Below are 141,791 nucleotides of genomic sequence, written 5' to 3'. Positions count from 1 at the left end.
TCTCTTGTCCTCCTTCCCGTCTTCCACACACACACTGAACCCAGAGACCCCAAGAAGATGCAGCATAGCTGCCAGAGAATGGGTTGGTACCGGGTTTTGATTGTAATCCTTGTCAGGAGATTCAGGGGTTGGAGTGTAATGGAGCTTGACAACTACCTTCCCATTATAGAATCTCCATGTCTCCAATTCCTGGGAAATGACAGGCTGGTGCAGGCAGGGTCCAAGATGTGCTGGGCTGGTGACAGAGACACTAATCAGGGTGGACACACCTAGTGACAGTGACCTGTCCATGGCACCTGTCAGCATGGCCCTGCGTAGGCCGCTGGCTGCGCCTGGAACATCCTCCCAGAGCCTGGGCCCACACTGAGGCTGGTCCCTTCCAGAGGAACGGGGTCCACTCTGAAGATAGGAGAGCAACAGAGGGAGTCTGGGGAAGAGTGTCATCCCTCCAGAGGGTGGCTGCATGGGAAAGGAATAGCATGGAGGGTGGGGAGCCCTCACTGAGAGCCCTAGCTGCAGCCCAAGGGCCACAGGGCAACACAGGAGCTACACCCTTGGGTGGCCCTGGGAGTCTGCCCAGCTTGGGCTGGCTTAGGACAGTCCAAAAGTCACTGGGCTCTGAGTTTGAGCTAATCCTGGGGCTGGTCTCCTAAGGGAAGGCCCAGCCATAAGGCAGTAAGGTCTCCTTCCTAAATGTACCATAACCTTTCCTCCTCCTCCTCCTCTCCTCCTCCGTCTGCCCCTCCTCTTCCTCCTCCACTTTCCTCTTTGCATGCCTTATCTCCTACAAAGTCTGCCTGCTTTCCTGAACCCTTCTGACTTCCAGGTTTCTCTGGGCATTTGTTTCAACTAGAATATTTTTGCTACTTGTTTCCACAAAAATCATACTATGGACATGTTCCACTGTCGTCAAATATTCTTAACAAACCTGATTCTTAGGGACAAAATGATATTCACCACAATTGTGTCAGGATGCATCTCCTTGCTGGTAGGTACTCACCTGGTCTCCAATGTTTCACTATAATGAATGAAACTTCTTACTGTACAGTGTGGGCGGGGACTCTAGTTATTGTCCTAGGGTAGATTCCTGAAGCAGAACTGCTAGGCCAGAGCATGTCTGTTTACTCCAAAGTGGCATGCATGTGTGTGTGTGTGTGCGTGTGTGCATGTGTGCGACAATCTCAAACCTGAGAAGAAGTTGCAAGGGCAGTACAAGGATTTTTTTCTGACTGCTCTAAAAATAAATTGCTGACTAGGAAGTTCCATCACTCCCAAATTTTCCCACAAACCAGGACACTGTGCTGCATCAGGACAGCACAAGCATCAAAATCAAACCAGGAAATGGACACTGATGCTTTGCTAATCCTCTTATACTGCATTAACCTACCCTCCCCCCCCACCAAAGGGTCCAGTTTAGAGCCCCTGCCAGCTTCTTTACCCTGTCTCTCCTTAGGAGGAGTATTTCATCTCATCTTGACTCTCATGATCTTGGTGCATTTGATTACAGGTCAGCTATTTTCTGGAGCATCTGTCCATTTGGGTTTGTCTGAGGTCTCTTTGGGATTAGATGCATCCCTGACAGGAATGCTGCCCATTGCAGATTTAGAAGATCCAGGTATAATTTTGTTTCAACTTGTATGAAATTTTTAAAACCCAGAAGAATGAATCCATCTACTAGTCTTTGCCTTCAGGTAAGGTGTGTCTCTCCTTCACTCAGACTTTTCTAACAACCTCAGTGAGATTGTGAGCATTTTCCACATTAACCCTCTGTCTTTCCAAACAATTGCTGAGTTATTACTACTGAGATCAGGTCTCAGTTTGTCCCTATTACATTTTCCAAATTACTGCTGACTTTCTACAGGAAAGTCATTCCTACAGATATGTAAAAAGTTCATTTTACACATCTTGTTGACAATGTTCTCATCACATATTTCCCCCTTACTTCCTGCCTCTTGCCCATCCCTGGCTCTATGCCCCAGAAACCTTTGCTCAGGTTTGCAGGTGCCGGCCACATGGCCAGTCCTGAGGAGCACCTGGCAGGGAAGGGCCCACCATGGTGGCCTCTCCAGAGAAGGTGGGGATCCTCTTCTGCCATCCCCACCCCCCACCTAGCTACAGTCCCTCTGCTCTTTGCTCACCAGAAACACCCCTGTGGTCTGTGACTACTCACCCACGTTCCAGCTTCCTGTGCTGTGGACAGTTTGTGTCTTTTTACTTCATTTGTTCTTTATATATTTCTTAAAATTCCAGTGTCCCAGTGAGAAGGAAGGGCAGGGAACAGCACTGACACCACCAGCCCATGACCATCCTAGCCTGCCATCTATGATGGGGGAGCTAGAAACAATGGAGATCCTCCCCACACTCACTAAAGGAGCAAAGACACATAAATGAAGGCCTAGCACAAATGCCTCCCCTCCTTCCACAAAGATCATGCTCAGCGACAGTCAGAGCAATACTCAATGACTATCATCTCTCACTCATCCCTCAGGACCACCGAAGCCTGGGCTCCTATGGTCAGCCTGTGGCTGTGGCTGTGGGATTACATGCCCCTCCTTGCATGGGGGAGCAGAGGCCTTGGCGCCAAGGTCCCAGGGCCCTTTGGGAGCTGTCTTTCCTCGATGACCCCCAGTGAGATCTGTACCTGGGTGGCTTCCTGAAAATCCACCTCTTGATCAAGGGGATCTGAACTCCAGCAATTGTTTCCTGAAGATCTGGATTACAGAATGGAGGGTTCCTTGGTGAAATCTGCATTGTATCTTTTTTCCAAGGGCATATCCAAAGACATTTTAAAAATACATGTGGAGAAAATTCAGGTTTTCAGAAATAGTAAATGTTACAAAATAAACTGCATGTTTCCTCTTTTCTGTATAAAACAGAAAACACATGGTTATTTTTAGCTCCTGGAGCTCCACTGGGAATGGGATGGTAGCAAATGCCAGTGTAGACACAGAGAGGTCCTTATGAGCTGCTCAACCCATGCAAAGACAAGTGCCTTCGGAAAGGACGCATGTAAGCAAAGCCTTATTCTCACCCATGTCAATGTTGGTCTAAGTAATAGTAACTCACCAGTAACAATGAGTTACTGGTCTACATAACAGAACTCACCAGTAACAATGAAGGACACCTGCTCTGGGATGAACCCAGTTAAGGTCCTGTAGTTCCCAGACTTGGTTTCCTCATGTGTAAAACCAGGATAGTGAAACTGAGACCTTAGGCTTATAATGAAGATTTCATAAGAAAAAGTACCCAAAATGCTTGGCACACTATCTGATACACTCAGTAATGGGAACTGCTTGTGATTGTACCATCAGTGTTTATCTTTAGATTCTGGTATTTATGCACTAAATCAGCTCTGCAGGGACCGGCAGTCTGGAAACTCCCTCTTCCTTGAGGGAATCGACCCCACATGTCCTTCCCCTTGCCCACAGGAGGTCTGGGAAGAAGAATAGCTTTGAGGATTTCACAAAGCAAATATCTGAAAGAGCTCCCAGTGACCATAGCTAGAATAATTTGAGGAAAAACTAATGGTTTTGAATACGTCATTAATAATGACAGTGTTAGGGGATCCCTGGGTGGCGCAGCGGTTTGGCGCCTGCCTTTGGCCCAGGGCGTGATCCTGGAGACCCGGGATCGAGTCCCACATCAGGCTCCCGGTGCATGGAGCCTGCTTCTCCCTCTGCCTATGTCTCTGCCTCTCTCTCTCTCTGTAACTATCATAAATAAATAAAAATTAAAAAAAAATAATGACAGTGTTAGATAATCATCCACAGACCAAGTGAGAAGGAAGGACAGGGAACAGCACTGACACCACCAGCCCATGACCATCCTAGCCTGCCATCTATGATGGGGGAGCTAGAAACGACAGAGGTCTTCCCCACCCTCACTAAAGGAGCAAAAAAACATAAATGAAGGCCTAGCACAAAAGTTTCCCCTCCTTCCACAAAGATCATGCTATGTTTATATCATACTGATATAAACATCCAAATAAATATATAAATGTGGGAGAAGGAACAGTGTTTTCCTACAGGAAAGCTCTTGTTAATAAATGTAGAAGGGATGAAGGAAGTAAAATATCACCATTAGGCACACAACATCGTAACAATAGTTTCTAGCCACTAGGCAAAAATCTGAGGGGAAACAGCACTGGCAGCGCCGGGAAGCATCTCCCCCAAGGTATGGACCATTGCTCTGGGTGGGGGTTTTGAGACATGGTTGCTCTGCACATATTTTTAGATCAGAGCTTCAAAAAAGCACTCTCCCTGCACTCTTTTCCATTACCTCGTTTTTTTCAAGAGAGTTTGGTTTACCTGCTAACTTCAGAGTGATTCTAATGTACAACACACCACATGCAATGAGACCGAATGGAAACATGTAAACACGGGCTAGCACCTGCAGCCACACATCTCAGCATCTTACCCACCACTGACCCCAGGCCCCCCAAAGGGGCTGAGGGTAAGGCTCTGGCTCCTTTCTCATGAGGAGTGAGGTCATGGTGGGCTAGAGAACAGAGATTAAAGACTGAGCCTGGTGCCCATGCCCACCCAGCTGCCCCAGAGGAGCCAGGAGAAGAAGGGCACGAGAGACAGCCTCCCCAGGATCCACACACCAGAGGGCAAAGGAGAAAAGCTATAATTTGAGAAGTTCCATGAATATAACCCCCCTTTGGTATTTTCTTGAAAGGCCATAACAAGGACTACAGATGCTTTTCTCTTATTTTTGGATGTGGGTTGATGTTTCTCTACATGACAAGGGGTCCCAGAACCACGCAGATGAGGGCCATCTCATTTTGAGGTCTTTGGTGCAGACAGGATGCCCATTTGCATCCCTCCCTGTCAACAAGGGATATTATGATGTTTTCATCTCTAGCCCTCTGATAGAAGAAAAGGAATCTTGTTTCAATTTGCATTTATTCAATGGCTTGTGCAGGGAAACCATCTCTCATGTGTGAGGCACCATCCAAGTCTCTATGTCATTGTCCATCAGAGTTTTCTCTCAAAGCTCTTTACTCAGTAAAGGTCCTAAATGTTTTATGTAATATTGAATCTATGGTCCCATCACACCATTGCTTTGCTCTTGTAACTGGGAGGCTAGATATATGAACCCTTCATGTTTTCCCCATGGGGTCCGGTTCTGAAGTAGAAGGCCACGTTCAGGGACATCTGAACATGGGTATTTTGAGAACCTGACCTGTGGCCTGAAGGACACAAATAAGCAACAGCAGAAGGGAAGACTTGCAGGCTCCCCAGGGCAGGGGCTGGGGCAAGAATAATGCTGTTTGGGGCTGAAGATGCAGCGGGAAGGTAGCAAGACAGCCAGGACCTACTCTGGTGGAATCCAGTCTGGTATAGGGAGGAACCGCATTTCAACCCTCTTGGGGTCTCTGGCAAGGCTTGAGAATTAGCAAGAGAAAAGGGCACAAGTTTATTTAACGTAAGTTTTCTATAACATGGGAGCCCTCATAAGGAAAAGAAGACCCAGAAAAATGGCGAAACTGAAATATTCCATGCTAGTGTAAACAAAGAGGGGAAACTGTGGCAAAGTATCTGAAATACCTAGAGAGGGAGTTATTTTAAAAAGGTCTCAGAACTCTCTTGGCCTGGACTCCCATCCCCTCAGCAAGGCAATTTCCTTCCTCCTGGGGCAAGAATGGTACCTGTCATGGGGTCTGTCTCTTGTTCTCAGGAAGAAAGGGAGAGATAAGGATGCTCTTCCTGAACCTGTTGTTTTTCACTCAAATAACCTTATGCCAAAGTGGGCAGATGGAGCAGGTGTGGTACATGGTATGGATGGAGAGAATGGGGTGAATGGGGCAGGTAGGGAAGATGGGGGGGTGGATGGGGAGGGCGGAGAGTATGCACTGGGTGGGGCTGATGGAGGGGGCATTCCTGCAGGCAGCAGTCATTTCATCTTTGTCATCATGTTCTACTTGTCTATTAACAGTATCTGGGGAAAGTCTGAGCTTGTGTGGCATCTAAAGGAGAGAAGACACTCCCCCACCATCCCTGTCCAGGATGCTGGAGCCAACTCCAAAGCAAACATGGCTCAGGGGCAGTAGAGGTGATAGTGGATGGTTGCTGAGCTTCTGCTTCTGGTCTAGGTGCTCACCCCACTAGGACTTGAGGTCAGGGGACTCCACTAAGGGCCTGCGCTTACTCCAAGAGACAAACACTTGTGGCCCCCTGAATGCCATGTTCTCTTTAGATCTGGTTGCAGTAGATGTTGTCCTTGTTCTACCTCCATTTCCTACTGTCCATCTACTATTTCTATGCACCTAAGCTCCAGGTCTTTTGCTCCCACCATCCAGCTTCTGAGTATTTCACAGAGGGCTGCCCTCTGGCCACAAGAACCCCCTTCCCTTGAGCTCCTGGAGGGATGGAATTGTCTGGGGATTACAACACTTAACTGGTCATTGACATGAAGGGTTTGAATCCAAAGCCTTTGCCTCTAGACAGGGACACCTGTGAGCTGTGACCTGTAGTCTCCAGAGTCTCTCCCCCCACCCCATCTGCTTCCCCCTGCCATGCCATCACTTCCAAAATATCAGAGTCTGCTTCTGAAACCCGAGACAGGAGACACCCACCCACATTCACTTGCCAGTAACTGAATTCTCTTCCCAACAAGTTGCCTGTGGGGTGATCAGAGAAGGTAGAGAATGGTGATGGAAAATTTGAGACAATCTAAGTGAACAAAGCTGTCATACCATGAGTCCATAAAAAGATGATGCCAAGAAATGTCCTATGGACCAAGGAAAGGGATCCAGTTAGAACAAAGAAAAGGTAGGTTGCAAAACAAAGTATAGAATGTGATTCCATTTCCAAGGGGGGAGAAAGCATTGTATAGGACTGTGTGGTAAACAACTTAACCTTCCCCAGAGAGAGGCTCGGCCTTGCCCTCAGCTTCCGAGGGGGGATGGCTAAACGCTGGATGCCCGAGCCCCATGAGAAAGTCTGTGACTTGGGGTGGGGCTTTTGAGTCAGCATCAGTGTACCTTCCAGAGGGGCTGTAGAAACATCAGGTATAGGAGCAGCAGGTGACGGAGCCCCAGGAAAGACTGGCAGCTGAGCTCCGGTGAGGACATGTGGCTGCCAGGAAGGAGTGCCGTCTGCAGAGGGCTGGGAGCTTGGAGCTTGGAGTCTGGATTCTTCCCTGGGTGCCTTCTCCATGGGTTATTTTAACCTGTACCCCTTTGCTGTACTAAACCACAGCCATGAGTATATCAGTTCTCCGGGAGCTCTGAGTGGCCTCCTAGGGAACCTTCACGTGCAGGTGTGCACATGCGCTGCTCCCTCCAACCCTGAAATAATGTTAACTCCACATACACGACAATGTTTGTGAGGCTGAAGAACCATCCAGAAACATCCTGAAAATAGATACCCCTGGGATACAGTACAGGGACGTCTATAAGTCCCACTTCTGCTCTATCACTCAGCAAAATGCAGTAGACCACTCTCTACCATAAGTGCAGCTGGAAACTTTAGTTTGCACCTAAACCTATGTGTGCTGCTTATTGACATTCTCCCTATTGCATAGCTTGAGATTATGTAAAAACCAATCACCTGTCAGTGTAAAATGAAAAGAAAGCTGTTTCTATGAAGACCAAGATAAAGTGATTTGGAAAATCAAGATAAAGGCAAACTGAACTTGCCTTAAAAATTGATTTTTTGAATTAGGTACAGGCAAAATAACTCTTAAATAGAAAATAATTCTTGGATATTTGGAAGAATTCTGGTCTTAGATTGCTTTGCAAACACTCGATTTCTCTGTTCACATCAGAAAAATATTGAAACTGCACATCTTAGGAAAACAAATTAAGGATGTGGTTTATACTAAAAATGAAGACTAAATAAAAATCCAATCCTTAGACGGTGTTCACTTGGGAGCCTTTGGCCCCATATTGAAACATCCAGAGTGGTGACTGGAGCTAGAAGTGGCCACCTGGGGATTTCAGCCAGCAGTGTGGTGGCCTCTGGGCAGGGTACACTGAGGTACAAGAAGACTTTCTGGATCAATGAAACTGTTATGCACCCTAACGGATGTTCTACATTTGTCAAAACTTATCAACAGATGGTGTTAGAACCTGAAGGTTTCACTGTATGAAAAATATTACCTCATTAAACTTATTGTTAAAAGTTAATGCACGGCCACAAATTTTACGTTAAAAATATATGTAAGGTATGTTTGCTTCCTTATTTTCTTATTACCTGCTTTTACCAGTTTTTAAGATTAACTGACAGATCATGCTGGCTTCAGAAAAGTGTTTCTTCTGTTACTTTCACAATAAAGGAAAAATGTATTTCAAAGACTTATTTACTTATTTTAGAGACAGAGAGAGACAGAATGCAAGAGCAGGGGGAGGGGCAGAGGGAGAGAGAATCTCAAGCAGACTCCCTCTGAGCACAGAGCCCAATGTGGGGCCCAACCCCATGACCCTGAGATCATGACCTGTGCTGAAACCAAGAGTTGGACACTGAGCCAACTGAGCTACCCAGGTGCCCCAGAAATAAATGCATGCTAAATAAAGTAAAATGTAATCATTTTCATCACCATCGGGGGTGGGGGCAGGATCCCCCATGAAAGGAAAAGACTATCCACCTTAGAATAAGAACTTTTCCAATTAGAAATCTGAAGTTGAGGGCATATGTGTGTCCTGGAGAGCTGCCTAAAATATAGAAAACGTCCCATCTTTTAGAATTCTAACATGGCAAAGGATGCAGAGGGAAGAAACCTACCATCACCCTCCTTTCATAATGATGATCGGTGCCCAGGAGGGGAGCCTGCCTGGCCCAAGCTCTTTAGCAGGACACCCAGGGCCAGGACATGGGCCTCCTTGCTGGGCAGGGAGTTGCCACTGTCAGCAGTGGTGATGTTATGAATACAAATGTGAAAATGCTATTAAACACTGCTTATCTGCAGAGACATTTTCACCCGTGTACCTGCTCCAATCAGACATGTGGTCTCCAACTGCAGCCGGTCTGCAGGGATGATACCACAGAAGCAAATGTGTGCCATGAGATCCCCTTCTTCCCCTCTGCATCTGCCTCAGACTTCCCTTCTCATCTTTCCCTCAGAAATAAGGCCCCAGGCCCCTGGGGGGCTGCAGATACCCAATACCAGGCTTGACAATGATTACAGCTTTCTCTTATTGAAGACTGAAGGGAAGGACCTAGGGCAGGCTTAACTTGGCCAGAGACACTGCTTTGCTTTCACTGGGGTTCCCTGGGATACTTTCAAGTTCACGTGCATGGTGTTGACTTCTGGGGGGGGGGGGAGGAGTCTTGTGCACTTGAGACAGTCAGTGCCTTGTCCAAAAGCCCAGGTGTGATACACAGGGTGACGGGGCAGATGGTTGCAACTCTGGAGGCTGAGGTGCTCCGCCTGGGTCTGAGACCCTGGCACATCTCTGGCAGGGACACTGCACTGCATTTGGGCCTTCAGTGGCCCAGACTAACAGGGAGCTCCACACTTACAGGGAGCAGAGGATGGAGTCCAGGCTGGTGCTCTGGGCAGCTGAAGGCAATGCTCTCCCAAAGGATCACTTGCCATCCTCCATCTCCCAGAAAGGGGGCTTCTAGCCACTGAGACTCTGCCCACTCTGGAGTTTAGATACTACTGGAAGTTCTGTGAGGTCTGATGGGACAGGCTCACTCTTTTCAGGAGTTGAGGCAAGATGACCCCTCAAGTAGGCTGCCCAGGGGAAACAGCCCAGCCTTGCCTGCGGGGCTGACTCTGGCCTTACCCCAGGACCTAGGATGTGGCCTAGAGGGAATGCAGTGAAAAGATGCTTCCCTGATTGATGGGAGAAAGGTGCTGGGTGCAGGCCCATGCCCTGTGGGGTAGGGGGTCACCTGTGCTGGTGTAGACCCCTCCCCACCCACAGACTCTGCATAGACCCAGCATAGCAGTGCCTGCTCTTGGCCACCTGCTGATGCCAGGCTGGGCTGAGGCCCGCAGTCCCATCCCTCTGCAACTACTCTGGGCTGGGCTCACACTGTGGCAATCCATGTACTTCTAGGATCCCAGGGTCAGGGACCAGGGAGATCAAGGAGGTCAGTGTGGGGAGATATCTGGAGACAGGCCCAATCAATGGTGCCACAAGAGGGACCCCCTTTGGAGATTCATGTCAAAGGGCACCAGCAAGTTCCTGCTGCTTGTGAGGGTGGGGTGGGGGTAAAACGCAGGCACCCAGATGCCCTCCCGAGCCTTTTCTCAAGCTAATACCTTATGGAGGTGATTCAGCACAAGTCCCCACATACTGCCACACAGGGACCCCATGCCTAAGGACCATCCCAGGAGAGAGCAGCTATGAGAGGCATCTCTTCTTGGGGTAACTCCCTCCCTTCCTTGGGGTTCTCCTTGCACTGTGCAGCTGGGGCCTCTTGTCTGCAGACACCCCACAGCAGGGGCCGCCCTGACTCCCAACACAGCATCTGCAGGAACACACTGCTTCCAAGAGAGGAGGTCACACACAGTGGACGCGGAAGGATGGCAGCTACTCCGTCTGACCAGGTCCCTTCTCAGTGTTGGCATCGCCAGAATTACAGCCTTTTCAGAGGGGCCTCTGTCTAGTTTTCAAATTACTGGTGATCACTTCATATTAAAGATAATCTTCCGATTTGGAATGAAGACTTAGAATATGCACATGCCCTGTGAGTCTGCGTGGCTGAGGTGCAGGGGCTTGTGGTCTGACTCTGGCCATGTCCAGACAGGCCTTACTGCTGTGGGCAGCACTGGGTACCAAAGAAGTCGGCTCCTCCAGAGGGAGGAGGAACGTGTACAGGGCTGTGGTTCTGTCTTAGCATTCCCGAGTCTAGACATGGGATAAGAACTTGGGTTGAGGGGATCCCTGGGTGGCGCAGCGGTTTGGCGCCTGCCTTTAGCCCAGGGCACGATCCTGGAGACCCAGGATCGAGTCCCACATCGGGCTCCCGGTGCATGGAGTCTGCTTCTCCCTCTGCCTATGTCTCTGCCTCTCTCTCTCTCTCTCTGTGACTATCATAAATAAATAAAAAAAAATTTAAAGAACTTGGGTTGATCCTCAGGGTGTAGAAGGAAAGCCAAGGTCATGCAATGTGAGCACAGCGTGTGCAGGAATGTGGGCGGCAAGGACTGGGGATGTCTGTCCGGCAATGCACCTGTGCCTCTGTGGACCCTCTCAGCCATCACCACCCCTGAGAAGGCCAGATGGCCACACCCATGCATGGTTTCTGAATCCTCACACAGTGGGAGGCCTTTTAGCCTGAAAGAAATTGCAGAAATTCATTTTCAGTTTGGTGGCCTCATGCCACTGAGGGCAGTCCTGTGCCCAGGGAAGCATCCATACTGGGCACGATCACAGTCTGCTAGCATTCCAGTGGCCTACATCCTGTTCATGGTCCAGTTTCTTTTCCCAGATGCTGCAGGGTCCCCAGCCTCTGCAAGAGAAATCCCCAAACAACACGGCAGGGGAAGAGCAGGGAGAGGGGATCTGCCGTCTACCCCAGAGTGTGTCATGAACCAACATGCAGTTTGACATATAATTTACACAACCCTGAGTGTCAAAAGGTCCTGTGATGATTCTTCACTGAGATCCCCCAATCTAGGCTACAAGAGATCACCTGATTTCTTTCTAAAACATCCCAAGTGCACACAAGGGCATGTCTCCATGTACTTTAAAGTCAAAGTATCCTTACTACATCCCATTTCTGTTGCTTTGTGGTGAGCTCTGCTTAGAAACTTTTTTCCTGGGGCACCTGGGTGACTCAGTTGGTTAAGCGTTCAACTCTTGATTTTGGTTCAGGTCCTGATCTCAGAGTTGTGAGACTGAGCCCCGCTTTGGGCTCCATGCTAGGCATGGAGCCCGCTTAGGATTCCCCCTCTCCCCCTCCCTCTGCCTTGCCATCCCCCACCCTCAGTCTCAAAAACAAAATTTCCTAAGCTTATGGAGGGACCTAGGGCAGCCTGAGATGCTGCAGTCCACTGGTATCTACTGCCTGAGCCAGCCTGCAGGTCCAGGGCAATGAGGGCAGAAGCTGGTATTCCCTTTCATCAAGAATGCAGGGTTGTGGGGCACCTGGGTAGCTCAGTTGGTTAAGTGTCTGCCTTTACCTCAGGTCACGATCTCAGGATCCTGGGATTCAGCCCAAGTTGGGCTCCCTGCTCTGTGGGGAGTCTGCTTCTCCCTCTGCCCCCCCCCCAATTGTGTTCTCTCTCAAATAAATACATAAAATCTTAAACAAACAAACAAAAAAGAACACAAGGCTGTAACTGAGTCAAGGGGGTCCAGCACCTCAGTCTGCAGCAGAAGAGCAGACTCTTGTGCTCCTACCCCCTCCCCCCAAACAAGCATGACTTGAGTGGGACTAGACATTGGCCAGGCTGACACAGTTCAAAATGATCCTGTCAAAACAACCACAGAAAAGCAAGAGACTCAGGATGAACTAAAACCAAAATGGGAAAAAAATGAAGACATTAACAACTGTCCACTACACAAAATTGGTTTGTGCCTTTTAAGCTCCCCATTCACAACCATCATGCCACACCAGCCATTATGTCACCAGGTCCCCTCCTCAGGTCTCTCCCTGAGCTAACTAAAACCATTCCCAACCTTTGTTTACCCATTGGTTGGTCTGCTCCCACCCCTAAATACAAACTGCAAGAGGGTGAGGACCAAGCCTGTCTTACCCTGGGGCACACCTGCCTGGAGTGCACAGGTATCGTCTAGCCATCTCCCCAGGGGAGGGCTTCTTCCAACTGCATGAAGGGTCTGTATGAGCTACAGGTGGCCCTTATGGTCTCCCCAGCCCCAGGCACCACTCCCAGTGTAAGCAAATCCCCATCACTGTCACATCTCCTCCACATGACCACCCCCCTTCATCATCTCTCACCCATGAACCCCACACACATTTTAAGATGTGGAATCTACCAAACATATGACTCGCCCCAGTTTTCATTATCGAGGGTAACCCGCCCACACACAGTCTGAACACGTTTGGTGCACAAGATCATTATGGTGACTCCAACAAGCTGAAACAAAATCAAAATAGAGTGGACACATCAGCAAGTGTGGCCAACGATGGATAAATGCTAGAATTTCCAAATCCTTTTAAAAATATTGGGAAAAATACTTGAAGTATCCCATTGTCAACCTTTTTGGCATCCTGAATTTTCCCCACCAGAGTTTTTTGATCAGACTTATGTAACTGGAATCACACGGGACATCCTCCCTTAAGACTGCATTGTGCGCATCAGTGGCTCGTTTCCTTCCACCAAATAACAGCCCGTTGTGTGGACAGACCACAGTTTAGCCATTCTCTACACGGGTACGGGGGCTGTTTTCAACTTTGGTTATTATGAACAAAGTTGTTGTAAACATTTTTGTACAAGCCTTTTTCAGACATGGGTTTTCATTTCTCATGGGTAAACACCTAAGAGTAGGATTACTGGCTCACAAAGCAGGTATGCACTTAATTCTGTAAGAAATTGCCAGAACTTTCCCCAGAGTGGCTGTCCCATTTTACACTCCACACCTCTATCTGTGTGTAGTGTCTGGTAGCATCTTATTATAGTGAACCTCATTTACATTGTAGTGAAGTTCAATTTATCAATAAGACAAACAATTTGGAAGCTTAAGATGCTACACAAAGACTTCCATGCAGCTGCTTCCCCTGCAGATGATTTACCCAAGGGAAAAGAACACATATGTCCACACAAAAGCCTCAACAGAAGCGTTCACAACAGCCCAAACCTGAAACTCTCACATGCTCATCAGCAGAAGAATGGCTAGAAAACTTGCCTGATGGCACTCAGCAATACAGGGGGACTCGTTAATAGCAAAGACATGCTGAGTGAATACACCACTAACCAGGGCACGCTGCATGATTCCACTTAGTTTTGGGACCTGTTCTGAAAACATAAGCTGTACTATAGTTGTATTATTAATCTAACACCATGTTCTGTTCTTTTCCTGTGTTTCCTTAAGCCCAGTGCATGACTCATCACTAACTTTGCCCTTGTCACCCTACCCCTTGTTTGCACACTGATTGTAAGAATCTGATGAAAAACAGGTGATATTTTTCTTAAAACTATCTTATGTACCAGGTCCCAGATGGTGCCTCACTGTCCAGAAGACTGTGAACCTTCAGTAGTTTCAAGACTACCCCCTCAAGTTTCAAGAAGCCCATAACCTTCCTTTCACATACTCATATTCCTAAACAATCATATATAAACTGCCCCTAGATTCAAGAAGGCAAGGCAACTTTGGCAATGATGTCTGGCCTCTTCACTGGGCTGCCCTTCCAATAATAAAGCTTGCTGTGCTTCAAAATTGGTGTTCCAATCATTGGCTCACTGTACATCAGGTGCATGAACAAAAGGACAAATCTCCACAGGGACAGAAAGAGGATGGGAAGTGCCTGGGACTGGGGTATGAGGGGTTGGTTGGGAAGGAGCAAAGGGCAACATCTCTGGTGAGGGAGATGTTCCAGATCTTCACTGGGATCTGGTTACATGGGTGCTCACATTTGCCCAAGTTCATCAGAGTGCACACCTAAAGTGGCTGCGTTTTATTCTGTGTAACTTATACCTCAATAGAGCTCATCTTTAAAAAGACATAAATACTGTTTCTGGCTCAATACATCTTCCTTAGGTAATTCCCCTCTTCTGCGGCAGCACCACCAACTGAGTCACAGCTTCGCCTTGTGTCTACAGTCTCAGAGCACTGTCTTGACAACATCAACATCCTCTTCATTCTCTGTAGTTACCTGCTTTGCTGCTCTTTCCTATACTGGACAAGACAGAAACTTCAGAAAACAATACATTCGGTCATTCATTCATTCATTCAGCTGGTCAGGCAACCAGTGACCAGTGTTTATTGTGTCTGTTAGCTCCAGGCACTGTATTAAGTGAAGCTTGAAGTATCAATAAGACACAATGTCCACCGTATATCTTAGAAGAGATAGGGCAATACACCATACACAAAGATAAACTCAAAATGGATGAAAGACCTAAATGTGAGACACGAATCCATCAAAATCCTAGAGGCACACAGGCAGCAACCTCTTCAACCTCAGCTACAGCAACTTCTTGCAAGACACATCTCTGAAGGCAAGGGACAAAAAAGCAAAAATGAACTATTGGGTCTTCATCAAGATAAAAAGCTTCTGCACAGCAAAGGAAAGAGTCAACAAAACCAGAAGACAATCTACAGAATGGGAGAAGATATTTGCAAATGACAAATCAGATAAAGGGCTACTACCCACGATTTATAAAGAACTTATCAAACTCAAGATCCAAAGAACAAATAATCCAGTCAAGAAATGGGCAGAAGACATGAACAGACATTTCTCCAAAAAACAACCTACATATGCCAACAAGCACATGAAAAAATGTTTCCACAGCACTTGCCATCAGGGAAATACAAATCAAAACCAGGATGAGATACCACTTTATACCCGTGAGAATGGCTGAAAATAACAACTCACGAAACAACAAATGTTGGCGAGGATGTGGAGAAAGGGGAACCCTCTTGCACTGTTGGTGGGAATACAGGCTGGTGCAGTCACTCTGGAAAACAGTATGGAGGTTCTCAAGAAGTTAAAAATAGAGCTACCCTATGACCCAGCAATTGCACTGCTGGGGATTTACCCCAAAGATACAGATGCAGTGAAACGGCAGGACACCTGCACCCAAGGTTCACAGCAGCGATGTCTACAATAGCCAAACTGTGGAAGGAGCGGAGATGCCCTTCAACCGAAGAACAGATAAAGATGTGGCCTATATATACAATAGAATATTACTCAGCCATCAGAAAGGATGAATACCTACCATTTACATCGACATGGCTGGAACTGGAGGGTATTATGCTGAGTGAAATAAGTCAATCAGAGAAAGACAATTATTATACAGTTTCACTGATATGAAGAATATAAGAAACAGGGCAGAGGACCATAGGGGAAGGAAAGGAAAACTGAATGGGAAGAAATCAGAGTGGGAGACAAACCATAAGAGACCCTTAACTCTGGGAAACAAACTGAGGGTCCCTGGGGGGTGGGGTGGGGGGCGGTGGAGGGTGGGGTAACTGGGTGATGGGCATTCAGGAGGTCAGTAGTGTGATGACCACCGGGTATTGTACAAAACTGATGAATTATTGAACTGTACTTCTGAAACTAATGGGCTGTATGTAGGCTAAGTGAAGTTAAATCAATAAATTAAAAAAAGAAGAGGAGACAGGGAGATAGATACAAGGTGAAATAAGTACAGAATGGCATCACTAACTGGTTGTCCAAGTTCCGGAGCACAGCATGGCCATGAAAAAGGGATCCAGGCCTTCTCCAGAGCGAGGAGAGGGTGCAGAGAGGCTGTCTGAGGCAGGTGCGGAGGGAGGGAGCACAGGAAGGACATCAGAGCCGGGGAAAGGGATTAGGGCAGCCCGGGGATGCCCGGGGCTAGTAATAGGGTAGAGACGGAGTGGGGAGGGGACGCCGCCTCCCACACCACTTGTTTCTGTCACCCGGGAATGTAAAAGCACAACTTTATTACTTCACATACCGGGCCACCACCTGGCCACCCCAGTCACCCCTCCGCAGGGGCAGGGACAGACCAGGGCCGCGAGGCCGACTCTGGACTCCGCTGGGGGCGTATGGGGGGAGCGAACTCGCCGGGGTCACGTGGCTTAATAATGCGTGGCTAATTACAAAAAGCCGCAGAAATTGCTATTAAAACCCTCCTCTAGGGGATCCCCGGGGGGCTCAGCGGCTTAGCGCCTGCCTTCGGCCTAGGGCGTGACCCCGGGATCGAGTCCCGCATGGGGCTCCCTGCATGGAGCCTGCTTCTCCCTCTGCCTGTGTCTCTGCCTTCCTCTGTGTCTCTGTCTCATGAATAAATAAATAAAATCTTAAAGAAAATAACACCCCCCCTCTACACTCGCGATCAGAAGATAACAGAAAGCAGCGTTCCCCTTTTCCACGAAGACTTTCTCAACCAATTGGATTCCGTGACGCGCACACGACGCGCTTCCGGGGCCACGCCCACACCCCCAGAGAGGAAGTGGGACGCCCGTCTCCTCTCGGAGCCCTGAGCCGGCGCTCACGCCCCGGGGAGAGTTCGCCGGCAGCCGGGGAGGGGCAGGCTCCAGGCGGCCGCCGCGGGACAGCCGCGCAACGAGGAAGCCGCGGCTGCCGAGCAGAGCTGCCACGTTCACGGGGGGGGGGGGGGGGGGGGGGGCGGGAGTCACCTCGCGAGGTGACAGGGCTGGCGGCGCAGCCCCGTCGCCTCCCGATGGCGTCACAGGCCTGCGCGGGCCCTGATACTCAAAGGTGGGGCCGACTGTGCACGCAGGCTTCTGCCCAGGGGCTGCGGCGGACAAGACAGGCGACACGCGCTGGGGGGCAGGGGGCCAGCCTCAGTCCTTCAGTCCGCGCCTGCGCAAGGCTAGCCGCCACAATGCGCCTGCGCCGTCTTCATCGCCTTTTCTCCTCGGGCACTTTGGAGTCTTTGCTAAACCGCCGCGGAGACCAGGCAATTCAAGTCGAGGCCTTCTTGGCCCGCCCAGTTCGGCGTCACACGCTGTACCTGTGCTTTCCGCCTGCAAAGGGGTCCTCCTCATCTCGCCTAGCGACCATCTTGCCCCGCTGCCCCCAGTGTCTCCGATTGGGCGCGCAGGACCTATCTCTCCTCTCTCTCCCCCTTCCCTGACATCATGTAGCCGCCATGTTGTGCAGCTCTGCGCGTGCGCGGGCCCCTCACCCCCCCCCCCCCTTCAACCCCCCGGCGGAGTGCGGCGCCGGCTCTGCGCGTGCGCTGAACCGCACCTGAGCCCAGCGGTTTGCGCGGTGGTATCGGGGCGCTGCGGCAGAGCGCTCTGCGCGTGCGCGGCCTGGAAGGTCTTTCCTGGTTTTGCGCCTCTAAGCGAGAGTGGCCCTACACGGCGCTTGCAAGGTTTTCATTTTTCGCGTAAAGTATCTCCAACAAGGACGTGACGAGAATTATGTTTTCCTAAATAAACATGATTTTTAAAAAATTTATTTTAGAGAGCATGAGTTGAAGGAGGAGCAGAGGGAAAGAGCCCAATTCCATCTCACTATTCATGAGGTCCTGAACTGAGCTGAATAAGATGCTTCACCAACTGCACCACCCAGGTGCCCCACACCAATGCTCTTCCTTGAACATACTTAGGAACGTCACACTCGAATGTTCTCTTGTGGCCTGGGTACCACTGATCATCTTGGCTCATTTTGGTTCTAAAAGCCCGAGGCCAACAGAGGTCCTTGTTGCCTTGTTGTCTTTGTATTGTTTGCAGGGGAGGTGGCTTCTCTGTAGGGGACCCCCGCCAAGAGACCCTCCTGGACTTTGCAGAGAGTGCGGGGTCTCCCCAGGGCCAGTTCACTGACAAGCTCAGCACTATGTGGAATATTTCCATTTTTAGATGGGGAAACTGGCCCTGGGACGCCAGCTAGAGGTGTTGCAGGGATGCTTGCTTGGCCAGAGTAAGTCACCACCACCTTTGCTCCAACCCCAGCTCTGAGACCTTGCCCTCCAAAGGGCAGCCTTTCTTTGAGGTCAGGAAGGATGCCTGCACAGTCAAGGAAGTGGGTGGGAGAGGCTGGTTCAGAAAAACCCGAGAGCATGGCCCAGTGTGCAGGACAGAGGGGCCAGTGTCAATCCCTGGGATGCTAAGGTAACCTGTACAATAATGGGGAGAGAAGGTACATGCCATGGCCATACAGATTGTGCAGTTAGGACCTGAGGGGTCAGAATGATGCCTTCTTTTCCCTTTGGGTGGGAGATGGGCTGGGTGGGACTGCAAAGACTTCTGTCAGAGTTTTCACTCAAAGGTGCCCAGAGCTCCCTCACACCCCCAAGCCCCCTGATGTGCCCATGCATCTCACCACTTGTTTCTTGAGATTTGGGGCCTGTGACTATGGGATACCTGGGTGTTGGGACAGGGAAGGGGATGGAAGTATGTCATGTCCTAATCACTGAATATGCAGGAGTGATGCATTCATACAAGACAATGAAAACAAAGGTCAGAGAATCACAGCCAGGCCTGCAACCCAGTGTTTGGAATGAAAACAAGAAGTCTATGCTCAAGCTAAATGTAGGTTGGGAGGGAGGACCTCCAGGAGGAAGGCAGGGGACCTGGCACCTCCAGGGTGGGGAGGGGTGAGGGAGACTTGAAGGAGACTGGCAGATTGAAGGAGGCCAGGCCACCAAAGCAAAGTCCCCATAAGCAAATTTGAATGTGTCCTGCATTATGGGTGAGAGCAGTGTTAGACCAAGATAGATATGTATCAATCCCAGAATGTTGCCTGGAATTTCTATTATAATTTGGTTTTAGATTATATTTCTGCTTGATCTCTTTTTCTTAAAAATGGAATACAACATGGCAATTCTAGCTATCTCAGTTCTGGTTCATCAATATTTTATTGGCTAATTAGAATTAATTATAATTCTGGGATACTTAACAATGCCATTATGCAATTTCCACTGTTGCCAGTGGAGAGTGAGATCAAGTGCATGTGGCGCCAACAGAATCTGTTCCTTATCAGCCACTCTAATGGGGTCACATAGTGTAGCCCTGGGTGGGTGACCCAGTCACTGAACTGCCTCCACAACCCTACCAGAAGCCCTAGACTCAATCCTGGGGAGTTGAAAGCACTTCAAAGATTAAGGGAATAATGACAGACATAGATGAGACAGCTCACAGGATCCTTTAGCGGGATCTTTTCAAGATCCATCAGCAACAACGTCCAGCCCAGATGGCTTGTTCCTGAGTTCCCTCATTATCAATAGACGTTTTATTCTGTTTATCTGAATTATTTGTGCAGAAAATTGGTTTTGCCTAGTTGGGAAGACCTGTTTATATGCACATTTCTTTTTAGACAATCCCTCTATTGTCACAGATTTTTTTCTATCATCTGTTTTTTAGTAATTCCTGGCAATAACCAGAAGAGGCATTAGAAGGCCAGCCTGGGTGGCTCAGTGGTTTAGCGCTGCCTTCAGCCCAGGGCCTGATCCTGGAGACCCAGGACCGAGTCCCGCATCGGGCTCCCTGCATGGAGCCTGCTTCTCCATCTTCCTGTGTCTCCGCTCTCTCTCCTTCTGTCTGTCTCTCATGAATAAATAGATAAAATCTAAAAAAAAGAAATGACGGTCACCCGGATGCAGGTCTCAGTGTTTCCTCCAATGTGCTCTCCTACAATAGATGAGAGTGGAAACTGCTATATTTTTAGATGAAATTTCTTGGGGGAAATAGTTTCTGTTTAATCAGTAATCCTCTGGCTAATTTTTTGAGGTGAGGTCTCTGGCTAATTTTTTAAACCAATATTTATAACACTACCTAAGCACTTTGGGATAATGGATTATAATAGAGAAAAGCGCTTATTGAGTTCACATTACAAGTGGGCCTTGGCAAATAAGGGTACAGAGAAGATATAACAAACAAGAGGGGCGGCCCATGGGGCTGAGAGAGAGCATCTGAAAACAAGACAGGAGTGAACACATATCTGCAGCGGGACAGCATCGGTGCCTCCCAGGAGAAGAACTGGCTGTGCTAGCTGATCCCCACACATCTAGGGGATGTGTGTCCCTGACAACATAAAGAGCCTGGTGCCCTGCCTGGCCCTCTGTCTCTCCAGCTCCTTTCAGGTGGTTATTTTTCTATTGCGAAGCTGAGTACCCATAATGAAGTCTCTCTTAGTCTTGGGGGGGTCTGTGAGGCAATGTGTTTAGGAACCAAGAGAGCAGGCCCCCACCCCATCCCCCTGCAGGCCCAGGAGCAGGAGCCTGAGCCAATGGGAAGGAAACATTGCCAGCACTAAGGCCAAATACCTTTTCTGTAGGAGTCATTTTTTTCTTTAAAATCACAACACAGGGATCCCTGGGTGGCGCAGTGGTTTGGCGCCTGCCTTTGGCCCAGGGCGCGATCCTGGAGACCCAGGATCGAGTCCCACGTCGGGCTCCCAGTGCGTGGAGCCTGCTTCTCCCTCTGCCTATGTCTCTGCCTCTATCTCTCTCTCTCTGTATGTGACTATCATAAATAAATAAAATTTAAAAAAAAATAAAATAAAATCACAACACATCTAAATTTCTTTACACTTACACTAATAACTTTATCTCTCAAAATTATAATTGCAGTTCTTTTGGGGACAAGAGATTAAATAAGGCGTACACATCACAGTCTCCTTTTCAGCATCCTCTAGGAGGCTGGACCTTTCCAGTGACCCCATGCTTTCCCTCACCGTCCAGAATCTCCAGGACCCTGGACTGTGGCTGCCACCAACCTTGAGCCATCCCTTCCCTCCCACAGCCCTGCTCTGCTGGTCTGGGACCTGCTATGCTCCACATCTGCATTCACAAGGGAGCTGGGAGGTTCCTGTGGCAGGAGCTGAGAAGTGCCAACCAGGCCTACTGCTTGCACCCCAGTGGTCTGGTCTTTCTGGAGACATCTGGGAAAACACTGTTCTTGGGATTCCTAAGGTGGGAGAAGGCTGGTCCTGGGGGCACGTGGCCAGTCCCTGCTCAGGACAGTGGTGAGGTTTACCTCTACAAATGCGAAGACCAGGCTGGGCTCTTCTCACCCCCAGAGTAGAGATAGAAGATTTGAGGGCTTCATGGGACAGGAGTATTTGTCCATGCTGCTTCTGAATGGAGCCCCCCATGAAATACACAGGGATTGTGTTTGTGACATGGGTGCAACTCATGATGCCCAAAGATGTCAAGTGGGGCTGGTCATGGGAAGTCTGTGCAGCTCATGACAGTCCTCACAGGCCACCTGGCCACAGCCAGCCTCCTCTTGGGACTGGCCCAGGAGACTGCACAGCTGTGCACCGTGGAGCCTGAAGGGAAGGAAGGAACAAGGGCTTCTGATCACTTCTCCTTGGAGTAAGTAGGCAGCCCGTATGACCCCTTTCAAGTCCTATCAGCAGCTGCAGGAGTTTTCCCCACCAATTCTCTGCCATCCACAAGGGCAGCCTTGCTTTCAGGCTGTAATTAAGGAAAAAATAAACATTACTGGAGACATTACAGGATGTGACACTTGCTGCCCTCTTTCTGAAGCTGTAAACGTGATGGATGACCCATTGTTGGATTATTATGAAAGATGAACTAGCTTATGAATTTCAACAGAACCTAAAATATCATCAATGAGCACCGTCAGCTTAATGGTTCATAAACCAGCTGCTTAATTGTTGTGACACAGAAGGTCGAGAAAGATTGCCTGGCCTTTTTCCAAAAGAGGTTAGCCAAGAACATGGGTTTTCTCAGTAGCCTTCTGGTTCTTTTTCCTTCATGTCCTACAGCCAGTGCCCTAGAGACTTCCAGAACCTGCCTTCTATGCGGGACATGTTTTTCTTGGGCAGCAGCATGGTTGTGCACTTGGAGCCAAGTGCAGGTGACCAGGCTGGCCAGGCCTCAGTTCACATGGGGTTCAGGGCCCCACGGGCAGGTGACACACTCTGTCAGAGGACACAGAGGTTACAGGTGCCTGTGAGTGTACAGCACCTCTTGGGCACCGAGTCTCCCATGGATCTGAAGCCTGGGCACACAGAGCAGTGATTGAGAGAACGGGCTTGGAACAGGACAGATCTGCCATGAACCTGCTGCATGACCTTAGGCAGGGGTGATCACGCCCACTTCAGAGGGCCATCAGGTAGTACAACATAGTGAGATGCCTAGTGTGAGAGTGTGCAGGTGGCAGTGACACACATTCCTCTTCCAGGCTCCTCTGGCTACTGGAACCCCCTAGTTCTGTTTCTGTTTAAACCTCAGCATTATAAGCAGCACAGAAAGCCTGCGATAGGAGGGCAGGGTCTGCACGGCAGAAAACCTGGGTCCAGGAGATCTTACCTGGTGAGCCCAGGGCTTACCTGACTCCAAGAGGTGAGCAGCCAGATGTGGAACCAACTGAGGAGACCAGAGAGGTGGGACTTTACATTAATCATGTGGAGGAGGGGACTCGTGAGTGAAGGGTGGACCAAGTCAGGGGATGTTGAGTCAGAACCAAAGACAGGTGCTGTGGATTTCCTGGAACACAGGAGAGATGTGTCCTGAATATCAAAGCAGCATGGTCAGAGCGATCAGCTGTTGTTCCTAGACAGCAGCCTGGAGACTCACAGTCACTACAAAAATCGAGAAGTGTTAGAGGATGCTGAGCAATGTTGTACTGTAGGGGAGATGGGCCTTGGGTTAATCGCAAAGGTGGTCACTGGCATTTGTTATTCCCTATCATTTGGTTCAGCTGCATCAACAGGAAGCCAAAATAACACTGGCTGCAATAAGCCAGAAATGCATTCTCTTTCTGGTGAAGGAAGCATGGAAGTTAACATTCCCTGCTTGTATGAAATTTGCAGTGGGGTCACTAGCGAGCAGGAATTCCTACATCCCACTGTGTGCGGCTTCTGTTCTTCCTTCCATAGTGGCTCCAGCCTTCATATCTGGTCACTCTTTGGCTTCAAGGAGGCCTCCAGAAACTCTCAGACACTATTCCTCCCCAACCTAGATGCCCACCTGCACTGACTGCAAGGGATTCTGGGAAATGCATCAGTAATTCAGGTGGGAGAAGGGGGTATCGATATTGCTTGTGATGTTGGGATATAATAAAAAATATCTGTTTTGGTCTTCATGCCCAGGTCCTAGCCAGAGCTCCTAAAACCTTCGTACTTTCCTAAGTGGTGATGGTGCCAGCACCTTTTGTTCTAATATTTGAACTTTGACCCTAGTTCCCAGCACAGAGCTCCTTGGAACGTCTTTTGTTCCAATGAGGTGGCTTTTGGTGGATCCTGGATAGTCATCAGAAAGACCAAACCTTAATCAGAAGCTTGGGACTTGAAGCCCCATGCCCCACTCTCCAGAGAGGGCAGAGGGGCTGAAAATGGAGTGAATAATCGATCATTCCTGCGTGATGAGCCTCCATAAGAACCAAGATAGAACAGAGTTTGGAGCACTTCCAGGTTGGTGAACATATCCACCTGCAGGGAGGGAGAGCACCCCAATGCCACGAAGACAGAAGGTCCTATGATCGGGACTGTAACGAACTTCATCCCGTGTGCCCCTTCATCTGGTTCATTCATACCCTTTATCACATAATAAACCAGTAAATGCTCATACGTGTTTCCCTGAGCTCTGTGAGCCACTCTAGCAAGTTACTAAACCCAAGGAGGGGGTCGTGGGTTGTATAGTGGTCAGACAGAAGCACAGGTGACATGGCTTATGACAAAGGCCGGAAGTGAGGGCAGCCCTGTGGGGTCAAGCCCCTCACCTGTGAGTGTGCATCGACTTCTGGAAGACAGTGTCAGCACTGAACTTAGTTACTAGATGCCCAGCTGCTATTGGAGATTCGGTTGGTGTAGGCACGCCTGTGGGGTCAGTGCTACAGGTGAGGGGTTCTTCTGGACATGGGCTGGGTGGACACCCCCGTGTCACAGGCCTCTCAGTGTTTCCTCTTCTCTCTCTCTGTTTTTGTTTTTTTTGTTGTTGTTGTTTTTTTTTTTTTTTGCTTTTGGCTTTTCCTCTGATGAAGTAGAAGGCCCCTGAGGAGGCAAGCAGCTGATTAGCAGGTGCTGGGTCAGAGCAGCAGAAAGAGGAAGGTAGGAGGCAGCCACAGCCATGCTGTGCAGATGACAACAAGTCTTACCAGTGGAAAGGTCAGGCCAAGGAGAGGGGGTCAGAAGTAGAGGGATCCTGTGAACAGAGCGCAGGATCCACTGGCAGGATAGGTGTGAGTGGACCAAGAGGGGATGGCGCCTCTCAGGACAGCTGCCACTTACTGCAGAGGAGAACCGTGGCAGGCCAGGCTGGGGCAACATGTGGGAGAAGGCCGTCAGCATGCCTGTAACCAACAGGACACAGCACCTGCAGGGGGTGTGTGGATCTGAGCCCATGAGTAGGCTCCTCGGGGGCATGTGAGTGCAGAAAGCAGTGCTGCAGGGGGAAGGCGGTGCAGGGCTAGGGCCCGGGGCTCTAATGCGGAGGGCTTTAGAGACGCCTGGGTGGCTCAGTGCGTTGAGCGTTTGACTCTTGGTTTCAGCTCAGATGGTGATCTCAGGGTCATGAGATCAAGCCCTACATTGGGCTCTGCACTGGGTGTGCAGTCTGCTTAAGATGCTTTCTCTCCCTCTGCCTTTCCTCCCTCTCCCTCTCTCTCAAACAATAAACATTTAAAAAATTAAAATATGTTTAAAGAAATACTCTGAAATCCCTTATCCAACTGTGCTTTTGGCATGCATGTCCGACACAAGGCGCTTCTCACCCTCTTACTCCCACTCCTGCTAACATACAGTTATGTTGTGTTACTCAGCTGTTAGGGAACAGTTAAAACTAAACTATTTGTTGCCCTTTTATTCAGGAAAGGCCTATGAAATATGAATTCTAATGACAAAGTTTTGGTCATCAATGCTGTTCACTTTCAGCAAATTTTCAGGTCTCAACAGACTTCCTTCATTATGGGGTAGCCTGCTTCTGACACCCATTCTTATCTCAAACTGGACCCATTGGAGGTGCCTCCCAGAAACGCACACAACGTGCGTGATGAAGCACAGACTTGAGGGGATCAAAGGGAAGAGGAAATATCTACAGAATGACGTGTTTCTCCTGGATTCCCACCCGGCTGCCAGAGCAGGCCTGCCTGTGGGGGTTGAGTCCTGTCACAGTGCCAGGACGCTGCTGGTGTGGTGCTCAGCCTCAGATCCGTCACCTGGGCTTCCCAAGTGCGGCCCCAGAGGGGCTGGCGGCGTGCGCACACTGCCTGCACAGAGCTGCCTCAGGGCTGGTGGGGAGGCCGATGGGGCAGCGAGCTCCCCTACTTCTCCCTCGTCCTTCATCAGTGCAGATCGGATGAGAAGGCATAGAGATCACACACAGGGACCAGAGCAGCCAACGTCACACAGAAGATTTTATCCTTGCTGAGACGGGATGCTCGAGGGAGATGTAGACTCCTTGGACCTGCCCGAACCCACAGAGAGAGCCCATCGAACAAGCCCCTTCAGTGAATCCCAAGTGCATTCAAGCTTGAGAGCCACAGCTTCTGAGTAGTGACCAAGGTCACTGGAGGTCAGGGAGGCTACACCTGTTCCGGCTGGGTGACTCAGGCAAGTCCCCTGCCCATTTGTCCTAGTCCATGCTAGCTGCTCTAATAAAAATACCACAGCCTGGGTGGCTCATAGACAACATCTATTTCCCAAAGTTCTGGAGGCCCAGGATCAAGGAACCAGCATGGTCGAGTGAGGGCCAGCTTCTTACCATACTCCTCACTCGTGGAAGTGTGGGGAGCTCTCTGAGTCCCTTCCGTAAAGACGCTAATCCCCTCTGAACACCAGTGCATGGGTGTTAAGAGTTACCACATGAATTTGGGGCACACAGGAGCATTCAGTCCAATGCACTGCCTAAGCCTCAAATTTCTCTGAGGCAAACTAGAATAACATCTCTCTTACATGTTTTAGAACTAAAGATTCTCCTGGTTCCAAGTAACAAAGATCAAAGCCAAACTACACCAGACAAAATAGAAGTTAAAGCATAATAATTTTATTGGCTTGGGTCATTGAAAACTTCCTAGAGAACCGAACTGTGACCCTGGGCCCACTCTGTGCATCTGCCTCACTCAGGAAGCTCCTCACAGACAGCAGCGAGGCAGCCCTGGGCTTGTGTCACTCTTGGAGTTGGTGACCTCTGCCCCCAGATGTGTGTTAATGTCAGCCTGGAAGATGGTCTCACTGCAGACCAAGCGCGTGGCCAGAGGGACCAGGAGCTCTGATGGGCCAGGAGTTGTCCCAACGAGGTGCCCCCAGATCCCACCAGGTGGCAGGGACAGAAGAGACAGTGCCCCAGCAGTCTCAGCACTGCATGATTTCCACGCAGGATTGCTGGAGGGTTTGGTGCTGCTCCCTCGGAGCCCTTGGAGCCCTCAGGCCCTGCAGACAGGCCTGGTCACATTCACAGGTCTACGTGACAGTGGCATTCCCAGGACACTCGGGCCTGAGTGGGAGATGCTGGAGCAAAGACTCTCACACTCACTTCTGATTCTAGTGGCTCCTCAGGTAGGTTTCCCGTCCCTGCTGGATGTGGGGGTAGGTACCGGGAGTGGAGGCAGAGACCTCCTGCAAGGGTATGCATTGCCCCCTCCCCTGACGCCCGCCAGAGATGTTGTACTGGCAGCCCCTGGAGAAGGGTCCACTGAGCAATCTTTTATTCTGCGAAGTAAAAATTAAAAGCCCAGGTCCCTGTTTACAGGAAGGTAAAAAAAATCATAGTTCTCAATGACAGCAAAGTAGTCATTTAACTCGATACGAGCTGTATACTTACAGTGTCTGAATGTTTCCTGATGGAAGCGTTTTCCAGGGCATTTCTCTCAGCTGCCGGTTCTGTCGGCCAGCCACACAACAAGCTAACACCCAGGGCAGCCCCGTGGCTCAGCGGTTTAGCGTCGCTTTCAGCCCAGGGCGTGGTCCTGGAGTCCCGGGATCGAGTCCCACGTCGGGCTCCCTGCATGGAGCCTGCTTTTCCCTCTGCCTGTGTCTCTGACTCTCCCTCTCTCTCTCTCTCTTTCTCATGAATAAATAAATAAAATCTTAAATAAAAAAAAAGAAGAAGCTAACATCCACCTTGGAGGACAGTTCACAGGGATGCGGGAGGAGGAGAGCTCTGCTGCCCAGCACCACTCCGACAGGAGCGAGAAGACACCACCTCCGTCGGCAGCAGCACCTGCTGGGGCCCTTCCCCGAGAACCGGGTCCACCAGGACACACCTCAACTCTCTGGCAGGCAGATTCCCGGGGCTCAGGAGCTGATTTTGTCACTGGCCCAATGTTCTCCTTCGTGGTGCCACCCACACGGGCATCTCTTCATGGGGCCTGAGCCCTTTGCAAGGACTGTGTCCTGTGTGCTCTGAACAGACACCTGTTGCCAATGGGGACTGGAATTTCTCGGGGGACATGAGCCCCTCATTTTACATTGCCTTCAACTCATGGGATCCTTAGAGTTGTGACTCCAAGGCAAATCTGGGGGAACTACCAGTTCTTCAGCAAACTGAGCAATCAGCTCTCAGCCTAACAGAGCCAAACTGGGTTCCAGGAGCAGGTTTTCTTTCTTTCTTTCTTTCTTTCTTTCTTTCTTTCTTTCTTTCTTTCTTTCTTTCTTTCTTTTTTTTTTTTAGCAGGTTTTCTTAGAGGAAACTATGATCCGCTCTGCCTCCCCACCGGAAGAGATGACAATGGTCTCCCAGCTGTGAGGTTAATTTGTGGAGGACTCTCAGCTCTGGAGTCAGAGCACACATAGATGGCAGTTGTCTGGAGCTTCATTGCATGGCTGGAGGACTTCCCTGTGCCCTGGACAGGATTCCCCCTCTAAGGGACTAGAGGGGGACTATTTCTGGCCATGTGCCATGTGTGTCTTCTGACCCCCTCCATCTCCGCCCCACCCCTGACCCACCCTCTTATAGGAGACAACATGCCAGCTGGGAAGGATCCTGGCCACTGCCAAGCCTCCAGCCTGGTCTGACTATTCCCATAGTGTGGTGCTACTCGGTCTGTCCCCCTTGGTGGAGCCCCTCAGCACCACCCCGGGGGTGTGACAGGGCTGACCAGCCTCCCACACAGGTGGATTAGGAGAACATACTGGCCACAGCAGGTACCTTTTAGCCCAGAAGACAAGCCAGCGGTTTTCAAACTGTTGTGCTCAGAGAGCACTTTACAAATCAGAAATATTGGCAGGCATCATAGAAAGGGTTAAGCCAACCACAGAAGTTGCCCCCATGCACCACCAGGCTGCTTTGGCATTGAGATGTTTATAGCAGTGTTCCCTCTCGGGTGTTCTTGAAACCAGGGATTCATATCAAATCATGCCACTAGCTTCACACCATCTGCTCAGGCGAAGTGCTGTCTCAACGGCTGGCGGCCACACAGCACGGCCCAGATATAACTCTTGAAGCCCGAGCAAGGGCTCCCACCTCTGAGAGTTCAGGGGCTTGGGCAGCAGGCAGGAGGTACGGTGGAGTCTGCTCACACAGTGCTGGCCTGACCATCAGCAGCGCCACTGCCACCGCGGGGCATTGCTTCACCCCCAACCGCGTTGTAGGCACCAGGAGGGTTCAACCGCTCTCAATGTACTGTCACCAGTGGGAACCATGTGGGCCAGGTCTGTGGGCTCTCTGTGACTGGCCACCCTTGGCCCAGCCCAACAGGAGCACAGAGCCAGGGTGGGCAGGAGGAGGCTGTTCTAGAGTGTCTCCCCTTGACTTTCTTCATTCAAACCTGCTATCAGCAGCTGTGCAGGAGCTCCCCTTGGTGTGGCCACGTGTGAGGCACACAGGGCCCTCCTGAGCTCTGAGCTGCTGGAAAGACTAGCAGACGTTGCACGGGCCTGACAAGAAGACCAGTGGAGACCTTGCCTGGGCTGGGAGGCTGCTCTGAGGCTCACAGGCTGAATGGTTGAGGGGGCAGGAATGAGGGGTGGGGGTGCTGCCTTCTAACTAGACATGCACTGGAGAATTTCCTCTCTATTGGCTGTGGATGCGACAATGCTACTGAGCAAATGACCCAAATTAAGCAGCTTCAGTGAAAGATCATGGATCCTTTCCTCACAGATCTGTGGGTCAGCACGGGCTTGGGGGTGCAGGCATTTGCTTGAGTCTAGGTCTGCTCTATGTGTATGTGTCTCATTCTTCTGGGTCCATGGTGGCAGCAGAAGCTCAAGAAGAGAAACCCAACCCCTTATGCACATTGCAGAACTGGCTGGCATCACACCCACCAACACCCCACTGAGAGACAGGTTCCTTCTGTGGAAGCCAAGGGCAGGAGTGCTACCTGCAGAACAAGATCGAGTCTGCCTTGCCTGGGCACCTCACCTCAGTACCTGCTGCAGTCATGTGCCTGGAGCAAGCCGGGGTGTTGGTGAACACACCCTGAGTGAGACCCTGCATTCCTGGATCTCTGCCTCCAGGATTAAGTCCCTCCAGAGCTCCCCAAGGCGAGAAGCAGCCCCCTGATCACTGCCTCCACTTGCTCCAGTGTCCTGCATGACCTGTTCCATCAACCCGAATATGCAATCCCAGCTTGACACGTCTGCACGGTGGTGTGCAGTTTGTGCCAACGGAGCCGCTGCGCCTTCCATCGCCACCTGGAAATGTTCTAGTAACCCTCCAGGCTGGTTAAATCAGCAAAATGTTTTTGGAGAGGGCCTCATCCTGAGCTCCAGCCCTCCTGGTAAAAATGCTGTGAGGAAGGTCCTGTGGGGAGGGTGCTAAGTTCCAGTCCCTGGGCGGTGGGGTTGAGGGAGTGTAATTCTAGCAGAAAGGCCATGGAGTAGGTGGTCTAGCGACTCCCGCTCTGAGGCTTCACACCTTCCTGACTCTGTGTAGGAAGGAGGGTGGGGAAAGTGGGTTCCAGTGGTCAAGGGATATTCCCAGCGGGCACCTGCCCAGGGGTCAGCTATTATGTTCATGGGCAGGAACCAGAGCCCAGGTGAGGGGGACCACACTCAGGGGTTTGGGTGACAGGTCTTGGCTGCCAGGCACCAGGGCAAAGTCTCCTGGGAGGCAGTTCAGGGTCCCATCCCAGCCACTCACCATAGTCTGCTAGCCCTGAGGACAGAGAGTCCCCCTCCTGGGGATGAAGTCAGGTGGAGAAACAATGTCTATATGCATTCATGCTGAGGAGGGAAAACAGAATCAGCATGTATGAGTGCTTATTGTATACTTGATTCTATCCTGGGTCACAATATAGTCCAGGCTCTGACACATACCAGCCCCATGACTCTGGAAAACCCACCTTAGTTTCCCCAAGCCTCTGTCTACTTATTCTTAAATTGGGCAGAATAATCCCTCCTGGCTGGGTGATTGGGAGATGACATGGGATAGCCCCTTTCTGGATCCAGATTGGCAGGCCCAACCACGGAAGCAACAACACTATCACACTTAGCTCCCTCCACCTCCAAAAATCCTCCTGACCATGCAACAGGGAGTTAACCATAGACTGACACAGCCTGCTCCCCAGGTACAGAGGTCATGGTAAGAGGTGGCTCCTAAGACGGCTCTTCTGGGGGCCTCTGCATTTGGTGACCGTATGTGCTGGGATCTGCCACCCTGCCTTCGAGAGACTAAGCAGTCTGCTCCCTCCCAGAATGCAAGGCAAGTCTCCGGGTCTGGTGACAACAAGCATTTGTAAAACCCCGTGCAGCCCCAAATATTCCCTTGCAAGGAAGTTCCACTCATCCCCAACCCGTTACTTACAGAAGGGCCCAGAGACTGCTGGGACAGGTCACCATCTGACCCCCATGGTCAGACCTGGGGCTTCTCAAAGCCGTATCAGCTGAAGTAATCTCAAAGCATTCCTGCATCTGAGAACGAAGACGTTACCCCCGTACCTGGGAAGAAGGGAGTCCGATGCATGCCTGGTGATGGAGCATGGTGGTGGGTATCAGGAACAAATAGACGCTTTGGCACAAAGTTTTGGAATCTAGATTGCAAAGAAAAGGCAAAATCACAGGATTAAATGTGTACAAGGAAGCTGAGGTTAGAGTTGCCCGTCAGTTGAATGTGGCCTCACTCACTCTCCTGTAGGCCACCACGGCCACAGCAGGCAGTTGTGATTTCATGAGGCCGCGTTGACAGTTTCCTGGCTGTAAACCTGCACAGAGCCCTTCCTGGCCTCAGAGAAGGGGAAATCCAGAAGGCTGCCTGCCTGCCGGATGGTGGACCCAGGGGCTGGTATGGTGTTTAGGACATCAAGCTCCAAGAAGACGGTGTGGTGTGGCACGGGTTGTCACATGTCACCAAATACTTCATTCTGCTGAGTGTGCTGTAAAAATATGCCTCACCAGGAAGGGCTGAGAGGTGTGTGTCTTCAAAATGCTCTCAGCAACCAATCATAACGTCTTCCTGGTTTCCTCTCAATGAGTGAGTTAACTGAAATCTTTGACACATGAATATTTTTTATTTGCTTGAGGGTTGTGATTTTTATCTCTTTGAAAATTATATTTTGGCAATCTTAAATTATTTTTATTTTATTTTATTTTTTAAAAGATGTATTTATTTATTTGCTATTTGAATTTTCTTTTTTAAGATTTTATGTATTTATTTATTTATTTATTTATAATAAATTTATTTTTTATTGGTGTTCAATTTGCCAACATACAGAATAACACCCAGTGCTCATCTCGTCAAGTGCCCACCTCAGTGCCCGTCACCCATATTTATGAGAGACACACAGAGAGAGGCAGAGACATAGGCAGAGGGAGAAGCAGACTCCCTGTGGGGAGCCTGACACAGAACTCAATCCCAGGACCCTGGGATCACGATCTGAGCCAAAGGCAGACTGTCAACCACTAAGCCACCCAGGTCCTCCCCTGCTTTTTAAAAAGTTATGTTTAGAGTGCACATAGATACCACCTTAAACTCTTTGTGTACTTCAAAGGCTGGGATAAGGAAGGAAGGGAGTAAAGGCCATTGGATAGTCTTGTCAGGACTGTGATGTGGAGGGGAGGAGTGGCTGGTTGTAGAAGAACACGGACTCATCTATCTATTAACCCATCCACTCATCCACCCCATATCCATTCATCCATCCATCACCCACCCATCCACTCATCCATCCACCTATCTATCCATCCATATGTCCATCTGTCCATCCTCCTTTCATGGTGCACCTCACCCGTGAGGGTCTGGCGCTAACCTCAGGAGAGACCTTTGGCAAGAAGCAGACAGAGGGGGGTGAGGGCCACTAGACAAGGTTAAACCCCTGAGTCGGTGGAAGGCAGCTGCTTAGAGGAAGCAACATCTGAATAGGCCTTGGGGGTGGGGTTAGGGTTTTAACAGTGGAGACGGGAGGAGCAAGTGTTCTCATATTTCCAGAAGAGATGGTGTGAAAGGAGGTACAGAAGTGGCAAGGAGGGGCATGACCAATTGGGGAAAGTGCTGGGCTCATCAAGGGTGCGAAGAGGTATGCTCAGAGGCAGCTTCATTCACTCACTCTGCACCTGGGTGGGGCCCACAGATATTCATCAAAGGTGAGCATGTGGAAGGGCCTGGAGGCTACCTGAGCGTGGCCCTCTGAGGGCCTGGCTCCCTCAGGAGCACAGTTAGGGTGCCAGTTGTCCCTTGACATCTCTGGGACCTGGCTCTTCATGACAAAATGACAGATGGCCTCCACACACCTTGGGAGCCCTGATCCTTTGCAAATGCATGCTTGTCTTGTATCCCTGGTGACAAAGATGTTTGTTTCATCAAACCCCTCATTCTCAGCCTACTGCAGCTCTGAGAATCTCTTTGTTTATCTTGGTAGATAAGCAAAACCCCTCAGTCGGTCACTGACTGCAGTCTCTGTCTGCTCAGGAGGCCCAGCCGTGACACTGCCTCCACCCCCACCCCACCCCACAGAGCTCTGACCTGGAAGCCATGGTCCCCAGGGGAAGGATGGAAGGGCAGTGTGAACGGAGCTGTCTCTCTCTGGGGAGGGGTCTTGTGCTTAGGAAGGGCTAAGGGAGTAAGGGAGCCTCCTGAGGAGTGGGTCCTAGTAAACCCCCTGTGTTCATAAAACCCCACACTTGGTTGTCTATGTCTTGTGACTGTTGCATATGCCAGCTTGTGGCTTTGCCTGTCCTCTGCCCCACTAGGGCCACATGCAGGAGATGCTGGTCAACCTTCATGGGCTTCCTCTTTCTTCTCCTGGGTTGTCCCCAGACTCCCTGATTTTGCCACTCCTTGGCAGAGCCATTAAGACAGTGTGAGACCACCCTGCCTGCCAATCTCAGAGCATCTGAGGAAGGCCAAGAGGCAGACTTGAGGCTCCTGCCTGTGGCCCAGCCCAGAGACTACGGAGTCTCTATGACAGGCCGAGGTAAGCCCAGGCTCTGGAACATGGGATGAATGGTGCTCAGTGGTAGTGGTGGTGGGGAGGTGGTGGTGGTGGTGGTGGTGGCAGGTGTCTGGTTAAGTCAGCAAATGCTTGGGAGTGTTCAGAGGTAGCCACATCCCCAATAAGCACCCAGTGGGAAAGAACCTCTGTTTTTTTCTTTGGCTGCTCACAACCATGTCTTACAATTTTTTAAAAAATGAGCTTCTCATGGCACCGGCACCAGCCATCTTCCCACTGGACATGCACTTTCTTTCAGCCTAATCAGAGCCCCCAGCTGGAGGACTGTGGACACTGTCATCCCCACTGTCCTGGTTTGTTACAGTCACTTCCCCATTAGAAATTCAGGATAACCAATGACAACGACAAAGACAATTAATAAATAGAGGGTGTTGCCTCCCCCCCCTCACTGGGTGCTCTTGTCTCCTGTCTGAGGCACACGCTCATCATCACTCCTGACCAGATCCACGAAGATGCCCCACATGAGGACACTCAGAGGCTGCACGTTTGTAGTTTGCTCTGGCGAGGGGCTTGGCATTGTAGTGAACAGGGGCCCCAGGAAGGCCCTGGTGGTGGCCACACGACTGGGAAGTGAGGTGACTACCTGGTCACAGGCACCCTGTGTGAATGGTTAGAGGAACATATTTGGCTTTTTCTGGCTCGTCCTGAGTTGGAAGTGATGAGGACCAACAATGCAGGTTGTTCTCTAATTTTGGCAGCCACTGATGAGGTCACGACCTCCTGGGCTGGTGATTGCCAATGCTGTGGGTGGAAGCTTCGGTCCCGCATCATGGTCTGGCCAAGCCACACATCGTCTGATACCATGCCTGTCTTATAGGAGGAGGTGCTCAAGGCCCAACCAGCCAGCCCTCCCAAAGAGGGGTCCACTTGGAGGGAATGCCCATGTCGCCAGACAGGTGTGCGCAACGTGAAGGGACTGCTGGCACCAGGGAGGTCGGGGTCTCTAACAGGGTCCCTTAGATCCTGCAGAGTGATAGAGGTGTCCCTGGCACCATCCAACAGGGGTGAGGAAAGGTCAAGGAGTGGATTCCAAGCCCCTTTCCTCGGCAACCCCCTAGTAACTCCATTGTGATGTTTTATCTGCTTTTATTTTTTAAAAAAATTTAAATTTTATTTAAAAATCTATTTTATTAAAAATAGAATAAAAAATCCTTGAATCTAAATCACTTCAATGTTAGGAATCAAGAGGATTATTTCAAAGGGAAATGGACTTGACTTGCCCCCTGCTTCAAGGGAGACCCTGCCTGCAAAGTCTTTAAATGCAGCCTTGCTGGAAGCAGGACACCTTGTCAGGTCAGCCCTGTCCTGAGGCCCAAGTGCATAGGTGTGCCTGTCGCCCCTCCCTCCAGAGCACCTAGACTGTGTTGGGGGGACCTGTGCATTAGGCAGTCATCACATGCCTCCTGCCAGGGGCTGCAATTTCCTCCTTGTGTGGGTTCCAGCCTTGCTTTTAATAGCACCCACACCATTACCAGGAGGAGGAAATGGGCCCACTTACTCTGTGCAGATAAGAATTCCATTAATGTTCTAAGAATTCCATTAACGTTCACTCTGACCTTTGCTAATTCCAGCATCATTAGCAGTGCATACGTTTCAAAATCTCCTTAATGCCAAAAAGCAGTAATGGGTGTCTGCTATGCTTGCTTAATGAGCCATAAAATGAACCAGTGGGTGATGTGTTTCTTGCCATCAAGCCCCTGGTTAAGTAATGGCCAGGCCGGTGGAATGAGGCTATGCATCTTGTCACCAGACAGCAGCTCAAGGCACTGGCTTTTCTAATCACAATTGATTAAAAGGTAAAAATATTTATATGCACCCACCTTATTTTCCATTATCTTAAAAAAATTTTCTCAGTAATTAGTTTCTCCATCATCATTTTGAGAGAATGTTTACCATCATTGATCTTTCTTTAATTATGATAGATCCTCATGGGAGGCTCCCCCAAAGGGTGGGCCTTCCTCCCCAGGACCAGCCCCTACCTCCTTCCCCGAGGACCCAGCTCCCCTGTCAGCTTCCCTGCTCAGCTTCTCCGTTCTCCTGCCAGTCAGGGCCCCACACAGCTGGCCCAAGTCTCTGTGTTAACAAAGCCTGTATCTTTTCATTAAGGAGAAATGTGAGAAAGGCGCACACCCCAAATCTGTTACTCTACCACATTTTTTTTTTTTACATTTACTCACATCAAGTAGCATTTTTAGTACATGCAGACTTTTTAAGTGGTTTCTGTTTCAGTGTGCATATAATACTGTTTTAATATATAATTGGCACTATTTTCTCAAGATCTAAGTCATTTTGAAAACTATTATTGCAAACAATTGCATCACATTCCAATAAACTCATAAGTCAAAATGCACCTTCTATCCCTTGAACACTGAAATACTCTTCTTCCCCTGATAGATATACTTCAACAGATAATGCCACAAATATCTTTAAGAATGGAAATTGGTCTTTTTGTTGTTGTTATTATGTGTTTATTTGCTTGTTTCTTCAGCTGATGATTTTTTGTGGGGTCAGTTGTGTTGAATAGATTTATGGGTCTAGATTTTCAAAAAGGCTGTGCAGGGGGGATCCCTCTGGAGGGAGCTGAGTGATAGGCCCTAGAACAACTTCTGGGGTCAGATGGGTCCCCTCGCTTTGTTCTCACTCCCGTGTTTTGTGAACTCCTCCCAGGTGCGGTCCCTCCGCTTTGTGCGGCCAGAACCCAGCTTCCAATGGATGGTGGGCTCTTCCTTGGAGATTGGGTGGTAAAGACTGTGCCTCCTAAGCCTTTTTGTCCCTCCTATTTGCCCCCAGCTTGTTCCCTCTGGGGAAGCCCCCATCCTGTTGTGAGCAGCTGACAGAGAGTCCCACATGGCCCAGAACCCAGGGCAGCATCACCAGGGGCCTGGGGCTCCGACAGAGGCACTGAAGAACCAGCATGGGATGTAACCTCCCCCAGAGGCCAAGCTGTGACAAGGCCAGGGTTGGGGGCTAGTTGTCTTCCCTGACTGTAGGCCTGCAGGGGGAATTCTGATGGGGCACCCCTCTCTCACTCTAAGACCCCTGTCAGGAGCCACACTCAGATGGTACCTTGAGGCCAGGCAGAGGCAGCATCCCACACTTCAGAGTCACTTTCTCTGGGCTACTCAACCCTGGCTTCATTCTGTAAACAGAGCCTGAGCTCTCCCTACCTCCCCTGTCAGGCTGGTGGTATGTGTGGGAGAGACAAATGAATCTCAGAGAGCCAGCACACAGTAGGTGCTCAATACGTGTCAGCCACCAGCTTCTCCAGGCCATGCATTTATCCCCTGGAGCCCAATGCGTTTGCATGCCCTTCTTCCACTTCAGACTGGATGCAGCTGTGCACTCTTCTGGTACCTTGAGGGAGCACTGGGATCCCTGTTCAGTTAACAAAGGGGTGAGGGGATTAGCAGGCCAACCAGAGGCCTCCATGTAAGGGCAAGGCCACTGTCAGCCCCACAGGACTGTTTCCAAGGGTCCGGGCTGGGAGGCCACGGTGTAGCCAGAGGTATGGGTCTGGGGACTGCCAGCGGGTTTGCCTGCTGTCCTCTCACGGCATCTCCTCTGTTCTCCTTCCAAGGCCCTGAAGCCAAACGATTCAGTGAAGATAGAGAGGGGAAGAGAAGCAGGGTGTGGACGTGTGGACGCTGGGGTGTGCCAGGGGAGGCTCACTGGCTTGGACCAGTCACTCTTACGCTTCAACAAGTGAGACCAGGCCACTGCCCCTGGGGCTTATACACCTCAATGCAGTTGTTCCAGGAAAGGGGCCAATGCACACACTTCTGGGTGGGGCTGGGGTCTCCCGATCCTTGCAGAGAAGCATGGGCACACGCACACCAACACCCGTGTGCACTCAAATATACATGCGTGCACACACACATATATGTGTGCACACGTAAACAAAAGAATGCATTCTTCATCCCTGAGAGCCTCCCGAAGGGGCTCATCCTAGTTTCCCGTGACAGGTGACAGGTGTACAGCCTCTGAGGTCTCGGGACTCTTGGGAGATGCCCCTCTGTGCAGTTGTGGACCTGTAGGGAACAGGCCATCCTCATCGTTCCCCTGCCCAGACCTGAGCTCATTCCCTGACCGACCTTGAGCACCTGCCTACTCTGCCTCAGTTTACCCACAGTAAGCAGTTGGACCAGAGCATCAGTGGGGCTATTTCAGCTTCAGCCATGGAGGACTCACCCCTATGCTACCCAAATCCTGGCCAGTTTTTCCTGCATCCCTGTGGTTTTCTGACAAAGAGGGGCATGCTAACACTTGAAATGTTCTCACCTCTTGCTATTTTTGCAAGAGGCCTGAACGCAATTGTTAAAAATAGAAATAATGAGGGAAGGCAGAAGCTTCTGACCTTGAGTCACGAGGCCAGGACAGGTTCCCAGTATCCTCCCGGCTCACGATGATAGATGATGGTCGCGCAGCATGTGTCCTTAGCTAATTTATCCTTGGCCTAGAGAGAGAGAAAGTTTTCTGCTTGCTTTTTTTTTGAGGGGATGTTGCTGGAAAGGTGCTTCAGGAACAGTAGCTTTGCCTGCTCTGTTTTGGGTGCTCTCTGGCTTGGCAGTGCTGGGGGGAGCTCACCCCAGGTGCTCTGAATCATCATGCCACCTATGCTGGCCAGAAGCCAGCAAAGCCCACCAGACATATTCCTGCTCCCCTGAGTTGACCCGTCCCCCTGCAAAGGGACCATGAAGGTTGAGGATCTTCCAGCATCCTTGGGAGGCTGTTTGTCCATAGAACAAGGGCCATTCTCCCCGAGATTCCACAAAAAGGCCGTAGGGCAGGGCCTGGGAGGTAGTGGGACTCCAGCATCTGACTATTGCAGGCCTACTCTGGAAAATACAGAAGTTCGCATGTGGAAGGCCCTTGGCATCTCCTACCCAGGAAGGTTCAGGACAGCAGCTTCTTTCCACTCTCCTCCCACATACACAGCCACCTCTTGCCCCATGCTACTAACCTCTCCCAGACAAGAGGCGCCCTCACCCCTCATGAGTCATAGAGAGAGGCAGGAGATCTTGAGAGAGGCCTGCATCCAACACCCACAGCACCTGGAACAGAGCTGAGATGCTGTACTCATCCTGGACTTAGGTCTGCACAGATTTAGAGCTTCTTTTTTAAAATCCAGGACGCTGCTCAAAGCTCACAGTTGTACCTCCACCTTCAGGTGCTGAGACAGGGAGAGATTCAAACCAAAGGGCTTTCTTGCAAGTTGCAGCGTGGAGAAGGCATGCGGATGTGGCTGGGGAGCGTGGATCCATGCCGGAGGGCAGGTGGGAAACCCTGGCCCGAGGGAATGCATGGGTATGTTTTGGAGATGGGATGGGCATATTTAACTTTTTGTCGTTTTTAAATTACTCCAAGGCAGGTTCTGGATCAGTCCCAGGAGCGATGGGACAATGTCTGATTGCACCTATCTGCTGTGACCAAGGGGGCATTTTGGCATGGGTGTTCCCCCCGTCCTGCCTCCTTAGCTTTTGCATAATTCAAGATTCACAGTGTGGTTCCTGCTAAAGTGAAGAGGGTGCATATGTACTTGTGTGTGTGTGCTGAGTGTGTGTAAATGTGCGCATGCACGTCCCACCTATTTGCCTGCATGCACCTGTATGTGTCACATGTGCATACACAGACACAGACTACGGAGAGATGTGTGTGGACCTGCCCAGATACTCAGCTGCACTCTCTGCTCTGAGTCCCCCCACTGGGCCCCCCATAGTTGACAGCTGGGGGTAAGTCTTGCCGAGGCCCAGGCCGTGGCAGGTACATCCTGCCACCAGGACAGAGTGGCTCTCTGAGTCCTTACTGAATAGGAACTACACCTCCGATCTGGGGATTCTCAGGTTTTCCTCTGGTCAGCCAGGACGATGACAATATGGAGAGGCCCTGTCAGGCTTTAACATAGTGTTCCAGGGGTGTAGAGAGGCATCCAGTGGTCTTGCTTTCAAAATCAGCATCATCTACCCAAGATGGACAGGGAGGTAGGTGCCAGGTGGGTTCCAGTAAGCAGGGCTGCTGTGGAGTCAGCTCCAGTTACCACCCCAATTCTGACCCTTCTAGAATCAGTGCATGGAGGGCCATTCTGTTAGCACATCCGAGCTCGACAGAAAGAAAAGGAAGAAAGGCATCTGCTGATGCCCCAAACAGAAAATCAGTTAAGTACCCTGGGCCAGGAGCAGAGGGTTTAAGTGAAGGAAGAGCCAAAGTCCAGAAGGGGCCAGGCGTCTGCGACTCAGCCTCAGCAGAGACAGCCTGTTTCGTGCTTTGTCCAGCCTCCCTGTCCTCCTGCTACCGTGATCGCCCAGGAACAGAACACATGCAACACGTGCCACTGGAGACACATGGAAGCGAAGGCTGGCATCATGCAGGGGCAGGACCCAGGCATCCGGTGTCTCCCCCAGGCGGTCTGGGGAAGGCTACTCCCAGCGCAATCCTTCAGCTGAGGCCTGACCACCACTGTGCGAGCACCCTCCTCCTCTTCCTTGGGGAGGGTGAGGCCCCTCCTGGGGTCCCACGGTTACTGGACACCCCACCGTATGCTGTCTGTATCAGTCTCCTTCCTTCAAAAGACTTCTCTCAACTATGAAGTCCCCAGGCACGACCCCAGACCGTCCCAGTGGGCCTTCTGCCAACACTGCTGGGTCCCCTCTGGGCAGGCTCCCTGTTCTGAGCACCTTCAGACATCTGACACGTGATGTGCCTGCAGGTCTGCTCCTGTGCCTCGACTGGAAATGGAGGCTTCAGCCCACAGAGCTGGGCCGGGGTCTGGAGTCCCTTCCTGCTCAGGACACCACGTGGCCTCGGGGATCCCTGAGGCTGCTGGCCTGCATGACATGCCACGGCCCTTCCCACCGATCTTGGTGGGGCCCAAAGCCCCAGCCCCTGGACAGGTGGACAGAAGGGTGGTGGCGCAATGAGCCCTCAAAAGGGGACAATATACCAGTGGGAGCGCACATGAGTGCAAGTTCAGAGGGCAGGCTAGACATGCGCTGGATTTGCTGGGATGAACCCCCCTGTGACAGCTCTTCTTTCCAACTGAGAAGACTCTGAGGTTGAGGCCCTCTTTCCTCCTGGAAGGTCAGCAGTGGAAGGTCCCCACTGTCCACTCTCACGGCCCTGGATGTGACCCTAACCCTGAAGGGTCTCTGCTTACTCCTCCCCGCCTCCCTCTCTACAGGGCCATGGTGGGGACACACAGGCTCTGGGGTCATGGTGCACCCAAGCCTCGGGTCCCTCATCTCAGGCACAGTGAGGGCATCCCCTGTGGGGTGTCTTGTGACATAGCAGAGTGGAGGCACCCAGCCCCACACCCAGCAGACGCTCAGTACATGCTACCTCCCAGATCCCTACTGCCCTGGGACCTCTGTCAGCCCTGGCCCCCCAGTGCCTGCTGCCTTTGGCCTGGGCCTTCCCCCAACACCCTGGTTCTAGGCTGCCCCCTAAGCCGGGGAAGACAGTGGAGCCCAGCCAGTGACATGCTCAGGGTCAGGCCCCATGGGGGGAGGAGGGAACAAGGAGGAGGGACAAGCCAGCCCAGTCACGGAGGGCTCATAGGTGCCACGATGCCTGAAGAGGCTCTTGAGGTGTGTGTAGGAGTCTCCCAGGAAAGCAATGGAGGGCCCGCCAGGCCACGGGGTGAGTGTGAACAAAGGACTTGCATCCCCAGAGCCCTGGAGGGTCTTCTCAGGTATCCCACTGTACTTCCCTCTCCTGGGTTTCAGCAAACTGTCTTTAATATTTGCACCCTAGCCTGGCATGCTCCCCGGAGAGAGCTTGGACCTGTCTGCAGGGATCGGCCTCATGCTCAGGAGAGGGCAGACTGTCCAAGGTCAGAGGTCCTAACCCTGCCCGGAGGAGGTAGGGGTTGGCTGTCCTGAGGGAGGCCCTGGACCCCAACATTTCTGTGCAGAGCCTGAGGAGGGGCCAGGGGGATGAGGGAATGTCACCTGCAGCCCACCCCAGGGCAGGAAGAGACAGGGAGAGAAGAGGCCGAACGGATCTGGGATGGGGGGTGGGGTCAAGGGACAAACTCAGAGCGCCCCGAGAGGCTTCCCTGCCCACACTGACCCTTCCCTACTCTCTCTAAGGCCCCTCTCTGGTCCCAGAACTCCACCATCCAGGCCCAGAACTCCAAGCTGCACACATAGCCATTGGGTTGAGCTCCAGAGGGGCCAAGTCAACACAGAAAAGCAAGGATGCTCACACAGACGTGGCACTGGCCTCGTCCTTGGCCGGTGGCCCTCTGCCTCGGGGGGGTCCCTGGGAGGCTCCAGGGATACGTCTCCCCACCCCACTCGAAGGTGATCCTACTCAGCCTGAGGATCCTCTGAGTGGTCTGTGCCAGAGGAGGAAGGGGCATCAGGGCAGGACTGGCCCCGTCCAGGGGGCTCCTGTGTGCGAGCCCACCAGGTGTGTGTGGTTCTTGGGACTGGCTGCTGGGGTGGGGCCCAGGGCTCAGAAGTCCAGGAGGGAAGCCACACACTCGAATCAAGCAAGAGGTATGGCCTTATGTCAACACAGCTGTCCTCTACAGAATGTGTATCAATGGAAACTTTACCAAATACTCAATATTTAAAATATGCAAACCCAACTATCCCTTTAGGAAGAATCCTCTAACGCTGGAGTGGGAGCCACAGATCCAAGGCCATCCTTCTTGTCAGGGGACTGAAAATTTCTATATGTTGTAATGGTTAAAGAAGGAGATTTTGTGACACATAAAAATTGCAGGAAATACAGGGACACCTGGGTGGCATGGTGGTTGAGCGTCTGCCTTTGGCTCAAGGCGTGATCCTGGGTCCAGGGATCGAGTCCCACATCGGGCTCCCTGCGAGGAATCTGATTCTCCCTCTATCTATGTCTCTGCCTTCTCTCTGTGTGTGTTTCTCATGAATAAATAAAATATTTTTAAAAGTTATAGGAAGTTCAAATTTCAGTGTCCATGAATAAAGTTTTACTGGGACATAGACACTCTGTCACTGGCTGCAATGGCAGAATGGCAAGTATTGTGACAGAGGCAGGCTGACAGCCTAACTATTCACGGAAGAGCTGTGCCCCCCTGTCTACTGCAGAAACCCAAATTTCCTGTTTTGGGGTTTAAATTAAAGCCTCAGGACAGAAAAGCCAGAGAGACCAACACCACCATTCCTCCAGCCTTCTGTCGGCAGAGGAAAGATGACAGATCCATAGGACCTGGGAATAATTGGTCTCAATGCAGCCTTGTTTTGGGCTACCGAGTCCATGAGGCTAGCTGGGCTCACCCTCACAGGGACAGAGAAATGGCTGGGGGTCTGAGGATGGTGCAAATGCAGGTGACTCCTCTCCCGAGAAGTGGCAGAGCCGCAGACCACGGGGCAGCAGGCAAGAGTCTGGCCACGGCAGGCGGCCCAGGGTCTATGGCTGCTGGAAGGCTCCCATTCCTAGGGAGACTCCCCAGGAAGCCCCTATGGATTTCTCCTCCAAGAGGATGGTGCTGGCCCTCCACTGTCACTCCCAGCCTCTCCCTTCTAGTCCCTCTGATGCCATGTCAGCCCAGTGGATTCCCCTTTGACCCTGGCACCTCTGTACCTTGTTATGCTGTTTATAGGATAGGTGGCCAGGACAGTGGCTGGCCTAGGCAGGGGTCAACCATCTTCTGTTTAACTGATGGATTTGGACTCTGGGGTGAGCTGAAACCCCAGTGCATTTCCTGCACCACTTTTGCTATAGACTGAATGCCTGTGTTCGCTCCTCCTACCAATTCATGTGTTGAAACCAGATCCCCAATGGGTTGGTGTTAGGAGGTGAGGCCTTTGGGGTGATTAGGTTATGGGATGGAGCTCCCATGGAAGGGATTAGTGCCCTTATAGGAAGAGACCTCAGAGAGCTTTTGTCCTTTCAGTCATGCAAGGACACAGTGTGAAGACGGCCATCTAGTGTCTAGGAAGCAAGTCCTCAGCAGATATCAAATATGGTGGTCAGTGCATCAACCTTGAACGCCCAGCCTTCAGCCGCCTGAGTGGGCATCCTGTCTGAAGCTGGACCAGCCCATGACCTCCGTGCTGGACCGTGGGCAGACCAGGAGCTGCCGGGAGGGTGCAGGCAGTGGCAATAGCCCCACCTGCAGACCTGGATCTCCCCACCTACTTTATCAACAAAGACCATGAGGGAGCTCGGGACCAGAGTGTAGAGGAGGGATGGACAGTCTGCTTCTTTCACATTCAGTGATTTTGATCTGTAAGTGCTTAAAATAACAAGAGCCATATCCCAAATACTCACTTTGTCCCTGGTTCAGCAAGTGGAATTGGGTCCATGGTGCAGGGCTGCTCCTCCCACTCTGGGGTCTTCCTGGTGGGGGTGCAGCATCGGAGTTCAAAACCCAGGGCTCTTCTTTAGGCTGGGTGGTTCCAGTGGTCACCTCTCAGGAAGTCAGGAATGCATGCCCGCAGATCACACCTGGGCTTCTGCTGCCCGGCCGTGCTGGCCTGTTGCCTCCCCCAAGCCCAGAATCAGGCTGGGGCAGCTCCAGATCCCCGGGCAATCTGTCCCAGGAAGCCCCACCCCGCCAATTCCGGGGCTCCCCGAAGTCCATCTGCAGAGCAAGGCATGTTGGCAGGGTAGGGGAGCCCAGCACAGAAGCAGAAGGACCAGGACCCACGGATGTCAGCACTGCTGTGGAGTCACCATGGGCACCCAGTATACCTCCACTCCCTGGTTCCTGCATCTCCACTTCTCATTTTAGCATATTCGGGGTGCCGAGGCTTCTGAGAACATGGACATCTTTGCACCTGCTTTCTCAGGGATGGGCCAGGCGCACTGAAGAGTAGTGGGTAGGAGAGACAGACTCTGGAAGGAGGCTGCGTTTTCCAGGGAGGGGTCAAAGGCAGCCTGGGCCCCTTTGGGGCCCCCTGAGGGTTGGGGCCAGGGACTTTCTAAAGGGTACTCAGTGTCCCCCCAGCCTCTCCAGGGCTCCTCCTTGGCTCCACAGAGAAAATAAAAACTTCCCTAAAGGCACCAGCAGGGACCATGTTCAGATCCTATCTGGAGGACAGAAGCCTGGAGCAGGTCCTGCACAGAGGGATGAAGGAGATGTCACCTGGCCACAGGGTGGGGAGCATGGGGTCCCTGGGATGCTGATCCTGAGACCCAGCTAACAAAAGTGCTCCAAAGGAAAGTGAGCTACCTCGGTGCTTGGCTGTCCTCCAGCCTGGGTGTCGGTAACATGAGCTTGGCCCCTGAGTGAGATCCCTTCAAGAAGCTTCTGGACTCCCCACACATATCTGTCCCAATCCCTATTTCTACCATAGCCCCTCTGCCTCCCAGCTTCTAGGTCATCTTCATCCTGCACTTGCCCTGCCTCACTCACCCCAGCTGACCCTCCTGAGTCTTCTCTTATCCTTGTCCCAGCAGCGCAGTGTGGGCCCTGGAAGCTGGCCTCTCTCTCTCAGGGGGCCGAGCTCTCCTTTAAGCCTTTGCATGAGGAGCCATGCATTTGGTGGCATTCATGCCATTCTTCTTTGGGCCAAATGCAGTCATTTCCCTGGACTGAGAAATCTTTTCAAATTCTTTTGCAGTGCCGGGAGGCTGGGGATTGGAGCCAAGTTATGAGATTCCGGGAGACAGGTGCCCCTCCAGCAGGGGCCCAAGGCAGTGATAGGAGAGTATGGAGTTTTTGGCCTTGACCACTAGACACAGGCCTCACTGGGAGGAGCGCAACAAACACTGACTTTTGTCTTCTGATAAAGAGAATGGGTTGGCCAGGGGGGTCCACGCAGATGGCCACGGGACAGAGGACAGCAGAGAAAGGACAGGTGCAGGGTCTTCGGTCCAGGTTGGGGGATTGGGGGGCAACCAATCCCTGTGGAGACTGGCCGGTGCCAGGGCTGTGCCCAGATATAGGGGCACCAACAGCTGCCTTTGCTGCTGTGACTTGACTGGCAGGAAAACAGAGTGGGAAATGAACCTCAGTCAGTGTGGTCCAAGGACCTCCAGTCAAGGCCAGGCCTGCAGGCTGTGCCCGCTGTACCTACTCAGGTGCCCAAGGCCACAGGGCATCGCCACGGCCCTATTACCATAAGCAATAATGCAGAGGTGTGATAAAAGCCATCTGTCATTCATAAAAAGGCGACGTCGCCTTTTTGCAAAGCCGTAAGCCATCCTGGGGCTCAGCCAAGAAATGGCCCATAAAATCCTGAGTAATGGCCTCAAAGCATACTTTTCAATATAAAGAATATTCTAGGCAGCTGTTTCTAGAACTTATCTGTGTGCAGTAATTTTATACCCAAAAAGGATTACCGGTTCAGTGTCTGATGCACCCCTTCAGCACCCCCCTCATAGGCAGCAGTAAAGTGTCTAGAACGTGTTTGATGGTCATGTGAGCACAGGATCCTGCCCCCTGGGTGACAAGTGGCAGTGCTGTGCTCATGGGCCATCCCCTCTGCCATCAGATGCATTGGCACGCAAGGGCCTGGGGGGACACCCACTGTCTTCAGGATCTCCAAAGTTACCAGGGAGGAGGAGCTCAGCCTGTCCTGAATCTGTTTCTACGGTAACGCAAGACCAGCTGGTTTTGTCTCTGTTGGATGAAGCCAGGCATCCTCTCTGGCCAGGGCTGTAGGGGACCCCTCTGACCACCTGCCCCGGGCAGAACCTGAGGTGTGCAAAGGACAGGGAGCCTCAGGGGAAGAGGCCCCCGGGAACTGCTTGGGGCAGACCTGGGGCTTGCACCCAATAAACAGAGGAGACTTGGAATTTTCGTGATTTGGCTGAGGAGGTTGTCAGCACTGGCTATAGGGGTGGGTCAATGCACTTCTTCGCATGCTGCCCCCCACCCCTGGAGAATTGACACCCCCATACCAGGAGGAGTAGCAGCATGGGATTTGTGCTCTAAACCTGGAAATTTGAGGGCTCTGTATAAGAAGTTTTGATGTAATTTAGCCTCTCATTTGAATCTTGCATTTGCCTCCAAATATCAGAACTTATTTGTCTAATATCTATATTTTCATCTCTGCTCAGCAAAGCTGTAGATTCCATTACACATAAAATAATGTTTGATGAATGCCTTTTAATATCACAAGATGCCTCTTCCTAAAATTATTCCCCTCTACCTAGGAAGAGACAGAATGATGTCAATGGAAACTTGGAGATAGAAATGTCTTGCAAGTTTTACTGTTTTGGCTTTCTTCATTCAGGCTAGCAAGCTTTGCTGGACCTCAGAGTGACGTCCCCAAATGTTGAGATGAGGGGGACTGTCTGGCTGGTAACAGGTTCGATTACTCTGTCCCCTTCCTCCCCCTGACCCTTCCCTCAGCAGGGGCCTCAGCCCCAGATGAATCGGGTAGTCCCAAGGCAGCACCCCAAGGCCTTTCAGTCTGGATCTGAAGGCATCTGCATTGTAATGTCTGTGTGTTTACAAGGAAGCGTGCATTTTGCTGCCGGCTGCGAACCACATCTGGGCCAATCCAGCCAACAGCGTCTAGCCAGCCCCACGCCCACAAAAGCTGCACAAGGGCTTCTGGGAGACCAAGCACTGAGGATGCCCCTAGCTGTCTGCACACTCTGCCCAGGTGCCAGTTACCACCTTCTTCCTTGACCACATCCTGCTTCCAGGCCTGCTTGCATGGCCCTGCAGAGGAACCTCCCAAGCTCTCCCAGCAGCAGGGATCTCGTGCTACCAGCTTCTACAACTCTCTACCCTGTTTTCCATGAGGTCCAAGCCTCTGCTTCCTTAGGGAGGCCTGTGCATGCTTATTAAATGGTGAGTGGCTCCTGAGTGATGGCGCTCAGCTGAAAGGCCTTCATTTGGAAAGAAGGAGAGGCAGAAGCAGTCCCCTGTGTCTATTGAGCATTTTCTGTGCTATGCACAGGGCTTAGAGCTCTGGCTCCCCATTAAGACAGGCTGACCCTGCCCTCCTACATCCTTCCCACAGCCCTGGGAGGACGAAGGGTACCCCATCCACTATTGCTCAGGGCAGAAGCCAGGCTCAGGAATCCGAGCATTGTCACACACTCATGGATGGGATGAGACCACAGCTGGATAGTGACCTGGCTAACAAGACCCAGGGCCCTGCCCCCAGTGACCCACCAAGGCAAAGAAAAAATGCTCCAAGTGTACGGACTGATTCATGTGGGATAGGAGAACTCTGAGCACCAGTGATGGTGTGTAAAAGGCACTAGGCACTTCCAAGGCAGCTTGCCACATACACATCCCTTTCAGAGCAGAGAAACTGAGGCCCCAGAAATGTATCCATATGCTCATCATCACTTTGCCAGTGAGAGATGGACCCGGCTGAACCCAGGTCTGCAGGGCTCCCTGCCCCACCTGGCCCCAGGTGGCCCCAGCCAGCTGTGCCCACAGACTCCCTCCAACCACCTAGTCCTGCCCCAATGCATACACAGCTATAGGAGACAGTGTGTGACTCTGCAGGCCTTGCTTCTTCATAAAAAGCAGTAACGGGAACTCTGCTTTCCAAGGGTGATTGGCTATGTGGCTGCTCTTGGTGGCTGTTGGCTGGTCCCACCACGGGTCCTCTGTCCTTCCAGGGCTTGCATCTGGGGTCCCATCCGGACAGGTGACAGGGCCTGGGCGGGGGGAGCTGCCTCCTTGTTTTCAGAGGCCAGTGTATGCAGGATAAGGAGTCCTCTTCACACCTGAGGCCGACTCAGCTATGTGCCCAGACAAGACATGGCTCCCTGACAGCAGGAAGAGGCCTGAGGCCCCCTGACCCCTTCCCATTATGCCCTGGGTGCCCAGTCCTGCTGAGGGCTCAGGAAGCAGAGGCTCTGGTCATTTTTTGAAATATTTCAGATTATTGTAATTTGCTGATTTCAAAGTTCAGGGATTATTGTAAGCAGCTTCTTGGTATGAGTTCCAGGGTGACAAGGTTATGTGGAGCCTTCCGGCAGGGCCCTGTCTGGCTTATTCCTCTATCCCTTGAATCCCTAGCAGAGGGCCTGGCACACAGTAGGTGCTCAGCAAACAATGGCAGACTTGAACAGATCTGGGTGATCTGTACTCCCCCTCATCCTCACCAGACTGAGTGCCCCAGACACTGGGTGGGTGGTGTGACAAGACACAATGAATGTAAGGCAAGTAGGGTCCCAGCCTCCAGAAGAAAGCACCTGTCACTGCAGGAAATAACACTCATCAATACGATCCCGAGAAGGTGAAGCTCAAACCGGGGCCTCAGGAGATGAATGAGAGAAGGCAGTGCAGGGTGACCTTAGAAGCAGGGGTCACTTTGGCCAGAGCAGACATCAGCCTGGTCCCAGCCCTATTGAGCCACCAGGGTCTTTCCAACAGACTCAGCCCAGATCTTCAAGCATGTGCTCCTTCTTTCCTGTCTCCAGGGGCTGACAACCTGGACTCTAGGATTCTCCACGGGATCACGCATTACCCATAAGCGTCCTACTGGTCACTAAGTGTGGCTCCCATGACCAAAGGGTGACACACCATGAGAATCTTCCAGGACTCAAATGTGTGCTCTTCCACGGAGCTACGGAAAGAGCCCTGGGCCGCAGCCGATGTATAAACTTGGGTCCTAGCTGGGAGGCGCAGTGTTTGCCATATGATTAGGGATTATAGCTGCTTTTTGCTTCATTGACACCACTTGAGTCGGCTGAGGGCAGTTTGGTTAACCGTCAGTGAGCACATTTTCATATTTGTAACCTGTACTAACCTGATAACTGGTTAAGAACTACATATTGAGTATCTGGACTGTGAGTCACCCTACCCCCGCAATCAACACTGGTGTGTGCTCCCTGCCTTCTGCCCCATGAATCTCTACATTAGCTCTATTTTCCATCAGGGAAAGTGTGATGATTTTATAAATTCGAGGGCATTGTTTTATCATGTAAGATTATGACTGCAAACCCACTCTCTTCCATGACACAGGTAGAGACACAAGGTATGGCCATGGCCTCTCAAGAATGCCTTGCTGTGTTGAGTTACTTCCTTCTGCAGGCAGTGGTGGGAAGCTTGGGTCTGGCCCTACCTGGCTCAGAGCAGGACACACAGTGAATTTTTTCATCATGCTCCTTCCGAGGTGGATGGAAATAAAGTGATGTGACTAAGTATGTGGCATGGAAATGGAAAGTCAGACCTCACATAAATGATGTCAGGTGGCAACAGGGTATGCAGAACATGGAAGCAGGGTGAGGGGTAACAAGTGAAGGCGTAAAGATCTAAAACAAATGAGGGAGCAAGCCCACAGACTTCTGGGCAAAGTCCTTCAACAGCTCATGCAAAGGCCCTGGGGTAGGTACCTGCTTGTCTAGGAAATAGAGGAGAGAGAAATACAGGACAAGTCAGAGAGGTAGGGTGGAGGCAGATCCAGGATGGCCTTGCAGGCCATGGGCAGTGCTTTGGATGGAGAGTAACTGAAGGGCTTTGGGCAGAAAACCAACATGTTTCATTTGTCTTAATAGGATCACTCTGATGCCATCTGCAGTATACAGCAGGGGGTGGGGAGGGCAGGGCAAGGACAGAAGCCAGGAGACCAGGGAAGAGGCTATCCCATCAGTCCAGGCAATCAACGCCAGCTTCAATCAGCCCTGGAGGTAGTAAGAACATGTTTTGAAAACTGCATTAACAGGCTTTATGTACAAGATGATTCCAAGATATCTTGGCCCAGGAAAATATTTGACCAGGAGGAGTATTGTGGCAGCAGGGGGACTTTGGTCGTGGACATACTGGGTTTGAGATTTTCATCGGTCATCCCAGTGAAGAAAGCCACTAGGGCATGAGTTCTGCAGGGGCAGATGTGGGGCTGCCAGTGCCCTGATACTTAGTGGGACTGGAGGAGACACCAGGGTGCATGGAGACAGGGGTCCTGGGCCTGAACTCACATCTCCAAGTGCAGAATCCAGCCATGAGACTGCCCAGTGAGGGCGGCAGAGACACAGTGGGAGGTTGGAGGGGATTGGGATCTGCTCAGTGGTCTGGATCTCAGGGCCAGAGTCGGGGAGATGGGGAGAAAGAGCCCTGGAAGCCCAAGCCCATGGGGGCACGGCCACACATGTGTTTCAGAAGCTCCTCCTAGTTGAGTGGAGTGTTTATAACAAACCTCTGGTGAGTGGATGGAGCAGCAGATCTGAGAGGCAATTTCCGACCCTTCCTGGTTTGCCAAGCTGTTTTAACACTGATAAGTATGGAATTTTACAAAGTGGATTTTCAGCACCTATGAAACCATCACAGGATTTTTCTCCTTCATCTGTAAAGTGAACAAAGCACGCTCACTGCTTAGAGATGGGATGGCCTTATCTGGGGTGTCTGAAGTGGCCGGTGACTTCCCATCCTTCTCATCCACTTTGGAGCAGTTTCCATAACATATTAAGTATCTGTTCGTTAAGTGTCTGATAAAGGTCAGGCAACACGGGCCTGACTTTTAAATAAATAAATAAATATTTGACCATTTTCAACTTCTCCCACAATGATGAGTCTAGCCCCATTTTCTAGGCCTTCCTTTGAATCTTTTTTTAAAAACACACCTTTTGTTTGTACCTTCAAGCTGGTGCAGGTGGCACCATCTCTTTAGGGACTCTGCAGCCAGTCCCACTCCCAGCCCTATGCCTCTTTCGGGGGCAGGGGGCGCCCACGTGTGTTCCCTCTGCCCCTTTCCGAGGCCTTACCTCTCACCGCCTACCCCCACCTCTTCCATCTCTGAGCGGCCTCCAGCACTGCTCACTTGCTAATGGCTGTGCTTTTGGTTTGCTCTGCATTAATTCATCCCTTCTTTATTTGGGATTTTTAAAGATTGCTCTTCTAGTTTCTTGGAACAAAAAAGCTCAGTTCATGTACATTTGGTCGTTAGCATGTTGGAGTGAGTGTGGTCATCACCCCAACCTCCCTCTGAGCACCCATCAGTGGCTGCCTGCGGGTTCAATGGGTGCTGCTCTTACTTGCTTTCATTTTAAAATGAAAAGTATGCAAATTCTCTTCTGGCTTCCTTCATAAGCCCCAAATTATATATGAGCGTTGTTATTTGTGGTATTTATTTCCAGGTAGAAATATTTTTAAAGGTGAGCTCTTGTTTTTATTAAACTGTGCTGTGTTGAGTGAGCAGACTGCAGATCATGTATGCATATGCTTCTGCATGAATGTGTGTATCATATGTACGTACACTCAGTGAACAGACTGCAGATTATCTGCCTTTGCAATTTCTTGACATTTTCCTTATGGTCCACAGATGGTCAGTTTTTATGGCTATTCCATGTATGATATATATAAATCGTGTATTTGAGCAATCCAAGATATACAAAATAAAGTCAAGCTTTTTTATTGTTTTCTTTGTTCGTTTTTGGCTTTTTGAACTGTTGCTTTAAATTAGGACAAAGAAACCCTATTTTCCAAAGACCCCCGAGGCTGCGGATGAATGGGCCAGAGGCTCCACTGAATGCTTCCCCACTCCCCCTGCTCCAAGCTGCCTCAGGAGACCCTCAAACCCAGAATGGAGGGACACTAGTCTCAGCTCGCCTTCTCCTGGGGAGGAGGCCATCTCTCCTGGTGGTGGCGCATCCCTGTGTAAGCTCTGCTGGCCCATTATCCCATCACCCCTGCCTGACAAGTCCAGTTCCACATTCCCTGATTCCACCAGACAAAAATTAAAACCGCACATCCCATGATGCCTGAACACAGGTGCCCAGTGAAGCCCATGTCCTGCTCCTCCTCCCTGCTGCCTGCCCGCCCCCAGCTCCCAGAATAGCCTGTGGCCAAGGCTGGCCTGTGGTAAACAGCCCCAGAAGCTTCCCCAGTGGGTCCTGGATGAGTAATCCCTAGGAAAACATCGAAGGGTATGAGAGGTATAGGTGCCAGGACCTAGTGGGTGGGTCCCTCTGGGCCTCCCTCCTGCACCCTCCTGGAATGTTCTCTAGTCATTTGGGCAGGAAAACCAGTCATCCTCCCCTGATGGGCCTGGAGCTTCTAGGACTGTCTTTCTCCAGCAGCTCTGTCTCTTCACCTCATTGCACACCCCCTTCCGGCCCTTCGTCCTTGTGGTGGGGGCTCCATGTCACGGTGACCGCCGTACTGACCCGCCCTCCATCCACACCGCCCTCCATCCCTCACACAACCGTCACCATTATGCCTGTCCTACACTGCCGCTCTTCTTGGACCTCACCTCAGTCACCCACAGGAGCGCTGTATCCATGGTGGTTCTCAGCCAGGCCAGCTGTGGCTTCCCACAGCCAGGGAGATGTTCAGGGTGCGAGGCCCACCTCCTCTGTGCTTTAACCAGGACTGAGGACTGACTGGCCGCTGGGGGAATCTGGGCAGACTTCTTGGCTGCCCTAAGCACATTAGAGCAAGCGGCATCTCCTCCTGTTGCCTGTCCCCAGGGATCCAGCCACAAAACCCAAAGACCCAAAGTCCACAGTCCTGGGCCTGGGCCCAGGCCACGTGCTCCCTCTCTGCCTGGAAAACACCTCCCTCCACCAGCCACCGGGGAACTCCATCTGTCCTCTGGCCCAGACCCTGTCATCCCCACTGCTGCAGCCCATCGCTTTCTCCTTGCCCCTGGGAGGCCTCCCGGGCAGATGTCATTGGATGGCACCCTGGGGACTGTACTCTCACTGAGGCATCCTCAGAAACCCAGAGCCCAAGAGTCCAGGCCCTCTAGCTGGTCTAAATGGGAGGTTGGTCCTGCCTTGCCCCCAGCCATCGTCTCATTTCTACACTCCCTCCCGCACAAAGTTCTTCAAAAGTCACGTCTGCCCTATGGTCCCCACCACCCTCTGCTTCACTCAGGACTCCTGCCTGCCTCACCTGGCCCCACCAGGGCCCTGTGGGTAAGACCACCAGCAGGCCGACATGGCTTGGGGTGCTCCTTGTCTGCTTACCAGATGGGTCACCTCCCTCCTGGCCTCAGGGGCAGAGGTCCCAGGGCCCAAGTCTCGGCCCTGCCACCCGTTCTTTCCTGATCCTTTGGGCATGACCTATGGCTCTGTGTACACCGGCAACTCACAGTCCAAAATCAGACTCCACAACCCTAGCACCCAAACCTGGTCTTCCAGGGCCCATCCTGGGGCACTCCCCTTCCTTACCCATGGCAGATTCTTTATTCTACTTTCAAAAGTCTGAGCCCAGGACATGGGGAGCCCACCCCACCCGCGTCTGACCTGCCACCTCCCACCTTTACGTGGCTGTGCTGCTGTTGCCATGTGGGCACAGCCCCAAGCCAGCCTTTCCTGCCCTGAGGCTACCACGTCTCTCTGTCTCTATCATCTGGTGGCTGCTGGCCTCCTGTGGGTTGCCCTAGCCGGCTGTCTCCATCACTCAATTCCAACCTTGAGGAAACTGCCAGACATCATCCCATCCTAGGACCGTGTCACCTTCAGCCCCCAACCCAGACCCCATTCCCACAGACCTCCAAGTTGCTTATTCCTTCATGTGCACATTTCTGACCAAATGTCACTTTCTCAGGGGTCTTCCTTCACCTCAGCCAGAATGTCCAATTCACTCTCTCGGCTATACCAGTTTGATTTTCAACATAATTCTTGTTATCACCTGACTTATTTTACATCGGCTCATTGGAGCTCCAGTCCCCAGAACTGTTCCCTGGTCTCTGACGAGACCTCATGTCAGTCCCCTGGGGCCCTTCCCAGAGCAGCCCAGCCTGACCCCCAGGCCTTTGTCCAGAGACCATAAGGCAGAAGCCTGAGGAGCTTCAGGCACTATGTGCATGCGTGCATGTGTGTCTGTGTGCATCTGTCCGTGTATATGTGTGTCTGAATGTGCCTCTCTGTGTGTGTCTGTGTTTGTTTTTTGTGATTTCCACAGATAAATGGATTGAACCAAATCAAATTACTCCTCAGAGCAAAGTATAAAGACACTAGGCATAAAAATTCAGCCAAGGGTTTTCATGGTCCGTCCCCTATAGCATGTGCTTCGTTTTCAAAGGCCATTTCATGTGTGCACCTTAGCTTGCTAACACCTGACCCCAAGTTGGATGGTGGCTTGTGGTCTGCCCTGAGCACAGGACAGAGTTGTGAAGCACAGGCATCATGGAAGGCTCCTACTTAGTGGGGCATGTGCCTTTTAGGGGAGACAGGCCATAAACAAAAACAGAAGATGTTGCCTTCCAATAGTGGTGGGTGTTGCTAGGAAAATAGAATGGTGGGACATTGAGGGAAGCGGGTGAGGATACTTTGAAATCATCTGGTCAGCGAGATAATGCTTCTTCAAGGTGATAGTTGAAATGAACCAAGGACTATGCAAGGGAGCCATCCAGTGGTGAACAGAAGTCCAACTAAGCTCCCCAAAGAATTTAGCAGGGGAGGGGCATGAAAATAAGCCCCCCTCTACATGATGTCTACGGTTCATGGGGTCAGGCCACCCCACAGCCACCCTGAGGACATGGACCAGGGGACCGCTGAGGCAGCCAGAGGCTACAGAATCCCAAGGCCAAGGAAGACGTGTGGAGCTCAGGGTCCTGCTCCCTTCGTGAAAGGGAGCCTCCATCTCAGCGTGGACGCCGTCTCCTTGGCCTCTCTGGGTAACCTTGCCCAAAGTGACCTCTTTGGCACACAAATGGCGCCGTCAGTGTGGGAAGGAGGGGGAGCTCCATCTCCAGATCAGATCCACGCTCACACTCTGCCCGTCCAACTTCCATTTCCAGCTCCAGAAGGGCTGAGTGACCTTTTCACTTACTTCACCGACCAGCTGGGCGGGGACTCCTCTTCTTCACCACAAGCAGCTAGTGGGTGCCTACTGCATGTTGGGCCCTGGGCCAGGCACAGAAGTGCTGTGAATGCAGGTAAGGGGAAACTGAAGTCCAGAGAGGGCAGGGAGATGCCCAGGCAGCACCGCAAGTGCAAGAGACAGTAGGGGCTCCCCGCCAGGCTCCCCTCCAGAGACTGCTTCTCCACAGAGAGGCTGAAAATTCACAGTGCCTTGAGGGCAGGGGGCAGACAGCCTGTTTGCTTGGCTGCGGATGTGTTTGGACTGCCTTCCCCGGCCAGGGTCACTTACCCTTCTCACCAGGACTTTAGACATTCACAGGAATATTCCCCACTGGGGGCCCAGAAGAGGCCACGTACAAGTGGCCCGCCCCTGGGTATGGGTGGGTGATTCTGCGCGTAGGAAGCAAATGGCACACCCACGCCAGCCAGGGAGGTGCGGCCTCTGCAAACGCCAGGTATCTCTCAGCGCCAGGCGAATCCTAGCACGGGGGCGCCCGCGCCACCAGAGTTAAGGCGCAGGCGTGTCCCCTTGGGGTGGGGTGAGGCCCGGCCGGGCGCAGGGGCAGCTCCGGCATCCCCTCCGGATTTGCTATTGGGCCGAACACCGAGCTCCTGGCGTTTCTTTCGCGCGGCGCCGGGGCTCCCCCTCCTTCCCCGGCCGGCAGCGGGGCGCGCGGGGGCCTCCCGAGGCGGGGGCGGGGGCGGGGGGCACAAGGTCGCCGCCCGGCGGGGAGCTCATCCGGCGGCGCAGACGCCCGGCGGCTCCGGGGAGGGACTTGGCCTGGGCTCTGGCCCTCGGCTCATCTGGGGAGGAGCCGCGCGGCTGCAGCTGGCAGCTGGCGGCCGCCGGCCCGGGCAGGCGGAGGTCCCGCGAGCGGCGGCCCGGCCCGGGGGCCCCCCGCGCCCGCCCCCCGTCCCGCAGGAGCCGGCTCGCTGCGCCCGCGCCCCCCGGCCTTCGTCCTCGGGTCTCTCCGTCTTCGCTCGGCCTCCGCGGGAAGGAGGCGCCCTCTCCTTCGCGGGCCCGGAGCTGCAGAGGCAGCGCGGGGCGCGGCCGAGGGGAGGAGAAAGAGGGAGCGGAGTCGGCTCGGGTCTGGCCGTGACTCGCGGGCGGCGTCTCCGCCAATCTGCGGGCGCTGACGCGGGGGGCGGCTCCGCGGCTCTCCGATATCTGCCGGCCCGGGCGCGGGGCGCCGAGAGGCTCCGCCGCGCGGGCGCTGCGCTCGGGGACGGCCGCTGCACCTGCCTGGGGACCTCCCCGGCCGCTCCGTGCGCCCCCGGCCCTGTGCCCGCCCCCGCCCTGTCCCCGCCGTCCTGCGCCCGGCTCCCCCTCCAGGTCCCCGCCTCCGGGCCGCAGCGGGAGGGAGACCAGCCTTGCCCGGAGGAGCCGCCCCTTCTCCGCCGGGCCGGCCCACGGAGCGGCGGAGGGGACTGCGCCGAGCCATCTCCCCGCCACCCCCAGGCCGCCGCGCCCCGGCCTAGATGGGCCGCAGCGTCGGGCCCCCGCGCGCCGGATGAGCGCAGAGACCCCAAGCCGGCCGCTGCGTGCGTGCGGCCTCGCCGGGCTGCGCACCCAGCTCCGCGGACCAGGGCCGCTGGGCCGGGCCGCCGAGGGCGCGGCCGCTCCGGAGAGGCGAGGGGGAACGGCCCCCGAGATGGCCCGGCGAGCGGGCTCTTCGGCGGTGGGCGCCCCACACGTGGTGCGCGCCGGGGGACAGCCCTGGAGCTGGTAGCCGGCCGCCGCCAGATGGACCTTGACCTGTGCCTCGGCGCTGCGTTCGTGCCAAGCCAAGACTAGCCGGGGCCGGGCGGAGCGCGCCCCGGGAGGGCCCCCGGAGTCCCAGGCGGCGCTCGCCCGCGCGGCCATGAAGATGATCCTGGTGCGCAGGTTCCGCGTGCTCATCCTGATGGTGTTCCTGGTGGCCTGCGCGCTGCACATCGTGCTGGACTTGCTGCCCAAGCTGGAGCGGCGCGCCGTGCGGCCCTCGGGGGAGCCCGGGTGCTCGTGCGCGCAGCCCGCGGTGGAGGCGGCTGCGCCGGGCTGGGCCAAGGCGCGGGGACGCCCGGGGGAGCCCGCTTCCGCGGCGGGCGACGGGGGCTGGCCCAACAAACACACGCTGCGTATCCTGCAGGACTTTAGCTCCGACCCTTCCTCCAACCTCACGTCCCACTCGCTGGAGAAACTGCCGGCCGCGGCCGACCCGGCCGAAGGCGCCTTGCAGGGGCAGGATCCCGGCCGGCCCCGGCCCCGCGATCCCGCGCACCGGCCACTGCTCCGAGACCCCGGGCCGCGCCGGTCGGTGCCGCCCCCTGGCCCGAGCGGGGACAGCTCTCTCCTGGCGAAGCTGTTCGAACACCCGCTCTACCAGGTGTCCGTTCCACCGCTCACCGAGGACGACGTCCTCTTCAATGTGAACAGCGACATCAGGTTCAACCCCAAGGCGGCCGCTGAGAATCCTGACTGGTGAGTGAGGCCGGAGGCCGCTCAGGGTGGGTGCCTGCAGGCCCCGAACCCTCAAGCAGCCATCAGCCTGTGCTCCCCTTCCCCGCAGATGCCCTTGCACATCCAGGCATTGTTTAAAGAGGCGTAGGGGCTCAGCAACCCCCAGGGGGCATGGACCCCTGTGGCAGAGTCCCCACCCTGGCAAGGAGAGCTCTGTGGGGCGGGGCAGCATGCTGCCTCCTACTCAGGGCAGTGCCTTTGTCTCTGGAGTGACTGCCTCCTTGAGAAGGGCCTCTGGGTGGTTTGGGAGCTGCTGCTCCCTGTGGAGTCAAGGGAGGGTCAGTGCTGACTCTATAGCAGAGCAGTTGCTGGCCTGCAAAGTCCTGGTCACTGGCTCTGGAAACTAAGTCAGGCAATGCATGCCCAAGCTGGCAAGGGAGCGAATGAGAGACAGAGACTGCCCCTAACCTTTCCCTGGGGAGCTGCTGGCTGCTAAGATTTTAGAACCTCGGCGACATTTCTCTAGTGGACACGTCAGGAAAGTCTGCAAAAAGCCTAATGAGCCTTGTAAGCCAGCCGCTGAGAACAAAATTAGCAGAGGGGCGTGCTGGCCCCAATGAGGCATAACAAAAGGGCTCTCCCAGCCAGGGTGCAGACAGCAGCTGCCCTTGGAACGGTGCCAGCTGCGTTGGGTGACAGCTTCATAAAAGGTGAGAAGCATCCTCAGGAGCATGGCTTTAAACTGTCCTGGTTTAAACAGGACCCCTCCCCCCACGCCCTCCTCAGCCCCACAGATCAGAATAAGCGGATGCTACAGCCCAGAGTAGTGAAATATTAACTAGCAGCAAGGCCAGAATAAATACCTACCTGCAAAAGGTTACCCAAGGAACTCAGGGGGAAGGCCAGCTTTCCAAAACATCTTATAAAAATCCTTTCTACCCTGAAATTTGACCAGGCCCAGGCTTTTCTGTCTAAATACACCAAGGTGCTTGGTGGCCTCCGAGCTTTGTCTGCTGGCCAGGTTCAAGGAAATGCTTAGAAACTTGAGAATCAGAGCAGTGACCTAGGCCTGGGGCTCTTCCCAGGAGAGACAGCCCAGGGCTGGGGGTCAGTGATGTGGCCTCTGGGGGACAGGACCCGGGGCCAGAAGGGCCTCATCCGTAGGTGAATTAGGGTTAAGACAGGTTCCACTTTCCCTCCAGCCCGGCCGCAAATAGGCTCTGTCCTCCCCCAGACTGGCCCCTCAACTCCAGAGATGTGAGGAGGGGCCACGTGGGCGGCAGGTCCTCACTTTGGGCCTCAGCTGGAGTGAGTGCCTGACTCTTTCCTCTCTCCCCACCCAAGACTGCTCTCGTTAAAATCAAATTTAGCTTCTTGCATCATTTCTACGCTTGGTTGTTGGAACCAAAACAGAGCGTCCAGGGAAGGTTTCTGACAGGCGGGGCGTGTCTGTGATGTGCACACAGCTCGTGGTCAAAGATGGCTTGCTTGTCTGCCCCCAGGAAGAAGTGACAGCCTCCCATATCCCAAGCTGACATAACACTTGTTGGGCTGTTTTCGTGACCCCAGGACAGACGCGGTAGGGCCTGGCACTGATGTTCTGGGCTCAGTCTTGATTTAGTTATAGCTGTCTGGGCGTCTCCCGAGGGTAAGTAAGAATTACAGTTTAGATATGTTATTAGTTAGTAGAACAACAGCCGCGGAAAAAGTACAGGGTGTCCGCAGGGTCCTGTCTGAGCAGAGGCATCTTTGAATAAATCTGCATTTGTTTAGATCCAAAGTTAAAACCTTGGCATTGGCACCAACTCCCTCTTATTCATCCAGATTGTACCACTCTGTTCTTTCCCTGCTGATTCCGGGTCACCTTCATTTTCTGTAGGCCACGTGAAGGCACTGAAAATGAAGAATTCTTGCCCACGGGGGAGGCGGCAGTGGACTCCTACCCCAACTGGCTTAAGTTCCACATCGGCATTAACCGGTACGAGCTCTACTCCAGACACAACCCTGCGATCGAAGCCCTGCTGCGCGACCTGAGTGCTCAGAAGATAACCAGTGTCGGTAGGTGCCCTCCACTGTGCCTCTCAAATGGGGTAGGGTCTGCTGGGTGGGGGCTGGCTTTCCTGTGGAGGAGAACTGGGAAGCCATGGCTCCTTGCTGGAACATTACCTCCTCCTGGAGTGATTTATGAGGGCAGCCTTCTAGAGGGACAAGCTTGCGAGGCCTGTAAAGGAGGGGAGGGATACCTCTGAGCAAGGCCAGTGAGGGAGGCAGAGGTGCTGTCGCGTTCTGCAGGGGCGAGGAAGGAGCAGGCACCCCTGCTGACTGGGGTGCCTCCCTCGGCACAGCAGGAAGACAGCGGGCAGAGCTCAGAGACCTGCTCTGCCCTGCTCCTGACGTTTCCATGCACAGGGAATGACCAGGGCTCAGCTCTGCTAGGGTGGAGGCCCATGCGCTTAGTAATTCAGAGGCAATATCACCGAGTACTGTGGGATCTGCTGAATTGGACAAAAAAAGGCATCCAATTACTGATTTCAGGGAAATGTGTCAGCAGCAGTTTCTGAGCACGGAGGTTTGGGGCCATTGTTCTCAGGCCTGTAGGCGATCATTTGTGAAGATCCTCATTAGTCACCGTGGCTTCCAAGAGGCAGTGAGGGATGGGCTGAGGCCCTGGGGTGGAGGGAACAGTCTGGGGGCTTTGCAGGAAGCTGGGCTGAGTTCACACCGCGGGAAGGGGTGGAGGGAGGCCAGTCGGGGGGTAACGCCGACGCGAGTGTAGGCCCCCACCCTGTGCTGGAAGCAGACAGTCCGAGACACTGTCTTTTTGGCATTCCCCTAAGCCATGCTGATGCCCTGGGGCTCGGTCCAGCTGCTGACACAGGGGAGTGCAGCTGACAAGTGGGTTTTCCAGAGCTCTTTAAGGACTGTGTTTGGCTCGCTCTGCCCAGTACTGAGGTGTCTGCTGGGCATCTACTTGCTGTGTAGCCTCTCTCTAGCCTGTGATTGCTCACCCTTGGGAAGGGGAGTGAACAGGAAGAAGCTGGTGCTTCCTCTCTTAGCTGGCTGCACCTCCCTGACCCCCATCCTGCCTCGGCCTTCCCCGTGAGAAGCTCAGCCTCCCTCCTGCCATGTGCACGACACAGACCATCCCGTGGACAGCCACGGCCAGGGTGCCCCTTTCACTCCTGATAGTGGACGAGGCCAGTATCCAGGGCGTTGACTCACTGGTTCATCCACTCAGCAGATTTTCTTGAACATCTCCTGGATGTCAGGCCACTTTCTGGGTAGCGGGTTGAGGATGAACGAACCTCAGCAGGATTGATGCTGCTGACCCAAGACGTCCGGGGGCAAGCAGGACATGAACACACAATGAGGAGGCATGAATGCTTTGAGCACCATTCACATAAAATCTAGGTGACCTCCATCTAGAAGGAGGGCATGGAGCATGTTCCATAAGAAAAGATGTCTGACCCAGGGCTTAAATGAAGTACAGGCACTTGTCATAGACAGGGATCTGGAGGGCTGGGGCTTCTGGGAAAATGAGAACATATTAAAATTAGAAATGTTTTTAGGGAAGTACAATGTTAAAGGAATCTGCGCTGCTGCTGTCTGTGGCACCTCTCTTTGCCTCAGTCTCCCCATCTGTCAAATGGGCTTGTGGCTACTCAGGTACATTGCATTTGTTCTAATAAGATGATGCATATGACCAAGCTTATAAATATGAACTAGTTTTTTTTTGCACTGCGTGCTTGGAGGGTCACCATTCTCAAGTGCAGAGTCTGGGGTGGAGGAAGGGCTGTTGGGATTCCAAAGGCTGGCCAAGCTCGCCATATCCCTCAGGGAACAAACAGCCTCCAGCTCTCCCTGGACACCCACTGTGCAGAGGACAGGGCCCAGCGGCTCAGGGAGCAGCTAGAGTGAGAAGACAGGCCTCTGGGGCTCACAGGCATGTTGCCCACCCTCAGTGTCCTCCTCCCTCTGTCTCCCAAGGGGCCTGTCTTTGAGGCGCCCCCTACCCACAGTAGTCTGACTGCCCTGGGCAGTGGTGCCTAGGCTGCCTGACCACAGTGGACTGAGCCTGTGCCTGGGGATCCCATCCTGGCGGGATGCTTGGTGGTGTGACTGGGAATGTGTCCTTGCCCATTGTCTCTGGTGGGCTGTCTGTGTTTCTGCCACTCACGCCTGGACTGCCCTGGCCAAGCTGGTCCTGCCCAGTCACCATGTAGGACCTAATTGGTACTGGAAGGTTGACTGATTCATCTGTGTGTGGTGTGAGTCTGGGCAAGTAGATTAACCTCTATGCTCTGGGTTCTCACATGGAACATAAAGATGGTCTAACCTAGTACCTGTCATCTCTGGCTTGCAAATCTGAAATCCAAACATAACTTGTTCAGCAAAATCTGACTCAACCTGAACTTATATGGGAGCAAAACCTAAATTGACAAAGCTATTTATAAATCCTTATTTTTCTCACTTGGAGCGAATATTCACATGTTCCTCTGAGGAAATAGGAGTGTGTTTAATTACAGAGTTCTGCCCAGACCCATTTGGGCCATTACATAATATGTGGGATGTACACATTACCTGCACCTTTTGTCATCTGAAATTTTTGAAATCTTTGAAATCTATGAGTACTTCTGTCCTCAGAGATTTTGATGACGGGCGTGGACCCGTGAAACCTGTATCATGGGGTTGTTGAGAGACCTCAGGGAATGAATAAGAGAAAGAGGTCAAAACAGAGCCTAAGCTGTGTCCCTGCCAGTAGGTGTATGTGTGGCACGAGGGTTTCGGGGGCAGACCAGAGCCTCCTTGACAGAGCAACCTGTGCTGGACAAGCCAATGGGAGGCCTCAGCCAACATTGGGCCCCACTGTCCCTGCTGCTCTGGTGTCATTGGTCAGAGGCGGACCCTTTGGAAACTGCCTTCCCAGAGAGGTCACAGTGGGTGGCTGCAGTGGGTCCCAGGTGAGTTCATGCTTGTGAAAAAGCCCTGGTCTACAGGGAGCAGCAGGAGAGGGGCTGGCCCTGGGCCAGGCTGCAGGCATCCCTTGGAGATGCACACTCTCTGGGCAGAGTCTGCCCTACATCCAGTTGGATATTTTGACCAAGAACCCAACCTTCTGCTTGAGATAGCAGCCCCTGGCTGGGCCCTTGGCTTAGCAGAGCCAGCTGGGCAGGTTTGGAAATGGAGGCCCTAGCTAGGAGCTATCTGCATGGCAGTGACCCAGAGCAGGATGCAGCCTTTGAAGGCCTGGTGGCGGGGAGCCCAGGGCTGCCTCAGGATCAGGGTTCAGCAGCGCCACCCTCCTGAGCGTGAAATGGGAGAGAGACATCGAAGCCACACTGAGCCACAGTGGTGGTGTAGAGAAGAGCCTAAGTTTAAAGAACTGGAGAGCCAACCCACTTCTAACACCCCTTCTGCAAGCAGAGAAACAGGCCCTGGGTTGGTGGTGGCTTGCGAATCTCTGCTCCCAGCTCAGAGCTCTGTCCCCTAGCCATCCAGCCGTAGTAGTCCCTTTAACCTCCAAGGTGTGCATCCCGCTGTTAAGCATAAGCCCAGAAACGTTGTTGGAAGGGGGAAAAGTTGCCGCAAGGTTCCCAGAGCTTCCTGTCGGAAGGGTTCCATTAACTCTCCCCGTTCAGAACCACTTGATCCACTTCATGAAGCACGTGTGGCCTTCGGTACAGCTGCTGTGGCCGACAGAGATTTATTTATAGCCGGGCTCCTGGCTGCTTGGTAACGGCCATTCACTGCCTTTAAAGAGGCTCGGGACGTTATCTACCTCTATTCAGCTTGAAATCAGGCATGCGGCGCCTTCAGCTTGGGCCGCCGATAATTAAATTGCTATCGTGCACAATTATGGATGCAAAGAATAAATGACACAATTAACTGCTCTGTACTTGGAATCGCTTAAAAAGGAAAAGAAGTCACATAACACAGAGAGGATCCAGGCAGCCTCTGGCTGAAAGACACTCCCGTAGCTCCGTCCAGGTTGGACACAGCTGTGGTCGGTGCGTGAACAAAGGAGAACCGCTCCACAGGACCAAAGTCCCGGGCACTCAATGATCTAGCTAGGATCCAGGACTAATTGGCCGGCTAGCTTCCAGGAATAAAGACTGTCATTGGAGTAGCCCAGGGTGGGCAGCTGCCCGGGGGGCACCCTGTGTAATTGGTCATAGGCAGACTCCTTGGGAAGGCAGTTCCAGACCCAGAGACAGCACAGTGGGGTGGCTGCAGGGGGTCCCTGTCTCCAGGTGCTGGCTCTCCAATAACCAAAAATGCTCAATTCACTGGAGGCATTTAGGGTCATCTGGGAGGAAGGACGTAGCCCACCCCAGACCATCCGGAAGGACGATCTGGTGCCAGCAATGCACCAGAGAAGGTGGCAAATAGCTGAGCCCTTCCTCAGCTCTCCTTCCCACTGTCTAGTCCAAGATCAAGAACAAAAATCCACACGAGTGCCTGGGCACCTGCTTTTTCCATCTTGAGCAGGCCACTGGGGGTTCCAGAAACCAACAGGCATGTATTCCAATTGCGTTCCTTCTCATTCCAGGGAGGGTGCTGGTCTCCAGCTAGGGCAGCGCTCTACTTTGGAAGTAAATTTAATTATCATAACACAAGTGAGCTGTCTTAAAGAGCTTGGCTATACCGCTGTCTAGGCTAAGGGTGGTGACAGCTCAAACACCCCAGGGGTGCCTGTGAGGGACTAAAGTTTAGTAGAGGTCTGCTAAGCAAGTAGGCAGGAGAACCCCGGCCTCTTCCGGTCCCTCACTTGGAGCAGCCCCCTCAGTGCCAGCCCTGGGTGTCCACCAATGACGGGCAAGTGAACATGCACCACGCTGCTCTCTGAGGGCCCTCATCCTGGATACCTGCAGGCAGGATAAGGGGCTCTGTGTGGCAAGGGATCTAGAGCACTGGTTAGATCCCTGTCCCACCAAGGGTGAGGCATGTGGGATGGGTGGAGAAGAACAGGTGACCTCAGTGCTCCTGGCATCACAGTCCTCAAATCTGAGCCATCCTTGGCCAGGCGCTTCTTTCCTCTCACACTTAAAAATAAGGCAGTGGTTGTGAAAATATTTGGAGCACTTGCCTGACCATGATCCCTGAAGACAAACATTGATCCCACTTCCAAGACGAGGTGACAGAGGCCAAGGATAGTGACGTCAGAGGGCCCCACTGGTGGCCTGGCAGCGCCTTACCCGTGGGCGTGTTTGTGTGGCCCACAAGTGTCTTAAGAATAGAATTCATTATTTAAAAATCAGGAGGTGGCTGATGAAAATATGACTTGGGGGTTCTTATTAGAAATAGGGAGCCTGGGGATCCCTGGGTGGCGCAGCGGTTTAGCGCCTGCCTTTGGCCCGGGGCGCGATCCTGGAGACCCGGGATCAAGTCCCACGTCGGGCTCCCGGTGCATGGAACCTGCTTCTCCCTCTGCCTGTGTCTCTGCCTCTCTCTCTCTCTCTCTCTCTCTGTGTGTGTGTGTGTGTGTGTGTGTGACTATCAAATAAATAAAATAAATAAATAAATATTAAAAAAAAAAAAAGAAATAGGGAGCCTGGCAGCATTGACCCTGGTTTCCACGGGGAAACAAATTGATGAGTGGGGGCTGCAGCCAGTGAGTCAGGACCCAGGTCACTTGTCCCTGCAATCACCAAGGTGTGTGTCGCAGGAATAGCTGACAGCAGAACCCAGAGCCCTGCGTCTCCCACTACTCACACCTCCTTGGTGTGGCAGTGTTGGGGTTCCTGGCCAGGATGGCACCCCCTTTCCCTTCCCGGCTGTCTCTCTCCTCCTCAGGCTGCTCTTCGTGCTTGGTTTACTTGATGCTTCCTTGGAGGATCCTAAGAAATGCAGTTCCCGTTCCAGTTCTTCGGAGGGGAGCTGTGTCTTGGGGAAAGACAGCAAAACCACACAGTGTCCGAGTGTCTTAGTGGTCATGGGATTTATAGCATCCACGAACATTAGAACAAAGTATAGTGTGTCCTGTTAGTTTATATGAATATGTATAATTACTGCATGTCATTAATCATCACTAATCAGTGCTAATTAATGTATGTTAATGCATAGCTGGGGCATATGGCTCTCGAGGGTTAGCAGGAAGGACAGAGCTGACATCCATGGTCTGAATGGTGGGACGTGCCTGTAGGAGCCGGCTGAGGAGGTGAGAGCCTATATAAGAGGCTCGAAGGAGCCAGGCAACTAGGTAGGTGGCCCCCGTGTATTAGTGATTTGGTGACAGTGAGGCCTAGATTTGGGTGGGATCATGGAGATGGAGAGAAGGTGGCAAATGGGGCTTCTTTGGGGTGAGTGTCTTCTGGGGACATGGCCACTGGGTGTGTGCCAGGACAGCCCCAGCCTTAGCCGGGCCCCGAGTCCATGGTGGGCTCACTGCATCCACGTGTCCTCAGGGCTGAGGTTGGCCAGGTGTTGACAGGCATCTGTCCCCCGAGAAACCCGGAAACCTGACCAGGTGAGGGCATGTCCACCACCTCTCACGTGGGGTCCTTGCTGCCCACATGGGCTCCTCTCTGAAGTTTGCCTCTGCTCCACAGCGCCTCCCTACCCAGCACGGGGGGACAAGATTCCTCAAGCCCGTGTTCAGGAAGAAACCCCAAACTCACAGCCTCCTTCTGGAGGCCTAGTTAGTGTCCTAGCTTTGCCACCTGGGCCCTCAGATTGGGCTCATTCAGTAGCAGCAGAGCAAAGCCACTCGCTCCATCTGCCTGTCACCCACCCCAGATGAACACTTGGCCTTTGCCATGACTCGAGGAGTTTGCATGTGGGTTTTTGCAGGGAGACCATCCCTCATTTCCAAGCAGAATTCCAAGTGTCTTCCAGTTTTGGACTCCAGCTTGGCAGAGTGAACGGCGGACCCAGGTGGGAAGGCACACGTCCTCAGACAAGAGGAAAGCAGTGTCCAGGGCAGTTAGCAAAATCCTGGCCTTTCCAGAGTCCTTAGTCATCCGGAGCCTCTAAGGCCCATTAATCTCTAGTTCCGTGCTTGCTCCGCGGAGAGGAGCTGGCAGTGCAGTGGAAAACACGGGGCAACAGTGCATTGAGATTCGCTTCCAGAACAAGAATGACTAAACCGACCAGATTTGCATAATAATTTATTATTCAAGAAAATCAGGATTACAGGCCCTGGAACGAGCTGATGTGCTGTCCCCGATTGGCCCGGGAAGGAATAATTAAATCCGGTGACCCCAGTTATTACATGGAAATGGGGACATCGAATGGAGCTTAATCAGGCCACTAATTTTCTTAATGATCACTTCTGTTTTCATCTTATTAAAAATGTAATAAATGTTCATTGTAGAAATTTAGAAAGCATAGATAAGGGAAAAAAGGAAATTAAAATCATCTGTGGTTCTACTCTTGGGGGTAACCACTGGGCTATAGCTTCGTATCTGCATCCAGATTTTCCCACCCGCTTACGTACACACCTTCCAAAGAAGGCAGCTCACGGAGCGTAAATGCTTCAAAAGCTGCTTTGCTGTGTCATTAGAAATTCTTTGGTACTGTTAAGAGGGCTACAGAGTATTCCCTCACATGAGATTACCCTGCATTGTACTTCTGCCCCCAGGGTTGGGCACTTTTAGGCTATTTCTAGTGTTTTGGAGTGAAGTGGAATTTATCGCTGGCTTTGTGTTCCTGAAGAGGGTACAGGCTGGAAGGGCATCACCGACAGACCTAAGTCTCACACTGGTCTGGGGGAGCTGTGCCTTCAGCTCCACCTCCTGGACCCCAAGACAAGGGCGTGTCCGACTGCAGCCAGGCTGTCCCTGCCACAGACTCTCCAGAGGAAGGAATGGCCAAGTGGCTGGGTTAGGTACCCAGGGAGTAGGTCAGAGGCCATGAGAGCCCCCCAAAACACTCAGGGAACTTAGACCTCCTGGTCATTCTTCGCACTCATGGGGCAGTTTGCCATCTTGAATGTGCCATGTGCCCTGTGCCGTTCCAGATGCTTCACAAGCATTACCCACTTAATCATGATAGCAGTCTTGCGAGGTAGATGTGATTGTCATCCCCGTGCTGCATGTGGTCAACCTGAGGCATTGTCAGATCAAATAATACATTGCTCTCGTTTGTCTTGACCTTCACCATAGCGCCATAAAGAAGGCTGGGCAGGCATCTGCTGAGCTCCATCCAATACAAGGGGGAAACCAAGATTAGGAAGAGTGAAGACTCCCTCTCAGGCGCCTGGACATAGGAAGCTGGGCAGAGACTCCAGCCTCAAGGCTCCTCCATACCAAAGCCCCCCAGTATGGCACCCTCTGAGTATGGTGCCCCTCCAATATGGTGCCTCTCCAGTATGGTGCTCCTCCAATACGGCACCCCTCCAATATGATGCCCCTCCAATATGGTGCCCTATAGTATGGCGCTTCTCCAATATGACACTCCTCCAATATGGTGCCCTCCAGTATGACACCCTCCAGTATGGTGCCCCTCTATTATGGTGCCCCTCCAATATGGCACCCCTCCAGTATGGCGCCCCTCCTGTATGGCATCCCTCAGTCATCTCTACTCATCTGGCCTTGATCTTCACCTCCATGCACATTCCTCCCCATTCATCTACTGCTCCAACTGGAATCCAAGGGTTATCCTAGGTTCCTTTCTCCCCTCCACACCCCACACCTACTCCACTAAATGGTTCCTTGGAGCCTCAGATATTTCTTAAATTTTTCCATTATCCCCATCTCTGTCATCCAAACCACCATTGTCTGCTATGGCTGCCTTGGCCTCCCTGGCTTCTACCTTACACCCTTGTAGCCAGCCCTCTACACTGTGGGGGACAGCATTTACCTGGTTCCTGGCTATTCTGCTGCCTAGCACCAACCACTCACCCCGTGTTGGAAGGACCCCTCTGAGAGCTGCTGCATACCCAGGCCCCCAACCCACTTCCCTCCTACCCACTGGGATGGGGGGGCCCCACGCGCTTCCTCGAAGGCTATAAATGTGCCTAGTTCTCTCCTTCTTCAAGGCCTGTGCATTCCTTCTGCCTTCTGTAGTGTGTTCAGGCCAACCTCTACTCCTCCCTCAGAGCAGCTTAGGTGTCACCTCCCCAGAGAGGCCTTCCTAAGGGTTCCCGGGCCTTTTGTCCTCTTGTACCAAAGCCTGAAGTCATCTTGCTGTTGTGCCATACCAGACACAGACTCTGGTGGGGATACTTTGCCTCTTCCTTAGTCATACCTGTGACAGTAGCACAGCTCGTGCCTGGTGTGGATGCAAGAGGCCCTCCATGTGGCCTGCTTCACATGGTCTGGGGCTCTTGCCATGCAGAAGGTGGGGTGGGTAAGTGAGCTCAGCTTCTAAGGTGGCCACAGACAAACCCAGCCTCTCACCCCCAACATCTTGTGGAAACCCCTGAATATTTTCCTTCCTTCAACTCCATCAGCATATAGGAGATCCAGAGTCTGGGGAAGAGCAGGTATTTTCAAAAAATCTTTAAGCTTCTGAGCTGGTGTGGCAGTTGGGAAGCCATAATGATGCTTTTGGAGACTTCTACCCCCATAGTGTCCATGTGGAGCCCCTGAAGCCCTCTGTGATGAGTCAGGTGCTTCTGGCCAAGGGGTCTCCAGGGTCTCCTCAGACTAACCCTGCTCAGACTTGCAATCGAACCCCAGAAACTTATACTGGGCAAGCAGTAATGTGGGGAGGGATTGGGGGGGGGGCGTATAAGTAGGTCATCCAGGTGTCTGGGGAGGAGGCATTGCTGGGATGTACATATACTTGGCAATCCTTTCTAGAAGCCAGTCCCTTTGTGTCTGGGTCAGACTGTCTGAGAGATCCTGCCTCCAGCACCAGCACCTAAATATCAGGTGGGAGTGTGTATCAGCATCAGTGGCCGTTGGAGCAGAGTGGGAGCTGGCCTCACTTGCCCATAGGAGGAATCTTGGGTAGCAAGTGACTCCGTATCTCTTTCCCTCTCCCTTGCAGCCATGAAGTCGGGGGGCACGCAGCTCAAGCTCATCATGACGTTCCAGAATTATGGGCAAGCACTGTTCAAACCCATGAAGTAAGTGCTGGGGGCTGGTTGGGACTGGGATGCCAGGGGCAGAGACAGGTCTGTACCAGCATGTGCAGCACCAAGTTTCTGGTGGAAAATGCAGTGTTTCCTCCCAGAGGTGTTTTGAGGTGAACTTTGGGTGAATGCTCTGGGCTTTCTCTGCATCAAGGCAAGAAGTTAACACAGGGGTCCTGCATCCTCACCTCCTCCTCTCCCAGGCCTCCCCAGTGAGGCCCCCATCCCCCCATCCCCACCTTCACCCACTGGCAGATCATTCCTACCCCAGTGAGCATAAATGTTTTAAACAAGGAACCTGAATATGGACACCAAAGAATGCTCCTAGAGGAGGCGGCTTTCGCCTCTCCTGCATGCTTCAGGGATCAGCAGACTGTTTTTCTATAAAGGGCCAGCTGATAGGTATTTTAAGTTTTGTAGGCTATATGGTCTGTGTCTCCATGCCTCAGCTCTGCTATCCTAGCCCAAAAGCAGCCAAATGATACATAAATGAACAGGCATAGCTGTCTGTCAGTAAAGCTTTATTTATAAAACTAGCGGTGGGCTGGATCGAAACCCCCCACCACTGTAGTTTCCTGTTCCATAAAATAAAAACCGTGCTACCAAAATAAATATTAAGGCACTTGTTGGCACATGAAAATTTATGGGAGTGGTAGAAAGGGGTATTTGAAAGCCAGGCCACCGCAAGAAAATTCATGAGGAGCATCTGTGTTTTTGGTGTCCGCTCCGATGATGCTGGGGCATAGGTATCCCGTGTGGTCCAAGGTTGCTGTGCCATCTCCTGTTAGCCACACCAAGGCCATTTGTGAACTGACAAGAGAGAGTTCGTTGCATTTAAAGTGTGGGTTGTACCTCCCAGTGCCCACGAGGACCATGCTGGTGGTGGGAGCTCATGGCAAGCTGCCGGGCCTGGGCTCCACCAGAAGGGGCAGTTGCCTGTGCGCGCCAGATCTTGGCCATCTGTCCCGATATCCAGTTTTCAGGATAAGCTAGAAATACAGATATCTTTTTCTGCTAATTTTCAAATTTCAAAAAGGTTGGTAACTAATTGAGAAACATTCCAAATACCTTAGAGACCCAACAAAATACAGCTACTAGTTGGTAACTTGTTACCAAAGGGGTGATTTGGGGCTGCTGGGATAAGGTGCAAATGCCCCACACTAAGGCGTGGTGAAGGTACCCGTGATGCTGTCAGGGGTCTGTGAGTACAGGCCCCTCCTTTCTGGGTCTGTGCAGAAAGGGAATTTTACAGAGCCTTCAGGAGAATCAGTATAGAAAAAGGAGCTGCAGTGGGCTTGGCTGTCTTGGGAAGGTGGCTGGATGCAGGAATGTAGACAATCAGCATGGCTCATGTAGCCCCCCACTCCAGAAGGATGACTGGGACACGGTCCACACAGATGGAGAGTACGTAGCCTGGGGAGGGTGTGGGTTCCTCCTGGAACATTCTGGAAGGAATGAGGCCTGGGAAGGCCTGGGCTCCTCATTGGAACATTCTGGAAGGAATGAGGCCTGGGCAAGCCTGGGCTCCTTGTGGAACATTCTGGAAGGAATTGAGAACTAAGCAGGCATGGGCTCTTCATGGAACATTCTGGAAGGAATGAGGCCTGGACAGGCCTGGACTCCTTGTGGAACATTCTGGAAAGAATTGAGGACTAGGCAGGCATGGGCTCCTCATGGAACGTTCTGGAAGAAATGAGGCCTGGGCAGGCATGGGCTCCTCATGGAACATCCTAGGCTCCTTGGGCTTCTTCATGATTTCAGCCCCTCTGTTGAGGAAAATAGTTGAAAGGGTGTGGCCTCTCACAGGGGAGCTGAGGCAGAAGGACTACTTCCGGGTCCCTGATGCCGCGAGGATGCTCTTCCCGCCCCTCCGTGGGATTACCTGTGTGAGCACCTGTGGTCGGGATGCCCAGTGTAGGCTCTAACAACAGCAGTAACGGCAACGCTCCCTGAGTGGCTGCCGTGTGCGCCCCTTGGGCCTGGCCCTGCGCCAAGGGTTACAGGTCTGTTGTTCCGTCAGCACGCCTCTGGGAGTTACAGGAAGCATTATTACTCCTGCTGTTGTTCTGCCGCACAAAGAGGAGGAAGCCGGAGCTTGGAGAGATGGCGTAGATTGCCCAAGGTGGAGCCCAAAGTCCAGGGTACCCAGCCTCCCCCTCTGCCCTCATCTCCCTGACCACCAGCACTCCGACCTCTCCCTCTGCCCAGCTCCCCCTTCCCCCGCCTCCCCCCTTCCCCTGGTCTCCCTAACCCCCACCCCCCTCCCCTCCACCTGCCTTCCCCCCACCACTGCCCCAGCCTCCCCTCCCCCTCCCCCTCGCCCTCCTCCCATCTCCCTGACCTCCTCCCACACCCTCCACCTGCCTCCCCCCTCCTCACCTCCCCCTCCCCTTGGTCTCCCTGACTCCCCCCCCTCCACCTGCCTTCCCCACCCCACTGCCCCAGCCTTCCTCTCCGTCTCCTCACCCTCAGCTGCGGCAGCCATGGTGGGCAGCACCCAAGGTCACGGGAGGAGCTGAGTGTAGAGATCTGGCAGGTAGGACAGCCAGGCTGCTGGGTCCCTGGGAAACTCACGTGGCTCACCTTTGCCCCTTCTCTCCTAAACTGTCAGTCCCCAGCCCATTTAGAGCAGGAAGGATGCCTGGTCCTGCCTCTCCAGCATCGAAGGCCGAGGCCACTCGTGGACAGTCTGGGGCAGGGCTTGTGCCAGTGCTCGGCAAAGACCAGTGTGACCTGTGGGCTGAGTGGGGATGTTGAGGCCAGGTGGTAGCCATGGAAACAGGGTTGGGAGTCTCTAGGCAGTTGGGGAAACTGAGGCCAAGAAGGGCAAGCACATGCTCATGGCTGCCAGCTGGACTGCTGGAGCCAGAGCCACGGTGGGTGTTCTGAGGTCAGCTCGTTCCTGGGCAGCCGACGCCCCCCTCCGCCACCCGCCCCGGGCAGAGTGGACACACGTTGGGTCTCTGATGTCCCTCTCGCCTGGTTCTCTTGCTATTTCTGCTGGCTTGGACCCAAGCGCTTCCTCGCACCAGACCTTCCTCGCTGACTATGTCCTGAGTCTGGCATTGATCGTGGTGCCTGAGGAACCCCGGGGCCCAGGCCCACGACCTGAGGAGGCTGCACACGCCATTCCCGTCCCCAGTGCTGCGGTCTGAACATGAAAACAGCTGTGGTTTATGACCATAGCATTACAAAGTTAAAATCCATGATTAATAGTTCTTTTTAAGAAAAACTTTCTTCTATGAGCTCCTAATAGCTTTATAAGTTATCAGTAGCATATTATGAAGTACTTTTCCTGTTTCTGGACATTCTTGCTTTAGGATTAAGTAAGTAAGCTTTCCCACAGCTTCATCAAGACGTAATTCACCTCTCACGCGGTTCGCCCACTTACAGCCTGCGACTCAGTAGCTTTTACTCTATTCACAGAAGGGTATGTCCACCACCACCATCCACGGTAGAACCTTTTGGTGACTCCAGAGGGAACCCTGTGTTGCCATCCCTCCCCGACTCCCCCTGGACCACCGCCGATCCATCTTCTGTGTCTGTGGAGTCACCTGTTCTGGAATTTCATATACATACACTAGGATATGTGTTCCTTATGACCAGCTTCTTTCACTGCGCATCGCGCGCTCCAGGCTCATCCACGCACGGCGGGCGGCGGTGCCCTACTCCTGTCTGTGGCCAAATGGTACTGCATATGGTGTGGATGGGCCATGTTTTATTTGTATTTCCACCAGTTAATGGGCATTTGGATTATTTCCACTTTGGGGCTGTTACAAATAACGCTGCTGTGAACCTTTATGTCCATGTGTTTGCGTGAACCTGTGTTTTCATTTCTTTTGGGTCTAAGCCTAGGACTGGAGTTTCTGGATCTGATAATAACTGAACGTAACTGAGGGGCTGACAGAGTGTTTCCCACGGGGCACACCGCTTACATTGCACAGCGACCTTGTGCCCTGGCCAGCACCTCTTACTTACTACCTGTCTGATTCTGGCCCCCCTGCTGGTGTGAAGTGGTGTCTCCTTGTGTTTTGTTTTGTTTAAAGATTTATGTATTTATTCATGATAGATATATATATATAGAGAGAGAGAGGCAGAGACACAGGAGGAGGGAGAAGCAAGCTCCATGCCGGGTGCCCGACGTGGGACTCGATCCCGGGACTCCAGGATTGGGCCCTGGGCCAAAGGCAGGCACAAACCGCTGAGCCACCCAGGGATCCCCTCCTTGTGGTTTTGACCCACGTATTTCTAATGACTTGTGATCTTGTTGAGTATCTTTTCATGTCCTTGTTGGCCATTTGTGTATCTTCTTTGGGGAAATGCCTCTTCAGATCTGCTATTTTTTGGTTGGCTTGTTTGGTTAGTAGTTGTAAGAGTTCTTTATTTTGCACATGAGGCCCTCATCACATATGTGGGGTCCTTCAAAGCACGAGCTTTTTATTTTGAGGGTGTCCACTGTGCCTATTTTGGCGTGGTAGTGCCTGTGCTTTTAGTGTAGCATGTAAGTGTTCTGTGAACTAGGTATGCCGTGATGCAGGCGAGGAGAGTGACAGGAGTTTGCAAGTGCTGGCTTGTCCACAGAGCCAGCAGGCCTGGTGGTGGTGTGGCCACAGGCACCACGTTTCTCAAAGGCAACTGTGAGGAGCTGGTGGTTTAGCAATGTGCGGTGGAGACAGTTGGACAGGCCAGGGAGTATGGGCACTTTGCAACAATTTCAACTTGCTTCTTGAAGAACGGCCATACAGGTAGGCGCATGATGCCAACTGTGAGCACCTCCTGGCAGAAACATGCACAGCCATCCCACAGTTGCCCACAGAGCCCTGGGGCCTGGCCTCGTGCCTCGGACCCACACTGTACAGACCCCACTCTCCTGCTGCTCAGGTGGGATGGAGAGCAGTGTGTGTCTGCTCCTACCACGGCCCCGGGAGGAACTCACGGCTGAACTCAGAGTTGGTGCTGTGTACGTGTGTACAGAGCAAATGAGGGGGTGGGCGGACAGTGGCAGACATGAGCATGTGAGCAGCCACCCTCACCTCCAGGTGTGACGGGGGGCTAGTGAGTGCATGTTAGGCAGCTGGATAGCTTCTCAGAAGGGACCTCCAGCTGAGGCCTGAGGTTGAGGTCCTAGCACTCCAGACCTGGGGACCCGAGAGCTGGAAGAGGGTGAATGCTGGACTCCCCTCAGGGAGCACCAGTCAGCAAGAAGGTCCATGCCTACTGCTGGCAGAGGGGTGCAAGTGGTGAGTGAGGGGAGGGCTTTGTTGGGTGTCAGACGAGGCGGTGGTGTAGATTCAGGGCTAGGGTGAGTGAAGGGTTCTGCCCGGGGGCAGGGGCACCCAGCAGAGAGGTGCATGTGGTGGCCTGGAGCCTTGCAGAACAAACGTGCCTGCATCGAGTGTCATCTGCTGCTTCCTTGCCTGTGACCTTACAGATGCCCCTTGTCTGCTCTGGGCCTAGGTTTCCTTACATGGCCCCAGGCTGGATTCTGTGAGGCTGAGGGTCCCTCCATGTCTTGGGAGGAAAAGGCTGAGTGCTGGGTTTGGTGGGAGATCCAGGGAGTCACCTGCAGTTTCCTCCATAGCGTTAACTCGAGCTCTACAATCATTTCTGGGCACTCTGGGGTTTTGGGTTCTGACTATCCCAGGGAAGGTGACTATTTGGTGCTACCGCAGGCAGGCCAGAAAAGGAGTGCAGACGCGCTTCTCCTAGGGTCAGCCAGCACCCGGGAGGCCAGTGTGAGGGTCCCATCATAACCAGCACTGCTGGGCTGTCCCTCAGCATCGGAGCCCCTCAGTGAAGTGCACACCAGAGCTTAGAACGCCTCCTGTGCCTATATGCGGTTTGGGATCAAAGTGTCTTCAGAGGCCGTGAGGAAGGGGAAATATCATGACCCATTGGTAGCTTCTCAGGGAAAACTAACTTCAGCAACAGGAATGACATTGCTGGGGTTATGATTGCTGGTGCTCTGAGGGCTAGCCTTGCTTGCAAAAAAATAAAGAGAGAGAGAGAAACAAGAAAAACCCTGCAAGTCAGGCTCAGTGAAGTCTGGGATGGGTCATTTTGAGGCTGGGTTAATGACTGTCATCCAAGGCTTGGGGAAACCTAAAACCTCGGGAGGAAGGTAGGAAGCTCCCCACAGGAAGCTCACTGTACCTGGCCTGAAGGTGGACAAGGTTGAGGTCTTGGGTGCGGCGCAAGGGTATCACAGACCCCCTGAAGAACCCCATCATGGAGGAACAGACCAAAGTTTAGGGTGGCAGGGGGACATGCCTGAGGGCACCCAGGTCACCCAAGGCCACACAGTCAGGAGGTGAGGCTGGAATAGGCTATGCAGATAACTGACCCCAGCGCAGCTGGGGTGCTACTCAGATCTCAAGGCAGGCGCACCCCGGCCCAGGACCACAACCGTCCCTGATACTGTTAAAATGTAGGTTAACTTCCTAATTCCTCATTGATGATACTTGAATTCTACACTTACATATGCACCCCTGTTTGAGTGTCTGGGGCCAGAAGTGTGAACCCAAGGTGTGCAGGCCACGTTCCCTCTCTGGGCTCCAGGGGAGGGTCCTTCCTGCCTCGTCCAGCTCCTGGCTGCGTGGCCTCCTCCATGTGTGCACACCTATGCTCCCCTCCTCCATGAGGACCCCACCCTGCTCCAGTGTGACCTCAACGTAACCATCACCACCTCAGAGTCCCTGCTTCTGAGTAAGGCCACGTTCGTGGGTACCAGGGCTCAGACTTGGATGTACCTTTTGGGGGACAATTCAACCTGTTAGCGCCCCCGGGTAAGACACGGCCTGCATGTTCACCAAAACCTCTTCTCAGCATCAGGGTTGACAAAGGTACTAAAGACTCTTCATCTCTGCTGTTCATCTGTTCGCCCTCCGACCCCCCAACTTCCTTCTCTGTGTGTTGAGAGATTGGATTAGGTCAAGAGTAAATATCCTAAGCATTGCTACAATCCAATTCCTGCATGCAGACAGCTTGCCCTGGTCCTTTATTGTGTGGAACATGCCAGATGCCTTATGCTGAGTGCTGTGCTTGCAAGATGCCGCTACCTGCAGCACATCTGCTCCTCTTACCAAACTGGGTTCCGTTGTATGAGTGCATCCCCCTGTTGATGGATGTGCAGCTTGCTTCCAGTTTGAGGATGTTATTAATAACGCTGCTATGGCCACTCTTGTACTTTTGGAGGACCCTGTTTTTGTGAGGTGCAATATGCTCAGGGTGAAGTGCTTGGTCTCAGGGCGGGGTGGTAGTGGGCTGTGGTAGGTCCTGCCAAAGTTGTCCAAAGGCCGTATGGTAGTCTGTGCTCCAGCAGCCTAGCGTGAGGGTTCCAGGATGGAGCCTTGTGCCTGGGCTGGATGCTGAGGTCTCTGCTGGCCGTGGGGCTGCAGGGGGTCCTCACAGGCCCATGAGAGGTTGTCCACACAGCCTGGAGGGGTCACAGGCAGCAAATGTGCTGATCCCCAGGTCTGGCCTGGGTCCCCACTGCCCTTGCCTAGGTGGGTGGGAGGCTTCCTGCTGTCCTGCTCTAGGCTCCTGCGTCTGAGAGAACTACTGGGTGGTGTTGGGGCCCCCGGTATCCACGTATCTTGGTGCAGTATGGACATGTGTTGGTGGCGATTTCCCCATGGGGAGAGTGTGCCCCTGCTTCCCCCACCATGTACTTCTCTTCCTCCTCCTCTTTAATGTCTTGACATGGCTGTAGAAGGAACGTGTGTCCCAGGCAGCCATGCTGAGTTTTGACCCTCACGCTCAAGAAGGCCATTTCCTCATCTTTGCGTGTCCATCAGGGTTTTCCATCTCTGCTCTGGCCTGCATCGGAGCGGGTGACGGGGGATGTTACGTGGCTCGCATCAAGTCATCTGACCTTTTCAACCACAGAGGTAGGCTTTGTTTTTATTGCCAACTCTCCTTTAAGGAGGAGGAAACTGAAGATCCAGAGGGTTTAAATATCAACAGGGAGTGACTAGGTGGCCAGGGCACAAGTCCAGCACCTTGGACACTAGGTCCTGGCCCTTTGAGTGGCAATAGGCTGCTGAAGCAGGGCCGTCTTGGGAGTTGGAGCCTGCCTTGCTGGGACCGGGGTGCCCACAGGGAGGCACTCACTAGGCTATCCTCCCAGCCTGCAGATTTCCGGAACCACCACACATGGTGAAGAGGCCTCACTCTGTCTCCTGATTTGTCTCCTGTCTGCTATTTTGCTGTGTTGATGGTGTGCAGGGCAGGGCCTCCAGCCCTGCATGTCCGATCTGCCTTGATTTACCTCTTCTCTGTGGCCGGGGATGCAGCTCGGCCATGTGTTCTGTGCATGCTGCAGACCCTGCAAACTGGCCATCTGCTTTTCTTTCCTCTTACAAAGAACAGAAACGTGTGTGTGGATGTGTTTGTGTCCCAGAGAAGCCATCTGCCAACAGCTGTTTGGGGCCGAGGAATTCCTAGCAGCCAAGACACATACACAGAGGCAGCTGTAGAAAATGTGCAGGCCGAGACGGTATCTTAAAATGCTCTGACCAAGTGTGGTCCACCAGGCAGAGTGCATGCCGGCAGGAGAGCAGGGCCCCTCCCCATGACCCAGGCCCTGCTCTGGGTTGCAGCCATGTGCCTCCCCAATGAACTGAGGGCCCAAGTGGACCTGGGCCAGCCCATTCCCTTGTGGGATGAGCAGGTTCAGCTGGGAGACTCTCAAACTTAGCATCGACTTTCCCAGGGGCCCTGGGGCCACTCAAGAGGCCACACACTGGAGACCACTTACCTACCATCCCCCCCATTGACCTTTGGGCCTCCCGCATGACCCGTAGCCCACCAGGGCCCATCTTCCTGTGCTTGTGCTTCCTCTGGGTTGCTGATGCAGGGGCTCCCTACCCCTTGCTGAGGCCCATCCTCTGTGTAATGTGAGGCCTCAGGGGACTTCAAGTTCTGAGAAGAGCAGGGTCTACCCTGGGGCCATCAGAGGGTAGAAATTGTCCCTGTTGCAGCTCTGACACAGACTGGTGGCTGGGAGGTGCCAATTTCCCCCTGCCTCCCCTGGGCTTGCGTGGGCAGAGAGGCTGTGGTGGGCTCTCCATGGTCCCCAGTATGCCTGCCCCGTCGGCAGGTTTAACCACAACCTGGTGTTCCAGCTTCTTTGTAAAAGCATGAAACCATGCACACTGTCTCCACTTACCACGTTCGTGGGGACAAGGACTCAGAGAGGCCCCGTGAAAGCTTGTGTTTGCCCGGCCATCCTGGAGGAAGAGACACATACAGCCATGGGCTTTAATTCCATTTTTACCGTGATATTATTGGGCTGTGGCATGATGCGAGTTTCAGGGGGTTCGACATGTTGATCTGATACATTCACATGGCAACATAGGTCAGCAGGCCTGACCACCCGTGCAGTGGGAGCAGTTAAGATCTAATTTCTTCTCAAGCCTGAGGGTTAGGATACAGGTTGGCTGCATCCTACCTACCCAGGACCCACCTATCTATTGGCTGCAAGTTTATGCCTTAAACAGCATCTCTCCAATTTTAATTTTTATTTATTTTTAAAATTTTTAAAAAAGATTTTATTTATTTATTCATGAGAGACACACACAGAGAGGCAGAGACACAGGCAGAGGGCAAAGCAGGCTCCATGCAGGGAGCCTGACATGGGACTTGATCCCAGGACTCTAGGATCAGGCCTTGGGCTGAAGGTGCCACTAAACCGCTGAGCCACCCAGGCTGCCCCATCTCTCCAATTTTTAGCATCATTCCATGTTCCTGTTAGTTGAGCCACATAGCTCATGTCCAGACACATAGCTGCAGAGACATAGATGCCACTGTGGTCAGGCTCCTAAACCTCCCCGGGCCTCAGTATACTCTTCTGTGAACTGGGGTCATGTACCAGGGGCACCATGGGACAAGCTGGGACACATCATTAAGGCAGCCCAAGTCAGACCCGTAGGCCATTGGAGGATTCAGTACAGACAGTGTAGCTGGGCCCTTTGGTGGTCTTGACCCCATTGGCCTGGCCTCACCACATCTGCCAGCTGTTTGCCCAAGAGAGGGCCCCAGCTCAGCCCTGCACACTGGCCTGCCCACTGCCTTCAGTTTGTCCAGTTGGTCCCCATCGAGCCCTGGGAGTGGCCTTTAACACTATTACGTGACCTGTGTAATGTCCCCAGTAAGCACAAGGCCCAGGGACCTCAGAGGAGCCTCAGCCTCCAAACTCCATACCTGGTCTCTCAGGGCGACAGGGGTCTGAGAACACTTCCTGTCGGTGGGCATCATACAGCTGCTGCTCTGACCCCTCCTGGCTCTCCAAGCACGACCCATGTTCAATAGCCAAGGCTCAGCCCAGGCAGAGGGCTGGCCACCCCTTCCTCCCAGGGTCCACTGTAAGTCAGTGCTTACTGATTGGCAGGGCTAGGAAAGGGGGGGTGAGGTCGCTGACAGGAGTCGGCATGGGACCCGGCCCAGCCCGCATCTTACAGATGTGCAAGCCCAGATTGGAACCAGGGGTGACCTCAGAATCACTGAAGGAACAGCATGGCCAGGCTGTGAAGGGAAGAGTCCCCAGTGCTCCCACCCACAGCAACTGGAGAGACAGGCACACAGCACAGCACATGTCCTAGCAGAAAGCCCTTCATCAAGCAGGAGATACAAACAGTGAACCCACCTGGCAGGGGGGCAAGGCTGACCCTCCCCAAGCCACAGGTTTCTTTCATGAACACCGCAGTCCCGAGGCCCAGAAGTACACCAGGAGGGCTCTGTGGGTAGTGAGACCCCAGAGGCCTGAGGGTCGACACAGTTGAGGCCGTGTAAATAGCAGATGAGACTCTGACAAGAGGTGATCCTGAGAATGATTCACTGATCCTGTAAGAACCTTCGGTCGTGTCCTGTCCTGTGTTCACTGTGCTGGACTCGGGGCTAAAACAGTTCCTGGAGGGGAAAGCTCAGGCTGGTGTGTGGCATAGACCTAGGCAAGACCACACGACAAGGTCAGACAAGGTGGGAGGGCAGGAAAGAAGGGTTCTTGGCTGCCAGACCACCATGAAGATGACCTTTGGGCCAAGTCTTGTATATATAGGTATATAGGACTTCTTCCTGGAGGCAGGAAGGGTGCTAGGCACATGCCCTACATACTAAGGCTCATAAAATAAAAAGATTTTGAGGATCGGTGAGTGAGCAGTTAGGAGTTTCAAGGATTTGTCATTCTGCTGCGAAATAATCCACGTTTTGTCTGCACTGGTACACTGACCCAGGCCCCAAAGGCAAACTGATTGCCCAATAGCCAGTCCCCGGGTGTGGGGCCAGCAGAGGCCTGGCCCGACCAGAGGTGAACAAGGACCCGTTTGTGTCCCTGCTCTGCTCGGGCCAATCTCCAAGCTCACTTCCCACCCTCGTTCTGACTGGCTTCCAGGAGCTCCAGCATCCTCCCCTGTGGGGAGTCGGGCCAGCACCCTTGGTCAGACTTGACCCACTCAACAAGCTGAGCAGCGATGCGGGCCGTGCTGCAGTCCATGTGTTTCTGAGGAAGCTCTTAGGCCAGTGTGGGCAACGGGCAGGAGGCACTGGTGCGGTGTGAACCCAGGGCCGGCCAGGTCCAGGGGGCTGATGGTGAGGAGGCACTGCTGGACATGTCCAAAGCAGTGAGTGGGCTGACACCATCAGCCTCCCACCAGGGCCCTGAATCCTGGAAATATTTGAGAAGTGGCCTGATTGCCCCCATGCAGGGAGCAGAGGGCCACCGGGGAGTGGCTCCAAACCCCAGTGGCCTGAGCACCAGATGGAGGCCAGTCAGATTTCTTCTGACGCTCCACCCTCTGGGAGGCTCTAAAACCCTGGGGCCTGGCCCTAAGCAGGGGTCTCTCCAGCTGGCTGCAGAGGTGAGTGGAGGGAGCTCCAGGGTGGCCATCCAAGGGATGGTGAGCAGCCCAGTGCAAGAGTGTGCGTGTGTGCACACGCACATGCAGGTAGGCACACAGGAAGTCAAGACCAGCACTCATCTCCCTAGCCAAGGTTCAGAGGTTGTGGGACCGGCTCCTCTCTGGCCTGAAGCTGGTTGTTGGCTTAGGGCCACACGTGGGCTATGTCTTCTCTTGGAGCAGCAACCAGGCTGCCACCCAGACGGGCAGTTTGATGCTGAGAGCTCAGCCAGCAAGCGTCTTGTTGTCAGGGGGTGCCCACTGAACACTCGATCCTTCCAAGTACCTCCCTGCACACACGCAGTTACAGTAACAGGGATCGGGGGTCTAACTGTTATCTGTGCTCTCTTAGACCAGGAGCTCCATGGGCAGGTCTTGTGTTACTTTTCCTCAACTCTGTGTCTGTAGCACAAGCCACATGGTAGGTGCAAAATAAAATGAGTGTGTGAATGAATGAATGGAAGGACAAAGAACCTGATGGGGTTTAATGTGCATAGCCCACCAGTGAGGGCTCCCCTGGTATCTGGATCACCGGATGGGTCACACATGGTCCCCGCTTGAAGGAGTAGGACCCTACCAGGCTGTCCTGGCCATGGGGGAGTGGATGCACACACAGCAATCAGAGTTGTGGGGACCTGATGCTCTGGATCTGGGGCAGGTGGAGGTCCCTGATATGGGGTATGGACAGGCTCCTCAAGTGACCTGTGGGCAGGCTCCAAGCACAGGTGGGAGCCCTTCTGTTGCGGTGCCAGGTCCCGCTAGGGCCTTTGGCCTGTGTCTCTGGAGCACTCAGCCTGCATACCTCCCAAGTCTCTGGGAGTGATGAGCAGATGCCACATTTCCTACGGTCATTTACTTGATAGGCCCTCAGCTGCAGGGCACTTGGGTTGTCTCCAGCTTTGTGGGTTATTTTTAGAGTCAGGAAAAAAATGGACCTTCCTAATTGAAAAACAAGTAAGTTACAACCCAAAACAGGCTTTTGGGAGACTCTCCTGGGCCTCCCCAAGAATAAGTTGGATTTCATCAGCCTGAGAAGAGACAGCAAGAGAAGAAGCCATGGGGATAGAGTGAGGCTCTCTTGACCTGCAGGGGGCTGTGACCAGGAGCCATATGGGGATTCCCACCAACCCCGGCTTAGCTCCCCTAGGGTCCCCTGCAAGCGTTTTCCCTGGGATCCTAGTGTCCCCATGCATGACTGAGGAGGACACAGTGACCTGCTCTGCCCCTGGCCCACTGAGCCCACCGGGAAGACTGGCATGGCACTGCCCACTCAGAGAATGTGGCACATCCCTTACAAGAGGGCCTCGAGCTCTTGGGAGCTGGCTCAGATGTCTCAGCACTGTGTCCACAGAGGGGACCCAGAGTGTCAGCATGGAGATCGCTGCCTACGGCCACAGAAGGGCAGAGCTGCTGGACACCAGTGCTGTGGCCCCGAGGGATTGTTGCTCCGTGGCTCTGTGTGTGGCCCTGTGTGGCCCAGCACGGGTGCTCATGCTGGCTTGCCCTTCCATGGTCCCAACATGGCCAGGCCTCCCTAGCCACTGAGGTCACTGCAGCTTCCCCAAGCGCCTTGCTGCTGTACCGTTAGCCAAGACTGCATTAACTCAGGCTGCCCGCAGAAGCTAACCGTCCTCTCCTGCGCTTACTTGGCAGCTGGGAATTCCTTTGCTTAGCAAAATAAAAAGGAAAGGAAATTATTAACAATTCTAAAGCAGTTGCAGAAACCTGGCAGGAAGATGAATAAATGGTAAGAACATCATAAAACCTTCAGAGAGCATGGTTCTGAACCTGCACCTGCTTTGTCCCTGTGGTGCAGATGGAGAAGTGGAAATCCGTGTGGGGAACTCCAGGCAGGACCCATCACCCCACCTCTCAGCCAGGCTCCTGGCTCGCTGCGGCACATGTTTCCTTGGGGGCGTCTGGCAAAGATCCCTTTTGTTTAAAGGGAAGTCATTTCTTCCAAAAATGTTCTTCCAAACAGCAATATCAAGGGTGTCTTTTTGTATTTTTCTGTGGTTATCATGGTCTCTGGGGTGCCTGCCAGTGTGTGGGCCGTCATTCTAATTGTCTTGAAAGAGAGGGAGGATTAAAAGGCGGGTAAGAAAATATGATTTTCATTTTCCTTGTGCTGGGGAAGCAAGTGGAAGTCAGGGACTTCTCTCAAGTCCAGCTGTCTCTTATGCCCCAGAAGGAAATATTGCAGACTTTAGGTCTCCTAAAACAAGCTTGGAGAATGAACTGGAATGTCCCCACCCTCTGGATGAGTTTGTTTTTCTGTTTTTCAGAGCAGTCACCCTGGTGCTGAATATACACGGTTTAGTGGATCGGGAGTCAGTATCATCTCGTCTTATTCCCTATAAAAAAAGTGTTGAACCGCAAGGCCTTGCACACCTGTGTTTTCGGGGCTGCTGCAGAAGGTGTATCCATGTCCATGCTAATTTCATTTGTTAGTCATCCTCGTGAACGCTGGATGAGCTGGCAGGAGGGTATTTAAAACACAGCGGATCTTAAACTTTCGAATGAGTTGTTTTCCTCCTTGACTTGAAATCAAATGGCTTCCTTTATAGTTCCAAATCTTTGAATCACTTTTTTTTAAAGATTTTATTTATTTATTCATGAAAGACACAGAGAGAGAGAGAGACAGAGAGAAAAAGAGAGAGAGAGAGAGAGGGGCAGAGGGAGAAGCAGGCTCCATGCAGGGAGCCCGACGTGGGACTCGATCCCGGGTCTCCAGGATCAGGCCCTGGGCTGAAGGCGACGCTAAACCGCTGAGCCACCTGGGCTGCCCATGAATCACTTTAAAAAAAAAAAAAGAAGAAGAAGATTTATTTATTAGAGAGAGAGTGGGGGGAGGGGCAGAGGGAGAAGAAGAGAGAATCCCAAGCGGACTCCTCACTGAGCATGGAACCCAACCTGGGGCTTGATTCTACTCCCTGAGATCACAACCTGGGCTGAAATCAAGAGTCGGATGCTCAACTGACTTGAGCATGCAGCCCCCCACCTTGAATCACTTCTACATTGGTTTTTACTGAATTGGCCATAAGATGGTTAATTTTTTCACCCAAGCAAGTGTGACTGTTCTCCTGTGTAGCCTACCTTGAAGAGACCTGTGGGGAAGTCTGGAGGCTCCTCGTGGTCACCTGAATAGTGGCAAGTTACCTACGGTGCTGAAGCCCAGGCGGCCACGACTCATAGTATAGCTGATTGGGAGCATGTGCAGGTGTGTGCCCAAGTAACATGATGGCAGGAGGAGGACCCGTCCACCAGCTGTGGTCATGATGAGGCCCATGACCATCAGAGAAATTTTGACAAAAATAGAAGCCAAGTTAGTAGGAAGCCCCACCCCTGGGCACTGCCTTGCCTTGGCAACTCCCATCCCATGGCTTCTGGAGAGAAGGGCTCAGCAGCTAAGCTCAGAAACCTCTCCAGCCTGTGCGATGCCAAGGGTTTCTGTCAAGGGCCAGCTCCTTGAGGGCTCAGGTCCCCTGTGCAGGTCAGGGAGGCCCCAAGAGTCTGTGGCACTTCGGTGGTGGCCACTGGGGCCAGCGTCATGGCTCAGCATGGCAACAACAGGCCAGCTCTGCACCCTTGGACTGGAGGCCACCTCCCCTGTCCTGCACAGCTGAGGTGCCAGTACCATGGAAGGCCCTGAGAGGGTGGCAGGGACAGTGTGCACAGTGGCTGCATGCTACTAGCTCTCAGTGGTTTCCAGAGCTGGTGTGAGCCACAGAAATAAATGTGTCCCACAGGGAAGCAGCAGGCACTGGCCACCACTTGCCAGAACCAAGGCCTTCCTATAGGTGCCGGCCTCCTGGGCACACACCATGTCCTTCACCAAGACCAGCTTGGGCTCGCTGGACAGCGCCCCAACTCAGGCCGCATCAGCTGATGGCATGGTCAGGGCCTGGGTGGCCGCCTTGACAGGTTAAAGTCCCATGAACGTACAGGTCCCTCCCTAGGCCACCTCATCTGGAATCTCGACCAACTGTCTCATGTACAGACAGGACCAGAGCCAGGTTCTGAGCAGCACAAGGGCACAGCCCGGCCTGCAGCCCTGCTCGCTCTGCACCTTGGGTGCCCCGCCACCCCCCTCCTCCCGCCAGGCCCCAAAGAGGTCAGTCCACCCGCCTGTCTTCACGCCTGGATTAGCAGTTCTCCTTGTAACCTTCACACCTCCAGATTCTTGTGGAACAGACATGCTTTCCAGGGCTGAGGGTGCGTGAGTGCGTCTTCTGCTCAGCACTCATTATGCAGGGTCTTCCCGCCCCATGACGAGTCTGTACCTTGCCCACTCCTCCAGGGTCTTCTGCTGCCCTCAAGTTTATCTGGCATGCACGTGCCGCAGGGGTGGAGAATAGGGAGAGGTCTGGGGGGCATGGATTGGGGTGGTAGCCTGGGGGGCATGGATTGGGGTGGTAGCCTGTCCTTTCTGCAGCCACGGAGACTCCAGAACAACACAGGTCTGATCCAGAGTCTAGGTGGATGAACCTTCACACCTCCAGATTCTTGTGGAACAGACATGCTTTCCAGGGCTGAGGGTGCGTGAGTGCGTCTCACAGGTGCCAGAGGTTTTGAATAGGACAGGCACGTTTTACCAAATAAACAGATTGCCCCACACCTGCATGGGACCAGAATTAGCAGGAAATACTCAGTGGGCCGTAGGGCTAAAAGGTCACGCTGAAGGAGCTGCCAGGAGCGGCCCTTCTCTCCCCTTCTAGAACATGTGCCAGCTGAAAACCTGATATTAAACAGCTTAATATATCTCTTTAATGACAAGGTGGTTGTTTTCTGCTGTGTGAGTGATGGGAAAATTATCCAGGATAGAAAGGCTAATTTTTGCTTCTCTGCCTTCATTTGGTGAGTCAGGGATGTGCTATGTGTTTAGGAGGAAAGGGAAAGCATTTGCCTTATCTGGTGTTTTCCCTGCCTGAGGCTAGCCAGGCCCCCAGCGAATCAGACCCCGGTCCCAGGTACCCAGACGTGAGGGGATCACCCTGAATTCAGCCTTGTGTGTCCTTGTAGGAGGGAAGCAGGGGAACCAGGGACGGTGATGGGACTGCCCTGAGGAAGCTACTCACACAATGGTCAGGAGACCAGCTGATTTGCTCCACCATAGTAGCTGGCCAACACCTGCCTCGGCCTTTCATTAGCAAAGATGGTCAGGGGCCCGAGCATTCCGGGGACAGCGGAAACAGTGGTTAAGTGCAAAGGGCCTGGGGCTCCAACACAGAGACCCCATCAAGTTCAGCCTATTCAAGGCACAATAGGCAGATGGTGAGAAGTGGGATTTGGGCCATAGCGGTGGGGGTGGGGTGGTGCACATTGTGATAATGGGGTCCATTGGAGTGCAGTGGGTGCTCTTAGAGTGAGAGGGAATGGCAAGAGCAGCATTGCTCATGGTCATCAGGTAGGAGACACTGGTGGGTGGTGCTTAGGGACATGCCCTGGATGGGATCCTCTTAGGCAGAGGGTTCCAGAGGGGGCCATCCAGGCAGCCACACTGCACGTCCCCAGCTGGTAAGGGTGTTGGAGAGCACTGGCTCTGTTAGTTCCTACAATAGAGTGAGCAGGGAGCCCGGCACACGGGAGTCCTGGCAGCCTGCTGTGTGCCCCAGCATGGACATGCGCGTTTCCAGCTGAGTGGAGGTGCAGTGATCCCTGCAAACTTGCTTCCCGGCGGTTTCTCTGGGGCCCCTCAAGTGTTCTCTTTTCTCTGCTTCTGCCCTGCGGGGTTTGGTTAGGAGTGCTTTTCCCCTGATACACAAGAGGTGCATGTGTGGCCCACCTCTCTCCGGGCCTCAGTGTTCCATCTGCACTCAGGGACCTCGGGGGCCCTCAGCTCTGACAAGAAAACAGTTGTGGGACAGCTGTCTGTGCCCCGAGCAGTCCCACAGCTATCCCTGCTCCAGAGCCTGACCTCAGAGTTTGCAGTTGGCTCTGTTCTGGCTCTTGTGTCCCATCCGATCGGCCTCAGCCCCCATGCCTGCCATATGGAACCCACTGACCGGACAGGCATTTGGCTCCCTCACATGGGACTGCATACCTCTGTCCCCCTCTGTAAAGCCATCTGCAAACTGAGCCCTTTCTAATCGACGGTGTCCTGGCTGTGGATGGGGACACTTCACAGGCTGTCATGAAGGTGCGGGGAATGGATCCACATACACAGCTTAGCTCATAGTAAGAGCTGGATACTGCTGGATTTTCTTCCCCCACAGGCTTTAGTAAAAAGCTGCCAATTTCCTCTATTTTTAACCAAGCACAAGTTTTCTGTTTTCCCACAACTTAAAGAACATTGAGATGTGAATAGCGACAGTGGGGACTGGGCGGGGAGGAAGGGAGTGGTCCCACTGCGCTGAGGGCCAGCGGGATGGAGAAATCACAGTTGTTGGGAGCCAGGGCCTTTCTGGGGACTCGGGGACCGTTCCTGCAGCCAGCCCTCTAAGCCGGCGCATGGCATCCCCAAGTCCCCAATGAAACCTGGCACCCGACCCAGTCCTAGTCCCCAGAGGTGGTTCTGATCTGGCAGGAAAGGCAGACGTGCAGGGCCAGCGGGAGCCATGTGTGACCTTGGGGCTCCCTGGAGAAAGAACCCAGGACCTGCCATTTCTGACTGTGTGATTCTGCACAGGCTTTTCCCCCTTCCTGACCTTGGATTTCCTTGTCATTAAAATGGGGACAAGAACCAGAGCCCTGGGGGACTCACGTGGTCTGTACTAGATCCTGCCTCTCTGGCTTCTTCAGAGGCACCTTCTCTCAAAATGTTCTGCAGCAGTTCTTAAAAGTCTAATAAACGTAGCAGTGATGGCATGACCCAATCTGAGGAAAGAGACCGGATTTCACAACTGTGCCAAGGTTGCTAAATCTCTGTGTCCTCCCCGGTGCTTTCCTGTTGCCAAAGGTTCTGTGCCAGTGGCCTGTGCTACTGTGGCCAATTACCAGAACTGAGTGGCTTGAGGCAACATGAACGTGTGCTCCTACAGTTTTGGAGGTCTGCAGACTGTGCTACTTCTGAAGGCTCTGGAAGGCCATGTGTTTGCTTGCAGAGAAAGGCAGGAAGCCTCTAGAAGCTGGAAGGTCAGGAAACAGATTCTCTCCCAGTGCCTCTCTCTGAAGCCACCACTGTGGCCTCTTGTGCAGTTAGATCTCCCTCTGCCTCCTTATATGGACTCTTGGGATGACGTTACACCCCAGATGATACAGGATAATCTGCCCATCTCAAGATGCCTAACTTAATCACATCAGCAAAGTTCCTTTTGCCCTTTAAGGAAATTCAGACCATAGATTTCCTGAGAGAGTTCAACATAGTAGTCATTCTCACTTTAGTATAAAAATGCATGATCAGCTCTTACTATGCTTCCTCCTGAGCTAAGGGAAGTCTCCTCTAAAGGGAGGGAGTTTGGGTGTGGTCGGCTCTGGAGAGGAGGGGAAGAGGGAATGTGGAAGAGTGGGAGGCCCCAAGAGCTGGTCCTGAGCAGCCCCTTGTCACGGTTTAGCAGGCCTGGACTTCAGGGTGTCAGGTTGCTCAGCATACCCCTGGGGGCTGCCCTCCACTGCCTGTTTCTCATGGCCTGTGGAGCTCAGTGTGGTTGTCTAGCCAGGCAGAGATACGAGGTTCGGGGGCCTTCCTCGAGAGCAGGACCATAACCTTCCCCAGGGTCCGGGCCTCCTGAGTTCACCGTCTTCCTGCTTTGACCTTGAGTCACTGCTGCCAGGGCCTTTCCCTGAAACCATGTCCTTGGCTGTGCTTGGTGCCTGGTTCCTTAGCTGCTATTTTCCGAGGAAAGTGAGCTGACACTCCTCCGTTGGAGTGGGGCTCCCAAGCTCTGATTGCTCGCTGCGTGGGGGCAGTGACCCCGGGCGGGGGGGGGTGGCCAGACCAGGAGCCTCCTCCTGTGCCTGCGCCCCTCGGTCTTGGGCCCTCCCAGTCCCCGGGAGAGGACAGCGACTTGCTGGCACTGTGCTTCTGGGTGCACACTCATCCCCAGGTGCCTGGGCTCCCCGCCCCTCGTCAGGGCAGGCACAAGCTCCGGGTGCCGAGCCAACCCCGACTGTCTGATAGCATCTTCTTTCCACATTTCCATGCTCCGCGCCCCAGGAAGAAGGCCAGAGCCCCGGGCAGACCACTCCCTTGCCTGGGCCCAGCTTCCGCCACCCACCTGGAGGAAGGAAAGGCTGCCAGGCGACTGGGTTCAACCGTGTCCGGTCTCCTGCCGGGTGCAGTGAGTTCAGAACTTTTCCAAAGTGTTCTCCCCAGATGGCTGAGTGAGCATCAGCATCTGCTCCCCAGTGCCACCAAGGACGTGGCAGGAAGCTGGCAGTCCTCCCCAGAGGGGACCATGCCCAGCTCCTCCCAGCCCAGGGTGAGGCGAGAAATCCCTGTCTCCCCTCCACTGATGCCCAGAGCCTCCTCCAAAGCCCCAATGCTGTGCCTTGCTCCACAGCCCAGCCCTGAGAAGAGCTCTGGGACCTCCTGATTTTTCCTCTCAGGTGGGGATCAGCTGGTAAGGATGTCCTGCAGGAAGCAAGCTGATGGGTCATGTCGTGTCACCAGACCACGCAGGTGGGTGGCAGGCACAGCTAGCAAGTGTCCACTCCCCAGATAGTCAGCAGGAAGAGCCAGCCTGCCCCTCTCGAGTACCCTTACCACTTAGTCTGGGCCTCTTCTTGCCATTCTTCCTGCTTCAAGCCCATTTGTGTGTGTGAGTCCTGGCCACTCTGATGACAGGAGCTGGGGTCAGCTGGCCGCACCCAGAGCCCTGCTCACCTTGTGGGGATAGAGGCTCACAGAACTACCCCCATTTCACAGCTGGGGAAACCGAGGGTCCTTCACTGCCACCCACAGGCACTCTAAAACAAAAGCCTGGGGAGGCCCACCCTGGAGCCCACCATCCCTGCCACATGCCCTCTCCCCTTTGGGTGTTTCCTGAGTTCCCAGCCCCACCCTTAGCAGGACAGGTTAAGCTAAGCCCCTACCTCAAGTTGCTCACAGCCTACAGGAGCCTTAAGACCATGCCCAGGTCTTTCACACATCTGGAGGCATTGCCCAAGGAGCGCACAGGCCCCGGGAGCCCCTCAAGCACCTCAGGGGTAAAGACAGTCGCTGAGCATACAGACAAACAGCATTTCATCACCACTTCTCTGCACTCGGCCTCCTTCTGAGGAGGGGCATTTGGAAGCTGAGACAGCCAAGCAGAAGGCCTGTGTGTGGCCTCGGGGTTGGGGAAAGAGCTGTCTCTTTGTGTGGACAGCTTGGGGACAGAGGTCACTGGAAAGCCCTGAGGTGGGAGACAGGAGGGAACCAGGAACTGTCCTGGAACCTGATGACACCACCTCCAGGAAGTGTCTTGGCACTTCCCAGGTAGCAGGGCTCGGAACCACCTGCTTTCCAGGTGTGCAACCTGATAAGAGGGATGAGCTGGAGTGAGGGTGAGGGAACAAAAGCCAAAGAGTTGGCAAGTAGAAATGCTCACTTGTTAGCATCACAGATAAAGTCGCTGCACATGTTGATAATGGTGGTGGTGATGGTGTTGATGGTGGTGATGGTAGATATTGAAGAAATGAGGGAGGGAAGAGCTCGAGGCTGCAGACCGATTTGCGCCCATTCCCTGTCCCTCCATCAACTCATTTATTTATTGCACACCTGTTCTAAAGCTAGGCACTCCTGCCCCAGGCCCTGCAAACAATGCTCTGATGTAGCAATGCCAGGTTCCTCTGCAGAAGGTGCATGCCAGCGCAGGCTTGCCTGGTTGCCAAGGAAAGCGTGTGGGGGCTGAGGCTGATCTTGAAAAGGATGGAGGACGCCAGTATAGGTGGAAAGCCCATCAGAGGCAAAGGTGCAGAGGTGGGGAAGTCCGGGGAGCTGGGTCTGGGAGAGGTGTGGTGATGCTGGAGGCAGCGCAGGGGTGAGGAGAGAGGAGCGCAGAGCTGAAGAGGGAGCCAGGAGGTCTCTGGTGGCAGTAGTCCTGGGTTGGGGGTAGGCACCAAGGAGATGGGGTGATGAGGGCCATTTGGGGAGGCTGAGCCTGGCCAGCACCCTGTGGCCACCTGCCCCATACACTCACATGGCTGCTCCCTCTGCTTCCCTCCTGCCTGGACCCTCAGTGCTCACCCAGGGCTCTCAACTAGGTATACTAATCTGGCTAGAAGGCCTTGGGGCTGAGGGTGCAGGAGCTGGGGCCTGGCCACAGAGCCTGGGGTGGACCTGCCCCTGGCTGCCCTTCTGCTTCTAGGCCAAGAGTAGAGCAGTGGGCAGTGGGATGTGCTTATGCTTGGATTTGTGCCGGTCACTCATCTCTGGCTTGAGCTTGGAGCCTCTTTTGCCACAAGGAAGCCAAACTATCTTCTGTGCCACCACAGGCTCCTTTGCAGGAGGGTGGCTGTGCCAGAGAAAAGGTAACAGACCAGGTCCTACTTCTCTTGGAGATGCTTCTGACACCCTGTCCTGGCGAGGAGTGCTTGTGAGTGTGTGTATGTGTGTACACATGTGTGCGTGTGTGGTCTGTAGCAGGCAGTCAGGACCCTGGCCCTGCCATCAGTGACCCTCCCTGGGTTTCAGTGGCCCTCCTGTGAAGACGAGGTCCTAGAGGCCCACCCTCCCTCCCTGGAGGCCCGCCCACACTGAACCTCATCCCACAGAGCCCCAAGAGGCAGCTATGCCCACTGTCCCTTCAGGGTGTAGAACTGGGTATCCCAGAGGGGTCACACATCAGCCAGTGGCAGAGCTGGGCCTGGGGACGTGCTCTCTGTTCCATGGAGGCGGATCTGACAAACGTTCTCCTGCAGACAGGGTCTGGGGGAGCCAGGAGGGGTCTCCCATCTTAGCATGCATGCATGCAGACCCCAGGTGCATTTACCGGGAAAGGCCTCTGAAAGGAAAAAAAACTATTCTGGAGGGGCTTCCTGAAGGTGGTGGCCACAGATAGAGCTGGCCCACCTGGAGGGCAGACAGAAACCACATCAGGCCAGGGGAGCTGCCGGGGTCAAGGGTATGCAAACAGCCCTGGAGAGGCAAAGCCAGAGAGACAGCAGGCAGAGAAGGATCTAGGCCCACTGTTCCGCTTAGGTGAGGAAAGCAACACAGAGGGCGAGAAGGACTAGGGAGGCCTCAGGCCTCACCCACTAGAGCTGCACCATCCAGGACAGTGGCCCCTAGCCAGGTGCGCCCACTCACATCCAGATCGGCCAGAATGAGACACATCAGCCAGTGCCTCAGCCACACTAGTACATTGTGTGTCTAGAGCTGCACGTGGCTAGTGATACGTAGAACGTGGTCTTCTCCACAGCGTGTTTGGACAGCACCGGCTGGGGCTGGGGCCATACGAAGAAGCCCATCCTGTGGTGCAAATACTTCCTCATTGGCTGATTTGAAGCTCTCAGCAAGAGGTCACTGAAGGTGGCCTTGGGGACATGCATCAACTCATCATATGCTATTTGCACCTGCAAACGCAGGAGAAGTCAGCAGCCAGCCTCGAGAGCAGACAGTAGGATGCCGTGAAATAACTGGGAAGGGATGAGATTTAAATGTTTATTACTTTTTAAATGTAACTTATGTGGTTGTGTGTTTATATATAAGCTGATTTTTAAGGATGACTTTAACAACTGGCTCAGAACATTCTTGGAAGTTTGACAGTCTGTTTTTGCCAGCCGGTAAAAGCCACCTGTACCCTTTCACTGGAGGGTTTTGACGGTGATAAATCCTTTGTTTCATCCCATTTTTTCTAGGCAAACAAGGGAGCAGGAAACACCACCTGACTTCTTTTATTTCTCTGACTATGAGAGGCACAATGCAGAGATCGCTGCCTTCCACCTGGACAGGTGAGCTGTGCCCCAGATCCATTGCCCGTCTTCTGGGATGGCTCTACCGGGCACAACATGAACTCCTTTTTGGTCTCCGCACTGCTGCCTGCTGCTGGGGAGCTGGGCAGGTGGTGATGGGTGACCGTGTAGGTGTGCCCTCCAGAGGTTGTCATGGGCCAGCATCCAGGGGGCGGGGGACCCCACCTTGGCCCTCTGGAGCTACCCTGCTTACATGGCAGGGCCCTCCAGCTTGCGATGTAGTCCAGGCCGCAGCTTCACGGTCCCCCAGGCTGGGTAGAAAGCAGAATCCCCGGGGTCCCCCCAGACTTGCAGATGAGGGTTTTCCTAAGACCCCCAATACACTGAAGTTTGCAAGGCCTGTTTTGTTTTGTATTTTTAAAGATTACAAATCTTGTTTGGCAGCCACAGAAACCCCAAGTCAGATTTTCAACAATTTCAGCTACTGAGCATCCCAAACCCAGCAAAGAGCCCTTCTGTGAAGAGTAGTTGCCACAAAGGCAACAGGGGTCACTCACTTGGGAGGTAGAGCTTGTTTATGACACAAGGCGGCAACTATAGCAGGCAGGGCATGCCTGCAGGAGTGTGTAGGGGGATCTGGGATGCCCGGCTCCCCATGCCCAGCCACCTTCCCTGGAGGGCATCCGGGGGCAGCACATGGGGCTCGTATCTGTGCAAGTGGGTGAGTGCAGTGCAGTTCAGATGGCATTCCGTTAAAAGTGGCCAAATTGATTTTAATTTATTGAGCCCTGAAAGGAGGGTCTGGGCACCTGGCAGGCCTATGCTAGAAATAAAGTAGTCTCATGGAGCCCATGTCTTCTGGTCGCTGACAGCACCAGGTAGACCTGTGGGCTCCAAGTTGGGCCTAAGGGGACGCAGAGAGATGGGTATTCATTCTGCCCCGGCCCGGGCATGAACCCTTTCCCTGTCACTTTCCCGCCAGGATCCTAGATTTCCGCCGGGTGCCCCCCGTGGCTGGCAGGATGGTCAACATGACCAAGGAAATCCGGGATGTGACAAGAGACAAGAAGCTGTGGAGGACCTTCTTCATTTCCCCAGGTAACCAGCTTATGACATGGTAACCACCAGTGTGTACTTACCTTTTTGACGAAGAAGAAGGATTATAAAGAATAATTGTAGGGATCCCTGGGTGGCGCAGCGGTTTGGCGCCTGCCTTTGGCCCGGGGCGCGATCCTGGAGACCCGGGATCGAATCCCACGTCGGGCTCCCGGTGCATGGAGCCTGTTTCTCCCTCTGCCTGTCTCTGCCTCTCTCTCTCTCTCTCTGTGACTATCATGAATAAATAAATAAAATCTAAAAAAAAAAAAAAAGAATAATTTTATAATCCAGCACGTTGCTTTCATGGGGCCACATGCAGGGCATCCCTTCTGCTGGACGACACAGTTATATGTTGGGGTGTGTCTACATCGTAATTTTAAAAGGCTGCCAAATGGCCATGTTACCATCCTTAAATCAATCCCCTGGTCTGGGTATAGAGGTTTTTCCTACCATTTATTTGTTTTCGAAGACAACATGAGTTCATTTTTTTTTAAAGATTTTATTTATTTATTCATGAGAGACAGAGAGAGAGAGAGAGAGAGAGAGAGAGAGAGAGAGGCAGAGACACAAGCAGAGGGAGAAGCAGGCTCCATGCAGGGAGCCTGATGTGGGACCCTATCCTGGGACTCCAGGATCACGCCCTGGGCTGACAGCGGTGCTAAACCTCTGAGCCAGCCGGGCTGCCCAAATGAGTTCATTTTTGAAAACTCACAGCCACTCTGGAGAGTCTCCTCCAGGTGGCTGGGCTGGAGGAACCTCTGTTCTCTGAAATGTCCCCTGGATTAGGAAACACCCCGGCAAGACCCTCACCCAGTGGCAGGGCCTGGGCTGCCTCCTGGTGCCCTCAAGGGTGGCAGGGACCTGCGTGTACCATGTGCTACAGAGAGAGAGGCGCTGACATTTATGGAAAATTTTAAGACTATATCCTCAATCTCCAGCGCACACCTAAATGTAAGTCACACACTCCAGAATCATGGGTCCCAGGTGCTGAGTGACAGCAGGTATCCCTGTCCCTGAGAGAACTCGAGCCAGCAGCGCTGCTAGCAGGCTTGCTCAGCCTGAGTGTGGGGAATACCTTCGGTCTCAGGGATCTGTCCCTTGTATGCGGTTCCTGGAGGTGCCAGGGTGTCCGGGGGATGCCAGAGAAGTGGAGCACAAGATGAGCATGGACCTACCCTGGGATAGAGACCCTCCTGGTGGTGAGGGCCTATCCGTGGGAACGCCGTGGCTACACCGTTAGTTCATGCACATCAAACCCACGTAAGGCCCTTGACTGGCTGTGCCCGGGGGTCCCCGACATCTGGCTTCTGCTGGTGGTTTGGGCTGCATGGTTTCTTAACAGCATTCACAGATTTGCCTGGGGTGAGGCCCACGACTTAACCAGGCTTCATTTCGGTCATCCGCAACTCAGCACACCCTCACGGGGCTCCTCCTCTCTGACCCCATAACGGGGAAATAGGACAGAAATCTCCTGTCCCTGCTCTCTATGCCTCAGCGGCTCACCCCATGACCAGAGACCAAAGGGTGCTTCTCGGTCAGCCTTGTCTAAGCCTGCCCTTTCGGTAAATTTCTGTGGACATGTCTCATACATCCTGGGCAGCTTACACACCCCAGAGACGGGAGCTCATCGGCTCACTGGGAATTCAGCTCCTGTTTGCACAGCCTGAGCTTCTGGGAAGGTCCTTCTGCAAGGGTGGAAACCTGCGTCCCCAATCTTGGGTTCTAGTGCCCTCTGCTGGAATTACGCCCCCTCCTCCCCCCCAAGACCTCGAGCGCCGCTCCTTTCCCTCTGCCCACAGCCGACCCCAGGAGCTCTTATTCCCAGCATCTGTGTGATCGGCCTCCACACCCCACACCCCACACCCATGCTGCCCCAAATGCTGACGAGCCTTCCGAGTCCAGGCTGGGTCACACCGCGGGACGCCCAGGCTCTGTGGCTGCTCCTTGTCAGTGGTTTTTGTGGTTTTTATTGTAACATTCCTGGTGATGTTGTTCAGTGTTCAAAAATTACAACATACCCGCTTCCCACACCCACCGCCCAGTTTATCACTCACCAGTGTCCCTCTACGTTAGGTGGATGCTCTGTATTTCTGTCCTGGGCTAGTTCTGGGGCTTTCACCACAGAACCCACACCCACCGAGGGACTGTCATGGGGTCAGCAGAGATGGGCCAGAATGCCTGTTACTGCCAAGGGCACTTGGGGGAGTGGCCGTTCAGGCTGGATTGTGTCCCCTCGGCAGAAACTAGCCCATTCCCATGTGGGCAGCCCCCAAGCCCCTCAGACGGGGCTGCGCCTGCCAATGAGGCCTGCAAGGAGGCTCCCTGAGCCCTGCGTCCTTCCCCTCAGTCATCACACGGCGGGGACGGGACACGTACATCACTTAGCACCTGCTATTGCCAGGCACTGCTGTGTGCCCGCTGTGGGATTCCTCATGTAACTCTCAGGCAGGACCAGGGGACAGATTGTTTCATCATCCCCGTTTTTAACCGATTTTATCAAGGTGTGATTGACATGCTCTTTGTAAATAGTGTCACAGTGAGAAGTTGCATGAGTTTTGATAAGCAGAGAAATGGTAAACTGGTCCATCCTTCCCGGTCCCATCCTGGCCTATATCCTCTGAGACAACACAATCTGTTATATATCTCTGAGGGTGACTTCGCTGCTTCTGCAGTTTGCACAAGCGGGAGTGGCACACGGTGTGTGCTGTCATCTGTCTGTCTGTCTGTCCTCTGGCTCGGCAGCACCATTCTGAGATCCATCCGCATGGTCGTGTGGTATCCAGCATGTTGGTTTTTAAGTCAGAGTCCGGTTACACCAGACGGATGCAGTGCACGTTGTCATGCAGTCATCTGTTGAAGGCACCATCCAGAAGGGACTCAGTAACTTGCCCAAAATGAAGAGAGGAACTACAGTCTGAAGTGTCAAGAGAGGAAAATGCATCAGGATGTTTCCATATTTAGTTTTCTCAGGGCAGAGGGGCCTCCCCTCAGGAGCTGCCGTGCCAGGGCTCTCAAGGAAGGGGCCGCGGAGCCACAGCATCCAGGGCCCCAGCACTGATGTTCTGCGTGTGGTGGGTGATGGGTTGTGGATTCCTTTCTGTCAACAGAAGCCAGAGTCAGTCCGTCCTCTGAGCAGGCACATTAGGACACGTGCTGCCCACTGTGGTGGTTTGGTGCTCTGTGCACTGCAACTGTCAGCCCTGGCCTGTTCCCAGTGTCCTATGGCGATAGCAAGGATGCCTGCGTTCGACACCATGATTGCCAGAATCTTCCATGGTGCCACTCAGATGGCTGGATCCCTGTTCCTGGTGTCTGGACCTGATGGGACGCAGCGCCACTCCATAAGCCAGATCTCTTCCCAAAAGCCCTTTGAAGTGTGTGGTTTTCTGTAACGCAGCTGGGTGGTGGGAGCCAGCGTCGACCCCATTCTAGAAAACAAAGTCTATTCAGATTCACTTGCACCCCTTCTGCTTTGCATTGCTAGAACCATCCAGTCGCAAAGTAGCCACAGAGGCCAAGCTTCACTTGAGCGTCAGGCACATGTTGGAGAGGTTAATCTTCCTCCCCCCTCAGAGGCCCGAGTAGTTCTGCTCTGGGGTCAGTCATGAAAGGGGAAAGTCACAGCCACCAAGAGGGGAGCTTGGCACCAGCTGAGAGCCGGAGGAGCCTGTGGCAGGTACAGGCAACCCTCTGGCCCAGCCCTGCCTGATGCCAGCCTCTGGCAGGAGGACTGATACCCTAGGAGGTGGGCCGAGCTCAAGTACACTGCGGTCCTTCTGTGCGCCGGAGACAGGGCCCTCTCAGTACGGAGGATGGTGTCAGGATGCAGAACTCACAGGAGAGTAGCCAAGTGCCCCCCGCCACGTAGCAGTGCAGAGGCAGGACAGGTCAGAACCCAGTGACCTGAGCCCCACAAATTCCTTATGCTTTTTCGGTAAATTTCTGTGGACATGTCTCATACATCCTGGAAGGTGCCCACATCCATGGGTTTCCATAGGGGAGCCCACTTCCAGGATGAGACACAGAATGTGAGCAGCTAGGAACCCCTCCCAGCCACTCAACCCCCACCCACATCTTTAAAGTGGCTCTTGTTCCTGCCACATGGGCCAGGAGTCTGGCTGGGTGGGCATGGGGACCCTGCCCACACACTATGGACACAATGTCCAATTTAAATGCACGTGGAGGGTGAGAGGGGGTCCCAGGCTGGGCCCAGATGTATTCAGGCCACTCCTTTATATATATATATTTTTTTTTATTGGATTTCGATTTGCCAACATATAGTATAACATGTGCTCGTCCCATCAAGTGCCCCCCTCAGCACCCATCACCCAGTCACCCCATCCTCCTGCCCACCTCCCCTTCTACTACCCCTTGTTCATTTCCCAGAGTTAGGAGTCTCTCATGTTTTGTCACCCTCTCTAAAATGAGTGGGAAAAATTCAGCCACTCCTGAGTGATGGTAGCTCCCCAGCATTCCAGCCCCACCTGACAGCCACCCACATTTCAGAGCCACCCAGGTTGGACAAGGACAGCAAGCATCCCATTCTTTGGGACTCACCTTCTTGCCAGGCAGATCCCTGAAATGCTCCTGGTCTCCACCCTCAGGCCTCACAGGTGGGGGGAATGCATCAGTCCTTGTGCAGAGACCAGTCTGTCTTCCCCCAAGGTGTCAGGTGTTGAGGAGTGGCCTAGAGTGCTGGGGAAGGCAGGTTTTCCTGTGTCTATCTCAGTTGTCATCACGGAGATGAAACAGGCCCCTGCTCCTTCCTTTCCCTCGCCCACTTCTGTCCAAGGGCAGGGGCGAGCTAATGACCGCTCACATGCAGTGGCCCCTGACTTGCTGCTACATATCTGACTTGACCTGGTTACTGTGTTTAACACTCAGCCCCCTGAGCAGGTGCTGCTGGAGCCGTCATTCAGGTGTGGACACTGCGGCCCAGGGCAGAAGCACCCCACCGGGGTTGCACCCCTGGGAAACTTTCCGGGCCTACCCTGGATATCCCTTTAGAAACCAGACTTGCATCTCCGAGGAGGAAAACGCCTTGTGCTCACAACATGCCTTTGTCTCTCAGCGTGAATCCATCTAAACCTAGTTCCGGCTCCTAGATTGGCACACCCCAGGGCTCTGGCCAACAGGATCAGAGAAAGACTTTCCTCCTGAAAGTGGAGCCACTGGCTTGGCTGAGGCTGTTTTGGGTGTTGGTGGGATGCTGACAAACGAGGTCACAGACTGATCTTTCCTGGATCGTCCTCTGTGGCGATCATCCAGCGCTGGCTATGGGGTCACGAGGTCCTGGGAGGGAGAGAGACAGGGGATCCAAGCAGGGACGTGCCGTATGCCAGCAGGGCGCCTTCCCGTCTCCTCTGGGTGGCTGCTCACCAGGCGCGGAGACTCTTCACTTGCAGGAGAGCAGCCAAGTGCCCCCCACCACGTAGCAGGGTGGTGCCACGCATGTGTTTTCATTCCATGAGGAGAGTGAACCTGTGGCTGGAAGACCCTGGGAGCTTCATGAGTGTTGCTTGGGCAGGGTGTGCGGCAGCAGCAGAGGAGACGCCTCGTCTGGGAAACTGGCTGTTTGCACCTTTGGGGGCTTGTGCGTGGTGCCTGCCCCTCTGGCTGCCGAGTTACTACACACCCCAGGCTCTGGAGGGTTTCTCCCCCGAACCCACAAAGCAACTGAACTCCGTCGCGAAACACACATCAGGGACAACTGGTTGGGGTCTCCAGCGACAGCTCACCAAAGCACAGCAGCCAGCGATGCGCGATTTATCAATGACTCGTCTTACTGAGACATGAGTCAGATACTATATAATTGGTCATCTTTTTTTGGCAACAAAATGACCATGGCATTTTATTCTTTTTCTTTTTTTTTTTTTTTTTTTTTTAATTTATTTATGATAGTCACAGAGAGAGAGAGAGAGAGGCAGAGACACAGGCGGAGGGAGAAGCAGGCTCCATGCACCGGGAGCCTGATGTGGGACTCGATCCCGGGTCTCCAGGATCGCGCCCTGGGCCAAAGGCAGGCGCCAAACCGCTGCGCCACCCAGGGATCCCTATTCTTTTTCTTTAAATAATGTTGCCCATCCAGGTGGCTGGGCTGGAGGAACCTCTGTTCTCTGAAATGTCCCCTGGATTAGGAAACACCCCGGCAAGACCCTCACCCAGTGGCAGGGCCTGGGCTGCCTCCTGGTGCCCTCAAGGGTGGCAGGGGCCTGCGTGTACCATGTGCTACAGAGAGAGAGGCGCTGACATTTATGGAAAATTTTAAGACTATATCCTCAATCTCCAGCGCACACCTAAATGTAAGTCACACACTCCAGAATCATGGGTCCCAGGTGCTGAGTGACAGCAGGTATCCCTGTCCCTGAGAGAACTCGAGCCAGCAGCGCTGCTAGCAGGCTTGCTCAGCCTGAGTGTGGGGAATACCTTCGGTCTCAGGGATCTGTCCCTTGTATGCGGTTCCTGGAGGAGCCAGGGTGTCCGGGGGACGCCAGAGAAGTGGAGCACAAGATGAGCATGGACCTACCCTGGGATAGAGACCCTCCTGGTGGTGAGGGCCTATCCGTGGGAACGCCGTGGCTACACCGTTAGTTCATGCACATCAAACCCACGTAAGGCCCTTGACTGGCTGTGCCCGGGGGTCCCCGACATCTGGCTTTGCTGGTGGTTTGGGCTGCATGGTTTCTTAACAGCATTCACAGATTTGCCTGGGGTGAGGCCCACGACTTAACCAGGCTTCATTTCGGTCATCCGCAACTCAGCACACCCTCACGGGGCTCCTCCTCTCTGACCCCATAACGGGGAAATAGGACAGAAATCTCCTGTCCCTGCTCTCTATGCCTCAGCGGCTCACCCCATGACCAGAGACCAAAGGGTGCTTCTCGGTCAGCCTTGTCTAAGCCTGCCCTTTCGGTAAATTTCTGTGGACATGTCTCATACATCCTGGGCAGCTTACACACCCCAGAGACGGGAGCTCATCGGCTCACTGGGAATTCAGCTCCTGTTTGCACAGCCTGAGCTTCTGGGAAGGTCCTTCTGCAAGGGTGGAAACCTGCGTCCCCAATCTTGGGTTCTAGTGCCCTCTGCTGGAATTACGCCCCCTCCTCCCCCCCAAGACCTCGAGCGCCGCTCCTTTCCCTCTGCCCACAGCCGACCCCAGGAGCTCTTATTCCCAGCATCTGTGTGATCGGCCTCCACACCCCACACCCCACACCCATGCTGCCCCAAATGCTGACGAGCCTTCCGAGTCCAGGCTGGGTCACACCGCGGGACGCCCAGGCTCTGTGGCTGCTCCTTGTCAGTGGTTTTTGTGGTTTTTATTGTAACATTCCTGGTGATGTTGTTCAGTGTTCAAAAATTACAACATACCCGCTTCCCACACCCACCGCCCAGTTTATCACTCACCAGTGTCCCTCTACGTTAGGTGGATGCTCTGTATTTCTGTCCTGGGCTAGTTCTGGGGCTTTCACCACAGAACCCACACCCACCGAGGGACTGTCATGGGGTCAGCAGAGATGGGCCAGAATGCCTGTTACTGCCAAGGGCACTTGGGGGAGTGGCCGTTCAGGCTGGATTGTGTCCCCTCGGCAGAAACTAGCCCATTCCCATGTGGGCAGCCCCCAAGCCCCTCAGACGGGGCTGCGCCTGCCAATGAGGCCTGCAAGGAGGCTCCCTGGGCCCTGCGTCCTTCCCCTCAGTCATCACACGGCGGGGACGGGACACGTACATCACTTAGCACCTGCTATTGCCAGGCACTGCTGTGTGCCCGCTGTGGGATTCCTCATGTAACTCTCAGGCAGGACCAGGGGACAGATTGTTTCATCATGCCCCGTTTTTAACCGATTTTATCAAGGTGTGATTGACATGCTCTTTGTAAATAGTGTCACAGTGAGAAGTTGCATGAGTTTTGATAAGCAGAGAAATGGTAAACTGGTCCATCCTTCCCGGTCCCATCCTGGCCTATATCCTCTGAGACAACACAATCTGTTATATATCTCTGAGGGTGACTTCGCTGCTTCTGCAGTTTGCACAAGCGGGAGTGGCACACGGTGTGTGCTGTCATCTGTCTGTCTGTCTGTCCTCTGGCTCGGCAGCACCATTCTGAGATCCATCCGCATGGTCGTGTGGTATCCAGCATGTTGGTTTTTAAGTCAGAGTCCGGTTACACCAGACGGATGCAGTGCACGTTGTCATGCAGTCATCTGTTGAAGGCACCATCCAGAAGGGACTCAGTAACTTGCCCAAAATGAAGAGAGGAACTACAGTCTGAAGTGTCAAGAGAGGAAAATGCATCAGGATGTTTCCATATTTAGTTTTCTCAGGGCAGAGGGGCCTCCCCTCAGGAGCTGCCGTGCCAGGGCTCTCAAGGAAGGGGCCGCGGAGCCACAGCATCCAGGGCCCCAGCACTGATGTTCTGCGTGTGGTGGGTGATGGGTTGTGGATTCCTTTCTGTCAACAGAAGCCAGAGTCAGTCCGTCCTCTGAGCAGGCACATTAGGACACGTGCTGCCCACTGTGGTGGTTTGGTGCTCTGTGCACTGCAACTGTCAGCCCTGGCCTGTTCCCAGTGTCCTATGGCGATAGCAAGGATGCCTGCGTTCGACACCATGATTGCCAGAATCTTCCATGGTGCCACTCAGATGGCTGGATCCCTGTTCCTGGTGTCTGGACCTGATGGGACGCAGCGCCACTCCATAAGCCAGATCTCTTCCCAAAAGCCCTTTGAAGTGTGTGGTTTTCTGTAACGCAGCTGGGTGGTGGGAGCCAGCGTCGACCCCATTCTAGAAAACAAAGTCTATTCAGATTCACTTGCACCCCTTCTGCTTTGCATTGCTAGAACCATCCAGTCGCAAAGTAGCCACAGAGGCCAAGCTTCACTTGAGCGTCAGGCACATGTTGGAGAGGTTAATCTTCCTCCCCCCTCAGAGGCCCGAGTAGTTCTGCTCTGGGGTCAGTCATGAAAGGGGAAAGTCACAGCCACCAAGAGGGGAGCTTGGCACCAGCTGAGAGCCGGAGGAGCCTGTGGCAGGTACAGGCAACCCTCTGGCCCAGCCCTGCCTGATGCCAGCCTCTGGCAGGAGGACTGATACCCTAGGAGGTGGGCCGAGCTCAAGTACACTGCGGTCCTTCTGTGCGCCGGAGACAGGGCCCTCTCAGTACGGAGGATGGTGTCAGGATGCAGAACTCACAGGAGAGTAGCCAAGTGCCCCCCGCCACGTAGCAGTGCAGAGGCAGGACAGGTCAGAACCCAGTGACCTGAGCCCCACAAATTCCTTATGCTTTTTCGGTAAATTTCTGTGGACATGTCTCATACATCCTGGAAGGTGCCCACATCCATGGGTTTCCATAGGGGAGCCCACTTCCAGGATGAGACACAGAATGTGAGCAGCTAGGAACCCCTCCCAGCCACTCAACCCCCACCCACATCTTTAAAGTGGCTCTTGTTCCTGCCACATGGGCCAGGAGTCTGGCTGGGTGGGCATGGGGACCCTGCCCACACACTATGGACACAATGTCCAATTTAAATGCACGTGGAGGGTGAGAGGGGGTCCCAGGCTGGGCCCAGATGTATTCAGGCCACTCCTTTATATATATATATTTTTTTTTATTGGATTTCGATTTGCCAACATATAGTATAACATGTGCTCGTCCCATCAAGTGCCCCCCTCAGCACCCATCACCCAGTCACCCCATCCTCCTGCCCACCTCCCCTTCTACTACCCCTTGTTCATTTCCCAGAGTTAGGAGTCTCTCATGTTTTGTCACCCTCTCTAAAATGAGTGGGAAAAATTCAGCCACTCCTGAGTGATGGTAGCTCCCCAGCATTCCAGCCCCACCTGACAGCCACCCACATTTCAGAGCCACCCAGGTTGGACAAGGACAGCAAGCATCCCATTCTTTGGGACTCACCTTCTTGCCAGGCAGATCCCTGAAATGCTCCTGGTCTCCACCCTCAGGCCTCACAGGTGGGGGGAATGCATCAGTCCTTGTGCAGAGACCAGTCTGTCTTCCCCCAAGGTGTCAGGTGTTGAGGAGTGGCCTAGAGTGCTGGGGAAGGCAGGTTTTCCTGTGTCTATCTCAGTTGTCATCACGGAGATGAAACAGGCCCCTGCTCCTTCCTTTCCCTCGCCCACTTCTGTCCAAGGGCAGGGGCGAGCTAATGACCGCTCACATGCAGTGGCCCCTGACTTGCTGCTACATATCTGACTTGACCTGGTTACTGTGTTTAACACTCAGCCCCCTGAGCAGGTGCTGCTGGAGCCGTCATTCAGGTGTGGACACTGCGGCCCAGGGCAGAAGCACCCCACCGGGGTTGCACCCCTGGGAAACTTTCCGGGCCTACCCTGGATATCCCTTTAGAAACCAGACTTGCATCTCCGAGGAGGAAAACGCCTTGTGCTCACAACATGCCTTTGTCTCTCAGCGTGAATCCATCTAAACCTAGTTCCGGCTCCTAGATTGGCACACCCCAGGGCTCTGGCCAACAGGATCAGAGAAAGACTTTCCTCCTGAAAGTGGAGCCACTGGCTTGGCTGAGGCTGTTTTGGGTGTTGGTGGGATGCTGACAAACGAGGTCACAGACTGATCTTTCCTGGATCGTCCTCTGTGGCGATCATCCAGCGCTGGCTATGGGGTCACGAGGTCCTGGGAGGGAGAGAGACAGGGGATCCAAGCAGGGACGTGCCGTATGCCAGCAGGGCGCCTTCCCGTCTCCTCTGGGTGGCTGCTCACCAGGCGCGGAGACTCTTCACTTGCAGGAGAGCAGCCAAGTGCCCCCCACCACGTAGCAGGGTGGTGCCACGCATGTGTTTTCATTCCATGAGGAGAGTGAACCTGTGGCTGGAAGACCCTGGGAGCTTCATGAGTGTTGCTTGGGCAGGGTGTGCGGCAGCAGCAGAGGAGACGCCTCGTCTGGGAAACTGGCTGTTTGCACCTTTGGGGGCTTGTGCGTGGTGCCTGCCCCTCTGGCTGCCGAGTTACTACACACCCCAGGCTCTGGAGGGTTTCTCCCCCGAACCCACAAAGCAACTGAACTCCGTCGCGAAACACACATCAGGGACAACTGGTTGGGGTCTCCAGCGACAGCTCACCAAAGCACAGCAGCCAGCGATGCGCGATTTATCAATGACTCGTCTTACTGAGACATGAGTCAGATACTATATAATTGGTCATCTTTTTTTGGCAACAAAATGACCATGGCATTTTATTCTTTTTCTTTTTTTTTTTTTTTTTTTTTTTAATTTATTTATGATAGTCACAGAGAGAGAGAGAGAGAGGCAGAGACACAGGCGGAGGGAGAAGCAGGCTCCATGCACCGGGAGCCTGATGTGGGACTCGATCCCGGGTCTCCAGGATCGCGCCCTGGGCCAAAGGCAGGCGCCAAACCGCTGCGCCACCCAGGGATCCCTATTCTTTTTCTTTAAATAATGTGCCCATCATTTGTACTTAGATTGAGTTAAATTTGCCCTGCTTTATTATTTTTTTTTTAATGAAACTCATCATTTTGAAGTGTGTGATTCAGGGGTTTTGAGTACATCCGTGATACAGTGCCACATCACCACTAGTTCCAGAACATTATCCTCACCCCAAAAAGAACCCCATCCCTGCTAGCAGCCCCCCCGCCAAGGTCCCCCAGGCGCTGGACCACCACTGTTTTCTGGATGGATCTGCCCATTACAGACACGTCACACACACGGAGCGTGCCAACCTGGGTCCCTCGTGTCTGGCTTCTGTCACGGAGCATCACGCTCTTGTGGCTCATCCACGATGGAGCCTTGTTGTGTCAGCAAGGGTGACACTTTCCCATTGGGGGTAAACAGTGTTCCATTTTATGAATGAGCCACATTTTGTCCACTCGCCTCTGGAGAGGCACGCGGGTTGTCTGCACTCGGCCACTGAACTGAGCTGCTGGGACCCTCTCTGTACGACGTGGATGCTCGAGCATAGAATTGCCACGTCGTGTGGTCATTGTGCGGCAGACTTAGTGAGGAGCTGCCAAACCGGCTCCCAGGGGGGCTACACCACTTGGTGTCCCTCCAGCACCGTGTGTGCCTCCAGCTACTCCACACCCTCAGCAATACTGGTCTATGTCTCTTCCCCCGACCGAACCTAGCCTGGTGGGTAAGAAGCAGTGTCTCACTGCGGTTTCAGCATGCACTCCCCGAATGACCAAAGACATGGAGTATCTTTGTCATGTCCTCGTTGGCCATTTCTATATTTTCTTTGGAGAAAAGTCTGTTGAACTCCTTGGGGCATTTCTTAGTTGGGCTATTTACCCTTTTGTTATGGGGTTGTACAAGTTCTCCTGTGCTGAGTGCTAGATCCTTGTCAGGGCTACGAGTTGTGAACATCCTCTCCCACTGTAGAGTATTTACACTTTCTTCATGGTGAGAGTGCCTTTTTTTTAAGGCACTGAACACTGACTCTAGAATCTCAGTAGATGCCAGTCTGAGATCCGAACGCCGGCTCCCCCAGCTGTGTGGCCTCAGGCAGGTCAGCTCCTGTCTCTGGGCCTCTGTGTCCTGTAGCACGGGTTGCAGCAATTCGTAAGAGCCGGGGTGAGACGGTGGGTGAGCCTGGCCTGCCAGAAGGTGTGCCCGGGGGCCTGGCCCTGGACAGACAGGTGGGGAGGGCTGGCGTGAGGGTGATGCCCCCCCCCCCCCGCCCCACTCACCAGTATGTCTGTCTGCCACCAGCCAACAACATCTGCTTCTATGGCGAGTGTTCCTACTACTGCTCCACCGAGCACGCCCTGTGCGGGAAGCCGGACCAGATAGAGGGCTCACTGGCAGCCTTCCTGCCAGACCTGTCCCTGGCCAAGAGGAAGACATGGAGGAATCCCTGGCGGCGCTCGTACCACAAGCGCAAGAAGGCAGAGTGAGTGTCGGCTGGACAGGCCCTGCGTGTGGCCCGCATCCTCCTTACTCTGACATCCCGGGGTCTGAGAGGCTTCTGCCCACTTTGCTCAGAGGGGCCTCAGGCCTATTGACAGCCACAGGGGTAAGGAGTATCAGGGAGGGGAGGCACACCCCCGGCCTGCCCCCTGCGTGGCTGGCACCTCCCCTTTGTGAGTAGATGGCGGCGAGAATCAGATGCACCCCTGCAGTGGAGCGGACTGGCCTGCTGCAGCCCGAAACACAGCTTGTCCGAGTTTGAACTCCACTCACACTCCGTACCCTTCTTGTCCCTTGTGCAAAAGGGTAGCCATGGAGGTATCTCTGTGACTATGCTGTCCAGGCCCTGTTTCTTAACGGCAACCCTCCAGATGTGGTTTGACCACCTCCCAGCCCCATACTCCTGTTGATGCAGCCTCAGCTGTCAGCACTGTTCTGTGGTGACACCTCTCTCCACTCCCGGTCCTCACTGCAGTAATTCTGCTGTGCTGAGCTGGTTGGGGCCTCCCTGTCCACACAGAGGAGGCACCTGGCCTTCTCACACTGGCTTCCCTGCAGGTGGGAAGTGGACCCTGACTACTGTGAGGAGGTGAAGCAGACACCCCCCTATGACAGCAGCCACCGCGTCCTGGACATCATGGACATGACCATTTTTGACTTCCTCATGGGTATGTCGCAGCCCCAGCCTGCACTGGGAGCTCCCACCCTACATGTGACCCGGCTGCGGCCAAACACCTACTTTGCCCCGTGGCTCTGGCCCTGGGGTCAGACGTGGGCAGTGGGGGACAGCCCTGAGTTTTCAGTCTGCTTCTCTCCACAGGGAACATGGACCGCCATCACTATGAGACTTTTGAGAAGTTTGGCAACGAGACATTTATCATTCACTTAGACAACGGAAGAGGGTGAGCCTTCTGGACCTGGGAGGACTCGGGCTCTGAGTGCGGGTGGTGGCCGTCCCCTGGGGACACTTTGTATGTGATGCAGCCTCTGTTGGCAGGGAAGGCCTGTAGTGTTACTCTTCCTGACCATCAGGGTCACCCTGTGTGCTGAGTCCTGTCATGTCCTCCTGTTACCCTGGGGAAACTGAGTCCCAGAGAGGCTACTTGCCCAGAAGGCATCTTAGTCATCTGGGACTGGCTCGCTGGGACAAATGGCTCTCCCTGCCCCACGAAGAGGGCCAGTGGCCACTGCTGGCTGGCTTCTGGGCAGGCCTGGGCCACCTAGGAGAGCCCTCTCTCTTATGAGCAGAGGGGTGCATGCGAGGACCTACATTCCTAAGTGGTTAGAGCTGCTGGTCTCAGATGCCTGGACAGTTGTATGTGGGGGCCACAGATTCCCAGCTGTAAAAGACAGCACTGCGGCTGGACCCTGGGCTGCCCCACCCTGGTGCCTTCTCCCCTCAGCCTGCCTCAGGTCCCGCATCTATGAGCTGCTGCCCAGTGCAGTGGCCAGAACACCAGGCAGCTCTCAGGGGCCTCTCTCATCCCAGGCCCCACTTGTGCTGCTGGGGACAGCAGAGACCGGGACACACTGCCCAGAGACATACTGCCCAGGCTGCTGGGGACACACACTGAGGACAGACTGCCAGGGACACACTGCCTGGGACACTGGGGACATACTGCCCAGGCTGCTGGGGATACACACTGGGGACAGACTGCTGGGGACACACTGCCCAGGGACACACTACCAGGGGACATATTGCCCGGGGCACTGGGGACACACTGCTAGAGGACACACGCCCAGGGGTGCTGGAGACAGACTGCCAGGGACACACTGCCTGGTTTCTGTGGCCCTGGTGGCCTGGCAGGGCACACACGAGGTGCTGCTCACTGCAGTGCTTGGGGTCCCCTGGGGGATGCGTGTGGGAGGTGGTGCACGCAGGAGTCCTGCTGCCCATGGCACCCTCAACAATCCTGCTTTCCCTTGGGCAGGTTTGGAAAATATTCCCATGACGAGCTGTCCATTCTGGTGCCTTTACAGCAGTGCTGCAGGTACGGTGTCCACCCTCTGCCCCCTAGGGAGCCCCCAGCCCGGCCACAGGCTGGGCAGAGTCCCCCGATCCCTGCCAGCCAAGATACAGAGAAGAGGGGCTACCCCGATGCCCCACTCCCACTGCACGGCAGCACACAGGCTGGCACCCCGACACCTGGCGGCGGGAGCTATGGCTCTGCAAAGCCCTTCCTGGCATGCAGCTCATGCCAGCCATAACGGCCCATCTTACAGATGAGGACAGTGAGGTTCAGACAGCGTCCTGCCCCCAGCGCTCTGTGCCACTCTGCAACCCTCTCTGTGGGGCTCCACCCCCCCCCCCAACTCCCCACCCATGCTTCCTTTTACGGTTGATGAAACAGGCCACAAGGCAGGTGTGGAGAGCTGAGCTGGGCACCATCCCCTGGATGGGTAGGCTGTCCCTCCCCACCCTGTGTCTGCCTGGAGTATTGGGTCCCTGTGCTCACCCCTCGGGTCTCAAGTGGCCAACTGCGCTGCCGGGCAGGACGCTCACCACTGCTTCTGAGCAGGTCAGGGACCAACCTGGGACCACCCCACATAGAGCCAACACAGCTCCTCATCCCGGCCTCCCCATACCCAGTTTCTGGGGGTCAGGTACTGACTTCTGTCTGCACTGCAGGATCAGAAAGTCCACCTACCTGCGGCTGCAGCTTCTGGCCAAGGAGGAGTACAGGCTGAGTCTGCTGATGGCCGAGTCCCTGCGCAAGGACCGAGTGGCCCCCATCCTGTACAGGCCGCACCTGGAGGCCCTGGACCGGCGGCTGCGCATCGTGCTGCAGGCCATCAGGGACTGCGTGGAGAAGGACGGGCCCCACAGCGTGGTGGAGGATGACCTGGACCCGGAGCACAGAGCCCCCCCCGGCAGGTAGTGACCGAGAGCCGCCAGCCTGCCGTGGAGGAGGGACACGTGCATCTGCACCGTGAATTCGGTGACTTCAGGAACAGACAGGCCACTCCGGGAATTGGGGAACCACGGGAACGTGAGGTCCTTCGGCAGTGGGTCTGACAAGACACGTTGTATTCGCTTTCAAGACCAGAGAAGGTTGGGGAGGGGGCGCTCTGTGCTCATGGACGAGGCGGCCTGGCGGCGGGGGCGACCCACCCTTTTTCTACGGAAAGGAAGCCTTTATTTACTATTTTGTATTTATACATGGTGTCTATGTACATAAATAGTGACACCTATGCAGACCCCAGACCACCTACCAAATGCACACAAGAGAGCCGTGCCCACTGGGGCCGGACTCTCCCCCCAGGTGCACTCACTCTGGACCTAACTTGAAATAAGCCCCCATCTCTCCCTCCTGGGGCCCGAGTCCCGTCTCAGTGCAGAAGGCACCGGTGTCATCATGGGCTGGTGGACGGACAGACTCCCAGTTTCAGAGTGACGCCGATGACCACGTCTTCCATTTCTCAGAGCCGCCCAGCAGCACCTGGACTTTTCTCGGCGGCTGAGGGTGCTGCTCATCTTCTGACTCTGCTTTGATAGTTGGTGTAAATACGTCACATGGGCTCTTCTGCGGGCCTCGGCAACAGGCTGAATTTTGCAGCATTTTTGTGGAATAGTTTGCAATGTGGTAAAAGTGCAATAAAACTAGAGCAAATGTATGTTGGAGTCTGGGTCCTCATGCCCTGAGCTCCGCTACCACCCGCCCTCCACAGAAGTAAGTCCTGGAACTGGGTGGAGCCAAGGCTCAGCTTTCCAGGCGCTGTGGCTGGCACCGTGGCTGGCACCATGGCTGGGAAGAGGGCCTGCAGGCAGGCAGAAGAGGGGGCGAGCCACATGTTCCACTTCTGGTGTGGCAGGCGCAGACAGAGCTGGGTGAGGGTCAGTCCCAGAGGGTAAGCGTCATGCCTACACAGCCCTGGCACCTGTAGGCATACTGTGTTTGCCCAGCGGAGCCAGGACATTCAGGGCCTGAATGCTCCCGGGAGCCCTGCCTGGAGGCTCCCCCTAAGCCTGTTGTCCACGTGGGGCGCCGTGTGGGCACAGGATTCTATGACAGGCCAGCCCCAGGGCTTCCAAGAAGAGGACTCCCCTGAGGGCCAACATAAACCCCGGAGCTCAAGAATCCCTGGGAGCAGAGCACGCTGGTGCCTCCTGGGCTCTGCGTCCCATTATGCCCCAGCCCCCCTGCAGCCCCTTTTTTGTGCACCAGCACCTTGCAAACCCGCCAACATAAATTATCACTGTCTCTAAAGCAAGATTGCAAGGTCTGCTTTCTTCTCATTTCATAGGTGGGGACACTGAAGCTCAGTGAGGGGCTGACACTCTGCCCAAAAGTCAGGTTAGGTTTCCGGAACGGCCATGCTGTTGGCTCCAGGGCCAGAGGCCTCCCCTCCATCCCTGAATCCCACCTGGAGCTGCACTCAGTGTATGGCAGGCCTGCCTGCCACAGAAATACAAAAGAACCTCGACTACAAAGGCAGTAAGTGGGGGGGGTGCTAATGTGGCCCCCAAAGCCAGCTTCTTTGCAGCCCCCCGCCTGGCGCAGGCTTCCCACCCACCACTCACCCAGTGATCCCTGGCCGAGTCATCCCTGCCCCTTCTTGCCAGTAGCTGGCACCTGTGTACCTTGGGCCTTGCCCACCATGCTTCTCCAGTCTTCTGCTGTTCCCCATCCCTGCCCTGGAAAACGCATCCCCCCAGCTCCCAGGCCATCCAGAGAGAATAGAGTGCTGCTCTCACAGCCTCTGACCCAGGGGCTCCTTGGCCCCCTTGGTCCACTCACCATCAGTCCAGTAGAACGTGCTGGGCGACTGTTATATGCAGACCCTGACTCGTCACCAGACAGTGAGGGGGTGACACATGACCATCTCATACGTACACCACAAACTAGACCCCTCCACACAACAGGGACGGGGAAGGGATAGAGGAAATGGAGACACCAGGCCAGGCCACGTGCAAAGACATGTCTCCCAAGTTCCTGGGTTGAGGCCCGACCCCCATTGTGACTGCATTTGGAGATGGGCCGTTAAGTAGGCGATTCAGGTTGAATGGAGTCAAGAGGTGAGGCCCAATGCCCGAAGACTGGCGTCCTTGTAGGAGGACGAAGCAACACTGCAGATCTCTCTCTGCACCTGCAGAGGACAGGCCACGTGGGGACAGGCCTTGTGGGGACAGGCAGCAGACCTGAGCAGAAACCAGCCCTGGACCTGCTCTTGGGAGTCCAGCTTCCAGACTGCGAGAATAAACGTCCACATGCAAGCTGCCCGGCGTGCCTGTGCCACCGTGGGAAACACACATTTGGCCTTTTTCCTCGGGTCCCAACACAGAACCCCCAGGTCCTTTGGAGCTGCCTGAGCAAAGACCGTAAGCAAGCACGTGATTGTCACGCAGATTCAAGCCAGAACCTGCGTCTGTGACCTGCAGTCATGGGTCCTCCTCGGCCACAGCAGGACACACCCCTACATGTGGAGGTGCCCTTTTTCCATGCGAACATCCCACTCCACAGGGTCACTTCCGCTCCGCTTCAGAGCATCTCCTGTGTCTGCTATTTCTCAAAATAACCAGCTCAAAATAATCCTTATGCCAAAGAGGCCCACTTTGGGGTGACATACTCTGCCTCCCTTCAAAAGCCAGGCAGCGTCACGAGGAAACTAGAACATGCAGATGTGTTGAAGGAAGACCAGCGCAGGATGGTGGCGGTGGTCACGACACCTCAGTGTGGCCCTGGGCTCCATTCAGACACAGCTCAGAAAGTGGGGATTCACAGACCAGGGGCAGGAGGCCCCTGAGGAAGTACAGGGTCTGGGCAACTGGACACCACCTGGGTGTGCAGGATGGGGACCCCCATCAGGCATCAGGGGTGCTCAGGGCTCTCACTCAAGTCACTTAAAAGGACTCTTGCTAACAGTGACCAATGCAAAGCAGAGCCGGAGGTTTGAAAGCAGACGGCTGGCTGGGAGGAAGGCAGGTCAGGTAGAAAGGAGACCCCTCACCCCCAGCACACACGGAAACACTTCCCAAAGCTGGACGATTAGGATGTGATGGTGGTGATGCTGGAAGCCATGGGGAGCTGGTGATTCCCTCAACAGCCTGGCCAGCCAACCACCCAGCGAGGAGACCTTGGACCCTGGGCAAGGACGCAGGCCTGGACGGGAACTGCTGGAGGATGGCACCCAGGGAGAAAGCCAAAGAAGAAGGAAAGTGGGCAGGGGAGTGTCCGTGCCACCCTGGCTTAGCGGGCAGAGCAGGGCGTGGAAGGGCCGTGGCCAGGAAGACACGGAACAGAGGAACTGGCTCTTTCTGCAGAAGAGGGGACGACACAGCCACAGCCGCAGCCGGTGATGCAAACCTACCGGGAACGGGCAGACAGGAAATGCCTTCCTCCCAGAGGATCAGCAGGGCAGGAGAGGACGTATAATTATGAGAAGTCATGACTCAGCACTGTATGGTATTCACAGGCATAATCAACATTCCTTCTCCAAAGAAAGAAAAGGTGGTACAACCGAGTCGGGACTGAGCGGGGAGGGTGCTGTCTGGGAGCTGAGTCCTCTCTTGCAGGGCAGAAAGCTGATAGGTGTTAAACTTAAAAACCACTGTCACATCTGTCTGTGAGTTAGAGACACAGAGGAAAGACAGACACAGACGAGAACACACCCAGGGGAATGTGGGATGTGGTTTCTCAGGGACACGGCGATGGGGACAGGAGGGACGAGGTCTGCGGCTCTGCTCAACCCTACCCCAGTGTTACTAAGGCTTCGCAAGGCGTGTTCATCAGTTTTTTTGGCACAAGCTTGGTATGAAGGGAGAAGGTGGGATCAGAGCCTGGGCTGCAGGCCTGGCCAGGATGCAGGACCAGCCCCCATGCCCCCAAGAGAAATCCCCACCCGACTACACCCATTTTACAGCTGTCACACTGAGGCCCAGACCTGAGAGATGACTTCCGTGAATCTAACACTGGGCATGTGGTATTCAGGCCTGACCTCTAGATGCAGGAGACCCCTCTTTCTGTATTCAAAATCAAGCCAGACTGGCCCCCGATGCACCCACAGCTGCGGAGAGAGAACACAGGCCCAACACCCTGACCAGCCTGTGCCCCGGGCTCCCGTGAGATCTCATGGGGTGGAAGATGCCAGAGTGGAGGGAGCCGTCCCATTCCGAACAAAGAGAAGGAAAGGACTTTCCTTTTATTTTTTATTTATTTATTTATTTATTTTTTTATTTATGATAGTCACAGAGAGAGAGAGAGAGAGAGAGGCAGAGACACAGGCGGAGGGAGAAGCAGGCTCCATGCACCGGGAGCCCAACGTGGGATTCGATCCCGGGTCTCCAGGATCGCGCCCTGGGCCAAAGGCAGGCGCCAAACCGCTGCGCCACCCAGGGATCCCGGACTTTCCTTTTTTATTTTTTAATTTATTTTTTATTGGTGTTCAATTTGCCAACATATAGAATAACACCCAGTGTTCATCCCATCAAGTGCCCCCCTCAGTGCCCGTCACCCAGTCACCCCCACCCCCCGCCCACTTCCCTTTCCACCACCCCTTCCATTCCACTCCTCTGCTTACCCAGCCGGGAGGGTCCACACACCAGATGGCATCTCTCCAGAGGTGCCTGAGGGCAAATGCAAGGAGAGATCACACAGAGTCTCCCCTCTGAGGCCTGGAAGCTCGTTCTGGAGACTCAGGGGGCAGGCAGGAGTGGGGGCAGCACCCCACCAGGGGCTGCAGGCTCTGTGCTCAGACTACCACCCAAGGTAAAGTAAGTGAAAGAACAAACAAACCAATATATAAGCCCCAGTCCTCGTGGGCACAGGGCGCAAAATGTGTGCAGTGACACTTTGGCAATGCAGGGAGGTGGTGCCCCCGTATCCTAGCCCCTACTCAGAGGTCTGAGATGCACAAAGGACACTCCCATGCCCCAAGGCTGGGTGATGAGGGTGCCTCATCAACTGCAGGCCCTCCTGGGTGCTCCCTGGGGGCTCCCCAGATGTCACTGCTCTCTGTCACCTGGGAACAAGCTGGATGCATAGACCCCCGGGCCCAGAGCCCCAGAGGCCAAGCCCCAGGCAAAGGAGGCCTTCGTCAGGCTCCTAGGTAGTCCAGCGCCATGCATCACCCATGTGGCTTCCACCTGACGCCCGGGGACACAGACTCACCCTCCCTCCCACATCCAGACCATTTTCTGAGGAAAACCCCTCCCCACATCCCCGCACCCCACCCAGAGGGACCTTAACAGAAGAGGTGAGCCAAGACAGTCTCGAGCAGCCTCTGCTGGGTGTGAGGTGTGGTTAGTGGTGAAGGGAGACAGACCTCAGACCTCTGTTAGGAGAGCAGCCCCTAGAGCCCCCACATGGGAAGGAGGTCCCCATATGCACAGAGGGGGCCTTTCTTATGCTTCTTGGAGATGGCATTTGAAAGGAAGGGTTCAGAGCTGGCTGGGACCTGCCCACCTGGGAACTGGGAACAGTGTACACTCCGTCTCAGAGGGGGGAGGACGGCTCCTGGCCTGGAAGTTATAACTGGACAAGTGGGGTGAAGCCAGGAAAGAAGTCAGCTGCAAGGTGGGGTCAGGAGGGGTACACACTGGTGCCTCGGCCCAGATCAGGTTAGGTTGCTGTGTCCACCGGAGGCCCTCGGTGTGGCCATCCCATGGGTCTCCTCACCATGCTGGCTGTTGCAGCCAGATATATCCTGTGGCCACCATCATTCTGGAAAGGCCCTCCGGGTTGAAGGGGGCCACCAGAAACACTGCCCAAGACTGGCCCACTTGCACCATCTAGAGGAGAGCCCGAGAAAAGCAAGGCCCCATCCAAAAGGCCCACTGACTAGAGCTTGGCCCCAGGAGTCTGTTGGTCCTCAGGACCAGAATCCAGGACCTCAGAAGCAGAAAGGGGCATGGGGACACTCAGCTGCCTGGCAGGTGGACTCCTCAGCCAGGAAGGCCATCAGCAAGCCCTTGCCAGCTGCTTAAGCACCGACTGGGCCAGCCTGTCCTCCCATGTCCAGGGCTCAGGTGGCCCCAGACAGAGGGCCCATCAGGCTTGCTCTGCATTGTCCCACCAGGATCAGCACAGTGCCTGCCATTCAAAAACCAACCCCGAATGGATGAGTCATTCTTCAAAGACAATTGAATGGAAACTCTGTGCCCCAGTAAACGTGTACCGACAATTTCTTCAACACAGAAGTCAGGGGCTCATCTGGAGGGCAGTGCAAGCAGTAGAAGTACACCTTCCTGGGGCCACAGGGCCTTTGCACAGTCTCCCAGCCTGGTGTTCTCTGCCCCACATCAACCGTATTGTGTTAATTCCTACCCTGAATGCTGCTCAAATATTCCAGCAGTGGAAGGGAGTTTTCTGGTACTTCATGGCCATCTCAGTATGTCCTGTCATGGGGACATACTGTCCTGCTCTCTTCCTCAGAGCCTCTGCTTTCTCTCCAGGCTGGAAGGAATGTGAGGACCGGGAATGCTTTCCATTCTCCCCGGCTCCCGAACACTGTGGATGAGCAGCGTTGTGTGGATCAGTCCCCACCGATCTTCCTTCTTGTCTCCTGCGCTGAATTTGTAACGTTCCTCTGAGGCACCTCCATCTGGCACCCTGAGTGCTGGGACCCGGATGGCCTGCTCTGCATCCGGGGCCCATCACCGTGGCACTGTAGCATTGCTATTTCTCTCCATGCTGTCCTCACCGCTAGAGTCGAGGGTTCCCATTCCCATGGTAGCAGCAGCCCCCTGTGGGCCCCCTGTGGTCTACGCCTCCTGGCAATCACAGCCTTGTGAGCCCCCCAGGGGTCACAGAGGACCCTGGGCCTCTGCTTCTCTGTCTCCCAGATCTCCTGTGTGGGGCACTTATCTGCCTTGTTATGAGTGGCTTGCTGGAAAGGCCCATGCGGTGAGGACCGGAGGCCCCCCCAGCCAGCAGCTGGGACCAGGACACGAGGCTTGGGGAAGGCTGCCTGCAGGGGAAGCCTCCACCCATCAAGCTTTCAGAACACACAGCTCCAGCTGCCATCCTAGCTGCAGCCTCATGAGAGAGCCTGAGCTGGAGCCGGTCAGCTCAGCCACATCCAAATTCAACTCTCAGAAACCCTGTGACACAGTGAAGGTTTATTGTGAGTGTGAGCCACTAAGTTTGGAGTGGTTCGTAATGCAGCATAGCTAACAAAATGCATTGTGTCAAGACTTTTACGTGATCTGCACAAACCTCTCCATCTGTTCACAGTTGCTGGAAGCTCACTTGTTAGGAGCAGAGGATCACCCTGGCTCCAGTTCAGACATTGTGGCTAGCTGTGTTTCTCATGAGCTATTGCATAGGTCCTTGCAATGAGCAAAGCAAGGGACACTTTGCTCTCCTATACTGTTTGTGCAGACAGACTGCACAATCTGCATTATACCTGCCGCCCCACAGCCTGCCTCACCTTGAAAGGCAGGTCTTGCTTTTACCAGACCTTGGCTCCACTGTAGGGAGTCCCACCTCCCTTGTGAGCTTCAGTCTTGTGGCTCGAATAGGACTGACCTTGCTTCCGGACACCAGACCTGGCCCTTTCTAGTATGAAAACTGTAATCATCCGGCTGCAATGGTTGAGGGGCAGAGGTGACCCTAGGCAGGCCAGCGGGGAGTGACACAAGGAGATCTCTGTGGGCAGGAGTGAGTGTGAGGCACAGATGGAATGCAAGGGGGGGCAGTTCACTCACCCCGTTTGGGGGCTGGATTTATGTAATTAGCTCTGTTCTTTCTTTGGCTATTTATCTCACTAAAGTGTAGAGTTCTGGAAAGAAATTTTTAAATCTCTGTGAATGTTCCATTTTGCTTCTGATTTTAGAGGAGCAATGATTGCTTGCCAAGAAGAAATCCCGAGATACTAATTGCCTCCATTTATGTTGGCGGCTGAGAGCACACACTCAACCACAGTGATCAGGAGCTTATGCTAATGCCTATACTGTTGGTTTGGAAAAGGGACATTGATGTGATTTTTATATTTCTTTTTTCTGTCCATGCATTACCCATAGACAGTCTGGGAGCAAAAGAACCAAATCTCCCCTCCTGGCTCCAAGAGAGCTCAAGCAAAATCACTTGGAAAAGACCAGGACCCTCCCTTCGTGGGAGCTGCTGCATGCTTGCCAAGTTAGAGAACTTCTCACCAGGTCTGGAATGTGGCACATGCTCTGCCAACGCCAGCTGAGCACGAGCAAGCCGCGAAGGCTTCTGCTCTTTAAAGTTTGGTCAGATTTTTAAGGAAACTCAGCATTAATAAATCTATAGCACAAATTAGCAGATGATTATCCACATACTGAGGTTCCTGAAATTATTTACATTTAAAACATCACTTATAAGTGAATTCTGATACATTCTATATTCTGTAACATTAAAAATCAAATTCTTAAAGAGTATTATAGTTAGCAGTTTTGCGAATGCTTCCCACCTCCCGAAATTGAAATAGCATATTCCAGCATGTGAACAGAGGCTGCTTCTGAACAACTGAATTATAGCTGATTTTTATTTTTATACCTTTCTCTATTTTATAAACTTTCTATAACAAAAGCAACTTTTAATAAAAAATACAGCAGTGTCCGAACAAGTTGTGACTTGGCATTACAGAGAGCTCCTAAAGACCCCCATGGCCCTCTCTGTCTGTAATGCAGCATAGCTAACAAAATGCATTGTGTCAAGACTTTTACGTGATCTGCACAAACTTCTCCATCTGTTCACAGTTGCTGGAAGCTCACTTGTTAGGAGCAGAGGATCACCCTGGCTCCATCCTCTTTCCCTCTGCTTGAATTTGGTGTTTATCAAGACCATAATTCTATTTTTGCCATTTATGAGTGTGTCACAAACAGCACAAGTCACCACTCCACTTTCGACATCCATGAGTGGCCCTGCAAGGCTGCTCTGGGTCTGCTGGTGAGACCCGCTGACTCGCTGATTTAATGGTGGCATCGGAGAAGCTCCCCACAGTCTGGGCAGCCCGGTGGTCCCCTGCATGCTCCCATTCTCCATCTCCGCCCAGCCACCTGGCCACACATGGGACTATTCCCAAACCATGTTCTGACACATGCAGCTGCTGTCATCCTCCTGGAGGGTCTGGGTTCAAATCCTTTCCCCACCACCAGCAAGTGGTGTGACGTGGGTGAGAACCTATAAACCAGGAGCAACCAGGAGTGTCTGACTCGGGGGATTGCCCCTGAGAAGGGAATCGGTCAATATACGTAAAAAAGTCTTAGAACAGGGATCCCTGGGTGGCGCAGCGGTTTGGCACCTGCCTTTGGCCCAGGGCACAATCCTGGAGACCCAGGATTGAATCCCATGTCGGGCTCCTGGTGCATGGAGCTTGCTTCTCCCTCTGCCTGTGTCTCTGCCTCTCTCTCTCTCTCTCTATGTGTGACTATCATAAATAAATAAAAATTAAAAAAAAAAAAGTCTTAGAACATTGCTGGCCTTGTTTGCTGCTGACGTCACCATGTTTAGGAGTATTTCAAGGACATTTTGGCTAAAGATCAGAGAAGTCTGCCTTCTCACTGCCGGGACCCACACTAAGAAGTCAATTTTAAAGTAAGTCAAATAAGTATTTCAGAACCCTAAGAAATCAAAATTCATTAGGGAGGTTTCCTAACTAACCAACAGGTACTTCTATTGAATTGAGTGAACACATGTGCTTTCTCCACCACCATTGTAAGTCCCATCCTTTCATGCTTCAAATGGTGGCCCGCCCATCCCTGAACCACACTAGCAGAGTTCAGGACAAGAGCTACCAAAATGTGGGCGGGGGTGCGGGACCCAGCCTGAGCTCCCCTCCCTGGGGGACTGTGTGCACTCCCACCCACCTGTGATTGGCTTCAGCAGCGCATCCTCCTCGCAGGCCCACACACCACACCTGTCGCAGGTCAGCAGGTGCTCAGACCTCAGACCCGCCTGGGATGTAACTTGTTGCCCTGAAACCTGGGTTCTCTGACCACCAGGAATAGCCATGACGGGACACTTTGGTCTCCTGCCACGGGCTGCTTATGTTGCTCATCTCGCCGCGCTCATGCTCATCTCGGCGCACTCATCTTGACACAGAGCTGCGAGCTGACAGGTGGATGGTGGGTGAAGCCACTAAGTTTGTGACAATTGGTTACATCACAACAAAATGGTGATTATATACATTTGTTACGCTAGCAATACACTGTCCTTATAAAAATTTACATTTGGCAGCCTGGGTGGCTCAGCGGTTTAGCACCGCCTTCGGCCCAGACCATGATCCTGGAGACCCAGGATCGAGTCCCACATCGGGTTCCCTGCATGGAGCCTGCTTCTCCCTCTGCCTGTGTCTCTGCCTCTCTCTCTCCTCTCTGTATATTCTCATGAATAAATAAATAAAATCTTTTTTAAAAATTAACATTCGAGATGCATGGTGGCTCAGTCAGTTAAGCATCTGACTCATGGTTTCTACTTAGGTGGTGATCTCAGGTCTTGATCGAGCCCTGCACCCAGCTCCTCGCTCAGTGCAGTCTGCTTCTCCCTCTGCCCCTCCCCTTACACCACCCCCTGTCCTCCGGAATTAATAAATAAAATCTTTAAAAAAAAAAAACTCAAAGTCTGTGGCTGGTTCTCTCCCCAAAGGTCACCACTGTTGTTGATGGATGGATTGATTGATTGATTGATTGATTAAAGATTTTATTTACTTATTCATGAGAGACACGCAGAGAGAGGCAGACCCAGGCAGAGGGAAAAACAGGCTCCATGCAGGGAGCTCGATGTGAGACTCGTTCCCAGGACCCCGGGATCATGCCCTGAGATGAAGGCAGACGCTCAACCACTGTACCACCCAGGCACCCCTGTTGTTGATTTAGGGTGCCTCCTTCCACGTCCTTTTTTAAGAGACATGAGAGGCATGATACCCTGACTCTGCCATATACCAGCTCCCCTGGAGCTGTTGATGGACAGAGTTCATATAGAAGGAACTCAGAGCAATCCTGGCACACAATAATTGCTCAGAAAATGTTCCTTGTGACTGCTGGGAATTTCTGTGTGTGTCTGGGCCCAAACAAAGTAGGTGGCTATGTTTGATTTAGTTTTTTGTGGGCAGCACCAGACTGAAGGTAGGTTCAGCTCGTTGCTCTGAGGACCTGGCTGTCCTGGGTGCCGGCTTCTGTCTCTTGTCTAGCTCAAGGGGGCAGTTCATCCCCTTGGTGAGTTTCAGAGCAGCTGGCAGGTGCCCAGGAAGCCTCCCCTGCGCTGGGTTCCAGGTACAAAAGAAGCTCCCCGGGATCAGCCAGAAGCAGATGTGGACCAGGCCCCCAGACAAGGTCTCAGACCCACAGATTCGGAAGGGTGATCTGGTTTGCCCCCGCAAACACAGACTCCAGCAGAGCCAGCCATCTCGTGGACTGCGTCTACTGATTCTATACAAGAAGCAGGATTCCACCAGGGGTGTTACAGGGCACATCACGGGGTTTGGGCCAAATTCCCATCCCAAGGAAAGGAGCCCAGATGGCAGCTGGGAGAGAAGGTTGCCTCCATGTCATGCTGTTATGACAGTGTTTTCCAACAGCCCCTGCAAGTGACACATGGAGAGAGGGCATGGCTTTGGTGATGAGAGCTCTTACGTTAGAAGTGGTTTCAAACTTGGGCTCTGATATTCACCAGCTGTGGGATGCAGGGCCGGGGATCACTGTCATCTGTTTATCCACGGGCTGGGATGTGGCTTTTCCAAGGGATGGGACCATTTCCAGGGGATGGGGCAGCGCACACGGATGTGTGAACTGCTGTGGCGCCAGCATAACCTGGCCTCGGGGTGATGCCTCCCTGAGCGGTAATTCTCCGGGCTACTCCAGCTCAGGGTTCCCCTGCTCTGGAGGCTCAGGTTTGGGGTGGCCCCCGGAGCCAGTCCCCCAAAGCTGTGGAGGGCTGAGTGAAGTAGCCATGCTGTTTCTTGCTTTTCCACCATCTGTGTGACAGAGTCTTCAAGATCCCCAGAGCACGGGGTCCCCTGGTGCTGGCTGACTTCACTGACCAGGACAGAGGCGGGCCTGGAGCCCTGCCAGTTGCCACCACATCTCCTCCCACGCTTTTGCCTGACCAGCAGGAGGACACACTCTCCAGAGAAGACAGCGAGAGGCTTGACGTGGAAGGGAGGGGCTGGCGGGGGAGCACGCGAGGACATGGACATCAGGCAGAGAAAACCCCCACTGAGTGGGGCTGATGGGATTCTCTCTTGGGCACAGACTGCTCTGTCTCAAATCTCCCTCCCGCAGCTTGGCATCTCTAGGTCTCCAAGCCCGCTGCAGGACAGTTTAATTAAACTTTTTTATTTTGAGATACTTGTAGATTCCACGCAGTTGTAAGAAATAAAACAGAGGGGGGGATCCCTGGGTGGCTCAGCGGTTTAGCGCCTGCCTTTGGCCCAGGGCATAATCCTGGAGTCCCGGGATCGAGTCCCGCATCGGGGTCCCTGCATGGAGCCTGCATCTCCCTCTGCCTGTGTCTCTGCCTCTCTCTCTCTCTCTCTCTGTGTGTGTCTCTCATGAAAAATAAATAAAATCTTTTTAAAAAAAGAAAGAAAGAACAGAGATCCCACATACCCTTTACCCAGCTTCCCCCTATAGTGACATCTTGCAAAACTCTAACACACAATCTCACGACTGAGACCTTGACACTGACACAGTCAGGACATGCAGAGCAAGGCAAGGCCACAAGGGCCCTTGTGCATGGTCCCATGACGTGGCTTCCACTTCCCTCCTGCTCACACCTCCTCTTAACCCCTGGAAACCACTAATCTGTTCCTCATGTTATCATTTTGACGTTTCAAGGGTGTCCTATAAATGGCAGTGTGTTCTATGTAACCCTTTGAGGCTGGCTTCTGTGCTTACATAGTTGGGGATCCATCTAGGCTGCTGCTGGACTAGTGGTTATTCACCTCGCATAGCTGAGGTGTCCCATGGTGTAGAGGGGACCAACGCCTATATAACCGTCTCCCCGTGTAAGGACATTTAGGCGAGTTTCAGTTTGGGAATGTGAGCACAGGTGTTTGCATGAATTTACCTTTCCAGTTCTCGGGGATAAATGCCCCAGAGTGTGATTGCTGGTTAACCCTGTGGTCACATGTTTAGTTTTTAAAGAAAGTGCCAAAATGTTTTCAAGAGGGACTGTACCACTTATGTTCCCACAGTCCAGCGAGCATAACTGACATCTGACAGAGGACAGCACAGAGTCGGTGAATGTCTCTGAGCCCCACTGTGCTTCCGACCCTCCACAGAAGCCAGCCATGGCATCCCTGCAGAAAGGGCGACTGCACAGCCTCCCCCGGGGAGCTGGCAGGGCGCTGCCCCCTTCTTCGCCATGGACTGTGTGTAGCATCAAGCCCTCATGCAGCCAACTGGCTGGACTGAATGAAAACAGGTCATTTCTGAGTGAAGGGTCCTGCTTTGAAGGGAGAATTTTCTGGAGAAAGACTATCCAGGCTTCCTGGCCTTAGGCAGATTCACACATACGGGTCAGTTCAGAATTCTGCAGAGTTGGGGCACCTAGGTGGCTCAGTCAATGAAGCGTCTGCCTTTGGCTTACGTCATGATCCTGGTGTCCTGGGATCAAGTCCCGCATCAGGCTCCCTACTCAGTGGGGAGGCTGTTTCTCCCTCTCCTCCCTGCTTCTGCTCTCTCTCTCTCTCTCTCTCTCTCACTATCTCTCTCAAATAAATAAATAAAATCTTTAAAATAATAAAAACAATTCTGTGGAATTGTTCATGGAAATGCCTTTGGTGGCACATCCACTGTGAAACAAACTCCCCCCTCACCACTACCACCCCACGCCTGGCAAGATCCCACCTCATTCTTTTTCCTAAAATTCCCATACCTTATCTTCTCTCCTGCATGCATCTACCCATACAAGGAATCACAGCCTTGGAGCTAGAAGGGACCAGGAAAGTGTGGCTCAGCTCTTGAGCCTGTCCCCAGGCCCGAAAGCTCTGTGCTCCAGGCACTCAGGGGCTTTCTTACAGAGCAGGCTCCTGAGCCCCTTGCTGGGACCCCTGGAAGAGACACCCTTCTGGGCAACAAGAGACAGTGCCTCTGGGATGCAGGGCCTTGGAGGAAATGCTGGCTGCTTTGTCTCTGACTCCAGGCAGGGACAGGCCAGCTGGGCCCAGACTACCCTGCCCGGATCCTGCCGCTCAGGGGCAGGAGGTGGGGCCAGCCTGGTGGTGGAGGAGGTGACAGCCCTGGCCCTGTCTGTGGCCTGGCTCATGATTCTGTTCTGGCAACCCAAGAGTCCACTCTGGGATCCCGTGCCCTGGAAAAACCTAGTGACTCCCTGGCACCGAGGGCGCACAGACTGGTGAGCTCTGAGGAGACATCCGCCAGTGCAGGGAGCCCCCGAGGAGCCCTAGCTCTGGCTTGCGGGTGGAGGGGGGGGGTGGGGGAGGGATACCCAGCAACTCTGCCTGGAAATCTGGGGCCCGCGCAGGGAGCAGAGAGCGCGGCGGCGCGCACGGGGCGGGAGCGGGAGGCGGGGTGGCGCCCCGCCCGTCGGACCACCCAGCGCGCGGGTCCCTCCTCCTCGGTCCGCCGCCGGTCAGCGGGTCACTGAGAGCCCCGCTCGCTTCCCTCGGCCGCTTTACCGGTGGCTGGGGCCTCCCCCGCGCTGGGATTGGATGCGAGACAACTGGGTGGGCGCGGGCGGGGGACCCCAGAAACCCAGGCTCCCAGCTCGGGCGTAGAGGAGCCCGCAGTGCAGACGCTGCTGGCCCGAGCCTGGGAGGACTTCAGCACAGACCTGGCGGGCTGGCGGGCGGCGCGGAGGAGGTGGCAGCGACGCGGAGGCCCCCCGCAGGCACCCGGTGCGCCAAGATGTTTGACAGCTCGCAGTATCCCTACAATTGCTTCAACTACGACGCCGACGACTACCCAGCCGGCAGCTCCGACGAGGAGAAGCGGCTCACCCGGCCCGCGTACAGGTGCCCGCGGGGTCGGTGGTAGGAGCCTGGGGGCCTGCGAGGATCCTGCTCCAGGACCTCCCGGAGGAGGGTGGGCTTTCTTCTGAGGGGGGGGGGGCGGTGGGTACCCTGGGAAGGGACCCGTTCCTCCTTTCTCCGCATGTCTCTCCACCCCCTTGAGGAGACTCCCAAGTGTGAAGATGTGCTCCTTGGGTCTGGGCAGAAGCGGGGAGCGGGGACCTCCGGGGTGCACCTCCCACACACCCCCCCCAGCCCTGGGGTCGAGGGAGCACGCTTCTGGAGGGGCGGGCCTCTGCGCAGGGAAGGGCTGCCGGAGGGGACTCCAGACCCCCAAGTCGTGAGTGGTCCCCTCCACCGCTCCGCGTGGCCCGACGCGCCCCTATTTGCAGCTACATCGCGCTGATCGCCATGGCCATTCAGCAGAGCCCCTCGGGCAGGGTGACGCTGTCTGGCATCTACGACTTCATCATGCGCAAGTTCCCCTACTACCGAGCCAACCAGCGCGCGTGGCAAAACTCCATCCGCCACAACCTGTCCCTCAATAGCTGCTTCGTCAAGGTGAGCTCCTCACTGCCATCCCGCTCCCCGAAGGGCCCCGGACTGTCCCAAGCTTGGGGGCTCCTGGGCCAAATCAGCCCCGATAGGGGGCGGGGCCAGATCTTGCAGCAGCAGTTGTTGGAAAGTTCATTTTTAGCAAATGGGGTGCCTCCAGTTTGCTCCCTGAGCAACGCCACCCACCGCAAGGACAGGGACCTATCCAGGGCCTGCCCCGGAGCCCTCGGGGAGCGCGCAGACCGGGAGGGGTGGGCGGGAGCGCCCAGAAAGCCAGCCCCTCGCGGAGCCCCTCCCTGCGCACAGGTGCCTCGGACTGAGGGCCACGAGAAAGGCAAGGGCAACTACTGGACGTTCGCAGGCGGCTGCGAGTCGCTGCTGGACCTCTTCGAGAACGGCAACTACCGGCGGCGCAGGCGGCGCAGGGGCCCCAAACGGGAAGGGGCCGGGGAGGCGCGCGCGGGGGGCACCGAGGGGCCTCCGGGGTCGCAGGAACCAGCCCCCCGCCCCCACCAGCCCCCGGCCCCCGCCAGCCCAGCCGCTCCGGGGAAGGAGGAGCCCAGGGGCATCAAGTTCAGCATTGACTACATCCTGTCCTCCCCAGACCCGTTTCCTGGGCTCAAGTGTCCCCTGGGCCTGCAGGAAGGCAGGAACCCCCGGCTGGAGGCCCAGCAAATGAACCTCCACGTTTGGACAATATGAGACGGGGCTGGCACCCGGGCAGCCCCGGGTCTTCCCGGGTGATTTCAGCCCCACTTCCAGCCAGAGGCAAGGTTTCGCCACAGACTAACTTCCACAGCCTCTTGCTCCCCCCCGGGGGCCGGAGAGACAGGAACTCCAGTCTTCTGGCTTCCTCCTTCAGAAAAGTTCCCTTGCAAGAAGACTCACGGGGTCCTGCTCGCCTGAAGCGTTTGCTCCAGAGCTCCTGAAGAGTCCTACTCTGAGGAGTACGAACACAGGTTCAGGGCCACCTCCATCTGAGGATTTGCTGCTTAGACAGCCACAGCCTGGAAGGTGCCCACGGGCTGGGCATACAGTTAGCCGGGCGGGTGGGCTTCTTCCCTGGAGCTGAAAGTGATGCTAATAAAATGCAAACAGTGAAGTCAGATACTAGTTGATCCCATGAATGTCGCCCCAAGGTTTTTGACCGTCGCCCTGGTGCAGATGATGTGATCAGAAGTGTAAGTGCATCTCATGCTGTGGACAAAATAGTTCGTAATTGCATAAGAACTCTCGTGCGCTCTTCTATCCAGGAGAGAAGGCAGAAAGAAGAGAAGAGCAAGAGGGGGGGGATTCAAATTTGGGCCAACATGGGGCAAAGCACACTTTTCTTGCTTCTTCTGAGCAGGCAGTAAGCTTCTATTTGGGCACGTTCCACCCAGCTGGTTTCGTGAGGAAGCAGACACTCCATAGCAGGCGGTTGATAGATCCCTGCTACGCTGTGAGGTGTACGATTAGGGAGTGCACAATTACAAGCATTGGAGGTGGGTTCACTCCATTTGAAATGTAAATGATTTAATTACTGTGTGGAGACGGGTGTTTTAAAAAACACAATTATGCACAGTGAAACTATTTGACCAACCTTATCATTTTTCACCAGCCCATTTTTGCAGAGTTAATTGCTTTCCATGACTTAATTTGAACATTAGTATGGATTACACCTAATCTGATCCACTAGGTGACAATGATTGGCTAATTGTGTAAACAACAAAAACACACCCAAGGAGGCTAACTGTCTCGACTGGGAATTACTTGGTTGTGCTTTATCGGACTCTGAAAAACCCCGGGCCGGTAAAGGCAGGCAGGAGACCAGGACAGAAAGAGCCATCTCAGAGACCCACTTAGACTGGCTTGCTTCTGATTCAGACACCCTGATATTTCATCAAACTACAGCACTGTTACTCATCCACCTCGGGTTGATGTGACTGTTTTGAGAAAGGGGAGAAGGCTGTCACAAATGTTGTGAAGTGCCTGGTCCCCGAGTCCAGAGATGAGGCCTGGTGGTGATGTGCCCACTGCCTGTCTGTCAGCACTCTCTTGGTCCATTTAGGTCCCGCCAGCAAGGCAGCCTGTTGGCCTCATGGAAGGAGGGGAGCCCTGCCTCCCTCAAGCAGCCCTCCCGAAAGCAGGACTAAGCCTGCAATACAGAGGACATGCCTCCTTCGAAAATGCCAGCTACCAGAACTCTTTGCTGGGAAAGCATTCAACACTGGTGGGCCCTCGCTGCCCACTGGACCTGGTGCTGAGCCCGGGACAGGGGTTGTCTCCACGGCTGGCCCACCAGCCCTGATGGCTGGTTGCATGATTTCTCATTCCCACTTTATAGATGGGGGACCCGCATGCAGGTGAACCCAGGCCCCAGACCCAAGCATGTGGCTTTGGGGCTGGGCTGCTCACACTTCCTCCAGGCTGTGGCTCGTGCAGGCTCAGAGTGGTCGTGTACACGGATGTGCGTATGTGCATCGTAGGTGTGATGTCTGTCTGCTTTCCTATTATTTATATCCCTTTGCCAGTTGTCCTAAAAGCATTGTTTTAAATGATAGTAGATATGACATAGGTGGCGCAATGCAGGTGGTACTTATTATACATAAGTAGATGGCATACAAAGTATCTGAAGATATATTTTTCTGCTACCGGTCAAGCAAATAAAATTTGCATTTTATCTTTTGGGTTTTAGCCGTGTCCCTATGTTTTGTTCTGGTGAGCAAAGCCAGTGGGACAGAAGATTCCTCTGTCCTAAATAGAACAATTTTGGAAGCCCCGGCCTTGGAGGGGGAGAGGAGGCCTGGTGACCTGACATGTTGTTAGCAGGTCCTCCCATCGCACACGGGCCGGGGCAGGTGCTCACTGGCTGCCAGCGAGCAAAGGGGAGGCGCTAGGCAGGCAAGGTCTGTGCACTATGAGGTAGAACATTTGTTTTGCAAAGGATATCAATCATGTTTTTAAAAGCGAAGGGACATTTTCAATTTGCCAGTGTGTGATATCCCGCGACTCCGGCAGGTCTTCCAGTCTTTCAAGTGAGTGGCATTTAATACCAAACAACATTGCAGGGGTGAGGGCCGGCTCTGACCTATTCAAATACCGCCACCACACAGACTCGCCCGGCGCACGTATAATTAAATACTTTATGCCTCTCTTGCAAATCCGCTGATTGATCACCGATATGTACATTACCACCACATTACCCCCGAGCAGATGTCTGCCACACAGTTACGGATCACCGGGTTTCCATTAACAAAGTTGGGAGGCGCTGCTGTGCAGGAGTTCAGGGGAACTGTATGCAAACCACCATGGTGTGCGCCAAGTTCTGGGCTCGGCGGCATCCAGGCTGAGCTCTTCCTCACCGACTCCGAGGGAGGATGTCTGTCCTCACAGCAGCCGGCCGGGCCGGGGCCCTCCACTGCAGCCAGAGACAAAAGGCGACCACATCTGGATGGACGCGAGAGAGCACTGGGGTGGGAGCACGAGCAGGTCCGTGGGTACAAAATGGCCTCGGACGATGCTCTTCTTGAAGACGATGCCCGTCTTGAAGTCCAGCATCGCTGCGTCTCCCCAGAGAGGCCTCCTTCGCTGACAGTGCCCTCCATACCAAGCCATCCTTTGGAACCTCGGTCTGCCCCTCCTTTCTCTTCAGATTCCTCCCTTCCCTGATTGAGGGGCTCCCGGTCTGTGTGTTCATTCAATGAACATCCATGAGCCCCATGCTAGGTGCTGGGGTGCAATTATGGACCAGCCTGTATCCCCACAGTGTGCATGGAGCCATCACACAGCCAGGAGGCCGGGAAGTAAGCCTGAGCCCAGGGAACTGAGAGACAAGTCAGGGTACAGCAGTTAGCTCAGACAGGGTGGCTGGGCAGGGCCCTCCAGGGGGCCACGTGCAAGCTGAGGCCCTAAAGATGGCCAGGTGGAAAGGGCATTCCAGGTGGAGAGTAGTAAGCCGAGCCCCTGAGGTAGGGCGGAGTGGCCGTGGGGGCTTGCAGAAGGCCAGTGTGGCTGGAAGGATGCACAGGTAGGAGGAATGCTCTCCCAGCCTCCAAGTCCAAGACAAACACCCATGTCTTTAGCCTTTGAAGTTTGAAGTCCATCTTCTGCATTTGCCTCCATTTGTCACTCTTCTTTCTGATACATAGACCTGCTGATGGACAATCACTTGCCATGTTCTGGGCACTTGCATCGGTTAATGTGGCCTCCATACAGTTCACTTACTAGAGCAGACACAAGAGACATATCTCCTGCTCTGGTCCTCAAGCCTCTCTTCCTGACCTGTCCCATCCTGTACTCATGAAACCAAGACACAGGTCCTGGCTGGGTGGGTGATGCCAATGAGGATAGTGTACAGAGTGGGGGACAGGTCTTCTAGAGCTCCCGTTGGCACCAGCTATCCTTGGCATCTTCTAGGCCTCAATCAGCTGCCCCAGAATGACCTTGGGGGTCTCCAGACCCATGGTCCTAGGAGCAGCGTCAGGCTGGGAGCCTTGCAGGTGCATGTCCTCGCATAGGCCATCTGCCCACCTGAGCCCTGGGTTCTTCATGTGTAGCATGGGGGGCTTAGCTGAGACGGACCATGTCTCTCATCTCATGTCCCCCTCCACCCCCACCCTGTCCCGATCCTCTGCTCCGCCCACACTCAGTGACGGAGGCAGGGAGGGACTGGGCCATGACCGGCCCCATGGAAACCAGCTCCCCCAATCCGGGCAAGTCCTCTGGGCGCCTCCCTTCCTGGGAGCAGCCCTGAGGGCTCCTGCTCCTTCCCTGGGACCTCACGTCTGCCCGGGCCACTGCCAGCTCCCTGCCTCCCTGCAGGCAGGCAGGGATGGGGCCACCTGGAGCCTCCAGAGTGGGAGGGGTGGCCCCGGGGGGCTCTCCTTCTCCCACATGGGTGGCTTCCTCAGTAAATCTACTCTGGCCTCCCGCTCCAGGGTTGGTACCGTCCCCCTCTCTGCCTCACCCCTCCACGGTGAAGTGAGGCCCATGGTGCTGAGCTGGGTACAGGGCCAGAGAGGAGCCTCCTGCTCCTGCCACTCCAGGGTCTGGGCTCCCTCTGAAATTCTTTTGGTTCCAACCGCCCCAAGATAGACCCTCGGCTGTGTGGGTGCAGCTCCAGCAAAGGCGAGATTATCTAGTTGCTGAGGACCCTGGGACCTTCTGCAGAAACATTCCAAGAAATCAAACAGGCCTGTTTCTCACCAAAAAGTATAAAACTAAAAATAAGCATTGCAGGGCCTGCAATGGGTGGGGATCTGCCTCGGGAAAGGGCCCGCACCCCAGATGCCCAGCCATCTTTACCACCCCTCCTGGTCACACCTCGCCCTTCTGTGGTGGGTTGTTCAGAGTTTCCCATCCTGGCCTCCAAGCTGGCTCTGTTGAAACTTCTGTCCTGGACACGTGAGCAGATTTGGAGCAGATCTAAGAAGTCCAATCCAGGACAGATAGAAGTCCAGCCATGGCCTAAGCAGACTTGGGGCCTCTTAGGGGAGCCCACCTGTGTATCTTAGTTGTGAGTGCAGAACAAGGAGGATGCCCACCACAGCAAGTGGAGGAAAGACCCATGGGGGTGGAGATGCGTGGGCCTGTGGGCCTGGCCTTGCAGGGGAAATAGGGGATGGGCACTCTCAGCTCTCATTCCTGGTGCCCAGGGTCAGGGGCTGCCCTAGAACCTGGACTGGGTGAGGGGACCCTGATAGTGGAGGGAGGCCACTTACCCGAGGCAGGGGAGGCTGACACTAAGGGGCCTCCCGTTGGAAGTGAGACCAGTGCTTTACATGAAGACCATGGACTCAGTTGGGCAGGTGTCCGAGGGGACAGCTCCCCTGGACAGCACTGGGATGGAGAGGGTGCTCATCTGAGGAAGTGCGGCTGAAGGCAATGCCAAGGAGGAAAGTCCTCAAGGGTTTGGTGACCAGGCCGAGGCTCCACGACAACCACTTGCAGAGGGTGTCTGCCCAGGGTATGCATGAGGACGGGAAAGGACCTCTGGGTGTGAGACCCTGGTGGGGAGGGCGGGGGCGCTTTAGCTCCCAGTCAGGCAGGCAGCCGCACACTCCTGCAGGGAAGTACCCAGTCATATTGCACGCCCAGGAGTTCCTCTGAGGAGACAGGGCAAAAGGGCATCCCATCCTTCACAGGAAGCTATGCTCACCCCTCAGACCACAGCCTGGCAGGCAGGGGTCCAGCCCAGATGGCCACCCAGGTAACAGAGGTGGCAGGGTGCCCAGTCCTGTTCTGAGGATGCTCAGGCCATATTAAGTGCCTCACCATTTCATGGGTGAGGCAGAGAGGCGTGCAGTGGGGTTTGAGCACAGGGGTCTGACCACACATGTCAGCAGTTTGTCTTAGAGGGCCCCAAGGTCCCTGGCCAGGCAGCAGTGTGACAGCCAAAGGTGACTTTGGGAGATGAGAGAGGGCAGGGCCAGGGCCCAGGGTCCAGGGTCCCCACACTCCCTGGGTACTGGCCCCCACCTACCTCTTCTGGATGCCCCTCCAGCTCCATGCCCTAGAGAGGAGGATAATGTAGTGACAGCCAAGAAGGGGGATCATGCCCCTCCCAGAGCACCTGCTGCCCACTACGCAGCTTAGGGCAGGGACGGGGCAGGTGTACAGCTCCATTTCACAGGGGAGAACACTGAGGTTCAGAGAGCCCTTGTGGGAGCTCCTGGGAGCAGAGGCAGGCCCGCGGTCCATCCTCCACTACCCAGATGCCCGGGATGCCAGGCTGAGGGCAGTGTAACATCTTCTAGGCTGGAGCTTACATGGAATCAGACTCCAGGACCTACGCCCCCACCATCCCCGAGCTACAGCCACCGTTCGATAGTGGGACTGTTGAACTGGGACCCCAGATTCGGGACTGCGAGCTGGGTGTGGACCCATGCCTTCTACAGGAGGGGGTGCGGGAACCGCCACCCCCTTCTCCACGGGGATGAGCCTGTTGTGTGGCCCCGGCGGCAAGTACTCCAGGAGGATTCCAGGAAGGCCACACACTATCTATCACCTGTAACTTGATTTTGCATTCGGCCAAATTAGCAATCCATAAACATTTGCAAAATTAATGTTTTCATCCCATTAAAAATACCAAGTGCATCTTAGCAGGTGGGCCTCACCCATGCGCTTGCCGTTCTAGAGAAACTGGCTCCTGGAACGGAAGGTGCTGCTTGTCAGGCCACGCCGCGATCGACTGCAAATTAACAGCCCCGTGTGCTCTTGTGAGGCCGCGTTTCTCCAGCTTTAGGCCACTTCAGACCTGGTCCACATGCATGTGAGCTCGCTCAACCAAGACAACAGAATTAGATTTATAATGAAGCACAGTCACGCAGCCACGCAGCTTCTGAAGAAAAGGAAATTGAGTGGGAACATTTGAACTGATTTAACTTCACTCTGCAACGTGTTGGTATGCACACCGCGGCGAGGCTGCTGCCCTTCTCGCTAACCCCTGCTCTTTCCGTCCAGGTCCCCATCCTCACGTGGCCTGTCAGGTGCTCCGACAGCCATCTCACAGCCCCACACTCACTGCGCACACACGCTGGTCCCCAGGTCCCCGCAAGCCCAGGACTCCCTCACCTCGGTGGCCTAGCCTCACCCTCCAGACTTGCTCAGCTTCTAGGTTTGAGAGACACCGAGTTTGCAGCCAGAGGAAGAGAGTTGGACCAGGTCTCTGTCAAATGATTCACGGGAACCATCCGGTTGTAGAGAGTGAGCTTATCACACCCATTCCCGACATTCGTTGTGTCACCGCCTCCATCCCTCGGGGTGTGTCTGTGGTGGGTGAGCCGCTGGCCCCAGGCGTGGGAGCCTCGTGCAGTGCTCAGCCAACGTGGATGAACTTAGAGCCGGAGCCCCTGATGGCTCCTTATTACAGGCCACAGATGCAATTGGCCACTAGCGGTTGGAACGCTGGAGGACAGGGTACAGGGAGCTCTGCTCCCCAGCAAGAAAGTGGGGCACCAGATGGCTCGTTGGGGCCACCCAAAGTCTGAACCTGGCAGGCAGCAGAGCCAGGGCCCATCTCCACACACAGGAAAGGAAATACAGGTGCATTTGGGGTGGCAGTGCAGCCCATGGCCTCCCTCCATGTCACAGGTACGGGCTGAGGGCACCTGCGTGGCAGGGATTCTGGGCGTCCATGCAAAGCCACTTTTGTCTCCACCAGCCAGGCAGGTACAGTAAGACAAGAGCCAGAACCACTCAGACATGGACCAGTTCTATTGATGGGAAATTCTGGTGCCGGGTGAGTGTGGTGACCCACAGGTGGCCTGGCCTCCCCTGTATTGTCCATACCTGAGAGCAATTTAGTAATGCAGACGTGCCCTGAGGCCAAGAGAAGGAAGAGGATCTTTCTTTGGTGGCCTCTGACAGCCACCATCTTATCATCCTGGGAGGTGTGGGCAGAGTTCACCCTGATCTGACAAAGGGGGACCCTGAGGCTCAGAGGGAGACCACGGCTTGCAGCCATCATCGCCACGTGTAAACTGGTCCCTTAGATTCCCACCCCAGCCATCATGCACGCCCACCTTCACGCACGCACACACTCACGTGCACTTGCACACGCACACTGCATGTGAAATGCGCACTCTCGTGTCATTCACCCACAGGCTCGGGGAGGAGATGGGCGTCTCCCTGGGCGCTGCTGGCCAGATCTACTTGCCGCGGTCACGCCTGCATGCCCTGGCACGTGTAGCTCCCTCTGCTACGATGCCTTTTCCATCTTCACAGCCTCATAAAAACCTATTTGGCTTTCAAGTCATGGTGCAAAATTCCCTCCTCTGTCCAGGCCCCTGGCGCTCACGGGCAGAACAGAGCTATTTGGGCACAGGCTCAGATGGTAGCGATAGGACAGCCAGCCTCTAACAGGGACCTGCATCTTCTCTTGTGACACAGAGGAGAAAGTGGAGCCTCGGAGGGATGTGCTAGGGCCATGTGGCTCAGGGTGGGTCAGGGGGCTCTCAAGGTCCCTGGCATCGCCCACCCCAGAGGGGCAGGGACATGATGGAGCAGAGGGGGCAGGAGCTCTCCGGGCTCCTGGGGTCACCCCACCCCCTGGGGTCATCTGACTTCCTGGTGATCCTGCATTTGGCAGGCGCCTTGGTAAGTGCATCTCGGACATGTCCTTGTCTCCGGAGGAGTCTTGGGCCTACAGAGCAGGATGTTCCAGACACGAAGATGAGCAGGCCACATGTGTGTGCAGTTTCTGAAAAGCTGGGAGCAATTTTTCCCCACTGTTTTCTGTTTAGATTAACTGACTTGGCCGGATGTTGTCCAGGAAACTGACTAGTGTGTCTCACATCAGCCCAGAGGGGGGGCAGGCAAATCTCCAGCTCCCTCGTCACAAAGGGTTGACATTGCCTCCCTGGAGGCGGTGGCCTGGGCTGGCGTGGGGGGCCGAGCCAGACCTGGCCTGAAGAGCCCAGCATCCCGAGGTGGACATATCTACCTCACGTGTGGGCTGGGCCTGGCTGGGGATGCCTGCCCCCCACCTGCAGCCGCTCCCATCAGGGCCAGCACTCAGGGCCCCCATGTTCCAGTGCTAGAGCAGAGGGACCCTCCCAGGCACTCTCCACGGCACTTGAAGCAAAAACGATGGGGCGAGCAATTGATCCTCATTCTACAGATGAGGAACCGAGGTCGAGAGAAGGGATGGGCCTCCGAGGCTCCATGTCCCCCACCAGCAGCCCTCCGAGGGCCTCACATTGCAGTCCATGGGACAAGGGGTGGCTGGATGTGTCTGTAGGCCTCGGCAGTGCTTCTGGGCTGTCCCAGGTTGGCTCCTTCTGGGTCTGCCTCTCTGGCTCCCATTCTTCCTGTCTCTGGAGCTTTGCCCCCAATACCTGGACTTCACCCAAAGGAGCAGACCAAGGAGCACAGGACCTTCCCCGAACAGAGTGTCACTGGTGGGGAGGGTGGGAGGGAGCCAACGCTGGGGTAACCAGCCCCTCGCCCAGAGGAACCCCCACCTGCAACCAAAGAGTGTCCTGCCTGGAGGATCACCCCTGAGAATCAACGTCCTCACCATGTTTCCGTTGAGACAGACCCTCCCATCTATGGCCACCTGGCACACCCCTCATCCTTGAATGATCCAGATCTCCGCAGTCAGATGACCCCTTCCCTTTGGTCACAGACATTGGTGCAGGGAGGGTCACATGACCCTGAATCAACTGAATAAACCCCAGCCCCAGGGCCTCCACTGAAACAGCGGAAAAGAACAGTTTCTGGCTGGTGCAATGTGAATCTGGGGCTGTATGTGGACATCTTGCCATTGCCTAAGAAAAGCCTGTTGGAGGAGAATAAATAGCACAGCCAGAAGCAGAGCCAAAAGGTGGGGAGAGACAGATTCTTGACAACATAACTCCTAGATCCAGCCATACCTGAAGTCATTACTTTCCAGTTATCTATGCCAATAATATTCTATTATTGGGCTCAAAGTAGTTTGGCTTGTAATTCTTAACACTCCCAACTGAAGGAACTTTTTTTTATACAAAAGTGTTTTAGTACTCGCTCCACAATGGAGAATAAATGCTTTCATCCAAGAAATATACAATATATATACAATATATAATTCTAATGGTGGAATTATAACCAGTGAGACAGACATAGCAGCTTAAAGGCCCTCATGCTCAAGCACAATGTGGAAACCTGGTCTACAGGTCATTGAATCTGAATCCCCTAGGAAAGAAATGCAAATTCTCTGACAAGTTCTGAATTGATACAACTGAGGAGGGCTCTGGAATCTGCATTCTCATAAACTTTCTGATGCATAAGAGTTTGGGAACTGTGGTCCTGGTCTCTGTTGCTGGAACAGTTGCAAGAGGGCATACCTTCTGGTAATCAAGACCCCTGTGCTGCCCATCTGCCTGCTCAGTGCTGGAGGCTTGGTCTGCAGGCTCACAGCACTGGGGAGGGGTGCAAACGACTCTGCCTCATCTCTGTCCCAGAGAGGGCAGGACACAAGCCTGCTGCAGAGGCCAGGACCATTCTGACCCTGGCAACCAGCTGGGAGGTGCAGGGCAGGGATGGGGGTGCCCAGAGGAATGGCCACACCAGCCACCAGTGAGGCTCAGAGCTGGCATAGAAAGGGCATGCTGGGCAGGCACAGCAGTGGGGGGCACTGGGCACTGCATCTCCTGCATCCCCACACAGGGGCAGCTGTCCAACCATCAGGGCTGGGTGTGGAGACCCTCGGCTCAGCCTCCTGCCCCTCCAGCCCCATCTCAGTTGAGGCAGTACCAACTGTCCAGTGCTCTTGAAGCTGCGCTCACTGCCACCCTCCCCACCCCCTGCCAGTCTCCCTGGAGTCACCTCTGAGGCATGCGCTGCACCGATTCTGGCTCAGGCCACATGTGCAGGACCAGCGGCAGACCCCCAGCCTGGCAGGTGTGATGCCCAGCCCTGTCTGTCCTGGTGCTCTGGACCTCTGGCAGCAGAAGGGGCTTCTCCTTCCATCAGTTCACACGTGTGACATTCCCCACGTGAGTGTGAACATGCGGTGTGCAGAGGGCCCATGTGTGCATTTCTACCAGTTTATGCCTGTGAGCTCCACGTGAAGTGGGTACTTGCAAGTGTGCACTGTGAGTGTGTATGCATGTGTAACCGTGCAGGTTTTGCTGGTGTCTGTGTGCATGTGCACACTAGTGTGCAGAGTGTGGGTTCTTGGATGTGTCGGTGAGGGCGTGACACCATGCGCTTAGAGCCACACTCTAAGGGACTGTGGGAGAGTGGGGCAGGCACACGTGGGGTTCTCACACCCCCTCACTCCCAGCTGCACAGTCACACGGGTCATATGGGTCTGTCACCAATCTCACGGCCTGATCACAATGGCATACACTTAGCAGCCTCTCCAATCCTTTCTGTGCCAAGACATGAGTGTGTGGTGGCACCTGTGAGGGCCCAGTCTTGCGGGAATGTCTCCTCCCAGGGCAGGTGGCGGCTGGGGACGCGCCCAAGGTCTCGGCCGTGAGCCCGTCTCACGGAGCCGCTCAGCGCTGAGAAATGCTCCCAGAGGAGCCGCCACCACGCAGCACAGCCGAGGCGAGCAATCAGTGCACCGCGCCGCTGCATGTAAAGGTTAGTACATAAATCAAGGGAAATGTCAAATGCCTTTTTACACTGATTGAGATGTAATTTGGGGCGGGGCCAGGCCGGTCACTCGCGCTCAGGGAACCGGGAAGAAATCATGTCCATAATCACCTCGAGATTGATGGCCGCTCGCCCTGGTCGGAAGCCTCTGCAGCCTTCCAGGACGGAGGGAGTGTGGCTAGTGTGGGTCCTGTGTCTGTGGTGCTGACCAGAGCCCAGGACGCGTCACAGACATGGGCCGGGCCCTGAGGACTTTCCAGATGCCCCCAAGACAAGGCACATCCTGGCATCATCCCTGAGGGGCCGGGGACACAGGCTCAGCCCAGGCCTCTGACTGCCCGGATCGGGCCCAGGATCCGAGCCGCCGTGAGGGGTCGGGGGGCTCCAGCCTCACAGGTGTGATGGGCTGCAGGTGCACCTTTTATAGAATATCGTCTTCAAGTGAGGTGATGATGTGTGTGCGTTAAATGTATCATCAAATGGAAGCATTAAAAATACTCTTAAAGATCACAGCCCAGTTTGACCAGTTGTTCCATTAAAAGAACTAATTCCTCGTGTTTTCACATCCTGTGATGCGGTAAATAGAAGGGGCGCTCCCCCCACCCCCGCATCCCCACCCCCACCCCCCACCCCCCCCGCCCATGCTGCCTGGAGAGAGTCTCCAGGCCCTGCTCCTGGACCTGGAGCAGCTTCCCAGGCTGAGCCTGGGCCCCAACTTTCTGCCGTCCGCTAAGGAACCAAAGGTCACCTTCCCTTTGCAGCCCAGTGGCCTCTTGTGTTGCTCTGAGACTCAGTGCTCAGGCTGCTTCTCTCAAGAAGCCTTCCTGGCTGCCCCCACCCCCATCCAGGCTGGGCTGCAAGACGCCCGAGGGCTCCCACCACCTGCCCCATGTTCCTGACTTTCCTCCTGTGGGGATCATGGCACCTCCTGGAGCAACCCTAGTGTCCCCAGAATGGGTTCCTCTAGCCCCTTCATTCCTCTTGGAAAGGAGCCTGCCTGCCCACAGGGCCCCAGGACGAACCTCGAATGCTGTCTGTCCCCGCACCCCCACCACCATGGCCCCTGAACCTGTTAATCATATAATGTGCAAGCATGACTTTAGATTTCAGACTCACCTCGTGGCCTCACCCAAAATAACAATGACAGTAGCAGTGGCCTGCTCCCCACGGCACTGCCCGTAGGCTACACTCTGTAACAGGCACTTTGCCTGTATTCACTCATTTAATTGTCCCAACAACCCTATGTGGTTGGTGCCACATCTCCCCATGTTACAAATGAGCAATCCAAAGCACAGAGAGGTTGAGTCACTTGCCCAAGGTCACACAGCCTGCAAATTGGCGAGGCGAGCAATGAGACACAGGCGTTCCAGCTCCAAAGTCCTTGCCTTTATGCTTCCTTCCCAAAGAGTGGCAGATTGAAATTTTACAAAAGGGCCAGGACTTTATGGTAAGCCTCGGCTTGAGGTGGAAACATAGCTCGGTTAGCGCACTACTAGGACGGAGGTCCATGCCAGCGGAAGGACGGTGGTACTGAACAGAGACGCACGCGGAGCAGCACCGACACGCCAACCAGGGGCAAAGTGAGTGTCGGCAGCAAAGCAGAGCTCACAGCGTTGCATGGGGAATCCCTGCAAGGGGACAGCTCTGAGGGGGTGGGAGGCACAGGCTCCCAGATTGCAGCAAGGTGGGGAAGTAGCCACAGACGACAGCAAGCCCAAAATGTATTATAAGGGCACCCGGGGGGCTCCGTGGATGAAGCGTCTGCCTTCGGCTCAGGTCATGATCTTAGGGTCCTGGGATGGAGTCCCAAGTCTGGCTCACTGCTCAGCGGGAAGTCTGCTTCTCCCTCTCCCTTTGCCCCTCCTCCCCACTCATGCTCTCTCTCTTTCTCTTTCTCTCTCAAATAAATAACATCTTTAAAATTTTTTTTAATTTAAAAAATTTAATTTTTTTAATTTAAAAAATTTAAATAAAAGAAGAATCTATTTGCAATTGCCAGAGTAGCCGTAATGAAGAATAGTGAAGGAATATAACCAACAAGTTAACAGAAAGACAAAGTTAATTAAGCATTTGATTCACTCAAAAGAAATCAAGAAAGTGAGGAAAAGCAGGAACGAATGGCAGACGGGCAATTGAGAGATCGGGCAGTGAGATCGTAGACATAAATCACGGTAAATGCCAACGGATCAGGAGAGGGTTGCGGACCGACGCGCGCTCAGCTCACGACAAGGACGCAGGGGGGCAAGGGCAGAAGCGGGGCTAAGCCCTGAGTGCACGGGGTGTAGGACGTGGGTGTCACCATAGGAAGGTCATGCTGGGTGGGCATGGAAACGACATTTCCGGAGGTGCAGAGGGCCGCTCAGAGTGACAGACCAGCACGCGGCCAAACCCCGGGAGGGAAAGCACACAAATCCACATGCTGAGCTGAGACTGGAAGCCGTCACTTTCAACAGCTGAGGCGGTGCAGACGGAGCCTGAGAATCACTGACTGCCTTTCAGGCGGGCTCCCCACGCCACCGTGACCAGGACAGGGGCGCCGGCCACCGGCCAGGGTGACCAAGCCAGGAGAGCAACTAACAGGCACATGACTAGGAACAGAAGGGACAGACCACACGGCGGCTTACGTAGAACACCCAAAGGAGCCTACAGACAATTGCATTTGAGCAGTTGTTTTTGCACAGACCAGCAGCAATGTCCTGTACAACTGTGTTGCACACGCAGGAGCCTCTAACGGAGACAGAGAATTCTGTGTTGGGAACACAGACATTCTCGAGAGTAGCTGGGAAGGACCCGCGTAAGGGGAGAGAGCACGACCCCTGCTCAGGATGGGAAGACCCAATACTGAAAACTAATCTACAGATTCAACGCCACGCCCATAAAAACATTCGCAGGCTGTTCTTTTTGTTGTTTTGTAAAGTGACAATTCTAAAATTAACATGGAAGGAAATGCAGTGTCCAGAAAACCCAGAGCCATCTCCGATGAGAACAAAGCTGACGGAGCACCTGGGTGGCTCAGTGGTTGAGCGTCTGCCTTCGGCCCAGGGCGTGATCCTGGGTCCCGGGATCGAGTCCACATTGGGCTTCCCGTAGGGAGCCTGCTTCTCCCTCTGCCTGTGTCTCTGCCTTTTTCTGTGTCTCTTGTGAATAAATACATTTTAAAAATATTAAAAAAAAAAAAAAGCTGAGGACCAGCGCTGGTGACCCCAGGAACTACAGGGCAGTCCCTGTGAGCACTAGCGGGTGGGGGCGGCATAGCGGGAGCTCAGACGAGGCTGACCCCACACACACACGAGGAGCTCTCACACACGAAAAGAGCAGGGCAGCCAATATCAGAGGGAAGTGGCTGCCCAGCGAGCCCGGGCGGAGAGGCTGCGGTTCAGGAACATGTAGGTGAACATCTTCCCTCCCTCCCGTGCGCGTCCTCGCGTCCTCGTGTCCTCGTGTCCTCGTGGAGCAGCCCTTGGAGTTGGGAGGTGGCCTCACTCAGCCAGCTGCGTAGGGCAGCCTCACCTGGGGCTGCGCAGTCCTGCTACCCACAGGGCTCTCGATGCAAACGCTCTTTACTCTGGCTGTTTCCTGATTTGCTCAGGATCCTGGTGGAGGAGAGAGAGCTTCTTATTGAGGGCCCCTAAGAAACCTCACCACGCTCTCATCCCCGTTTCCTTCGGAGATCACCACCTTTCCCCTCTGGCTTGGCTGGG

The 141,791-nt window shown here is 54.0% G+C and overlaps 2 protein-coding genes across 2 annotated transcripts; both read left to right on the top strand.

Annotated features, from left to right (window-relative positions):
- The first annotated feature begins 57,252 nt into the window (after nt 1–57,252).
- On the top strand, nt 57,253–111,210 carry FAM20C (FAM20C golgi associated secretory pathway kinase). Its single transcript, XM_041748734.1, has 10 exons — nt 57,253–57,938; nt 59,797–59,975; nt 69,852–69,930; nt 93,552–93,644; nt 94,588–94,703; nt 107,398–107,578; nt 108,154–108,263; nt 108,416–108,497; nt 109,527–109,586; nt 110,225–111,210. Exons 1-10 carry the CDS (start codon nt 57,340–57,342, stop codon nt 110,472–110,474), a joined length of 1,749 nt encoding a protein of 582 aa, XP_041604668.1. The 5' UTR covers nt 57,253–57,339; the 3' UTR covers nt 110,475–111,210.
- A 13,527-nt stretch (nt 111,211–124,737) lies between these two features.
- FOXL3 (forkhead box L3) lies at nt 124,738–128,583 on the top strand. Its single transcript, XM_041749662.1, has 4 exons — nt 124,738–124,856; nt 125,288–125,475; nt 125,865–126,033; nt 126,334–128,583. The coding sequence occupies exons 2-4, from the start codon at nt 125,369–125,371 to the stop codon at nt 126,727–126,729; spliced, it is 672 nt and encodes a 223-aa protein (XP_041605596.1). The 5' UTR covers nt 124,738–124,856; nt 125,288–125,368; the 3' UTR covers nt 126,730–128,583.
- Nucleotides 128,584–141,791: the final 13,208 nt, after the last annotated feature.

Source organism: Vulpes lagopus, chromosome 3 (genome assembly GCF_018345385.1).
Source record: "Vulpes lagopus strain Blue_001 chromosome 3, ASM1834538v1, whole genome shotgun sequence".
NCBI classification, from domain to species: Eukaryota; Metazoa; Chordata; class Mammalia; order Carnivora; family Canidae; genus Vulpes; species Vulpes lagopus.
The sequence above is the reverse complement of the archived record's forward strand: the minus strand, read 5'-3'. Positions and strand labels throughout refer to the sequence as shown.

Coding starts and splice junctions, on each gene's coding strand:
- FOXL3 (XM_041749662.1), top strand. CDS start 125,369: ATGTTTGACAGCTCGCAGTATCCCTACAATTGCTTCAACTACGACGCC. Junction 125,476..125,864: donor CTCACCCGGCCCGCGTACAG/GTGCCCGCGGGG, acceptor CCCTATTTGCAG/CTACATCGCGCTGATCGCCA. Junction 126,034..126,333: donor TCAATAGCTGCTTCGTCAAG/GTGAGCTCCTCA, acceptor CCCTGCGCACAG/GTGCCTCGGACTGAGGGCCA.
- FAM20C (XM_041748734.1), top strand. CDS start 57,340: ATGAAGATGATCCTGGTGCGCAGGTTCCGCGTGCTCATCCTGATGGTG. Junction 107,579..108,153: donor CACAAGCGCAAGAAGGCAGA/GTGAGTGTCGGC, acceptor GCTTCCCTGCAG/GTGGGAAGTGGACCCTGACT. Junction 109,587..110,224: donor CCTTTACAGCAGTGCTGCAG/GTACGGTGTCCA, acceptor TCTGCACTGCAG/GATCAGAAAGTCCACCTACC.